The sequence below is a fragment of the Hippoglossus hippoglossus genome, chromosome 8 (genome assembly GCF_009819705.1).
Source record: "Hippoglossus hippoglossus isolate fHipHip1 chromosome 8, fHipHip1.pri, whole genome shotgun sequence".
NCBI classification, from domain to species: domain Eukaryota; kingdom Metazoa; phylum Chordata; class Actinopteri; order Pleuronectiformes; family Pleuronectidae; genus Hippoglossus; species Hippoglossus hippoglossus.
Genome location: NC_047158.1, coordinates 4017659 through 4161837, shown reverse-complemented (window position 1 = coordinate 4161837; position 144179 = coordinate 4017659). Strand labels below are relative to the sequence as shown.

Sequence of the window (144179 nt, the reverse complement as noted above, 5' to 3'; positions counted from 1 at the left end):
TGATTTCTCAACTGATAAATTATTTGTTAACCCATTATCTGCTAAATTAAATTACAGCGTTTTTTTAAACACAAAAAAACCACTTCAATGAGAATAAAAAACATCAACAAATGTTGATGGTTTCATGTTTTAGTTTACATTGTTTTTGCATCCCAGAAACAACAAATTCATTGTTATAATCTCTCGTTATCATTTTTAATATTGGCACTTTGCTTTCAATAAATAAGGACAGACATTTGCTTCAAGGAAAGATGATTCACACCACAGGGATCACACGGTTTGATTTTAGGACACTTTTATTTTTAAGAAAGTTTAATGTACAGTCTAAACCTACAGGGAAAATACAAAATTTCAAACTTTGTGCACAAATTCATCAAATGGTGTCAAATCTCTCCCAGACTAAAGATTAAGGATGATTTTTTTCCTGCAGCTCTCAGGGAGAAACCCCTGTTCACCCTGACACCAGTAGTGATGGAACGCGACACTCTCCTATTCGTTTTTTTTAGTAGGTGTATCGTGATGAATATGTAGAAACCAACCGGCCCCCTTATCGATCAGCCAGCGGAGAGCTCACATCTCCAGGCATGAAAATCACCCGCGACAAGGCCGAGCCGCCCACCGCACCAATCCATCACCTCTCATTTTATGGCTCCCTCCCCCAGATCAATACAGTTGTGTGTGTGTGAGTGTGTGTGTGTGTAGGTAGGTGTGATGTATGCTGGCCCTGTCTGATTCAGAGTGACAACACAGCTCAGCAGAGTCGATAAACAGAGCAGAAGACGTGCACTGTTGGATTTCTGCAGTCAAATTCTGAACAGTTAAGACACTAAAGCTTCAGACTTCAGTCCACTCCCGCTCGCTGTAAAAGTACAGTAAAACCAGTTCAAACACGGCGAGGCCCCGTTCACTCCTGGTGGTAAAATCAATCCTGAGTGTTTCAATCACATGTGCTCAGTCAGCTCTGAGTTCAGGCGTGAACACACCTATGACACACGGAGGACTCGTGTAAGATCTGATCACTGAGACCACACTCTGAGGGGGTCTGTGACGCATGTGTCCACACTCCTCTACCAGGGTAAGCATAAAAACTAGGAGAACTGGGAGTAGTGGGAAAAATAGGGGTTTTATTCATCAAAAGTATTTACAAAGTATAAGATGGGTAACAAACCCAAGCCAAAGTGATCGAAAAAAATAACTGTATATAAATTGACATAGAAGAGAACTGCTCTAGAGCTTAAACATAATTCGGCTAAACAGAGCTTAACATACTGACTGCTCCTCTGACCAAAGCTGCTTTCAGAAATCCCCTGAACTCCGCAGATCCTCCATATTTTCTCCAGAGGAGGTGCTTGTGTGAACACAAATGTCCGAGTTAATACATCACTTCCTGTCTCTGCCTCCTGCACCCGGCTGCTCCACCTCTTGTCTAAATACTGCACAGGATTTGTTGCTGTTGTGAACGCGTTTGTGAAAAACAAACTGCAGGTAAGTTCAGTGGCCAATTCTCTGGATTGTACCTAAGGGTCATTTTCTGAAAACAGCTCAAAGTCAAAACCTTAGCTCCTAACTTTAGGATTATATAGCATATGCTGGCCAGTCCATAGATTATTGCAGGCGAGAAATTACAGTCATCTTCTTAACAACTGTTGCACAGATGACGGTGTCTCCTGAGAACAACCCTGTGTCTACAGCAGAATGGTGCAGTCCAATCATCCAGCCTCCTCAATTTAGGCTGTTGACTTCCAGAAGCTCAGTCTTTACCAGGTCGCAGAGAGGATGTTGGACTACAGGACACTGACAGGAAAGTTGTTGAACTCTCATCAAATTTAACCAATTGTGTGCACTCAATTTAGAAAAATAAAGTGGGCTAAAGCAGAGTGACTGTGTATGGTCTTTTAATGGTAAATAAAATAACTGAAAACATCACCTTAAATGTGCGGCAGCCGCCACACGGTGTGACGGCCCAGGCTGCTTGGCAGAGGTCCTCTGACCCACTACAGCTTCCACGCACGGCCACACGTATGCAAATGCGGGCGAATGATAATTGCCTGTTGAGGTGAATTATGCATTGTCAACTTGGGGTCAACCACACAAATGTTGTGGTCTTATTGGTTGAGGCTGTGACGTCACCAGTCAAAGGTCACAAAAGTTCAAAAACTCCACGCAAAGCCACGCTGCGGATTTGCTTTACAACAGCAAGCTGATTTTGTATCCACCTCCTCGCTCACACAGAATGGAGGAGAATTGGAGGCAAGGGTTCGCCACTGCTACATTCGTGTTTGAGTGACAATGCCCTGTTAGGTATGTTTGACTTCTTCACAATATAAGGTCTTCTAAAGTCAGGAAGGAATAGACAAACGACGACTACCTGTGATTGGATCACTGGAGATGGAGGTTAACACCAGGTGCGAACGGGGCTGGGGGCTTCATCTACACCACTAGTTTATCAATGCTGCTGGTACTGTCTTGTCCTAGTTTGAAAACGCTGGGCTTGTTTTAGTTTGGACCAACAGAAACTGAGACAAATTATGCATATGCCCACCTTCTCTTCCTGATTGGTTCTTATCAGTCCAACACTTACTGTCAGTAACAGTTTCACCTAATTGTCTAACTGCCTACTTTTCAACATTGTTGTTTCACATTCGTAGTAATTTCTGAAAGTAAGCAACCAACTGCAGAGTTAACAATCTGCTTCCTGTTCACACCAAATGACAAGTGTACGTGAATGGTCATGTGATATGTGTTTTCAGGTGTGTCACTGTAGACGAAGGTTATTTTTTATATGGAACTAAAACGCTTGTGTGGATGGAGGTAGTTTTAGTATAAAAAAACTGTTTAAACTAACTAATACAGTGAGTTATCTCGCTCCTGATGAAAGGCATTATGATAAAATTGTGTATTTTCACGTAATTTTATGTAAATATATTTATTTAAATCCGAACATGTTAATATTTTAATTAAACCTTCCGCAGAATACTAAATGGAACATTTATTTTAGTGGAAATACAAAATATTTTCCTACTTTGCTGCTTCTTCTACATCAGTGTTTTAATTGGTTTATTTTAGCTGCAGATCATTTTATCTGTGAATCCCCTCTTGAAAACACACACCTGCACTCACACACAGCCGCACGTATATTTTGCTGGGCTGTTGGATAGTTGCCCCTGAAGAGATTTCCCATTGGATATATAGGACCATCTGTGGGTTCACAGCGGCTTTGTTTGGCGTCTGAATTAAATCCCGACACCAGCCAGTAGATCACGATGTCCGAGTTAACGCCTCTCACTGCAGCAGCAGTAGCAGCCTGTAATGTCACACACACACACACACACACACACACACACACACACACACACACACACACACACACACACACACACACACACACACACACACACACACACACACACACACATACACACCTTCAAACTATATTTACGTCTGTACTCAGGATAGGAACACCGAACATAAAGCACAATTACATGCTTTGGAAGTGTCTTCTAAAGTTTTAAAATGTTAACCTTTCTTCCTGGCTTCATAATCTTTTATTTCTTTCAACCAACTTAAGTTTGAAGTCTTGCAAGATCAAAAAATACCAGGAAGGACTGATTATTGTTGACAGCACAGATACTACCAAAACAACAATCCATCCAAGTCTATTTCACGCCTAAAATCGACTCAAAGCTGCTGCTGTCTCCGTTACAGTAAACTACAAAAGTCCTTTAAGAAAAAGTTGCCCTCTGTTTTTCAGATGGACAGGAGAGAAGAGAAGAGGTGGGGGCTCATGGGAAAGATGCCCCCGGTCACAATGATGTCTTCACTGCAGATTAACATGACCAACAGGAAGTGATCAACACACACACACACACACACACACACACACAAAGTCACAGGAGGAAACACCACCGGCCGTTACCATGGGCTGAGTGTTGCCAGCTGTTCAGAGCCACCTTGGCAGAAATGGACTCTGTTGTGAACTAAAGTGAATGTTGTGTTCAATCAAAGGCTGCGGTTCATTTCTGCCGATCCATGTGACACAAACTCACACACAAGACTGTGACACAAGCATCAATACTGTGAAGCTGTAAATAGTGAAGACAAGCTTTCTTTTTTTAATATAAATCTTATTACTGCTTCTAAAACATAATTTCCACATTATGGAGATATGTTATATCTGTGTGTATATACTACAGTCTTTAAACACCTTTAATTTGGAATTTTTTTAAATAAAGATGTGCAAAATGACAGCTCTGCAAAAGCAAGGGCAAAGCATCTTGACCGCCCCCTGGTGGCTGTGTGCAGTAAAGGTCATAAACCTTGCCTCCTCATGTTAGTGGATGGGACATGGACCAAATAAAAGAAAATCACAGTACCTCTGTCTCATAGATGGTTTCTGTCATTTTAGGTAGTTCTTATCACACTGGTGTTTGTTTGTATGTTTATCTTTCTGATACGTTTGTTTTTAAATTAGTTATTTGATGATATCAAAAAATGGGCTGAGACATGATGATTGACAGCTGAGACTGAGTCTTGATAAGTCGAGCACAAGTATCAGCAGGACCTCGATACAGCGGCTCCACTCCGTTATCACTACTGCACAGATGGTTCATATCAGAGAATATTTTGGCTTCATTTCTGGATAGTGAGAGGATGTGGAGACGTGTTGTCCATCTTATTTAGTCTATGACTAGGATCTGGGATCAGCTGCACCCTTGTGGCTTTAATCATCCCTGGAATGTGTCTAGAACCTGACTGAAGTACACCTATGCTAGACTGAAGTGATGTGACATAGTTCAGAAAGTTCAACAAACTCTCTGTGGATGTCTAAACTAGATTCAACTGTGATGAGTCTTAGATCAAAGCAAGAATATGGTGCTTTCAAACGTGTGCTCCCAGGAGCAGAAAGAAGAAGTTGAGCACCAGGACTCCTCCTGGAGTTGTCCGTGTTTTTAAAACATTGAGGTCAAGGAGGTGAACAAGAACCAAGAAACTACACTCGAGCAGATCCTCAGAAGTTCTCTGGAGAGACTGGAGAACTTGCTGGAGGATCTTAGGAAGGGAGGAGATAATCTGCCCACATCTAGGTCTGCAAAGCTCGTAGAGATTTACCCAAAAAGACTAGAAGCTGTAATTGCTTCCAAATGAGCTTCTAAAGTTCAGAATTAAGGCTCTGAAAGTTTTGTAAACAAGAGATTTCAATTTTTGATTTTTTTTTTTAAATAATTAATTCAAATGGGTTTTTTTTTTCACCTTGTTTTATGGACTGTTGAGTGAAGAGGATCTAAATATTGTTTTAAGTAACTGAAACTGTAAATAAAATTTCAAACAATACAATGAGACAGATCGATTTCTCATGTTGCAGCCTTAAAAAGTTCTGTCAACAGCGGAACTCCAATGGCGTCATTACCACAGCAACCCTCACTGATAATTTGGTAATTCCTGCACACACACATCTGATCAGATCACTTTAATAACACTCAATAGAGCACATACATCCACAAAGACCCAACAGTCCCCTTATGAAATATATCTAAATTCACTAGATCTGGATTTTTATTTGGATTTTTATATGTGTCCTACAGATACCAGGTTTTTGTATCAGTTGAAAAACAAATAGAGGATCTGCTCCCTGATCCAGATCTGCAACAAAATTTAACAAGGTCTTCCCTGACACATTCATCCTTTCTCCAAGTTAGTCCGTCCAGTAATATTTACAAAATCCTGATAACTGACAAACACAAACGCAGATGAAAACACATCTTCCTTGGCGGAGGTAGTATCAGTGCGGACAGTGTGTCCCACAGATCAGGTGTGAGAATTTAAACCTGCAGTGTGAACAAAGCACAAAGTGGTCGTCTGGTAGAACTGTGTCATGATGGTGGCTCCAAAAGAAAGTCAGCAGAATGGGGTAGGAAAGGATAGGAATTCCCACAGAGAACGTCTGGTGCTGAGAAGTTGTTGTGATGCAGTGGCTGTTGGAGGCAACAAATGAGTTTTTCCATTCAGGACAAAAAGAAAAATCTCCATTTTCATACAGTCATTATTATAAACAGTCGTTCAGAATTGATGTATTCACAGCGTAGTTATTATGTGAGAATGTTTCTGTCTGTGAATCATTTGTTGAAACAAGATAAACAGACTCAGCGCTGATAAATTCACAAACCTCTGGGAAGTCAGAAAGAGGAAGTGTCTCTCTCTCCTCAGAGGTTATACTCTACGCACTCTCAACTTTTTCAGGTAAATAAATAACAATAAACAGCGTGAGATCTTTCTCAGATACTGTATATGAGAGAACAGACCATGTGATGTTTCTTTCCCTGTTTTTCAGTGGAGTAAATATTTGGAACAGATCCAGGCTCAGGCTTCACCAGTCCCATAACATATTGCATGTTGCATAAATCCAGGCTGCCTGTTAAGCTAATGACATGTTTAATTAAATCCAGTCTCACACTGCTGGCAGACGAGTCACTCAACAGGAACCAGGAACATGAGAGAGAAATACATGTTTAATGGTTTGTGTTCTCATGCCTCCATTTTATTATATCATACTTATTTCTATTCTGTCAATTAATCGATTATTCGATTATTATACAAAAAACTGCAAGTGTTCTAATCATGGACTGTAAACAAGAAGGACTCAGAAACCACACACCTTGCCAAGGCCCAACGGTCCCTTTATGAAACCAGATACATTCACTAGATCCAGATTTATATGTGGATATGCACCAAATTACTTGCACACACACCCTAATATTTATCAGTCCCCTACACATGTCTGATTTTTTATATCAAAATCCATGAATTATTTATTGAGAAATCAATGAAAATGTTGAAAAACATCCCATCACACAATGCTGAAGAAAGTAAAACCAAATTGGATCTGCCCCCTGATCCGGATACGCTCCAAAATGTCAGCTGTTCTTTCCTTACGGATACTGCATCCTTCCACCAAGTTACGTGGAAATCCTTCCAGTAGTTATTGCCTGATCCTGCTAACTAACAGACAAACACAAATTGACAAAACCTCCTTGGAGGTAACAAAGATGGACAACATGTCTCCACTTCCACTATCCAGAAATGAAGTCAAAATAGCTTGGATACGAACGCTGCCATTTTAATGTCATTTTACTGTTGTTCATTTGGAGCCAGAGTCTGTGAAGTAGTGGACCAGCGGCATTAAAGTCCTGCTGATTAACTCACTCGACCAATCAATGTCAGCTATCAATCACGATGTTTCACCCTGTTTTTAACATGAAACTTATCAGAAACATGAACCAACATCAGTGTATAAGAACGACCTAAAATGACAGAAAACATCCTGGAGAGGATTTTATTTAATGTGTACTTAGAATTTTTAGTCTAGTCAATGTCCCACCTGCTAACATGGAGGAGGAAGGGTGTATGACCTATTCTGCAGCCAGCCACCAGGAGTCGAATCAAGATGATTTGGCTTCACCTTTGGAAGCTCTCATCTTTATTTCCATTCTATGGGTTAAATAATCGGTTTTCAGTCAATTTTTTCAGGCACAATGCAAAAGCTTTACCTTCTTATATCCTGAAAATGAACTGAACTTTATTATTACTCACATAATTTAACCACCATTGTGTCATCACTGCCTCCACTTGAGTGAAGGACTCAAATCTTTGTTACTGTCCTCGGCCACGTTGTTGGGCACAGTGAAACCTTTCACTTTCAGCAGCTGCCACTGACGCACAAAAACAGTTTCCAGAGAAAATAACTTGCGAATCAATTCCATGCTCAGCAGATTCCTCCTGGTTGTGTTTTTTCCAATTAAATGTGTGAATGGGTGTGTGAGTGTGGGTGAGGGGGTTGTGTTGTTTACCTCGGCCAGTAAATGACATTTATGCAAATTGTGTGTGGCGTGTCAGTGCAGACGTTTTAACATTAACTTTCCTCCTCAGGTTCTCGGTGTGGTGATGCGATTAAGTGACGGAGCAGTGCCGGAGCAGAGTCTTTAACCGTTCTGTACTGTAGTGGTTGAATGGATCACATGATGTGCAGGTTAGTCATTAACAATGTTTATCCTGTGATTAAAATGATCATAGGTTACATTAGGGGATGGAGCTACAGTCTCTCGACCAATCGCGACTCAGTCTTAGTCAATCTGTTTTTATGTCATCAAATAACTAATTAAAACCAAACTTATCAGAAAAACGAATTCTTAAACATACACCAGTGTGATAAAAACGACCATTAATAACAGGGTAGGGTTTATGACCTGTACTGAAGCTAGCCACTAGGGGGTGGAAGATGTTTTGGCTTCACTTTTGGGAGCTCTCTTTTTGTACATCTTTATACTGTATATAGACATTTTTGGTCACAAAGAGGTCTTATATGTCAATATTAATCTCTTATTATTCAAACAACAAACACTATTATTCCCTCATTGGTCGGTGGTGACCAAAAACAGAGCAAAAAGAGAGGGGAACGCAAACACCGCTCCATTGGGATGATCATGTAGCTCTGTGTCTGCTGGATGTGCGACAACTTTTTAAGACAGTGACGCTTCTGGTCCGCATGTCAAGTCCGTATGTGGTCGAGTTTTTCTGTCCAGTGGTGGCCGAAGAAAACGATTTAATTCAGCTTTAGTGGTAAGAAAGTTTGTGAGGGGTGTTTGGTGAAAAAAACAGATGGTGAACCTGAATGTTTTCAGAGAGAATGAGATTAAAAAAGAGAAACAGAGCGTTGGCAGTCAGACGGCTGTTTAATCCTCTCTGTGACCAGCCACTGACTTCTGTAAGCTGCAGAGGAGCTGTGTGTATGTGCGGATATCAGCCCATCTGTGTGTGTGTGTGTGTGTGTGTGTGTGTGTGTGTGTGTGTGTGTGTGTGTGTGTGTGTGTGTGTGTGTGTGTGTGTGTGTGTGTGTGTGTGTGTGTGTGTGTGTGTGTGTGTGCGTTTGCAGCCAACACCTCAGCTCATCCCCACTTTTCCCTGATTTCCCATTGGTAAAGAATAGTGTGCTGTGTGGTGACCTGCAGCTCATTATACCCTCTGCTGAACCTCCTCTTCATGCCTCCCTGTCCTAATCTAATGGGGCTCTCTGTCCTTCTATCTGTCTCTGGCAGCTCTCAGAATCAAGGTTTCACCAAAATGACTTTTGGAAGGCCACTATTTTCATTATCTTAACGCTATTATCTTCAACTGGTTGTGTGTGTTTCTCGAATTTTAGTGGAGAAAAACCACAATGTGTTAATGTGTATCGGTGTAACCAGCAGGGCCATTGTATAATAATTTAAAACCAAATTGACCAGTGTGACACAAACAAATGTGAACTAATGATGCAAAATAAATGTTACTTGCTGTGGGTCGATATAAAACGACCTCTGAGTCAGACTGTGTCGATTCTTTTAATTGGTTCCACATAACTTTTATCAGCTTGCACACACACAAGACCGTAAACTAGATAAGTCAGACACACACAGACACACAAACATGTCCTTTAGGTGGCTACGCTCTAACGCTCATGCTTGCAACCCCTTCCCTATAACCCTCAGCAAATGGGGACAAGCCAGATGTCTCATAAGAATAACATCTGATCATAAAAGTATTCAATAGTTACAGCCAGATCATTTGCATAGAGATGTCTGTTTGTGTGCGCGCATCCAGGCCGTAAAGCTCCACTCTTGAAAAACTTTAAAAACACTTTGTCACTGTTGCACTGGATTTGTCGGCTGCTCTCAGGAGGAAGACGCTCTGTGGCGTGCTGATTTTTACGAGGAATAGTTTTTCGATACAGTACTTCTGTATTTTGTCTGAAGAATATTGGATAAACTGAAATTTTGACTGATGGAGGAAAAGTATCCAAAATGATTAATTCCATAAGTTTGAGTGGGGGGAGGCACGTGCCCCAAATATCCATCCAATAGTTGCTGAGACATATTGCAGCTAATTATTATTGTATTATTGCATTAGAGGTAAACATTTTCTAGTACCTCATTGTGACCACTAGACTACTACGTTATACACGAGTGATTGCAGTAATATGTTTTTTATTTGTAATTTTGTTCAGTCGATTATTTTACAGTTCCGTTGATATTCTTTTTGGTGGCTTGTGGCTCAGCGATCGTATTCCAAAATGGATGGTGCAAAACAGCGTCTCCCTCAATCTTTTCATCTTCAACGCACTTTTGTGCGGCATTTCACAGCTTAACTGTCTCAATAATACTTTTGGTGTGCAGTGATGAAAGTGTGTGCCAGTGTAACTCCTGTAATCAATGCAACCATGTAGACCCTCAGCCAGCGGAGTAGCACAACAGGCCTGTGCTTGTACTTCAAACCACTGAAGTTTAATTTCACACCTGCTCCTGCCTTCCTAGGATACAGCTGAGCCCTTTCTCAGGTGGAATGGAGCTTGAACGGCTTCAGCACCTGCCACCCGTTTCATCTCAGCTCGCTCACACTCGACTCATGTATTCAACCTCTCATGAGGAGAGCTGATGCCTGAGTAGGGAGGATACCTGCTGGACCGGTGTCGGCTCTGCCTGGAGAAGTGTATCTGTGAGCTGGAGCCAGTGAGGCGATACTGGTCTCAGTGGAGGTGTCCAAAAATTGATCTAGGACAAAGTCACGGAGTGAAAGTGAAAAGTTTTAACAAACAGTTAATCAAAATGTGCTGTACAAAGAATAAAGTGCAGAGGAGTGCTGACTAATAACAAAACTGTACCAGGAATAGAGGTAGAGGTGGATCCAGAGGTCCAGGGGAACAGGTCTGAGTGTTGTTGTGTTTAAGAGCAGAAGCTGATTCAAGTGAGAGCACCACGAGAGGGTTGACGTTCTGGCAAAGGTTGTTTTTTGCGAAGCAGATGCTGTGATAATTGTCTTCTTATTTTATTTCTTTTTTTATGTAGAGGAGCTCAGTACTCATCTTGAAAAATTAAGTTAATTTCTGATATTAAAGTTGTCTGAGAAAAAAAAAAGTTATCCATTGTGTTTTAAACCTTGATGCATAACATTTCGTAAATTGGTGGGTCGTATTTTTTTTCTGATACATTTTCAACTTTTATGTCAGAAAGAGAGTTTATTTCTCACAATGTTACCCACCTGTTTCTCATTACAAACAATGCCAAGGCTGAAATTAACTTACATTTTTAAACGTATTTGTTATTTTTTTCACTATCCTTGTCACCACATTGAAAATCGACTATTTACTATCATGCATGTGTGTGTAAGATAAAGGAAATGAAGTGGATTCTTTCACATATAGCAAAGATGACTTTCTATATCTGCAGTCTCCTCTTGGTGCACACTGAAAAGTGGGCCTTTTACAGTCGAGGCAATGTGACTGATAGTAGCTCTGGAGAGAGGGAAGGAGGGAAATTGATGGACAGCAGGAACTAGAAGGTCGATGGATGGTCCGTCTGCTGCTGCAGCAAAGCTCCTTATCAATGAATTGTTGAAATATTAAAGTTGTCAAACGCTGCTGTAAAAAACTGGCTGTTGTTAGTTCAGAGTTTTGTCTCTTACCCCCCTACCCCCACCCCCCAACCCTAGGGGTTGGGGGGTGGGGGGGGTAGGGGGGTCTCACTGAGAAAGTCACTCACTGAGAAAGTCTCAGCTCATTCCTAATCCTTTGAGCTTCGATTGAAATTCACATGGACCATTATCGCCTGGGGGTCTGGTCCAATTCAGAATCCAGTTTGGTCCACCGGGGACCCCGGAATGAGGCAGGGGTCATCCTTCTTTTCTGAGGGCCCCTCTGTCATATGTCAGGATTAGTCAGGCGTCGAGATGGACCTTGTTATTGAAAAGCATGCCTGTCTCACACACCTCATTCTCTCCTGCCGTACGACTACCTCTCTAGGAGAGGGAAATTTCCAATTTCTGTGATATTTTACTTTGTAATGAAAGTGTCAAGGGGATGTGAAAAGGAGGAGATGCACCATAAATCCCTGCCCGGGGAGAACAGGGTGGAGTGTATACGTGTGTGTGTGTGCTGGTCCGACTGCTCGCTGAGTCGATGTTTTATTCACACTATCCGTTCTGTCTGTCTGTGTTCACCTCTCTGAGTTTGATGATGGCGCTGCTTTAACTGGCAGGTTAAAGAAGAGACAGGCCATTATATTTCTCTGCCTTTAGCTGAAAGTTCTGTTTATTCAATTATTCCATTAAAAAAATGAAATGCTCAAGGCATGTTTAATGAATTAATGAAGATTTTTTTATTTCATCTTGAAGTGTGTGACACTATTTATAAACGACTCTTAGGTGGTGGGTAAAAGTGGAAGTATTGGGACAACTTTTTCCGTATTTGTCCAAAGGTAACAAAACCCACCTGACAGCACCTCGGAAACTCACAAATTAAATTAGCTCTGTGCAACTTCTATAACTTAAAACAGCAGCTTGATTGAAATGAGTTTGATGGGTCACTGACTTGGAATAGGGAGAATGTTTCCTCTTTCATTCCCCTCACCCTGTACGTCTGTTCTTAATCGATGGAAATTTGTAAGTAGTTACGATCCCCAGTGAGAAGTGTGGAGCTGACTGACAGTCGCAGCTTGAATCGTCAGAATCAGGCACAGCAAGTTCAAGAGGAATGCCGAATCAATTAAAAAGACGTAGAAATCATTGAAAACCAGCGCTCATCTATAATATTCTGTGTGGAAACTTAAAATATGAAGAATTGAAAACAGAGTTTGGTGTATTTGTTACAGCAGAAGCTCTTCTGGTTCAGGAAGCTGGGGATCATGGGTAATATTCACCGTTCAATTGTGTTTCAGTTCAGTGAGTGGGACTACGAAGTCAGAGCTCCACTCAACACATTGATAGACTTTGTTTTCTGCCTACATGAAACCACTTTCTCTCTCAGACACAGTCTGACAGAATGAATTACCACATGTCGCTGCAGAGGGCGCTGGAAAAGTTACATAGTGTTGCTTTAATTAACTTTACAAAAACCAAAAGGGAAAAAACAACAATTTGCAATTTTCTTGGCTAGAGGCTACAAGTGGAGAGTAACTAATCAAATACACTCAAATCTTGTAGGTGAAACCTGAGACTCGACATTTGATTACACAAGGTATGTCAAGCAGTTTCACTTATGTAAATTTGCAGGAGGTACTCTGTCACATGGACATTTCTGGTCATACAACACCAGGTATCTGTGTATGTGGACGTGTTAGTGGCACATCAGGTTCACGCACAAGTTGTCGAAGCTGAATGGCAGAAATGGTCTCGATCTTACCAACAGAAAACAGATGTTTTTTCCTGAAAACAATTTTACTTGACTTACAGTGTTCCTGCACCTCCTTAAAATGGTCTTTAATTGTCAAATTATCAGAATCATAAGTCTTAATATGGATTTGGAAATATTTTAATTATAAAGTTGGATTAACTTCAGTCTCACTTTCAATATATTTTGGGGCGAAACTGGTATTGATCACAGTGTAACAGAAGTACATAACAAAACCAACATGGAAACAGTGACCACTGAAGCAGCCCGGTCAGAATTTATTACATCACAATCCGCTCTCTGTCAAGATGAGGTGTGTAAGAATACCTTAAATACCTAAAAATACTTACTTTCATCTTAAATTAGTAAAGTGCAAGTTCAGCGAGAACCAGATCATTATAAGGTTTAGGTATAAAACGTAAGAAAAACATAGAGTCACAAACAAACCGAATATTGTTCTGTATTCACATCAACAACAAAAAGGTTTCCTCTGGCAATTTTTAAATGAGATTTTAGATGTTTTAGCCAAAAGACTGCCATACGCACCAAAAACCAATCATGTGCCCATGGTTTATCTTTTCACCAAATTTCACAGAAAATTGTCCAGCAGTGTTATCGATGCAACCAGCTCATTAAAAAGAGCAGAAGCTCAATAATTCAATAGATATGATACAATAAAACCCTTCATAGAAAATGAATGGGTTCAGACCTCGATCCTCTCTCTGTGCAGATGTCACACGTCTCAGCAGGTGAATCTGCTCTGCTCCATACTGACACTGTCTGAGCTGTCCAGGCATATTGCAACGGTGCAGACGGCCGATTGGTCAATTTCAATTACAGCTTTGCCTCCTTATCAGCCCTCAGAGAACCAGAGCTCTGCTGCTGATTGGACGGAACGTGGCTTCATTAGCTGATGGGTAACGCAATCAGTCCTCAATTTCTACCTGTACATTACAGGTAGAATATACAATATATATATATATATATATATATATATATATATATATATATATATATATATATATATATATATATATTTATCTCTGGGTTTTTTTTCTTTCTTTTGTAACATGTCGGTGTGACAGCAGAGTGGAACCAGGGAAATATAAACACAAGTATAGTGAGGAAGTGTGAGAGAGAAGTGGGAAAAGATGTGTTAGCGTGAAGGATCGATAGCTAATCCTGAGCTTAATCTGGTGTCTCTGGTATCTGTCCTTGCTCCCCGCTGCTTCCCTACTGAGAGAACAACATCATTTGTTTCTGACAAAAAGCCCCAGTGATTTAGGAGCTAATGCCTCCACCAGAGCAGAGTCTGCACAAAGAGAGGAAGACTGAGGGACAGCTTATCTCCGACTGACGGGATGGACGACGGACAGATAGAGGTCTGAAGAGAGGTTGATAACCACACAGAGATTTTAAATGTTTGCGTCATACGTTCAAACTGGGACCGCTTCACTGTCTGGTGGATATGTGGATGTCTGCTTTTGTAGACAGCTGTCAGGTTGTCTCTTGGCTAAGATAGAAGGATATAGCCTGAGATGCTCCAGTCGCTGTTTGCTGCAGCAGCCAACCCACTTTCCAATATAAATGCTCTACAAACTTCAGCTGCTGGCTCCAGCCCTCTGAATGTTTCGGACATTTTCTTGCTGTTGGGAACACGTCTGACTTGGACAATCTCCTGCTGCGTTCCTCATATGTGAAAGACAAAAAGTGTCTGAACCCAATTCTCCAGACATTTCATATTTTCTGGCAGTATTTTCTTTTCACTTTCTCCTCCTCTTCGGTACAACTGATCCATATTTTCTATATTAATATAGTGAACTGAACGTGAACTGAAAGTGAACTGAACGTGAACTGGACGTGAACTGAACGTTCTCCTTCTTAATATTTTCATCTTCACATACATTCAGACTCTCTCAGACAGTCTCGAACATATGTAGCTCTCTCTGTCACATATCATCTTTGGCGTCTCAGCAGATTTAATCCTGAGTCAACGCTCCACTGCTCAGACTCATCCCCCTGCTGCCTGAGGTGTTCCCCCTCCTCCATCAGCCTCCTGCTCCGGCCTGTCGGCAGCTCCGAGGAATAACTCACCACCGGCCTACTTTAAAATCGGGTTTGTTATCGATCAGAGAGCAGGCCGGAGAGAGATGGACTCCTTCAAATACAGACAGAGATGGAGTTGTTTTCTGTGGTCTGTGTTCGAGGGGCATTCAGAGGCCTGTGGTGTTCTGAGGAAACGATCCAGAGTAAGTTCTAAATGAACTTCTTAACACTCAGAGGTCCCGTTCCCAAGTGGTGTATCCCTTCATGTTGCACCTTGTAAACACAAGGCGTGGCACTTTTTAATGGATCAAGCTTTAATCTGTACAGACAAGATTCGAAAAGGCACAGAAACTGCTAAAGTCCCACATGTTTTTGACCTCCACCTCGGGTTACCTCAGCCAAGATGGCTGTATTCTGGTCATTTGTTGGTTGGTGGGTTTGTGTGTTCTTTTTTTTTGCAAGCAGGATTACACAATAATAATTGAACAGGTTTCCACTTAACTTGGTGGAGGGGTGTGGTGTGGGTTAGAGAGAAAGCCATTAACTTTTGATAGGAATATGGATCAGGGGTGGATCCAGGAGTTTTGAAAATTGCGAGATCAACATTTTCACCATTTGCCCAGAGAATAATTCATGTATCTTGAAGAAAAAATACCAGACAAGACTGAATCAAGACGAAGCTACTGTTGTATACATTACATATCCTCTAGATTCTTTTTTGTGAACCCTCAACCTCCATGGCACACTTCTGTTTACACACACACACACACACACACACACACTCTCTCTCTCTCTCTCTCTCTCTCTCTCTCTCTCTCTCTCTCCTGGTTATGTGGTAAGTTTCAGGGGAATTGTTTCTTTCGATCGTGTTTAATCGGGATCAAACCAGGCATTATTGGATGTCACCTCTGTCAGATCTACTCACCTGTAAGCACAAAAAAGAATCAATACAAGTTCTCATCCTTCTCATCCTCGTCCATCAACCTCCCTCGTTATGTCGCCACAGACAGTGAGCGACAGGATATTAGCCACGAGGAAGATGCCACAGTGCAGGCGAGCAAAACATACACACAGCTGACACTTATACCTCGTGTCGACGTCCTTCAACTGACAAAGTGTGTGTGTGTGCTTGTGTGTGCGTGCGTGCATTCCATGTGTGTCCTATTTCACCTTGTTTAAATTAGACCTTCCAATGCCACAGAGGGGAAATGTAATCAAATTAGAGCTGAAGTGTCCGATGGACCGGTGACCTCCACTTTGTCTCTATGCACACACAACTATACAAAATATATACACCGTCTGCATACAGTACAAACACAAACACACATGCACACACCTCAGCCGACGCTCTCTCTCTCCTTCTTATTAATTAAATTAAATCTGCCTCCTCTGATCATTATCCCAACCAAATGAAGCTGGAGATAAGGAGACGGCAACACTCTGCTCTGTAGCGTTCACAGGTTTATTTACTCTCAGCACTGTTGCCAAGGTCGTTTTCACACCTGAAACATCTGAAGCTTCATGTCTTTGTTACATTGTTAACATTAGATCTAATTAGTTTTGGTTTCATATTGTAATTTAGTGAGTACACGAACGACTTTTGTATGACACACGTACATCCTGACGTCATCACCTACGTGGGATACATCCACTACCTATACTTGACATTGATTGCTTTGTAGACAGCGTCTAACTCGTCATCATCTGACGTTAGTGTGTTTTCAGCCGGGAAGGAAGTAGTCTTTCGGTCTGAATGGAGAAATTGAATGAATCGGTTACTTTGGTTGCCACTATAATATAATAATGGGGTTACCACCATGTGACCCACCTATTGAACTGGGCAGGGATGCTCAACTTTTAACAAGTTGATCACTAGAGGAGAGGTTATGGTGTCGTAACATGTGGGGAGTCCATCCATCCATGGGTTATCTATACCTCTTATCCTCTGACTGATAGAGGGGTGGTAAAGCCAATCCCAGTTGACATTAATAGATGCAGTTCAGCCTGGACAGGTCACCATCATATCGCAGGGCTGGCATAAAGCAACAAACAGGAGAAGAAATGTGGACAGAAAATTTTATGTTAAATGTTTTCATTCTTGAATTGAAAAGGATATCGTGACATCAGTGGAAATGTCTGCTGTCACCAACATCAATAGGAATCATTACATTTCATTATATTTCATTTAGTTGACGCTTTTATCCAAAGCGACAGTAAGTGCATTCAACCATGAGGGTACAAACCCAGAACAACAAGAATCAAGAAAGTACAATTTTCTTTAAGAAAGCCAAACTACAAAGTGCTATATGTAAGTGCCATATAAGTGCTACTAAAGGGCATCCTCTGGAGACCATGAATATCATCATAAAACTTCATAACTCTCTGATCTGAAGGTGTTAAGATGCACTGACATTTACTCATTGCCACATGATTTAAATCACCTGAAAACACACTTGTGCTCTCAAAGACATTGCAGCCACACACACTCAGCAGGGAATGAAGCAGTAGGAGGTGGTACTGTATGTTTGACTTCACCAACCCTGAGGTGCTGCTGTTGTTCGGAGGTGGACAGCAGGGGGCCCGCTGGGGACCCAGCCAGGGGGTCACAACAGGAAAAGGTCGAGACCCTCCCTAAAACTGTCTTTTGCTGATGTGGATCCAAGCTTCTCTGACGTCCACGAGGGATTCACATGACCGCAAACACGTACAGACGACGCCACATGATCGGAAACCACCTGATCAGATGCCGTGGGCTGACTGATTTCCATCAGAACAAAGGTTACAGCCCACACAGCACACACCAACAGGAAATAAGAAGCAAAAACAAGATGGTGTTACTGTTTAAAGTCAAATGCGATATGAAAATAGAAACATTCCAGTTTGTGTACAACACCCACGTTGACAACAGGATACGAAGACATAATGGCCCGTCAGCGTCTTATTGAATAAAGGTTTGAGCAGGGTTCTGTACCATTCATCTTTTACCACTACCGGTTCCCTGCAACTGCCCAGGAATCGCCTGAACGCACCATTAGTTTTAGTCTTCGTGGAGGTGAAGCAGGTTGGTTATTTCCGCCAAGTAGGTTATGTTTTCACCCGAGTCTGTTCGTTGCCTTATCTCTGAACAGAATCACACAAAAGCAACTTAGGACAAATTCAAATGACACAACTTTCAAAGTCGTCAGGTCATGGTGCAGTTCACACTTCACGACCGACTGAGAACAGGGAGACACACATTGCAGATTTCATCTCTAAAAGAAACCCTGACCAGTATGTAGGGTCCACTCTTATTGGCTGTAGTTGTCTCTGATTGGTCTGGATATTTAAATCTAGTCAGAGGAGTGTAGGGGAGCCTCTCCAATTGTGTCTTTGAAGAACTTACCCATAGTTATTGACGGCTGCAGATCAAATGCCAATTTGACTCCCAACTGCGGCTTTTGTCAGCAAGTTCCAAAATTTACCTTGGAGTGGAGAATGGGGCTAAAATGGTTTTGTCTGAACTAGAAATAAACGGACTGCCACAAAACTTAGTGGAGGGATGGAACCTGGGCTTACGACTGAAACCAGTGACGTTTCTCAGCTCAGTGTGATGTTTAAGCTGATCATCACTGAGCCATGATACTGAGAAATCCTTTCCACCTTAATGAAACACCTCCTACTGTCTGAGGTGGGAGAACACACACACACACACACAGACACACTTCCCAACCTCGTGGGGACATTACGAAACAGAGATGATTTCTGGGAGAGTAGACTTCCTGCAGTCTCACACAAACACACAGTGCCACTTACAGCAGGAAGCATCTGGTCTCAGCAATGGCACAGGTGGCAGAGTGTGGCATCGACCACCTGGCACACTTTGAATATCCCCTTATAGAAGAAATGAATGACATTATGTCTGCGTGTGTGTGTGTGTGTGTGTGTGTGTGTGTGTGTGTGTGTGTGTGTGTGTGTGTGTGTGTGTGTGTGTGTTTGTGTGTGTGTGTGTGTGTGTGTGTGATCTCATTAATGCTCTCACCCTGTGGTGACTCGTTATTACAACACCTGTTGGGTTTTCTATGAGATCACACCTGTCCATCATGGATGACAACGTCCAAAGCTGCTGGGGTGAAAGTGTGTGTGTGTGTGTATGTTTGTGTGTGTGTGTGTGTGTGTCTGTGTGCATGTGTGTATATAGATAGGTCTTTTTCATTTGTATCTTATACTGTAAGACTATTTTTGGTTCTGTCATGCCGACAGTAATAGTGGAAACTCAAATGTCACTCAGTAGATCGCATAACTCTACCAAGGCCCAACAGTCGCCTTTAATTCCATTAAGCTGCACCAAATCAAACACACTCATAGATATCAGTCCCTAAATATGTCACAGTTTTTTCTTCAAGATTTTCTTCAATCTGTGAAAATGTCAAAAATATCTCACAATGTAAGTGAAAAAGATTTTTAGATCCACACCCTTGTCCAAAGCCATGCCCAAATTGAATGAGTTCTTCCTTGATGTCTCACACTTCTACCAATTTTCAAGGAAATTAGTTGAGTACTTTTTGCGTAATCCTGCAGCGTCACATAATCAGACACTGGGCTGGCCCTGGTTTTGCTTCATTCAGTTTAACAAACAGATTCAGACGGACACTGAGCCAAAACACTTCAAGGACTAGGGACATCCTTCATTTTCCATCAGAAGGTTGCCAGCAGTACGCAGCACCCTGTGGTGTCTGCCCTCAAACAGGCTTACGTTAGGTAAGACCTGCCTTGTTCAGGTTGGCAACCAGTCAAAACACAAATGACATAACCTGATGGTGACATTTGTGATAATCAATTCGACCCAAGAGCACAAGACCTGGGACTGGTCTGAAAAACTAAATAAAGATCTAACCAAGCCATCTGTCGGAGGATCTGCCCTGAGAAACTTGTTATAGTTCAAGGTTCATTTTACTGTGAGTAAAATTACTTCTTTCAACTTGACTACTTTAATGGTGTCTACAATACACCTTCGGGTGTTAGTTGGACACATCCTCAGATCGTGGAACATGGTATCATTAGACACCCTTGACTGGGCAACGCACGTATCATCCGTGCATCCCTCTTCTGCATCCATAGCCACAGCGAGGCCACTTCAGCAGCCTCCAGGATCTGTTTTTGGGGGTTTCAAGTTCTGCACTTGTTCCACTCCAAGGAGTCTCCTTCAGCGTTTCTTCCTTTCCAAACAAACCGAGCAGCTGATTAAATCCAGTAAAAACACAGAATGATACAGCTTCACGTTAAAAATCTGTGTTTTCTTCAACACTGTTTGGCTGACACTGGACTTGTGTGAGCGGCTCGAGCTACCGCTAACATTTGCTCAGCTTGTTTCTCTGATAAGATCCATGGGTCCTACGACTAAAACCATTAATCTGTTTAAAAATGATGCAAGATCTAAACAGTTTAAAATGTATCATAAAAATGTAACTTCAAACTGGATAAAAAGCTGAGTTTCATGCTGATGCGTTCAAAATAGGAATATGAAGCCCCTGAGAGGCGAGCAAATGAAAGAGATTGAAATTCTTCATTAAAATTATAGATTTCTCTATTTTTCGGTTTTTAAAATAGTTGGAAAAATTCTGGATAATGTATGAACACAACTTAACAACACGAGAAACACAGGTGTGGTTGTTCTCAGACATTTTGATTCAGAATGCTTTTCTTAGTCAAGCGAGACTTGAAGGAGTTTCTCCTGTGTGAGTCAGAGCTGCAGTGTCTGCTGCAGCGTTAATGCAAAAATAATGCAGAGTAGATTCATGATGTGGGACTTCTACCACGACTGTTACTCTTCACTGTGTGACTCATCCTCTGTGTTATCAACCATATGTCGTTGCACTGGTGCGGCCCGATGTCGGCGTGCCGTGGAGCTGCCAGGAGACCCAGTGGTGCAGGATAAATGGATTGTAGTTTGGAGAGCTGGAAGGTCCAGATGGAGCCCAGAGCACAGCAGAGGAGCTCTGATTAGGACTGACGTGTACCTAACATGAACACCTGCACATGTATGCTACCATAAACAAAGAAAAAGAAATTAAGAGAAACATTTGTTAGGTGTTTTTATCCCTCTGAAAACAGACGAGTGCGGCCGGCCCCTTGCTGGGAGCTTGTTGTTTACATGGTCCTGTTTGAATCCGTCTAACTTAAAAATCATAATCCTTTAGATTTTCATTCTTTTTGCAGCAGAAAGTCAGAGCCTCTGTCTTCTACCCCATCTTGTTTTATGCTCATGCTGTCGTCAGTAGGTTTCATTACATGCCTAGAAACACGTCTTGATAGCACTCTGTGGTGCCAGAGAACTGTGGAAGAGGAGAAGAGAAAAATGTTCATATCTCAAAAATTAAATAATGTTCAAATAACTTCTGGAGTGTTTGAAAAATATTTTGTAAATTTTTCTATGTTTAGAAATATTTTGGATCAACCTAATTTATTTGTTTTATCTGATGAATTAGTCAGATTGTTTGTATTTTTTTTATTTAAAACTCAATTTCAGTACTTTTAAATTGTATTATGGTTTATTGAAAACATAACCTTTTAGCTTAGCTTGTACAGATTTTACAGATATGAAGCAACATTTCTACATTTCAATTGTAGAGGTCAGATGATTAAAGACCTATGTTTTCAACCAATGAGCTCAGAGCTGGGGGTCAACACATTTTTGGTGTTTGATCTTGGTCACCAAATTGTAATAAAGTTGTGTGATCCAAACAAATACACAACACACACTAAAATTACCCAGTGGCGATGGCTGATTGAGAGATTGTGTTACACATTTACGACGTCCTAACTGGCCTTTGGATGGACTAGGCTACCGCCACCTGTGGGGGTCACATGGCCGACAGACAATGCCAGCACTCACAGACATATACTGTATACACACACACACACACACACACACACACACACACAGAGCTCACCACCACAGCCAGTCTCCACCAGTCTGCACAGTCTTTGTGACTCGCATGAGAAAGAGATGTTTGTGTGTGCAAAATAAATCTACGTGTGTGTGTGTGTGTGTGTGTGTGTGTGTGTGTGTGTGTGTGTGTGTGTGTGTGTGTGTGTGTGTGTGTGTGTGTGTGTGTGTGTGTGTGTGTGTGTGTGTGTGTGTGTGTGTGTGTGTGTGTGTGTGTGTGTGTGTGTGTGTGTGTGTATTTAAATTGTAGTCAAGTGGCTCTGACCACATGACTCAGCATGTTAGAGCTTTGACATTGTGAGGATGTGAGTTCGGTCCTAGGGAGGCTCAGTGGCTTTTGAAGAATTCAAAGTGACGACTTCATTCCCTGGAAAGATTGTGTATGTGTGCATGTTTTAAATGAAGCTTAAGCGTAAGTTCAGTCAGGAAGACTTAACCTGCATGCTGATCAGCTGATTGTGGGCTTAACCTGCATACTGATCAGCTGATCGTGGGTGTTCCTAAATGTCCAATCAGGTCTGCCGCGGTCTCTTTCAGCCAATCATTCAGCACCTGTCAAACTTTAAAAATCCCTTCTCCTCTCTTCCGCAGTCAGCCGTCTTTCAGTGACGCGCATAACCCCTCCTCCACCCCAATCTCCTCCAGTCTCCAGCAGAATATCATCACCTCTTCCGGATCCCGACCTCAACTGATCGTATGCATAATCCCACATTGTGGTGGCAGCGATCATGGACCTTGATGTTGGATCCCAATAGTATCAGTGGATCATGACAAGGGATCGTGGATTACGGCGGCACCCGATCATAGTGGGAGTTGATCGCGGACTAAGGCTCTTCCTGAGGTTTCTACGTTTTTCCTGTCAAAAAGGTTTTTGTAGTTTTTCCTTACTCTTGTTGAGGGTTAAGGGCAGAGGATGTCACAATTGGCGAAGTACAATAGGACAATTCTCATGAATATGGGCCATCCAAAACAATCGATTGACTGATGAACCACCACCAGTGTCTAGACCCCGGGGGGTATTCCTGTTCGATGCTCTGCTCCACCCCCTTCTAATCCTGATGACATCTCACAGGGGTCTAAAATGCCAAAGACTGTAAACATTCACTTTGCTTCTGTGCATTTGTCAAATAAACATCGTTAAATTATGAATCAAGTCTCTCCTGATTGAACTGCAGGGTGTACGTCCACAGCAGCAGCAGCAGCAGCAGTGTTATTTACTTTCCCTTGTGTATCCGTGCAGGGGAATGAGTGCTGCATATCAGAACTGACTTAAATCATAGACACTGAATTGCTGGCAGGGCAATTACTGTTCGACCTTGTAAGTTCAAAGTTAAACACAGAGTCAATCAGAACGTAACTGTGTGCTGACAGCTGAAACGACATTCTTACTGTCCGGCTCAAATTTATTAAGATTGGAAAAAAAAAATCGGGGCCTTGCATGACGCTTTTAAAATACGTCCAAATGTTTTGCATGCCAACCTTTTCTCAGAAATGACATATAAATAACGTCATGTTACGCCACGTCATTTCTCTGACTAAACCCTTACATTAACCGAACAGATTTGTCTTTTTCTTCAGTGTGTTCAGCATCATTGACAATGGGGGCGTCGTCTTTTCACTCACTATTCGTACAAACCTGTGCTCATTTGTTAAAGTCGTGTTCAGCTCATCTCCATGTGCCACAGTCGGCTCTGTGCAGTCCCTGTGCTCGTCCTGTTCCAGGTCCACTTCATCGGATCTAAACCAATTGTTTTGGTCTCATCTTACCAAAGAACCAGCTGCCAACATTCATCAGGCTTCTTTTCATGGCAAAGATGAACCTTGGTGTTTGTTTGTTTTTTCAGCTTTGTGAGGAATGTACTTTCTTCTTGGATGTAGAGGCTGACTTCCTGTAGTGTACTTCTGGTCTGTCACTGAAACACTGTGAGAAAGTTCTAAAGTCAGAAGCTCCTATAGATTTTTCTGTTGTTTTTCAAAGCTTGTCTTCTACTAAAATGAAGCTTAAATATCTCAAACACGAACGTTGCCATTTTGCGCTTTTGCCGTCACTTGGAGCCAGGGTCTGTACACTCGAGATCAGGAAATGGATCATGATGTCCCACCCCGTTGTTAAATCATCAAATCAATAATTAAAACCAAACTTATCAGAGACATGAACACTAGTGTGATTGTAACTACCTAAAATGATAGACACCATGGTCCTTGCCCTATTTGCTGACGTGGAGGAGGTGTGGTTCAGGACCTATAGGACTTAAGGACCTGCAGCTAGCCACCAGGGGGTGATCCAGATGATTTGGCTTCACCTTTGGGAGCCGACTTGTTCATCAGTGTGAAACGTTGTGATTGACTGCTGAGACCGACTCGTGATTGGTGGAGCGTGTGTATCAGTGGGACCCCGGCACCACGGCTCCACTCCACGATCACTACTGCACAGACTCCAGATGACTCAAAAGCTGAAAAGCAGGAGATGGTAGCACCCGTATCCATTTTTTAGCTTCATTTTTGTACAATGGGAAAAAGTGGAGGCGCATCGTCCATCTTTATTTACATCGATTCCTAAACCTTCTTGCTGTGAGACGACAGTGCAAACCACTGCATCTCCGTGCCAACAACTTTGTGAATAACTTAGATTTATCTCCTGCCATCACTGATGCATGATTCTTGAAACACGTGTTTACTCCACTTATGTGAAATATTCCTTTAAGAGCATGTCATGATGTTACTTAGAAAGATTCAGATCAGCTCAGAAAAGGTTATAAAATGGTTATGAAAGTGTATTTTCTCAATTTAAAGAAAAGTTGTTTGAAGGGAGTTTCAGTCCTCAGCTACATCACAGATGGTCTCCAGCAGGCAGGTAAAGGTGGATGAGGTTATTATGGAGCAGTCACGGCACAATGCTTTCTATCACCGCCACAGTTAAGGCATTATTAGACAGAGATGATGTGTGTGTGTGTGTGTGTGTGTGTGTGTGTGTGTGTGTGTGTGTGTGTGTGTGTGTGTGTGTGTGTGTGTGTGTGTGTGTGTGTGTGTGTGTGTGTGTGTGTGTGTGTGAGGGGACAGAGATGAGAGAATCAAATTGACGAGGGAAATTTTCCGCTTCAGATGTCACCTACTTGTTTATCAAAGTGTTTGTAATCAAACTGCCTCCACAGGAAAATGACGCTGCCGCCGTCTGTGACTCCTGATCACCGGTCGCTCTCTGCTTCCACAGAGTCTCCACGTGCAGCACGTTTTTGTCCCCGATGGTTTCCTGCAGCCGATACGTTGTTGACAGACGTCCTCCTGACCTGCCGACCTGTAAATGCCACCTGAGCCGTCAATCGCTGATCATCTAGACGGGAAAACACATGACGTGCTTTTTTTCTTTTTCTTTTTTTTTTGCTAACATTTTCAGATGTCTGCCGATGAAAAGAGCATCCTCCGTGCTTTGGCCTCACCTCTGTCCTCTGACATTTCTGTGAGTGCCCTGTGTGAGGCGCCTTTTCACGCGGTGTTTTCAGGATTTGAACAAAAGGTCTGTCCATTTAAGAAATGCTCGGGAACAATAGAGCTCACCAAAGCTTTAAGCCTGCTCATAAGGCAGATTCATCTGTCTTTGTAATCTGTTCCACGTGACATAATATTATTTAAATCAGAGAGAGAAATCAAATCAAGGTTTTTAGTTAAAATATTCCAAAAAATATATAAGAGGAAATTAAGTTTGTCCCGTCATGCGCTGAGGTGCTTTACAAATACGTATTCAATATTTCTTCTTTCTCACTGGTAGTTTTGGTTCCTTTAAATGACAGTTTATAGACAAACCAGTTCATATGATGTCATATTTAAGCTGAAGACCCAGACCAGCCTCTTCAATTTTAAAGTGGGGAAACAACTGGAAACTGGATCATTTCTCATGATTTTGACTTTTAATTTAATTTATAATGTTAAATGACTCTTAAAATGAAATGTATTGTTTTTGTTTGATATTGACAGCTGTTTGTGAGCTGTATGGAGTAAAAACAACACATTCACTGATTTTACAAAGACAAATGAATGGATCTTGATGAAAGAAAATGAATCAGGCATGTGTAGGTTAGTGATATTTATTGGTGTGTGATTTGGTGCTGATCTTAATAAAAATCAGGATCTAATGAACTTAGGTATAGTTTCATAAAGGGACTGGTAAGGAGGTATGTGCTCTCCTGTGTCATTTAAATGCATCTGTGCTGAAAGGATTATATTTGCAAACCATACTGTGTTTGTAAGTGAATCGCAGAGAGTTTGTAAAACGTGTTTTTGTGTTTGTTACATTTTGGCAGGATATCATCTCCATATTGGTCTGTTTGCTTTCACACCACAAACAAATCACAGCAGAGCTCCCTTGGACAGAAAAGCTCCAACATTTCTGGATTTTGTGACCAGGGCTCGATGGATGGATTTCACACTCGAGCAAGTGAACCGTGCAAACACACCAGGGCTCATTTTGACAGAGCTATACAGGTTAGATAAGACGGCGCCTGTTACTTTGAGTAGTGAGTGACCATCGATGCTGTGGGCCTGTCACAGGCTCCTTCGGTTTAGACCTTTGAGAAAACTTTGAGGTCCAAAGTTGTGAGCTCCTTTAAAGGGACACAAAAAACACGACTCAATTTGAAGGCAGCTTTCGTCTCATCTTTTCTTATGCTCTGTTTAACTGTCACCGGCATCTCCCATGATTCATCTCACCTCGTTTAGGACTTCAACATCAAAGTTAGCCGTTAGCTGTTCTGATGTGCCGCAACACCTTCTGCTGTTTGTGACTCACGATAAAAGTCTGCCGTCTCCACACAATTTAACAAGACACTCCCCGATTCCGGCTGTTTTTTGCTTTGTTTCCAAACACAATCCGTCTGTTTGTGTGCACTGAGCTGCAGCGAGCTAACCAACACGCACACGCGTGCACACGCAGAGAGTTGGCTGAGGAGCCGGGGGCATCTGGGACTTGGATTAGAAGCCATGACAGGGAGATGGAGGAGGGATTACTCTGCCTGCCTCAGCTTGTTTGCATGAGTGAGAAACAGGAAAGAGAAAAAAAAAGATTTAGAGACAGACTGAGTGTTTTGGCCTGAACATAAAACCCTGAACTGAAGATGAGAAACAGAACAAAGTGTTTCAAACGTCGATGATCTGTCTGTGAAACAACATCAACTTTCTCCAAATCCGCTGATGAGCAGTGACGCCACTGAAACATCATTCGTGAAGAATTTGTATTTATCGATGCATTTGTATTTTACAGATGTCAACTCTTTGTAAAGTCTTTTCAACTGAATATTAATGGTAAATAAACAATGTTTCGATGTTCTATTCTCCAGCACTGATTACTTTATATAGGCAAACTGAAATACCATTAGATTTATGAAGATGAACATGGCCATGATGACCATGATCGCCCCCCATGTGGCTGGCTGCAATATAGGTCACACCCCCACCCTGCTCCATGATAGCAAATAAGACTTGGACAGCTAAGAGCATATATTGGCAGGACCTCAACACAGCGGCTCTACTCCACAATCACCAGCGCAAGATGGTGACGCCTGAACCCGAGATAATTTGGCTTTATTTTTGTACAGTGGGAGGAAGTGGAGACGAGTATCAACAGTTGATATGAAATCTGTTTCGTTACATGAGTTTTGATAAGTTAAATGTTCCCGCTGTGGGGGATTTAGTGGCATCAAGTGATGAAATTGCATAATACAACGATATCAATACTCTCTATTTCCGAGTGTATTGGAGAAACTACGGTGGCCTGCAAGTAACATAACAATGCAAAAAAATATTCTAAATAAATGAAGAACATAGACAAGATTGTTCAAAAATCCAGTGTGGGTGAAGCTGGTTAGTTTTGCTCTTTATTCTTTTGGAAAAGTGTGCCTGTGGAGAAGAATGCAGACATCAAACAAGTTAGAGCTCTGTAGTGCAAGACAATATAACAACTGCACCAAAAATCAGACATATACTTTATATCAGGTCAGTAAAGCCAACATGATGCTCACTTTGATGGATTCAGGCGCATTTCAGGTTTCTGCTAGTTTGGGGGTTTTTTGGACCAAAAGTGAAATGACATGACATTTTTTTGTCTCCAGATACAGAGGTTACTCATTGATTATTTCATGTTTTCAATGTGCATATTTTATTGTTCCTTTTGGTGAGCATCGGTATGCATGGGTGTGCAGGGAATTACTTAGAAAAAACGCTTCAGAAGCTTTCCCTACATCTGAGACTCAGTGAATTCAGACAATAAAGAAGCTGGAGCTCTGCACCTGATGAATAATGAAATCAGGGCAGGACGCTGTGTCTGTGAAGAGCTGCCTGATACTGTGGGGCCTTCACTGGCTTCATGAAGTCATGGCAGATAGGGAGTTGGTCGAGAGAAGCAAGATGTGAAGATGAATATCTATTTATTAATATGGCTCCGTTAAGGCTCCTTGGATTTATTCTATCACCACAACCCTATAAATAAAGACGGATGACACATCTCCACTTCCTCCGATTGTTCCAAAATATATAAAATATCCTGGAGACAGGTCCCGCGATCTTGTGCTTTTGATTTGATTTGGAGTCAGAATTCGTGTCTGAAATCACCCAGTTATTGATTATTCCCTCCTTCACTGTGTAGTGAGCTCATCAAAACGCTTTCGGACATTACTCTGTTAATTTTCTCTGTGCCGGTAATTACGTCATTGTCGCAGGTTTATGACGTACAACAACAATGTTGGCCGATGTTAAATGTTTACTTTACATTTAGCGTTAATACTTTTAGTCATAAAACACATTGGATGATCTTTAAATGTAGAAATAAATTAGTTTGCCTTAGTTTGTGCTGTGATGCTCTTCTCAGCTCGTATTTACATTTGTACAACAGGTCGGGCTGTTCAAGCTGCCCTCTCTCTCCTCGTCTCCCCGCCGCGCAATGCATGATGGTATATTGCTCGGTTAGTGACCATCGACTGGATACTTTCCTGATGCATTTTGGGAAACAATGAGTGCACTATATAGGGTATAAAAATTTTAATTAGAGATTCAGACAGCAATACAAAATGGCAAACTCACTATATAGTGGACTATATAGTGATAAGTGACTGATTTTGGACACAGCCAGAGTCTGTGTAGTAGTAATCGTGGAGTGGAGCTGCAGTTTCGAGGTCCCGCCCATACACATGCTCAACCAATCACAAGTCAGGCGCAGCTGTCAACTAATAACTGATACTATTTCAGCCTGTTTTTGTATCATCAAAACACTAAATACCAAACTTATCAGAAACATGAACATCAGTGTGTCGTCATTTATTGCAATCTGAGCATCACTGCTATGATGTGTCTACATGATGTGAGATGAATTTTCGTTTTGTGGGAATACGACGGCTGGGAAAGGCAGTTATCACTGCTGCAATCTTGCGTCACAGTAAATTACAGCAGGAGCTGGAACAGGTCCATATTTCCACAACTTACCTGGTTCTACAGTTTCACTGAGTCCTTTTTTGTGGTTTTTTTAGTTGTCTCTCTATCAAGCAAAGAATTTGTATCATACAACTGACCGACACATGAATTTTTCACTTAGGTTGAAACATCTTCAACATGTGCAGACACTGGACAGAAATACATGCCTTTACCTGTCTTTGCCACCAAAATTGGTTTCCAACCTATTACCTCCACAAAGGAAATTATGTTTTTGCGCTTGTACATTTGTTTGTTTGTTTGTTTTTCATCAGGATTACACAAACACTACTGAGAGCCTTTTTGTGAAACTCGGAGGATCAGTGGGATATGGGACATCCTGCATGAGCTTGACATCGAGTCATGCAGGTTGACAGCACTGCTATACCCTGAAACCTATAACCTGATTTCACCCATGTTTGTTACAACAGCTCCCACCACCACCCTGAGATGTGCTTCCTTCCTGGTGAAGTCGGTTTAACTGAGATTTAATGTTTGTACAAATTAATCAAGAATCAAGTTATTCTCGATATTGACGCAACAAACCAGCAAGGAACAGGAAGTGATTATATGAATGTTGTTGACATGACAGAGATCTGCACCCTGATACCTGAGAATACCTGTGTCAGTCCAATATAGTGAAATGGAAATAATTCATGGCCTGTTGGCTGCCAGTTGCCGACCACTGTTGTAGTTTATCCGAGAAGACACTTTCAAATGTGATCTACAGAATGTCTGTTTAGGTCCCGACACCACTGACGTGTCATATGTCCAAATTGCACCAAATTCGACACTGCACTTCCTCGAGCCCTTAACAATACACAAGCCTAGTGTGAATCCGATTAGATGAATGTTCCTCCACATACAGACAGACAGAGATTTCTGGAATTGGATAGATGGACGTTCGGACGGACGGATAGACAGATTGGCTGTATTGATTGTAATTTTTTTCTTGGATATGACTTGTTTTTATGATAATTTTCTCATCGCTGGAAAGATACTTTAACATTTCCCATCTGGCAACGCTGTTGACCACACTTATTCCATTTAGGTTGCATTTTGGCTTTGCTGTGGCTGCACATGGACTTTGAGTCAGCATAGAGAGACTGTGGGACGGTTTGTGAAGCATCTTCCAACTCACGCACATTAAGATCTGAAAATTAAGGGGAGTTTCGAAGGCAGTTTGTTGTTCATCCTCCTTCCCCTGGGAGCACTGGAGATTTAGCCTCTGATTTATATGTACTCACACAACCGAGAGCTGCAGAATCCTCACACTGACTGACTCCCTCCATGAGTCTGAAACGACCGCTCCCTGGAGAAAAGAAACAGGAGAAAGGATGAAGAGGAGGTGAATCAAGACATCCAAGAGATGAGAAGAAGGAGCACAGGACATGTGGAGGTTGGCCTTCTTACCCTCTGAGTTCTGACTTTAATACATTCCAGAAAAATATTGCAGAAAATGAACCTTTCAGAGTATATTAGAAAGAATGTGTCTGCATCAACTATTACATCTCCCTGCATACAGGGGGGTGTGTTCACTGCAGCTGACAAATCGACCTCCAGAGCAGTGAGTTCATGAAAGTTCACTCTCATGTTTCAGGTGGTGTTTCTTTCTGTGATAGCTCGAGCTGTCGAGTTAAAGCTCCCCATCAAGATGTATCTAATAAAAGTCCGATCACTTTCTCTGCTGAGTGGTGTGGTTTTGGATCCAGGAACCCAAACGGCTCAGTGAGGGCACGTCACCAGTGAAAAATGATGCAATTAGCCTGTTTCAAAGCAGCTGAGTGCAGGTAAGATCGAGAGCTGCATTTAACCGGCAGCCGTACAGTTATTATATCTGGACCAGAACGTTTCTGGGCCTTAAGATGTGTGAACCACTGACTGGAATGAAAAAGGGACGTAGGCTATTCTCTCAAATGACCAACAGAGGGCGACTCCACTAGTTTTAAAAGAAGGGAGCTTCTGTAGAAGTCTATGAGAAATCACTTGATTAATACCGTCTGCAAACATTTTCCTTAGGAGTTTATGGTCTCAATCGCTAGTTCCAAGTCTTCTTCAATACAACATGATGTTCATGTTTTAAATTATGATCCCATTTAGAGTCAACGACAAAACTCATGGAGGTGTTTTTCTCTTTTTATTCAAGAGTGTGGTCTTTTAATTTGAAAGCAGGATTTATCGATTTCACATTCAGATTTTGTAATGCTTTCACTCAAAACCCTGCGCTCGCACTCAAATAGACCCTTCCTGTGCTCCAGCTTGTTTTGCAGAATGGTATTTCATTAACTATAAATTTATTTATTCTAATAAACTGTATACGAGCTCATTTGGGACCCCCAGTTAAAGAACTGTGTAAGGTAATGCTGACTGAAAGCGGATTCAACTAATTTTCTTCTTGTTTTCGTTCCTGCACAATCCATCAAAACAACTTGTCCTTTTGGTCCTCTCATTCTCTGCACTGCTGTGAACAAACGCAGACCTCTGACCCTTCATTTGAAAACCAGTCATATGTCCTTGTATGTCACATGTCTCCACCAATCGGATGTGGTTATTGATTGTACCGCCCATCACTCAAGGCCTCTTGATCCAGAGATCAATGGAAGGTGCCATCATCATCTGAAAAACTGCCCTCCGCTCAAATCAGCCACAAGTCTTCACTCAGCACTATTCTCACCTTCATTTGTAAACAGCACTCTTAACAACAGATTATCCATCCACATCCATCCATCCAAACATCCATCGACCAGTCTGTCCAAACATCCATCCATACATCCATCCGTCTGTCCAAATATTCATTCATGCATTAGTCTGTGCAAATATCTATCCATGCATCTTAATGTCCATCCACACACACATCTGTATATGTGTATCCGTCCTAACGTCCATTTGTCCATCGATACATCCCTCTCTCGTAAATATCTCAGGAATGCATTAAAGGTTCAGTGTGTAGAATTTAGTGACATCTTGTGGTAAGTTTCATGTTGCAGCTGAATACCCCTCACCTCACCCTCCTCTTCCAAACATTAAAGAGAACCTGTGGTAGCTTTCAGTTGTCATAAAAACTCAAAAAGTGTTTAGCTGTCCAGTTTTTACTACTGTCAAAAACATGGTGGCCTCTGTAGAGAGGACCCGCTCTAAAGTAAATAGAAAGTATTTAAAGAAAACAACAATTCATACATTTACGTTGATTACACACTGAACCTTTAACATATTTTCATCAAATTTGGTACACATGCTCTCTTGATTTTGGGGGTGGTCAAAGGTAAAAGTTTAATGTGACCTCAATAAGCTTTTTGGTCAGCTCAAGAATTATATGCTGATTATGATTATACGCACCTCATTTTATTTTATTAAATTCCTATTTTACTAAAGTCTTCACTTCATTTACTATGAGTCTGGACAGACATGGATGTATACTGCAACACGACAGGTGGGCTGATTTAAACCACGGCTGCTTATTTGTCTAATTTTCTTATTATTGTTAGTTTTATGTATCATAGTCTACAATAATAGATTCTATTATTTTGCCTATAATACGTGTATAATGCAAGCATGTCCACTAGAGGTCTGTCACGTCTTCATGTTACTTTCACCCTGTGTCCCCTCGTCTCTGTCCCACATCACGTCCTGCAGTGAGTTAGAATTGAGAGCAATCACAGATTACGCACAGTTTGTTACAGTATATGGGATTACTGATGCTTCTCTCAGTGGCTCTGATGTAACACAGCTCAGAGACCCAGATAAGGGTCAGCTTTTTCTTGCCAGCAGTTTTTAATAGAAGCAAGAGTTATACGTCATATCCACAGATCTGAAGCCTGAGCCATTTTTAGGCCCTGATATCCTAAAGTTACATTTTTATCAAAATGTAATATTGATCATAGTATATTAATTATATTCGTCGAATATGAATGTCCAGGCTTGGGACACTTGAAGGACACCACACGAGCAGTATGGAGGCATGTTGAGGTTACCATTGACTTCATATGTATTGGATTTGGCTGCAACACTGTATACCCCTGAAACTCCAGAGGTGATTTGTGGACTCAAACACTTCACCCACCCCTCCTTCGCCATAGTGGTGAGTAGATAGTGAGTACATTTTCAATTTTCGGTGAACTATCCCTTTAAAAGCAATTTTCTATTTCAGCCACTAGGAGGAAGTGTTATCCCATAAACCCCTCTCCAGGAGCCTGGAGCGCTGTTCCTGCTTGACCTCTGACCCACACACACATTCCTCCTCCTCTCTTCTATTCCTTGGTGCTGCAGATTTAACATCTCAAATAAAAGTTCTTATTGAACTGTGTGTCTGGATTTTACACTTTGTGTTGCAGCAGCAGATTCTGAACATATCACTTTTTTGATTGGTTTAACCTCCTCTATACTGAAGTTCTGCTGTATAACCTGTTTGAAATTTATAAATGTACAGTATATGACACTACCTTGTGGTATATTGTTTGCAATGTCTGAGATTATGTCATAATTTTTTAATGTGACATATTAACATAAACCAAACACAACTTCAACATTAACTCAATAAAAACACTCAGTAGGGTAAATACCTCCACCAAGGCCTAACAGTCCCCTCATGAAACCTCATTTAAATTCACTGGATCTAGATTTTCATTCAGATCTGAACCAAATTGCACACATATAAATATCAGTCTCTTAAACATGCCTGATTTTTTCCATCAATTTCTCTGTGTTGTTTCTATAGAAACGAAACCAAAAAATGCCTAAAAATCCCTATCTCTAGTGATCCAGATCCACAGCTAAATGTAATGGGTTCTTCCCTGACCCATAACACATCCTTCCACCAGTAGTTTTTGTGTAATGCCGTTTACTTACAGACAGACAACGAACACAGATGAAAACAAAACCTCCTTGGCGAAGGTAACAACCAAAACAACGATTAAATAGTGGTCATGAAACGACGAAAGTCCTCCTAACCACGACTCAGGGGGAAGGTTAAAGCATATAGCTTTCAGAAACATCTGTCTGATACCGTGCATGTCTCAATGAAGGAACTTTAAAGTGGATGTGCACGAGACCAAAGGCAGGTATGACTGATGCCCTGGAAGCAAACATCAGCACAGACTCTAATGTGAATTCAACCAAGCTTCATCTTCCTGTACTGATGCTGATCTGTAATATACCAACCAAAGTAACAAAAACACATAGTACATATTCTATACACACATACTAGTAAGTAAAGACATTACTGGTGATGTTCATTTATTAATTAGTATTATAACATTTAGGAATACAATTTAGATTTTAAATCAGTAACACTTACAATTGTAATTTTACATCCAATACATTTGAATAATCATAGTATATTAATCACATGAACTCTACTTTAGTTCAGTGGCCATTGAGCCTAATGGTTTTTTTAATGGCCGGTATCAATACTTAGAGGGGAGGTGTGTCTTTGCAGCTGAAACAACACATTCTAATAAACTAAAAATAAATGTGAAAAAAAGATTAAATAATAAACATCAACAGTCCATCTATTGACACAAGGGGAGCGTTAACATAAGCCGACCTTCAACCTCAATTAAAATCAATATGAAAAAATCAATATGACAGTACTGGCTGAAAGTACATGTGTGTAATTAAAACTTTCAGGTAATCTAAGAAAATGATTGAAAGCACAATACCAATGAGGGCTCTTTTTCATACAGGTTAAATATTACACATTGCAACTCTAACATCAAACAAGTAGAACAGCCGTCTTATCAAGTTACTCCTGAAGATCTGCGTGGTCAACCTCAATAAAGTCTGTAAAAATGGGCACATTTTTCATCAGTGTTGCACATAGTTTTTAACTTTCTGGAAATATCACATTGGTAATGGCATTGTGGAATTAAGAATTTTCCCCAATTTCTATTTAAATTCGATTTTGTGAATTTACTGGTGGAAAATATGTTAAATACACAATTTATATGTAAATTAAATTCTATTGCAACATTACTCAGTGTAGGCAGTTACTTCAGGTTGGTTTTTCTCTAAAGTTGCCATTTCTATCTAGTGTTTGTCATGGGTTTTCTTTCTGGTATCGTTTCAAAATTGTGACTCATATTTGAGGCTTGCTCTCTGTATATCCTCTCTATCTAAAAAATATTCAAATGCATGACAGTTGCCGGATCTTTACACAGCTTCCCCTTCCTTCCCCCCCCCCCCCCCCCCCCCCCCCCCCCCCAAACATACAGTTGACAGTAAGAAGTTTCTAATTAACTGACTGATGGCTGTTTCTATACCTATTTTGCAAACACCGATTAAAATGCGGTGTGCAGATTCTGTAAGTGTAAAATATGAGCATGTCATTCAGATATTCAGCCAGCAAGTCAGAAAGATGGTTCATTATATGCAACTTCTCTACTTTCATGTACTTTCCTCAACTTAATCATTGTTACTTTAAATTCGTTAGATACATAGAAAATTCTACATTTTTTTGTAGTTTGGGGAAAATGGATGCTTGCGAAAATCTAAAAAAATTCCTAAATACACTGTACTTATCAATTGAAATCGGTAAAAAGTGTTTGTTGTGGAGTAAAAGGAGATGCATGCAAACTGCATGTACAGGCTGTGCATATAATGACCACGCTATATTTCTGAAAGAGTCACTAAAACTAGAGATGGCGGAAAATGAGAAAACTACTTGCTGCAAGCCAATTCTGAGGGATTGAATGTTTAGTAAAAAAAATTATTGCAGGATGAAAAGTTTTAATTTGATCAATTCGATAAATGCCTAATTTATTTATTTGCAATATGTAATTATCAATAGGTGAAATATGATTTTTTTGTTAAACACAACAAATAACACAACAGATGCACTTAACAAGGGAATCAAGCGCAAGGCTCTTGTTGAGGGGTCCAACAAAATGAATTCAGAATAGCCTTCGTAAGGAGCAGAATAAATTCCCTGGTGAGACCACCAACATTAAACAAGCCCTCCCATACTCGCAGACTGCACATCTGGATCACGGGACACCGGGTAGGAGTGAAAGTGGCCCTTGACTCAATTGTTTGAAACTTTGAGGATGTACCTTTGTAAATCAAATCTTTATGGTGCTACATTCGTGTCATCTGTACAGTTTGATCATTTCTATTGATGAGAATCTGCTGTAAGGAAACACGTGGCTGACATGTCCTGTGACCACATGATGGTTGATTCCTGCGTTTTCTGTGAAAACAAAAAAACAACAAGTTCAATCACTGAGGCCAGAAAACAGTTAACAGCAACCAATAGTTGTAACAAGTAAATAAAGTCAGTTGGTCATAGCATCTTATTGCTTAAAAGCACATGAATTCAGCGAAGTCTGAAGAATGACTTCCCATCTCTGGACCATCCGAGAAGCACCTGAATGCAGAGTTAAACGGCTCAAATGTCCCCCAATAACTACAGAAGACAGAGTCCTGCTAAAGTTACTGTTTGTCATCAGAATAAAAACAAATCAGCTCCAACTTCATCCAACACTTTAAACTTTACTTTAGTCATCAGGGAAAAACTAAGACTGGTTTGACTGTGACAGGTCTTTAACCGTCCATCACCTCGATGTCTGTAAGAATAAAACCTCTTACCGAGCTGCTGCTTGAAGCCGCTGTACGTCTCCGGGTTTCTTATGGTGGAGCAGATAAGGACCTCGGGAGAAGAACATCTCAGGATCTTGGTCAGAAGTGTCACCAGGCATCCCACGATTTCGGGATCGTACACCACATCTGGAACACAGGGATTTAACATCTGTGCGGTTTTTATCATTTGAGAAAACAGGTCATCTCCACGTTCTTTGTCTACGACGAGCTCGACAAAACAGTTTGAAGAAAACTAACAGGAGAGTCATGAACACGCAGAGCAGAGGATGAGCCTGTTCTTACCTTTATGACCTTGAAGTCTTTTTCCACGATTTAAACTGATTTATTTAAAGGACACATGTGTTGTGTTGTTTTTTATGCCATGTCCAGAGTCATTATGTTTTCCAGGTTGTGTGTGTGAGTCCCATTCTCGTGAATATGATATCTTACTACGGTCTTGAGGGAATTAGTATAATCAATTAGACTTAGAACAGCAGAGAAGAGCCTGAGGGCAACCTGAGTAGTAAATGTTAGTTTGAGACGTTCCTACTGAAGTCAATGTACAAGTTTCAAATGCCTGATAGACATGATGGAGGACCGGTCACACATATGTGTCTGGGCAATCCAGTATTTACTGAGATATCTTGAGTATCACACAGACCAATCGATACTGAACAGACAGAAAATCTTTGATCTGAAATAGCTGGTTCTTCTCTAATCCACTGTGTAAATTAATTTCCTTCGTGGCAGACGATAAGACTGAACGCAGACCTGCAGCGATGACGGTGTCAGCTCCGATCTCTTGTAACTGCTCCTCAGTCGCTGTAGTCCAGTCCAGCAGTTCAACGTTGGCCGTGGGAGTCGTCTGCTCACTCAGCCCATTCAGCTGGACGTTGGTCCTCAGTTTCTGCAGGACGCTGGGGTGACAGTCGCTGAAGAAATATCTGTTCGGGCTGCAGGAGCGACAGATGGTGATACCGGTCAACCCCACACCACTGCCCAGCTCCAGAACTGTCCTGCAGACAAGAGGAGGAGGAGGGAAAACAGCATAATGTAAATGTAGGATCCCTGATCCCATTAAAGTTTAACAACACATATCATGTCATATCAGAGAGAGATTTTAATCTTTGGGGTTCTGGTGCTTCACTACGTCAAATTGACATTGTCATCAAAACTGGAAAGGAAAGTTAACTTCACTTTATATAAACAAACTCCACCTATCAGCACTTGAATAATAATAGTAATTGAATCTTCTTTAATCTGTGCTAAAAAACTAAATGTGAAAAGAGCAACTGGTTTATGTGATGACTTCTTTGCCTGGTGCAGTGACTTTGCTGACAACTTGTCATTTTCACTTGGTTTTCTATTAATAAAACAAACCCGATATAACATGTTGTTCATAAAGCTACTTTGGCTGTTTGGGGTAAATAAACACCTCCTTATCTCCTCTCCCATCCTTCCTCTCCCTCAGCCCTTGTCAACCATCCCCTCATCCCCATTCCTGGATCTGTTCATATACTCAGATCCAAATTGAATGAGTTCTTCCATAGGCAATTCTCCATCCGTTTACAAATTTCATGGAATCGTTTGTGTACTTACAGACAAATGCTGAAAACATCACCTCCTTGGTGGAGGTCAAAGGGATTTGGCTGTTGGTAATTGTATCATTATGTAGTTTGTCCAGTAGAGTGCAGCATTTGTTAACAAAACTACAGTTCAAAAACCAATGAGTGACATCCCAGTGGTTTGACACTGATTCTCAGAAGTGTCTTAATTTTAAGTAGGAAAATTATACTAAAACTGTTTTGTCCAGGAGTCGCCGTCCAGCAGAACAACGCCAGTCACTTCTAAATATCGGCCGGGATATCGGTGTCTGAATTTTTGTATTCACTAACAATCAGTATTAGCATTGGCTCCCAAAAATCCATATGGATCTGGTTCTACTTTATAGGTGCTGACAGGTGGGTTTTGTCATGGTAGAGCCATGGGAGCAGTTACCCTCTAATCCCAGTCCCTATGCTAAAATAAACTATTAGAGCACAGGCATGAGAGTGGTGTTGAACTTAGCTTTTGTGAGTCTATTCCTTTAATGTTGGGGTGGTGGTACCGTACCTGCCAGTGAAGGCCTGCTGGTGATCCAGAGCCCACTCTGCCAGGTAGAGGGCGCTCTCCCAGGTCACCAGACCGGTGGTTCCCTCTGAGATCAGAGCTACGTTCTCCAACAGGCTGACTGAGTCACCACAGGGCTGCAGCACATAAACCATCAGCTTACCCACATGGGATTCTTTTTTTTTTCACATTGTGTTAATGACATGAAAAAGTAGAGAGTACTTCAGGACACACTGATTATTAACTTTCACCCAATTTATAGTTGGTATGTAAATATTTAATATATTGTAGTGAGCTGCAGCACCAGATGGACTGTGACTCTGAAACGTCACTGCAGCCACATTTTATTCTTCTGCTGAAAATACTCCCCAACAACTGCACTGTTTCCTTCTGTTTGATAAACGTACCGTCTGCAACAGTTGTAGCAAATTACTTAACCTTCTTAACGATATATATTTGTCTTTAGTGGGAATCAATGAGCTTGAAGCTGAGAGCCACAGATGGAGGGGGGAGTCACAAAGTGTTGACTTGACATGAACAAACACAGGGTTGGTTTTGCTCATTTCAGGGAATTAGTTGGTATGAACACAAATGCTGATTATTTCTATTTTTATACTTTTAGAGAGACAAATGAAAGAGATGCTCTTTAAGAAAATGAAAAGACAGTCTGTAGGTAGCGAGCTGTATGTGTTAAGTACCAGTAAGTAGCTCTTGTAGCAGTCAGGCGTGTCTTCAGCTCCCAGCACCTTGGCCAGAGCGTCGTAGAGCTCGTCCAGAGGGTCGCAGCCCGCCGCCTCCTGCTGTGGAGGGAACACAGACACCAAGAGGTTGACAAAACGTGCAACTGCCTGGGGCCCCCGAGCTGAGAGGGATGAAGCAGAAACTTTATAGACGGAGGACCAACCTGTCTGATGAGCTCGGAGATGAACAGCCTCCTGTATTTGACTGATGGTGGAAACTTTGTGCACAGAGGGTGAAGACACGTCTGGAAACAACACGACAGACACACTGTTGTTAGTTTCCCCGAAAACTCAGGACACTCTGATGATGTTTGTGTGCAGACATCCTCACCTGTTTCAAGATATCTAAAATGAATTGTGATGATTTGTTGCTTTGCAGGTCTTTTTCTAGAAACTGTAAAAGCAGAAATGATTAGTCAGACATAATGGTAAGGTTTCAGACCTTCAATGTGTTTTTGTTTATATCACAGAATCTTAAAATTATTTAGTCAGTGCATTTTACAACATTTCACAGTTTTTTCCCCCTCATAATTATGGATTTGATCTCATTCGCAGGACTCCTCTGTCCGTCGACCAGGTATTTTGTCCTCAGGACCTTAATGATGTGATAATAAAAAAACTTGTTTATATAATTTCTTTAAAATTGTATGATTGTTGGGGCCATTTCTAAATATTGTTTGTCTAGTAGGTATCCCTGTGTGTTTCAGGAAATGTACCAAATAGGTAGGAACTAGAGGGAAGGAGGTCAGAGTGTTTTGACCGTATCCACGTGAGATGGAAGCTGCGTTGTGGTATAGGTGAGATGAATGAATGGAGATTTATGGAAACTGATCTGGATTCTTGTATCTAACACATCAGAGACCTAACAGTGAGCAATACATTGTTACTAGCATTATTATGACTATTATCATTACTATTTCTTTATTTGCCTCCACAGTTTTTTTGCTACAATTCTTTTCCTTCGTTTTATTTTGATCTTGTATTTGGTGAATATAACTCCATGTATTTTTTTCCATTTTAGTGCCATATTACTCTTAATGTTGTAATTTTCGTGAAAACCTGTAAAGCAGGTTGACACACTGTTTTGAAAGGGCTGTATAAATAAATTGTATTGCTATTGATATACTTGTTTTTCTTAACATACAGATATTAATGTTTGTAACAAACAAAACCTTTGAAGAAGTGAACTCGACCTCGACTGGAGGCAAAATAATCTTCTCTTACATTAAATTCCAATCTGTATTTTCGTCTATTTCACTGCAAACCTAATATAGCTCTTCCACAAACTCCACAGCAGAGCAGAGGCTGCAGCTCTTTGAGAAAAATAAAATAGATTATCTGTGTTGATTAGTGTTTCAGATGTTTGGCCGAATTATCCAGAAGAGTCGCCTGATGTGTAGCAGCACGAACACACAGATGTGAACTGAGTTAGGTTCCACTCACAGTCCAGGGAAACGAAGCCAAACGACTCATAGAGAAAAAAAATCGCTGGAAATCGTTCAACACATCCATCTTTTCTTTCAACACATCCATCTTTTCTTTTATAATCCGATCTCGGAAGGTTTCCTGCTGCGAACCAGCAGAATCTTTTGAGACCATGCGCGTTTGTTTACTTCCTGCTTACCCACAATCCACCGCAAACGTCTCTCGCTAGAGCTACTGGGTAGTGTAGTCTTTAAATTGTTTAAGTATTGTTTAATTAAACAACAAAGTGCTGCAACAAATAATAGAATAAAAGAATAGTTGTTGTGTCTGTGGAAACATGTGCTTCAATGTTGTACTAGTAGAATATTGAAATCAATAGTAAGACAAGAAATATAGTCTACCCCAAACAATATCAAATACATTTATATATTCATATATAATGTTTTAATCTATTTTTTTAACAACTAAAGAAACGGCTGACAGCTTCAACTTCTGCTTCAGGTTTTCATCCCGCTCTTTTCTTGCTGTGTCACTGCAGGAGGAGATAAGTTTCTTTACAGTTGGGCCAACTCCTTAGTCTCACTCTCTCTCTCTCTCTCTCCCACACACACACACACACACACACACACACACACACATACACAGAGAGAGAACCACACATACACTGCGGGCATTTTATGGTGAGTAACAAGCAGATTGTTAATATTTTATGGTCTGTTTCTGTTTGTTCTGCAATTTTGGTGTTGAGCAGCATCAATTTGAAAATGAAATATATTCTGTTCATGTGGATGATCCATGCTTGCAAAAATCACAAACTCTTTCCCACTGGAAATGTGCCCATCCTTATAGGCAGTGGGTCTGGGCATATGAGATATAACCATGAAATGAAAAATGAAAAGTTTCAGATTGAGTTTCACGTGCATGTTTGCAAATTAATGATTGAACCTTGTTGGATGAAGAGAAGTATTTCAGATTTTTAAGTTGGTACTTTCTTCATATGTAGGTTTTACCTTCAATGATGATGTTACTTTTAAAACTAGAATAAGATCCTGTCTGACTCTGCTGGCATAGGGCTGTGGCTGCATTGTTTCCTTCTCATTAGATGATACTTAAGAGGTTTCTTGTCTCAAAATGCTTCTGCTCTCTTCAGGATCTTGAAAGCAAATAAAGTTTGTCTGTAGGTGACTCGATCAAATAGGTGCAACATTTTAATTCTGAGCATTGTAGAACTTATTATCTGTTGTTAGTTGTAGCTGTTCAATTAAATTCCTTTGCTCTTAATGAATCCTCCCTCACTCAGATTTATAAGACTTTAAGTTTTTTAGCTTATTTGTCATATAATTATCTAATATATTTATGTGATTATTATCACCGTTTTGAGTTAAACGTGATTGTTTATTAAAATTATTTCAAATTAAACTGAAAGGATTCCAGCACATTTAAATAAAAAATAAAAAAATTAAATTCTTCAATAAATAAAAAAAAAACATTGGTGATTTTTCATAATTGAATTTATCCACTTCAAATGTTAAATACTTTGTGGATTTTAAAATAAAATATCATTAATTCGGTAATAGGAACTCACATTAATGTTTGTTTCTCACCGGAGGGATTTTTGCGCTGGACTATAAACAAAGAAAATGTCGGTGTGTAGTTCGTAGCTGTGCTGTTCTCGACGCTGCAGACGGAAGGTGAAAGCTCGTGTCGCTGATATTGAAGGTAAATCAAATGTGTTTAAACTCGTATCTCATCACAGATTCACCTGAAGGCGTAAGATTCAGTGTGAATTCACGTTGACTTTAAACGGATTTAAACCATAGAATCTGGGGAAGTTCTCTCACATTTGCTGTTCGCCTGCTAATCTTCATCTAACCTACTTCCCCGATGCCATTTGACGGCGCTGTCACTGAAATCAATGGTGATCCAGCCCGGGAGCTTTTCACTCAACAACAAGCGTCGACTCGATATGTGAAGGTCAAAGGAGTCCAGCTGTCTAACCCAGTTACAACCGCTCGTTCTACAAACTCCCTTTAAAAACGGGAAATTTAGTATTTGTCTCCCTGTCGTTAACAGAGATTAAAAGATGGAGTATTGTTTATGATCAGGAAGGATCCACTAATCAATTCGGCATACACAATGTTTACTTTGTCTTAAATTGTTGTGCCATATCTGGAAGGTGGTTCCACAAACTCCCTTTAAAAATGGCAAATGTACTATTTCTCCTGCTGTCGTGCTTACCTGTAAACAGAGCGTTGAATCAATCAATCAATCACTCAAATTTTATTTGTATAGCCCATATTCACAAATCACAATTTGTCTCATAGGGCTTTAACAAGGTGTGACATCCTCTGCCCTTAACCCTCAACAAGAGTCAGGAAAAACTACTAAAAAACCCTTTTTAACAGGGTAAAAAGAAGGTAGAAACCCCAGAGAGAGCCACATGTGAGGGATCCCTCTCCCAGGATGGACAGAAGTGCAATAGATGTCAAGTGTAAAGGAGAACATCACCAAGATAAGGGTTTTAGCAGCATTGATAAGAATACAAATTTTGAAGCATAACTGGAGGTCAATGAATTGATAGATTATTGTCAGTAACGGTCGAGGATCCGAGGATAAATACTATATATCAAGCAGTCCTGCTGCAATCATAGTCTATGGTCAGCAGCCAGCAAGATCATGATCCACCATCAAGATCGGATGCCACTATAGTCCACAGTCATTGTCCACTGCCGCCATTAGGATCCACCATCAGCTGCCACCTCGATCGTGGTCCACCACCATTATCAGATGCCAACATGATACAGAATCCGCCATTATTGTCACGATCAGCCAGCACGATACAGAATCCACCATACTGGATCCATCATTACGATCTCTGATACGCGATCCACAGATCATAATCCACGATGTGGCCCGCAGCTGCGGCCCTGGATCTGCGAACGATAAGGCAAAGGGACTCCGGGGAAGAGGTCAAGTCAGTAACATGTATTGATGAGATATTAATTTCTTTGATGTGATAAAGATTGAGAAGAGGAAGGAGAAGCTGGAAAGAGAAGCTCCGTGTGTCATGTGTCCCCCGACATTCTAAACCTATAGCAGCATAACTAAGAGCAGGTCTAAGACAAGCCCGGACTGGCTCTAACTATAAGCTTTATCGTAAAGGAAGGTTTTAAGCCTACTCTTAAACGTACAGATGGTGTCTGCCTCCCGAACTGAAAGTGGGAGATGATTCCATAGGAGAGGAGCTTGATCGCTGAAAGCTCTGACTCCTACTCTACTTTTAGAGACTTTAGGGACGACAAGTAAGCCTGAATTCTGGGAGCACAGTGCTCTAGTGGGTTGATAAGGTACTATCAGCTCTTTGAGGTATAATGGTGCCAAATTATTAAGGGCCTTGAAGGTGAGGAGGATAATTTTAAATTATATTCTAGATTTAACTGGAAGCCAGTGTAGCGAAGCTAATACTGGAGAAATGTGGTCTCTTTTCCTGGTTCTTGTCAGGACACGTGCCGCAGCATTTTGGACAAGCTGCAGACTCCCAAGTTCCTGACTGTTTCATTGGAAGCAAGGGCAATGTCGTCTAGCGCAGCTATATCATTAGATAATGTATCTCTAAGGTGTTTAGGGCCAAGTATTAGAACCTCTGTTTTATTTGAGTTTAATAAGAGAAAATTGCGGGTCATCCAGGTTTTTATGTCCTTGAGACATGCTTGGAGTTTAGTTAATTGATTACATTGTTGTGGTTTTATTGACAAGTATAACTGGGTGTCATCGGCATAGCAATGAAAATTTACCGAGTGTTTCCTAGCGGAAGCTTATAATGAGAATAAAATTGGGCCGAGCACAGAGCCCTGTGGAACACCGTGGTTAACTTTGGTGCGCACAGATGACTCATCATTAATTTGCACAAATTGGAATCGATCTGAAAAAATATGATTTAAACCAGTTTAGGGCGGTTCCTTTAATGCTAATTAACTGTTCTAGTCGCTGTAATAAAATTTGATGGTCAATTGTGTCGAATGCTGCACTAAGATCTAACAGAACGAGGACAGACACAAATCCCTGATCTGAAGCTATTAGAAGGTCATTAGTGACTTTTGCCAAGGCTGTGTCCGGGCTGTGATTAGCTCTAAACCCCGACTGAAAGTCTTCATATATATTACTTTCCTGGAGAAACTCACACAGCTGATTGGCTACAACTTTTTCAAGGATTTTAGACAGGAAGGGGAGGTTGGATATCGGTCTGTAGTTGGCTAAAACCTCCGGGTCTAGGGTGGGTTTTTTGAGAAGGGGTTTGATTACAGCTATTTTAAAGGACTGTGGTACATATCCTGATGATAGTGACAGATTGATTGTGTTCAGTAATGTACTATCAATTAGGGGCAGAATTTCTTTCAGTAATTTTGTAGGAATGGGATCTAAGATACAAGTTGTTGGTTTAGAACATGGGATTATTTTGGTCAGCTGATCAAGGGTGATCAGAGAGAAGCTGTCTAAATAATTGGTAGGATTCTCAGCCGTTTCTGAGATTTATATTCTTGATGGGGTATTAGTGCCAATTGAGGGCAGGAGATGGTTGATTTTATTTCAGCAGCTTCAGTTTGGATTCGATGTCGCCGGTGTTCCAGTTTAACTGGGGATCATGGCAACTGGTGTTTTGTTGTCTTTATTCCAGATGTTGTCGTTCGGTTGCAGACTTGGTCGCAGATTTGTCATTTTCCCAAAGCGCCTGTGTCTGAAGTGCGGTGATCTACTGAAGGTCTCGTTGAAATAAACATAAAAAAAAAAAACATCACGAGTTAATGTAATGTGTACGTGTCAGCATCACGTTGAGACAACAATATAAATCATATGGGTAAAAACATAAATATAGTACAACATACTTGAGCTGGATTCGAAACGACGTGGTAAAGCAGTATTAGCTTCTGGACTGATGACCATCTCTTCACTCCACCGAGCCGAATGGAATTTGTTTATTGCTCTAGACTCCCTGGTACCGATGCTGGTCGATTTTTCTCTCATGTCTCTCAGATCATCCGAGCGGCTGCAGGCTGAACTCTGAGCAGCAGTGACGCCATGGTGCTCAAGATTTTCTTCCCACAATGCTGTAACCGGGCCGACAGCGGGCTGCTGGTGGGCCGCTGGATCGCCAATAATGACTCGGCCGTGGTGCTGGCGGTCATCCACTACCCGTTCATTTCTGGACAGGTCAAACAGTACATCCAGAAGGTCAGTGCAGCGCTACAAAGGACTTTTCGTCGTCTCAGCTCTGGAGGAGATGAATCAGATTGGTCTCCTGATAGATCATATTGGCCTCATATTGGACTCTGATCGACGCTAAGCAAGTAAAGACTCTTAGTTTAGATTAGCAAGTGTCCATCAGGGTTAAGGTAGGGGAATTCTAAACCTTCATGTATAACAGCTTTTATTGGAGTGTTGAACTTTTATTGAAACGCGGTAAATTATTCCCGGAGCAGATACAAACAAAAAGTGAATTTAATGTACGGATAAAAAGGACACACATGGAAAAAGATACAGATTAATTAACAAACACATTCATTACAAAGCTGTACCTGAAAATGCAGAGCACAGTTCATGTCACAACAGTTTTTCTGTACAAATGCATAGAGATTAGTATAAGTTAGCAGGACTCTCCTTTCTAGTAAATTCAGTTTAGACATAGAAAAAGGCACCAATATGAGATTAGTAAAAAAAGGAAACAGAAAGAAATGGAAATACAAAGAAAAAAGGAAGGGAGAAGTTGAAATGTGTGTCAATTAGGTCACTTGGGTTTTTGTGGTTCAATTTAATAGTATTGTTTTAGTCAAGGAGTTAAACATTTAAATAACAAGTGGAGCCTGAAAAATGTAAATGGTTAGTTGATAATAAATAATGAGTCTTTCACAGACATATTAGTATCAGCATTTCTATTTACTGATATGACTTTGATTTTACTGAATAAATAAATGCATTTTTGTTTATATTGTACGTAAAACATTTTCATTTCCTTCATTTAGGTTCTGCATATTTGGTTGCATTTGTATTCTCTTTTTATTTATAGATATTTATTATGAATATTTGAATAACGACAATTTAAAAAAGTTATATCAGTATTGAAAAAGTATCTTTCTCCCAGATGCAGGCTCAGAGTGGTGTGGAGCTGTCGGTGTTGGGTTCATGGAGTTTACCCAAAGATGGTCAGGAGGGCATGGAGAGCTTCCTCGTAGACCTCAGCACCATCTTCCCACAGGAGCGCTGGCTCCAGATCAGCCGCGAGGTGGGCAAGGCGGGCTTCATCTGTAACATCCTCCTTCGGGATCAGAGTAAGACATCACACTGATATTCACTGGGTTTCTGCACTGGTATTGCAGGATTTTGCGTTCCCGATTTTTTTAAATACAAATATCAGTCGTTAAAAATGTATTTATCTTTGTCGTGGCCAGATGGAGTTGTAGCTCAGCAGAAAGTAAAGAAGAAGAGAGATGAAGAGGATGAGAAGACTGATGGTGAGGAGGAGGAAGGGGAAGAGGAGAAGAAGGTGATCTTCGTCCACTACGAGCAGAGGAAGGTGATGCTGTCGGAGCTTCACCCCATCCAGAATGGAGTTCCTGACCCCAAAACTGATCCTCCATCTGAGCTTAGACAGGTATGAGACGAGAGTGACACATGCAGAAAATAAATTATAATATAAAATAAGTAAAGTGATGCAGCATGAAATGTCTAGTTTCAAAAACCAAGATGGCGCTGCACAAAATGCTGAACTAGAGGCTTCAAAATGACAATTCACAAAACAATGAATTTGTTTTCCTGATCCCAGGAAACTCCAGAGAGCATGCCGAAGTGTCCTTGAGCAAGACACTGAACCACTAACTGCTGTCTGGAGGTGTTTTGATTTGTCTCGTCAGAATGGTTTATCCTCTGCTTCGTTCTTCCATTGTTATCTGCATTAATAGTAATTACCTCTGCCAAAGAAATTATGTTTTCATAGGTGTTTGTTTCTTTAGTTAGCAGGATTATGCAAAAGCTACTCAACAGAGTTCCATGAAGTTTTACATTGAATTTTGGAGCGGATTCGTATAAACAGGGAGATCCAGGATTTCACTTACCTTAACATGGCAAGCTAGGGCATTAGCCTTGGCAGAGTTCCCTTCTAGTTGCTGTTACTATATTCAACATTTTTACAAAGAAAGAAGAAATACATTTTATTGACTTTTGTGTCCAAGGTCCAGAGCACTTTGAAGAAAAAAGATTCAATTGTGTCGTTGACTTGTTGCCAGAGTGTGTGAATGTGTGCGAATGTAACCGGTTTATTGAAGCTTCCTGTCTCCTCTGGTCCAGATGTTCCACACGGTGGCTCACAGTCAGCCTCTGTTCTTCCTGGACAGATACGACGACGGGCCGCTCAAGTCGACTCACTGGCAGTCTGAAGGTCGAGAGGGCAGCATCATTGTGGAGCTGCTCAAACAAGCTTCTGTCCCGCTCTGCCTGCTCATCACGTGGCTGTTGTCCATGTGGACGTGGATCTGCAACATCCGGTGAGAGGAGGGAAAGTAGAGCCAAAGCAGAAATATAGCAAACAATAAATTATATGACTATTCTGTTTGAGGACCCCCACTTTGAGGATTTTCAGTTTTTCTCTGTCTAAGGCCAGAGATATATTTGCTGTTTAGTCACATGTTTGCATAGACAACCAGATGCATGAGCATAATTGTTCACATACTCTCTGTGTACTACGCATGTAACTAGAGTATTCCACAAGAGGGCACACCATAGAACTCACCCCATATTCTGCCACTACCGTTCATGTGCAAACTGCATCTTGCAGATGCATAGTGTTAGTTACCGTGGACGTGCACAACCAACGCACCAATGATTTGTACATGTAGGTAAAAGCAAGTATAACTCTGGCCTTAGGTGATTTTAGATTAAATATCTTTGGGGCTGCCATTTTTACATACCTTTTTTTTTTTAGGGTAAATGATTAATCAATTATTGGTAGATTAATTAATGATTAATAATCTAAATAATTGCATGATGAAGCCTAAAAGAAAATACAATATTCCAACTCACACGATTGTAGAGAATGTTTGGATTGTTGTTGGGTTTTGGTTTTGTCCTTTTTTGTAAAAGTTTACACTCCACAGGGTTGAAAATTTAAGAATCAAAATACTTGAATCCCTGATTATGAACTTAACACGATAACAGTGTAAAACCAAATGTAGAGAGGAGGCGTTAATAACATGCACAAAGATTAAAGAGTTAAATAACTGTAAGCTGAAAATCTCTTCTCGAGACTGCTTCTAATGTCAGTAAAAATATTTGTCACAGTTGTATTACAGTAAGACTGTGCACATTTTTAATGTTAAAAACAGCAACTTGATAAAAATTAGTTTGATGCTTCACTGACTTGGAATATGGAGAATGTTTCCCTTTCATTCCCACTCTTCACCCTGAACATCTGTTCTTGCTCTATGTAACTTTGGTGAGCGGGTACAGTCCCCTGTGAAAAGTGTGGAACTGACAGATTGTCGCAGCTTCAATGATCAGAATCAGGTCCTGCAAGTTCAAGAGTAATGCTGAACTGTAGATCAGTTAAAAAGACTTAGAAGGCATTAAAAACAGCAATACTCAGCCAGGAAACTTTTAAAATATGAAGAATTATAAACAGAGTTTGATGCATTTGTTATAATGGCAGCTCTTTAGGTTAAGTAAGTAAGGGGTCATGTCATGGGTAATCTCCACCGTTCAGTTGTGTTTTAGTGTTTTAGTAGAGAAAGAAGTAGAAAATTACTTCATTACTTCACGGAGCCCGACAGAATTAATCACCAGGTGTAGCTGCAGATGGCGCTGTTTCTCAGTAAAAATTACATGGTGGCCTAAATATTGATGAGTTTTACAATAGATCAATAACCATTGCATCTAACAGTTGTGTAAGACATAGACGAAATGACTCATATCTGACCTGTGTCTTTATTATTTACTATTGTGATTGTTTTGTTCATCTCCAGCATCTTCAGCTGGTACCCGCTCCGCTTCCTGGGCAGTAAACTGTCCACGTGTGTCCAGCTCAACTATAGAACCGAACACATGAGGACTATCAGCTCAACCAAACCAGCTGTAGGACACTCAGACTTCATGAGGTGAGTTTCTGGTAAAAGCTGAATTACTCCCCCGTGAGCTGCTCCATCTCTAATATCCTCATCACATCTCTCTGTTTAGGCAGAACTGTTTTAGATATGGTACTGTCACCTTATCTTGTTTATATATTTTGACCTGATTTTTATTAAAGCTCATAGAATTTCCCAAAAATTGGAGGGGTTTATCATCAGGTGAGTATAACTGTGCTAACCTGTGGTAGTTCTGTTGTGATGCTGGAGTTCTATTTAAAGGTTCAGTGTGTAGAATTTAGTGACATCTAGTGGTGAAGTTGCACTTTGCAGCTGATATACCCCTCACCTCACCCTCCCTTTCCAAACATGAAAGAGAACCTGTGGTAGCCTTCAGTTGTCATAAAAACTCAAAAGGTGTTTAGTTTGTCCAGGTTGGGCTACTGTAAAAAACATGGCAGCCTCCATAGGGAGGACCTAAAGTATTTAAATATAAAGGGTCCATTCTAGGGTAAAGAAAACTACAATTCATACAATTTAGATGAAACACACTAGTGAAAACATCACTAGGATTATTTATATAAAATTTCTGCCAATAGATCTCTTTCACATTAATCTTACACACTGGACCTTTTTAAGGTCACTAAATTGAGTAACAATCAGCCTCAGAAGACCATGAAATATCCATAGAAAATCCTTTGGGCAGTTGAGGGGGACTAACTATGGGACAGACATTCACTAACTTGAGATGTTGCAGAGGGGAAAGTGTCTTCTCTCCTGTTTGAACTTTCCCATCCTCTGTCTGTAGAAAAGCCAACATCGTGGTGTCAATCTTGGTGGACGTGGCTCTCGGCCTGCTGCTCATCTCTTGGCTCTACAGAGACAACCACATCACCATGTTAGCAAACACGCTGGTGCCCGCGGCAGATGTAAGTATGTGTTACCTGGTTCAGACTACAAAATGCTCTGGTCATCTGAGATGAATGACGTATCAGAGCACAAGGTCGTAGGGTCATAAATTCTTGCCATGATTTGGTCGAGGTATGTGGAGGGCTACACAGTCATTTTGAAACTGTTATTTTTTTAAGGTAAAAAAAGTTACATGTGCTACTTTAACTGATTCAATATAACAACATTCGACCATTTAAATTCTGTTTTTTCTGCAGCATGTGGCCAAAGAGCTGGATGAGCTGCTGCAGTGGCTGATGGGAGCTCCTGCTGGGCTGAAGATGAATCGGGCCCTGGACCAGGTTCTGGGACGCTTCTTCCTCTACCACATTCACCTGTGGATCAGTGAGTGACACTACAAACACACTCGGAGCATTATATTGTGCTGGACTTAACGTTCTGCGATCAGAATCCAGGGGCTTCAGACATCATCACGCTTGTCGGACTCTCACTTTTAATGTATCACCTGTCCGTCCAGGCTACATCCACCTGATGTCTCCGTTCGTTGAGGGGATCCTCTGGTACGGGGGCCTGTCCGCCTGCCTGGGCCTGACCTTTGCCCTCTCGCTGCTCTCAGATATGGTGGCCCTCCTCACCTTCCATATCTACTGCTTCTATGTCTACGGAGCCAGGTGAGACCACAGTGCTGAGTGAATTCGTTTTCATTGTGTTTTTGGTTTAAGAAGTATTGTCAATGTGGCTTTAGCCTCACTACAGTTTTATTTTCCAAAATGCAAATGCTACTTTTTGTAAGTGTTAACGAAGTGTCTGTTCAGAAAAACTTTATATTGGTAATTATCAGTTTTGTGCTGGTATATAGATAAAACCTTTAGTGAGGTGGAGGTTACATTTCTTCATGTGAGCTCCATTTGCAATAGGTAAATGTCAGCTATGTTGGCTGAACAGCTCCCTTAGCTGAATGGACTTTTAATTGATTACTTTGATCAGAAGTTGACGTTTCCACTGCATTTAGAGGAATATTTTTGAATTGAATAATTCAGTGCATATCGCTGAGGTTGATGCCAAAACTCACAATATGATTCTAAGAGGCTAATATCCACCGTTAATATCTGTAAACCGATAAATAGGTCAGGCTCTACTGGAGACTGAAATATATATATATATATATATATATACTGTACTTAAAGCAGCTGCTGATAAGATTTAAGAGGTTTAATCACATTGAGTGATTTGCAGGCCCCTGTTGCACACAGATAACAGATGATGGCCTCAATTACATTTCCTTCTCATAAAAGTTTGAGTACGACATGTTAGGAATCATAGACAAAACTATCTGCAGATATTTCGGTGTAGGAAATCTTTTACTCCCTTATATCGGCATCTACCCCTAAAAATCCAGAACATTGATTAGGCCCTAATGTGTAACATCACGTTACTGGAAACATGTCCCTAATGGTTACACTTTACAGAGAGAACATTAATGTCCTAAAAGGTGGGTGATCATTCCTGTGGCACCTCAGTCTTACAGTTAAATATTGTTATGATTTCTCTGTAGGTTTTGCAGTTTTATATTTTTACACCCATGCTGGCAACATCCAGTGGCTTATGTTTTCAGATTATCTGTCTGTCTCTCCTTCCATCTGTCCTGTTCTTGTGAACATGGTATTGAATTTTAAATTTGGCCCACTTTTACCCTCTATTTTGCTTCCCCTTCATTTTTTGAACACTCCACATACTGTTAACAATGCTGAATAAAACCGCGAGTTGGGACAAGCACTCGTTTTTTATGAGGTGTTACGTTCATAATTAGCCTGCAGGGGGCAGCCTTTCCAAACGTTTGCCTCCGTGGCTGTGAAGTGGACTCAAGCATGCACTCACCTGGTTCTGTTCTAACCAGGAGGAGTAATGGCTGATGTGTGGTGTGATGTGTATGAACACTGGTAATCATCCTGCATGTTGGAGGAGAGAGGACTGACTTAATTATGCATTTGATTTGCTCTAAATATAGCTTGTCTACCTTGTCTGCAGTGCATAATGAAATGCTACATATTTATGCACCAGCAGCTCCTCCTGTATGTGTGTTGGCACGCGTGTGTGCATGCGTGTGTGCGTGTTACGTTCAGTCAAAGAACCTTCGTCAGAGTGACTCATTAAATCTTTATTCCTGCACCTAAAATTATCTCCTGCTCTGATCACAGATCACATCTACTCTGGGAAATAATGGAATAAAAATGTAACTGTGTGTGTGTGTGTGTGTGTGTGTGTGTGTGTGTGTGTGTGTGTGTGTGTGTGTGTGTGTGTGTGTGTGTGTGTGTGTGTGTGTGTGTGTGTGTGTGTGTGTGGTTTAGATTGTACTGTCTGAAGATCTACGGCCTCTCGTCTCTCTGGAGGCTCTTCAGAGGGAAGAAGTGGAACGTCCTGCGTCAGAGAGTGGACTCCTGCTCCTATGACCTGGACCAGGTAACCCACACACATTAGTACTATATAGTCATAATGTACTCAGACATGTTGATGTTTATTGAGAGTGCTTTTGTGGTTTGTGATGCTCCAGCTCTTCATTGGAACGCTGCTCTTCACCATCCTGCTCTTCCTGCTTCCCACGACAGCGCTCTACTACCTAGTCTTCACTCTGGTAAGTGGAGAGATCTTTATGTGTCAGTTCCAGCAGTGACCACTTTGATGATGATGAACGAAACTCCTGCAGAACAATCTGCATTTCCTCTAAGTGTTCTCAGATCTCTGATTTTTAAGGGTCTGCTGTTCATTGTCTGGAGCTTAATATGGCATCCATGTTGGCATCCCGGTAAACCTGAACAAATCTAGTCCAGGCAGTGTATGAGTGGTAACTAAACACCAGCAGGTGGGGAAGATTTACATTTCTTCTGTTGTCAGCAACATAACTTTTTTTCATTTAGAGTCAGCCATAACCATAGACTTAAAAAAAACAGACAGACTCCATGTCCACAAAGTGAAGCCAGTATTCTCTTAAATGACCAAGTCAAAGTCAAATAAATGATAAAGCACAGTATGCATTGGGGCGTGGATACCATGTGATAGACATCTCGTACCGCGTAATGGTTGCAGCTGGGTGGGTGGGTGTGCAGTGTCAGGCTCCACCCCCGCTCCTCCACATATGGTTACCTCTGTTTTCAAAAAACTGAGATGGCGCTGGACAAAATGTCAAACTAGAGGCTTCATCACAGCAGCTCACAGACCAATGGGTGACATCAGGTTGGGTTGACACACTAGTCTTGGTTATTAAATGCATATGTGCTTATTACTCTTCATTTACAACTGTGCACTAGCCCCAAAAATATTGTGTTTTATCCTTCACCCCTTTTGATTACAGCCATAAGGCTGGTCTCCTTTTAAAAGATAACTTAACAGTCATGATGATTTAAAAGTGTTTCTGAACCAAAGACACAGAAACATGGTAGAATTTGTTTAGTGGTTTTTTTTGCGATGTGTGTCACAAACGCAGACGGTGGCAGGCGGGTTTGAAGCACAACTTTTGGTGACTGTTTTCTCAGGCTGCAAAAATAAACGTGCCCGTAAGAGCTGTGCAGGATCTGTTTCCTGCCGCAGAGCCAGAAAAACAGCGTCAGGAGAACAAACACATTTTTCCTTTTCCTCACTTAATTCTGTGGATATTTCCATCCTCATTGTTCACCTTCACACTGCGTTAATCATTAATTCAAACTGACAACAGCTTTCTACCTTTTACAAACTTTACAAACTGTTAGATAGATCTTGGGACCTGTGCTACGAAGCAAGCTCAACATACCCTGGATATCTTTCGGTTAGCTGACTGAACTTAACCTAACTAACACGGTCGGGCTAAGCGGTCGCACAAAGCTGGTTATCAACTCGATAAGTCAACCCAGGTTCCCCATCTAGATATGAGCATGTGCACATAAAATGGGTGGTGTTTATTACATATGACCAATCACAGACATGGACAAGTTTGACTGGCAGCAGTGCCGAATATTTCACAAAATAGGAGCAAACTATTGTATTAGGAAAATACGAAGAGTACAAACACGTTTTCCAGACTTAAAGAAACACAGTTACAGCCGTAAATGCAAGAAGAACAGCTGGCACAAAAACTCAGATTGTGTGAATGTTCTTGTAGTTTATATGTCCTATCATTCAGGCAAGAATATATAACTTAGGGTTTCTATTAAATTAACCTCTTATTTACATGTATGCTCATTGTGTGTAGGACAGTTTTAGCCTTATTCTTTCAGGTACAGCCCTGGTGAGTTCAAGCACCCTTTGAGCAAATCTAAAACAAACACCAGCATCACCCACAGTGTACAAGTAACTCCCACAATCAAAGAAAACACAGATCACTGCAGACAGTCTGTGGTACTGTGAGTGCATTGCTCAGGATGGTTATGTATGGCTCCAGCAGCTGACAAAGGTTAATTATTCCCTCCGATTAGAATCTATATCTTTCATTAAGATGCTCATCGGAGTGCCTTGAGGAGGAGGAGAGAGGAGAGAGGGAGACAGACACCCTCTAATATTCCGCCCACCGAGCACCACGTGATCCTCTCATAACACTGATGTCATGTTTCAAAGGAACTGATTGCTCAGTGGTTGAAGCTTTTATAGGTGTTGATCTCTTATCTCGAATTTAACCTGATCCGGTACAGGTTAGCCGTTCTGTTACCAAAGTGATTTATGAATAGGTGATTATTTCCAGAAGGAATGTCTTTGTTTTTGACCCCTGTGTGTCCTGTTGTTTTGCAGTTGCGGTTGCTGGTGGTGCTTCTCCAGGGTGTCGTCCACCTGAGTGTGGATTTCCTCAACTCCTTCCCGCTGTTCGCTATGGCCCTCCGCATCTGTCGGTCCTACAGATTGGCAGGTATATCCCCCCAGATCTTCTGTCCACTCTGTTTGTGTTTACAGTTTCGATTTATTCATATAAATAGCATGTGGACAAGGGTAGATAATAACTGTGTAGATAATTCTTAAAGTAAATGTGGTGTTTTTCTGGACGGGTGCGTTGATTGAAATTATACTTATTCTGTGATCTGCGTCATGTACGTTACAGAAGGTGTAAAGTTCCGGGTCCTGTGTGAAGAACCTGGAATGGCCCTTCACCTAATGATGGAGGTAAGAGGTCACATTTCATGTCTGTTTTAAAGCTCGATTTAGTTGGTTTCTGAGAACAGGGGACTTGTAGCACATGGGAAATAGACAAAACTTAAAAAATCAAAGAACACAAGTTCTCAAAGATGGTTTCTGTCATTTTAGGTAGTTCTTATAACACTGATGTATGTTCAAGCGTTCATGTTTCTGATAAGTTTGGTTTTAATTAGTTATTTGATGATATAAAAACGGGCTGAGACATCATGGTTGACAGCTTAGACTGACTCGCGATTGGTCATGCGTGTGTATCAATGGGACCCTGATGCCACGGCTCAACGCCATGATCGCTTCTGTACAGACTTTGGCTCTAGATGACATCAAAAGTGCAAGAAGGTTGCACCCATAGCCGGGATGTTAAGCTTCCTTTTTCTACAACAGGAGGAAGTGGAGATGCTTCGTGCATCTTTATTTACAGTCTATGATTTTGATTATCAGACCCTTAGCAGCAGAAAAATATATTTAAGCTAAGAATTCAAGTACTTTTCTACCATAGGATGCAAATGATGTACTGATTTCATTTTTTGAAACTTTTTTAATGATCAGGCTGTTGTGTGTTTCTTCCTCAGATTAACCCTCTGAAGTGCAGCACAGTGGTTCAGACCTACCGCACTCCCACTTACAGCTGTTACCCAAAAGACTCATGGGCAGCGCTGGTCAAGAAACTCTTTGTCGGGGAGCTGATTTATCCCTGGAGACACAAAACCACCAAGACTGACTGAGAGACACTCACCAGATACGTGTGTGTGTGAGGGAGAGGTGAGGGGAGGACGGAAAGGGAAGAGACTGAATAAATAGTGAGATGGAAACAGACAGATGGAGGCAAAGGTGAAACTAGAACAAAGACCTGTCGGTGTCATGGAAGAACGTCAGTGAGAAAGATTTAACTGCCAAGTATTCAAACGTTGAATTCTCTGAAATCATGTTTTACAGCATAAGGATGTCAACCACAAGATTTAAACAGGAAGTAATCGTGTCCTTCTGTAATTATAAAATTATTTCCAGTGTACATGGTAAACAAATCCTTTTTTTAATGATTTTTATTTGTAGTAAAAACATTCCCTTTAAGTGACTAAATATATTTATTAGAAATCGGTCTCAGTCATTAAACAAGCAACTGAAAGCTGATGTGAATGGTACTTATCCAAGGACACCTTGATTTCTTCAGCTCACGACTATAGTTCAGAACGCCAGCAGAAGAAAAAACAGGTCTTTAATATGTTGGAATATGGAAAAAAAACAGATGATTCATAATAACTTTTTATTCAAAATCTGCAGATAAGATACAAAGGTGTCTTTCCACTCTTAAATGATTTGAAAAGAGTTTAGATGTTTTTCACTTTGATTTTGTTGAAAATTCTTTGTATGACAAGCAAATATACAACATTTAGTTCACACTATAGACATCTGAGCTCCTAACACTTTTTACTCGGAGGATAATTCCTGCTGCATTTGTGGACTGACCTTTTCTTTAGTGTCACCATCAGGTCTTAAATATTAAGGGAGACCTATGCTGATTTTCAGTATTTTCTTGTATTGCTCAGTGCTAAGTGTGTAATATAGATTTTTTTTTTTTGTTCTCAATGTAAAAGTTTGGCAGAGTTAAACAGCCTAAAGTCTGTGGTAAAGGGGCCTCCCCTCCCCCACAGAAAACACTGAACCTCCTGAAAGACCTCACCAGCAGTCCAGACCATACTACCGCATCATTGTGATGTCTGGCATGCCCCCTTACGAAGCCAGATCAGAAGATGACATTGCCTCTCGCACTGGAAGTGGTTGACCAATCACAACATGGGGCATGGGCCGTGGGCATTGAGATCACAAAGTGGCAGAAGTGAACAGCCTGGGTCAACTAACACAGCCAGAATCCTACTTCAGGGATTTGCGTATTAACTGCACTGAGTGTGTAGATAGATTTTATCTGTTTAACTGGACTAACTGATTTTTTATTTTATTTTAAATCTTTTTTATTCTTAAGAGTTGTAGTTCAAAATACATTATTTATGTTTTAGGTTTATTTGTTGCCATATCTCCATATTTTACTGTGAGAAATGAATGTGGCTCTTGAGTCAGTTAGAGATAGAAATTAACTTTATGGGTTATGATATAAGGCAAATTATCTGATTCAACTTTTGACTGTTTTTAATTTATTTGTGTCTAATCCTGCCATATTTAGACTATTCCTTTATCTTAATTAAATTAATTATATTCTTTTTTTTTTTTTATTAAATCCTCCAATGATCTGTTTTAAATGTTATATTGTCATTTAATAAAATCAATTAATATTTAATTTTCTGGTGTCTGTTCTTTTTCATATGTGGCTTTTCTACTGATAACCAATTCATTTAAGTTCAGCTACTTAAAACACACACACACACACACACACACACACACACAGAGGAAGGGTTTCACCCCGAGTCCAGCACCCTTAGGCTGTACAATGAGCGAAAGGAGGGAGGCTGAGGACTAGTGAGCGTCAGAGCCACATATAGGATGAGGGAGATGACCCCAAGTGAAGAGTTGCTCAGTGAATACCTCAGACAGCAGAAACCCAATGATGGCTGTGACCCCTCCAGGGGGAGTGGCTCCAGCAGATCCCAGGTACAACATCTGAATCCTTTGTCCTTTTGAACAGCTAAGATGCAGAAATCTCTGACTCCCAGGCTTCCGGCAGAGGACCCGAGCTTGAGGAAGACATACCTCCCCATGTGTGGGTGCAAGGGACATTTATACTATATATATATATTAACCTTCCATATGCATATGAGAATGTCCAGGCACAGACCATTTCCCCTTAGTCTTACATTAACCCCTGTGTTTGGACCCTAACCAGTTGTCCCATAATGCTCCCCCGAACCTTACTCTGACTCTAAGTGGTTATCTTCAGCGCGCAGTGTTTACCGCACTAATCCGTCCGTGGCAGATCATCCTCAGAGACGCATGAATCACCTTTGTTTCCTTTCACCATCTGCGAGTTGTTGACAGCAAACCATGACGGGCGTGTCGCGCAGCCAGTCGAATCCACTGTGTACGTCACAGCGGAGTCGGCGTCCAATCGCATCCCGGCGGAGGCGGGGTTTGTGTGCGCGGGGCGGGCTCCCGGACAGCTGCGCGCAGGGCCGATCAGCGGATCTGTCAGCTGCGGAGTCAGTGTTGTTGCACCGCGGAGCAGCGCAGCTCCTGTGATCCGCGATCATGGAGAAGAATGGAGAAGCGCACGGACTGAGATCAATGCATACACACACGCAGGCTCGGACTGGACGTAGAAATGCCACGGGCTGGTAATCTCCCCGCGGAGGATGGGATTTTCTGGACATAACGCAGTGAAGTTACAGGAATCTTTGTCCCGGACTGAAGAAAAGACGAGTGGGCCTGAAATCACACAGACGTCGGTTGAAGTTGAGCTACGAGCTGCGCTAGCCGAGTTAGCATTTAGCTTACTGTGAAATACCAAGTGTATAGCTAATGGTTGAGTCGTGTTTGAGCGGGGAACACACCGCAGTGTGCGGCTGCGTGTACCACGATATACCGTGTCGTCAGAGAATTGCTGCTTTACATGCAGTTGTTTACGTTAGCAGCAGTGATTATAGCTAAACTAGCCAGCTAGCTCTGTGACAGCGCTAGCCTGTTGTTCCCTGCTAGGTAAAGCAGAAAGCTCCTGTGAAACAGGAACAAAAGAGAGGATAACACAGGGTCGGTGGTTATTCGTGTACAAGAGGATATATCTCAGCAGAGACATTTTATCATAAACGTTAATAACCATTAATTGCCTCCCAGGTTATTATTAATTCTATTTTAGACAATACGCATGTTTTTCTCTACAAGAGTCCTCCTGTCCGGATAGAGCTCAAGTTATACTTAGATTGTCTCTGCTTGTGACCTTTTAATAGATTTTTAATCTCGTTGAGATAAAGGATCTTTTGGCTTTGGTTCTGTTATATAATTTATTTAGCTGTCAGACATCAACACAGTCCTAGTTGTTTTCATTTGTTTTGTTTTCCCAGTGAGTTTGACCAAACCAACCCATTTCTCATCTTAAACTAGGAATGTAGTGTCCGTCAGAACCACACTTCTGGCATCCACCTTGTTATTCTGTGGTTTTAGTCTGAAAATTACCCGCTCGCACACAACTTGGAAGGCCTAACGTAAACAAGCAAAACAAGAACTGGAAATTGGAGGACCTCCATTCAGCAAATGGTGGTACAACAGACATAATCTTTGTTTTGGATCACATCAGAGGGATAGCACACAAGGAGGGGTAGAGTAGTCATCCCTGTTGCTCATCTCCAGCCTCCTTTTGGGCCTGGTCTCAGATGTGAGACATGGGCAGCCAGGGCAGCCCGGTGAAAAGCTACGACTACCTTCTGAAGTTCCTCCTGGTTGGAGACAGCGATGTTGGAAAAGGCGAGATCCTGGACAGCCTGCAAGACGGATCGGCCGAGTCCCCATATGCTTATAGCAGCGGTGAGTCACTCCTGACCCAGCAGAATGGGACCTGCTGGTTCAGTTTTGCCTGCATGTGATGATGATGATGATGATGAGCTTTTCAGATTGCGTCATGCTGGCTCAGTACAAATGTCCTGAACATAGTAGTTGGATTGTACAGCATTGACCGAGGACAATGCACAATGACCTCTCTTCACGGTCTTTAAAAACACATTCACACATACTGATTATACTGACCATTCTCATGAGAGCGAGGCAGACAGTAGTTGTTGATTACTCACTAACTAAACAATGCTTTTTAGTCTCGAAAACAACACAATAGGTTTTACACCTACAGCCTCATTCTAGAGCCTTTCCTGTATAATGGTTGTTCTTTGTTTTCTCTAATCAGCTTCAATCATGTTCAGTGGTAAAAAGCAAACAATGCGGTTAACTCAACTTTAGCAATATGCCTTGGCACTTAAATGTATACAAATGTATTTTTAGCTTAATGGAGTCTGCTTCTCACCAAATTTACTGCCAGACTCATAATACATGTTTAGATTTGAATATTACAGAGGCAAACTGAATTAGATGTTAGTTTCTGACTAAAGAATGACCTGATTAGAATTTGCTGGTCAAAGGTAAAGGTCACAGTGAACTTGTATGTTTATGTTGACATAAATTGCACTGGATGGGAAGGCATCCAACTGCAGTGTGGTAATTTGATAAAGTACTGGCATGAGATAAAGCTAATGGCTGCACCGCTGACAGAAAAAAACAAATTAAAGCTTTAAAATGCTCCAGCGTGCTTAGGAACGTAGTCAGCTTTAAATTTTTGTTTTGTAATTGGCTTAAATTTGCAAAAACTCTAGTATGGTCCTTAAATAGCACAGGGTTACTCAGTGTATGCTCAGAGATTTTATAAAAGATTCCTGTGTCACTGGAGTCACTCTGATGACACTAATAGATGGAGTTTGTTTAGAGACGGTAATGAGGTGAACAGCAGGACAAAAAGAAGAGAGTACAACCATCACATGCATGCAGCCTCATTAGACCCTCGTCTTCCCTGTAAACCACTGATGTGAGAATATCAGATGCTTGGTAACTGCTATGTTGAGATACTCGCTCCTGAAAACTGGCCTCACGAGTGATGCTGCTGCAGATAATTCCCTGAGAACCTGTTCAGATTTTCAGATAAAGATTAAGAGTCACATCCCCTGAGGAATGACAGCTACTGTTCATGAAAAATACATCAGTCAGCAGAGTGATCGCTTTACACCAGCACTTACGGTACCTAATGAATCCTGCCTTTTGGCGTTTAGCAGCAGAGTGAAGACCCTCCATCAGGTTACGTGTGTAGACATCACCATTACAGTTTGTTTGCAGCATTTAGAGAGGCAGTTCATTATTACAAATAAATGGGGATTGGACTGAAAGATGCACAATTTACTGTGGTGGAAGTTCAAATCCCACCAAATTCAACACCACTTCTTTCGGCTCTTGACAATACCTGTGCCTAGTGCTAAGCAGATGAGACGAAAAAATATAATGAAAATAATCATTAGTTGTATGGATAGTTCAATTATCTGTACACCAAAAAATACCCTTGATTTATTCATTTATTTTTTTTAAACACAATGGAAAACAATGTAAGATATTTCCTTCGTTGCTGCAAATCTGCAAACTGCTTTCAGACATACACTGTAGTCTAGACATTTTCTGGAAATCTTTCAGAGGGGCTCTATGTGAGAACACAAATGTCTGAGTCAGTTGTGCCCGGATATTTCTGTAACTTTTCCCGGCAGCCCTCAAGTAAAATGTCCGGAAAATGTCTGAGTAAGGCCATTTGACAATATAGAAAGAAAATGTCTGGAAAGTTCACAGCGAGTGAGTGGGGTGATGATGATGTTTTTAACAACTGATGGACATTAAACTGAAAGAATAAAAATATCTTAGGATGAGGAAGAGTTGCCACACACATAGAAGACACAGACGAAGATGTCAACTTGAAAAGACGATGACATTTCGAGAGATTTTCATGATAGGGGGTGATGCCGGTGTTGATGTGCTGTAAAAAAAAAAAATAGTGCTTTCACAGCAGGATTTATCTGTAATGTCCTGCGTCCTGCATGCTCTTTACAGGCTCCACCCCTCACATGAATGTTCTGGACATTTTCCTGTTGTTGTGAATGCACCAGACCATGGGACTGTAGTGCAAAGCAAGTTCAACATACCCAGGATATCTTTCCATTGTCCAGGTTAACCTAACTAACGCAATGCGGCTTAATAGTCACACGGTGTTGATTATCAAATCAGTAAGTCAACCCAGGTTTCTCACATCTAGATATAAGTGCGTGCACAATAAAGGGGCGGTGTTTACTGCAAACGACCAATAGTCGACATGGAAAAGTGTACCGGCAGCAGATCTGTATATTTCACGAACGAGGGACCAACTATTATATTACAAAAATACAAGGAGTACAAACACATTGTCCAGGCTAAAAGAAACACAGTTACACTTGCTTGTTGATTGTGTGAATGCACAAGGCAATGTTTTTATAGTCTGTCCAATCATTAGGGCAAGAGTAGATCTGACTATAATTTTGTTTCCATTACATTAATGCATTAATCACATGTATTCTCATTGTTCGTATGACAATTATTATTATTCTTTCAGGTGCAACCCTGGTGGGTTCAAGCATATTTGGAGCAAATAGAAAATAAACACCATTTATCACCGACAGTGGTCAAGTAACTCCCACAAGCAAAGAAACTTAGGGCAATGCATTCAGTCTGTGGTACTGCGAGTGCATCGTTTAACTATTTATCTAAAATAATGGTTTGCAGCCTTAAACTATAATTGCATACCGCTGTGCAGCCCTATTTAACGTATACGCTGCATTGTTTAAAATTCACCTGAGTAGTTTCTATAAGAGGAAGTTGTTCTAAATGATACGAGTTGAAAGCTTCATTAATGCATCTAAACAAGCTTCCCACTGAGATGTTTATACAGAGAGAAGCTCTGTATTGATTCTCCCCCCTCTTGCAAAGAGACGTTAACATGGCGATTCTTGTTAGGAACATAAATATTTTAACAGGAGAAAATCCGGCCAGAAGAACTGGTTTTGATTGGATGATATTGTCCTCAGGCTGTGATCTCTCTCCCTGTCTGACTGTTGGAGAGATCGATCTGTCCGATTGTCCGTGATCAGTGTAATGTGTTATCAGTTATTACTAGTGGACCATACACTGTCTTTCTCCTAAAGATATCTGTGTTAAAACAGGACGTTGTTGTTCTTATGTGTGTGACCTTGTTGAATTGACTTTTTGGGTGGTTCTCTAAAGATTCCGACCGATACAGACCTTTGGCTTTTCATTAGATAGTAAAACATTTCTGATACCAATCAGTCGATATATGAATCTAAAAAAATTGCCAATGCTTCTTAAGATGTCCTTATCAAACCCGTATGACAAAGAAATTAAATTGTGGTTTCATATTTTACAGTTTAAGCATTAAATGTTTTGGGAAATAACTCTAAATTTAAAAAAACTCAAATGTATAGAACTTGAATTAACTTGAACTTTCTGCATTGTTTATTCTAAAAAATATCATACCAGCAAACATAAACACTGATACTGATCTGTCTGTGAAAGTATGACGGCTGATTTTTATCGCCCAAAGTCTGCAGATAATCCAGAGACTCTCACTTTGTGCTCACACATGCACCTCCTCTGGAGATAGTGTGCAAAGAATCTCCTGAGTTCAGTGCATGTCTGAAAGCAGCTTAAGATTGGGATATAGGATGTGTGTAAAATTTGGTGCAGATCCAAATATAAATCAGTATTTAATGAATTTGAATGTGGTTTAGTAAGCGGACTATGGCCCTTGGCAAGGTATGCGCTCTACTGAGTGACATCCTTTTTGGTTATCAGATTCATTTACTGTTGTTTAACTAATCATTTCCGCCTTAGTTGTAGCCCTAGTGATTATTTGACACCATCCCTCCTGATAGTTCACATAGCTTTCTGGGGGTATCTCTGTTGGCTTTGTCGTGTCCTCTGTATGAAGCCATTGTCAGAATATACAACACTTCAGGATTCCTCAGAGAGGTGATGGTATGTCTGATTTCTGAGGCGATTTCAGGATTCAAGTTGTACCACAATAGGGTTTTGAATTTCACAGTCGGTTGATGAAGACAATTAAAATGCAAGACACTTTCAGTTCAGCTGCTAGTCAAGTTTGTGTTATTCAGCTCACACTAACAATGGAATATTCCCCAGGGGTCGACAGGGACGGCAGTCCATTGTTTCTCCATGGCAGTGGTCTGGCTGTTTGATCGTGGCATATCCATAGACAACAGTTATTGCTGGACGCAGCTCAGAGATAACATGGGACTGGTAGAATATATGTATATATAGAGGTAAATACAAAGTCAAAGCTGTTGTTAGCCTTTTGAAAGATGCTCAGACTGACACGCAGACTCTTCAGTGTTACCATAGAGCTTAAACAGAAGTGCAGCCTCACTGCTGTCAAATCACATTTTCTGCTCTCGGCTCACTGTTTCTCCCTTTTCTTTTCTTCCCTGTTTCCTTTACTGCCTTCACAACCTGCACATGTGATTTACACCCTGGGGATGTTTCATATTCAGTGGTTACAACACACGTTTACATTAGCCTTCGCTATTCTGGGTCTTGCTCCAATGTTCCTGCATGATACAGTCACGCAGTGCACAGTTTAATAAGAATGCTCTGTATTAGACTAAATTGTTTTATTTAGCTCAGTTAAAAGCTGTATTTCCAGCTACAGACTGCAATCATTTTTTCCAGGATTTCTGTTTCAGCTTTTTGCTATAAGATCTGATTCTTTATTATCCCCACTGTGGGAAAATTAGCTGTGTAACAGCTGCAAATGGGACAGTAAAAATAGAATCATCAGTAAAAGAAATTAAGTGAACAGACAATATAAATACAAGGAAATATAACAAAGATAAATAATAAATATAATGTAAACAGATTATATACAGTGTAACAGTATCATTATTAGTATTACAGTATATATAATATTTACACTGCACAGATAGAACATTTATATTGCACAGTTATATTAGTTAAAACCTGAGTTAGATATTTTGATTGCATTCCACTTTTGAACATAATTTCTTTTACATTACAGCTTCCACAAATTCATTATTTTTCATGCAGATAGTGATGTTTGAGTGTTAGAAAATACGATAATGATTTATTGATGGGTTGTCTGAGCATATAACATGAACAACCATTCTTTAAATGATTGTTTTATATAATTGTGACATTGATGTGTAATGAGTGGGGCACTTTAAACTTGTCTCTTCTTTCTTTTTCAATAACCAGCATCAATGGGTAATCAGGTCACAAGCTTACAAATACACTGTCATACGTATAACCCATCGCCTTTGTCCACCCCCATCTACCCAGGAAGACAAGACAGGCAGAGAAATGTCAATAATAATAATATGTTAATGATAATAATAAGATAATAAGACAAATTCTATCTCAAAAACTGATTTGGTGAAAGAGTGAATCAAACTCCAAAAACTAAATTATGGGAAACCTTTCTGGTATTAGTGTTGAACAAGGTCATGAAGTATCACTGCAGGCAATAAATGGACATTTGTCCTTGGTCAGAAATGTTGTAATACCATTCATACTGATGTAACTGTCCCTTTATTAGATCTGTCTAAATCCCACCTCTGAGGGCAGTTTTACAATTGAAAATATCTTTTTTGATAAATTAACCAATTGCAGAAACACCTGCATAAACAGTTTCTCAATATCTCAGACTTACAATTTGCTTTGTGCTGTTGAATCAGTGCCTCTCCGACAGTCTAAACAAACAAGCGTAACATAGCGTTGAGAGAGAGAGAGAGCAAACAACGACAGACTCGCAGAATAGAAGCAGCAGTTTTCAGCTAAGACATGAGAGCAGCTATTGATTATCTGGGAAATCTAAGTGAGCCCTGGCAACAAGAAGGAAGGAAGCACTTGGTACGAAGCCCTGCACTCACTCCAATTCAATTAGACCTGCCTGAGCTCAGCACTTCAGCTCTGCTGCAGTTTAATGTTGCCTGGAAAATTCGAAGAAATTGCTAATGTTGTTACCCAGCAGCCACTAACTCCCAGAGGCTGGTGCAATCATGTACGAGTCTTCCTTACTGTTTACAGTTAGTATAGTAAATATCCATTGGTGTAGGTGCGAGAGTTTTAGGGAAATAGAAGCTGAAATGATAAGTTGAATTATCATCTCACGCTGACCTATCTTTTTTCTTTAAAATTAAAAACATTAAATCAGTCCTCTGTCAGCTCTCCTGGCTTCAGTTTAAAATAGTCAATGGGAACAATGATAATTTAATCATTAGTTTCAGACCTGTGATCTTTTTCTGGAGCTACTAATCAGTGTGGGGCGTCCTGGTAACCATATGCTAGGAGACATACCACATGGACATACTGTCCACGCCCTGAGCAGCAAGTCACATTTTAACATTGAAACAACATGTAAACTAAGACATCATCCGGGATTGAACCGACACCAGATCACAACGTCAACTTTGGATTCATCCTGGAGAATGTTAAAATGCTTCATATAGATTTACTTTTTCACATCAAAAAGTTATAAACCATAGTAAATAATATACACAGAAATTGTGCTCTGACATCTGACATGAAATCTCCTCAAATTTTGCTAAACATATTGATCCAAAATATTTTTAACTGTAGAAATATGAACTACATATATCTTACCACTCCTTAAATTACTTGAACAATGAACCTTTCTTAGTTTTTGAGATATGAACATTTTCCTCTGCTCTGCTCCCACCACTCTCTAGAGCCACTGCGCATTATCAACATATTTTTCACCACATCATGATACATGAGCTCATCACGAGCATGATGAGGTAGAAGACCTTGACTTTCCGCTGCAAAGAGAATGAATGTTAAAACTACTATGGTTTTTATTTTAGAATTTTTTCAGAATTATTTAGCTTATTATGCAAACATAACGTTTAGGTTGCATATAAAACACTTATGGTATGAATTTATACCCGGTAACATACATCTTGGTGTGTAACCTGTGCATCATTTTAACTTGTGTCACACAAGTGTTTTTGGTTCCGGTCTCTCTCCTCTGTGGCCAACTTATAAGCCGTTTTCAGTCCAGAACTCCAGAGGATGTAGGCTGAATTGGGTCCGGACTTTCTCCGGAGGTTGCCTTTCACACATGAACAATGCAGTAGAAGATTCTCTGCTCAGGCGCAATACAATACAGAAATATCTGGAGCATTCAGGTGAGGGGTGGCGCAACAGGCAGAGGCAGGACGTGTTGTATTAATTCCACTGTGTGTTTGTTTACATCACCGGCGTTGCCTCCTATCACCAAAAGCTCTCTCGACATCTTCGTCTGCACCTTCTATGTGTTTGGCACCGCTTTTTCATCCCGAGATATTTGTATTCCTTTTTTGGGAATATGTCTAGAAAAGCTAGACATTTGCTTTCACACAAACAGCCTCTCAAGAGAAAGTCCTGAGGTGTGTGTCTGAAAGCAGTTTCAGTAAAAGTGAACATGAGATGAACATGTTCAGGAGTGCAGCAGCAGAGCGACAGGTAAAGCTGTCCGACAGGTTTTTCAGATAGGACACAAACAGAAAGATGAGTAAGTGACCTGAGGCTGTAAACCGACGTCCTGAAACCTCCACAGTAAATATGGTCCGTGTGACGCAGTGCACGTGTTATGTTCACTGCATGGTAATAATAATTATTATAATAATTATAAATAAAATGATGAAAATATAATGTGTTTTATTTGTGTTGCGCTTTTTTAAACAATTAAACTACAGTGTAATTGTTGGTGGATTTTGTGAGAGATTTGGGACCAAAGATGATTATATCAGATTTTTCACAGTTGAGTCTGGTTAGAATGAAGTGAGTTGTGGCAGTGATGGATTTGGTGGATATGTACAGTAGAGCTGGACGTCGTCATCGTAGCAGTGGAAATGGAGACCATGACTACCATGACTCCTATGATATTTCCGAGGGGGAGGATGTAGAGGATGAACAGGAGGAGACCAAGCACAGAACTCTGTCTGCTCTTAAAGTATTGCTTCATTTGCTGTGTTGATAATAAAACAATATCCATCAACAAATAACAAAATTACCTTTATGACTGAATGGGAAAGGGCTGGACCTAGTAGTTTCCTTTGGTAAAAAAAAGTCAACAAGAGATTTATAATAAGAACTATTACAAGAGAGAGAGAAAGCTCAAAGACTTGCACTTTAAATGTAAAAGCTGTTGTGGGTTAGAAGAAGATGAACCATTTTGTCGAGCAGCAGCTTGTGTCTCACTGCAGTGTTATAACCTTACATGATGTTGACCCTCCTGATGCATCTATTTGTCTGATTCCCTTCTCTCTCTCCCTCTCTCTAGGTATCGATTATAAAACCACCACCATTCTCCTGGACGGGAGAAGAGTGAAGCTGGAGCTCTGGTAAGCAAACGTCACCACCGAACAAATCACGTCTGTACAACAGTAGAGAGTAGTGACTGCTGCTCTTTCTCTGGCATCTACTCTCAGGACGTTTATCTACCTATACTTGACTTTAATTGGTTTGAAGACGGGTGTGTGTCTGATGTTGTCAGTCGGGCAGTTAGTAGTCCTCCTGTTTCAATGGAGAAATTGAATGAACTGTTTCATTTGGTTGCCACTGTGATATCATTATGGTTTTTCTACCAGCATCATGAACTTCAGGTGCAGTTCTCCACACTAGTTCAAATAAGCGCCTTCATTGTGCAAACATTATACCGTTGGGGGCAAAGACTGCAAGCAGTCCTGCAAGCTGCTTCCGCTTCTTTGTCTTCTTCTATTGTCTAATGCTGTCTCAACTTCCTGCAATAGGTCAGAAAGTCTGAACTATCTAAAAAAGGGTTTTCTCACTGCAAATAAACAGAAACATGGTTCAGTTTGATCCAGACCGAGACCACCTCTTTTGGTCAGACTCATTTATGGTCTGTTGGTCCTGACCGTGGCCCGAGGCACCTTTCACACCTGTTATTTTACTTCAGACTAAACTGAAAAGTCTGAAGGTGCAGACTTAACAAGTGAGGTGTGAAAGTGTCCTTATATTCCTCCTCAGTACAGCACCATTCTAAACCTTCTCTACGTTAATTGTTTTTGTTTGTTTTTTCAGCCAAATTAGTTAAAAATGACTTAACTCAGTTACATTTTGTGGTTCCAAACTACTAAATACAGTTTCTCTGGATCCTCCACATAGGAATCTGACTTTGCACATAATTGTGGTTCCTGACAAATGTGTGTTGCAATCTGCACACAAACACAGAGCAATTTGAACATGTATTAAACTATTTTAGATATGCACACACCACCATCCTGAATAAATGTTGATATTTTACATACTTACACTGAATGTAAAAAATAGCATTTTTAAGCACATTTGATCCATAAAACAAAAAAAGTATTCTGACACCAGTGATTACATATGAAGTTTTTAATGTTGTATAGCACCAAGCTAAAAACTAGCATTGCTATACAGAAAAATAAAATATATCCAGCTTTGAGGTGCAAATATTTTACTGCCAGTGGGTGAAAATCTTGGCGCACTGCATATTGTACACACCTAACAAATAATCTTGGATCGGTAGAGATGCAGCAGATGTGTGTAATCGTTAGTTCAGACTCTACAGTGCTAGGCGAGACCTGTTTGGTGGAAGTAGGCCAAGGAATTCAGCTCCTCAGGGGAGAACCAACGCCTCGTCTTCCCCGCGGAGAGGATAGTTCAAAAGCAGCCCTGTTATACAGAAGTGTCTTTGTTTTTGCTGCATCAGTCTTTTCTCCTCTCCTCCACGTCTGTGTTATTTTACTGTTTATTATCTACAGTCTTCTTTTCATCACACTCTTCTTTTTGTTCTGCACGTTACATCCTTTCCATTTCTGTCTCATGACTCCTCTCTGTCTGTCCGAGGAGGCAAACGAGAAACTCAAAACCAGGAGAATTAGAATTAATAAAGATATTATCAAAAACAAAAATGAATGCCTCCGTAAATCCAAAGCCCGATGCGTATTACTCTGAGCCACAGAGGTTAGTGTCACCTTTACTGTTCAACGTTGGTATTATTTTGTGCATCTTACCAACCAACTGCAAAGTACACAATCTGCTTCTTGTATACACCAGTACACACATGACCAGTGTACGTGAATAGTCATTTGATATGTGTTTTCTATGTTGGCACAGAAGTGTTGAACAGAATGCTTAATTCACGACACAACAGAAGTAAGAGACTGATGGTTGATATGGAGGCAAACACCTGACTAGTTTGTTTGGTCCACTCTGATTGGCTGGATACGTAGCTCCGAAAAAAATCTAAAGACGGCTCAGCACAGGACTCAAACCGTAAAAATAGTTGTTATATTTTGAAGTGTCAGCAGTGGACATAACATACCAGCATACATAGAATGCAGTTACATGTTCATTAAAAGCTGTATCGAGAGAAAGTCGTATAATTGAAGTAAAAAAATAGATCTCAGATTTGAGATTTACAATGCTGAGAGTATGTGTTGCCCCAACTGATTAATAGAGTTTTATTAGTAATCATGTGAAAGACATTAAATCTGTGAGTTTATAAAGTGGACATAACACTGTCCACCAACTTCTCTACGTTTACTTACTATAATTCTAAGATGAGAACTGCTGGGTCACATGTTTCCAATCATCTGAAAATCTTTATATTTTTGTTTCTGAAACATACCCACATGAATGTACAACAAGGATACTGGTCATGAATGTGAATGACGTGTTTTCACATCAACACTGGCCTTGTGGTGTTCAGTTGTCTGCTCCTCTGAGTCAACACATTTAGGTTTGATCACTGCTGAAAACAGAATGGGATTTTTTTTTTTTGTCCACTAACCTTTTCAAGCTTTAGAGTAAAAAAAGACTTACATTTTAAATTGAATTTCCTGCTTACTCAACAGATGTGAATTGACTGTTAATCTTTCTTTGTATCTTCAGGGACACCTCAGGACAGGGGAGGTTCTGCACCATTTTCCGCTCTTATTCCCGCGGGGCTCAGGTGAGAGAACACAAATACACTCTGTTCGACCTGAGCCTATAGTCCACTCTTTGGTCAAAGAGACAACACAAGGGTTATTTGTTGACAATATCGATCAATAATCTTTCAGGAAAAGGCTGATCCACTTACCTTTTGTCTCTATGTCTTTAGGGGATCCTGCTGGTGTATGACATTACCAACCGGTGGTCATTTGATGGCATCGACAGGTGGATCAGAGAGATTGATGAGGTGGGTGGATGGATGCCTTTGGTTACGGGATGGTGGTGTCTTCAGTTGAGCAGCTCCCACCATCTTTTTTTGCCTTCATGTTGCCAGATCTTTATGAGTCGCAAGACTTATGGGGTTAAAGCTCCATGCATCCACGGGAAAGGCCATAAAAGACCTATGTTGGGATTTTATGAATTGATATTAAATCATTCAGATCATTAAACCCAGCCCGAGGGGCAAGGTAGATTTATGGTAGAGACATGGATATAATACCTCATAATATTATATTACTATAAGGGTTATAATGCATTAATGAGGTGAAAGCCTATACTGTAAATAAAGATTGAAGATGCGTCTCCACTAAAATGAAGCTCAAATATCTCAGATACTGGAGTCTGTTCAGTAGTCATCGTGTTGTGGAGCCGCAGAATCAATGTTCACCCCATACACGTGCTCGACCAATCGCTAGTCAGTCTCCGCTGTCAATAATGACGTCTCAACTTAATTAAAACCAAACTTATCAGAAACATATATGCTTGAAGATTCCTCATTCTTATAAGACCTACCTAATGACAGAATGCAACTTTGAGAAAAAAAACATTTCTGGGTTTATGACCTATATTACAGCCAGCCACCTGAGGGCGATCTCGATAGTTTGTCCGTCTTCATTTACAGTCTGTGTGAGACCATTAGGCCATAGATATAGTTGCTGTTTAAACACACGTTCGCGTAGACAACCGGCTGCGTCGTGAACGTAGTTGTTCACATACTTGCTGATGTACTACACATGTTACCGGAGGATACCACTAGAGGGCACACCAGAGAAATCAGACAGTATAGAACTTCCGGATTAGCATGATGTAAACAATAAACATGGCGACACTCGAGGAGGTTACTATTTAGATCATTCTGAGGTCACGGCAGAAAAAGAGTCAGCGGTGCCATCATGGATGGTCTGTAAGGCCCTTAAATCGAGCACGGCGTGACAATGGCGAGTACATTTCTCTCGTTCTGCCAATGCGAGAAATTGATAATGAAAAACATCACCAGTATTTTCGAATGTCCGCCAGGCTGTTTGATGATTTGCTCTGCCGGATTAGCCCTCTGAAGATACACCACCCATTTCCTAATACTACTGCTACACTGCTCCTAACGGTCAATTGCATATTGCATATCTGCACATCTGACGCTCCAAATGGACGCAGGATACGCGAGGCAGCCATCATGTCCACACGTACGCGTAGTTAACAGCAAGTATATCTCCGGCCTTAGACTCATACATGCATTTTGTGCATGTATGAATGAATTTGTCTTGAGTATTTATTCGGCTTAATTCTGCAACAATCAGACTGGGTCTTACAATCCAGCAGAGGTCAAATATATTTTTATCTTGTTGTTTTCAAACGTGAGCAATTAGAAAATGCGCTGAGTTGATACACGATCGATAGATGTAACTGGAGACAAACTCTGTGTGCGTGTGTGCGTGTGTTTTGCTGGCAACATATCCTTCCTGCTGACTTAGAAACAAAGAGGATATCCACTCTGTGTGTTTTGGGGGGGTTATTTTTGTCCTGTGGAATGTATGTTTCAGTTCAGCCTTTCCTGCTCCACCTCCGACCACCTTCACTTTGGGTTATTACTTGTTTAATGTTTACAAAAAGAAATGTTTACATGCTCTAATGTTCATTGTACGACTTTGCTGCAGCCTCTGTCTAAAACACTTGATCTTAGCTCCTGTCTCTTTGATGCCCCCCTCCTGATAAGGCCCAGTCTGCTCTGATTGGCCAGCTGGCCCACTCTGTTGTGATTGGTCAATTGTCAGTCTTCACACTTACTCTCCCTGGCTTTGTTAGGGCCAGACTAATAGCTACATTAGCAGTATGCAAATGTGGGACATTGTTATGTCACATAACCTAATATTTTATTTGTGTAAAGTGTTGCTTTAACTCCAGTGATCTTACTGGTCACCAACAAGCACCAATCCTGACATTTAAAGAAACGCCCCCCCAGTGTTTTGCTGCTGCTGCTTCTTCCCTTTCCAATGCCACAGCTGCTGCTGCTGCTGTTTCCTTTGTGACTGTAAAGCAGCGTGAAAAAGACAACAGGGAGGAAACTGTGAGGAGAGAGAATGACGAGGAGTGAAGCAGGAGAGGAGGCTGGGTTTGTCAGAGCAGATGAGGATGAGACCTGAGCTGAAGTGGCAGAGGAAAATGCACACTGCTACCTCGAGGTTGTTAAATTTATAACAAGCCTCCTGCTGGTCACTTTGTGTGAACATAACATCCCTCTGATCCTTTGTCCGACACTTTTTAATGGAAACTGCAAATACTGCATGTCTGAGAGTTTTCTACTGTTATCAAAGTATGGCAGCCTCCCAGTCAACACCATCATGCTGCTCTGACATCAACAGTATTTCTCTTTTCATGCCTCATCGTCAAGAACAGCCGCAGTCAGAGGCAACGTGGTTAAATGTTGTCCATCTGTCTGTCTGTGAACATGATAATATAGGAACTCTTTGAGGGAATTTCTTCTAATGTAGAACAAACTGAACACATGGATGAACTGATTCGATTGTGATAGTCAAAGGTAACTTTTTTCGCCCTACCTCAAGAATGAATTTGCCTAATATGATAAATTACTCTTAATACTTTTTATCAAATCCCCAAAATGTGTCCAGTTCAGTATAAATATATATATATGTGTGTGTGTGTCTTCATTTCAGAAAAAAATTATATTTGATCTATTACATTATCAACAACACCATTGGTCGAAAACCTTTTTGGACTTTGATTGCTTAAAACTGGATAATTTCTACATTTGACCCTCGTCTTAGGTTGTATTTGTTTGAAGGTGGCGGCCAGTTCAAAGATTGTTTGAAAAAAACGTAATTCACAAACCAAATTTAAAAAAAATTGATTGTAAATGTTTTATTGATTCAATGAATCAACATACTTATCTTTTATTTATGTTTATTTATCAAGATATCTGGGTAGCTCTGACCTTTTGTGTTTTTACCTCCCAGCATGCACCAGGCGTGCCTCGAATCCTCGTAGGCAACCGGCTACATCTGGCCTTCAAACGGCAAGTTCCCACTGAGCAGGCCAGGGCATATGCCGAGAAGAACGGCATGACGTTCTTCGAGGTGAGCCCTCTGTGCAACTTCAACGTCATCGAGTCCTTCACAGAGCTATCTCGTATCGTCCTGATGAGGCATGGCATGGAGAAGTTCTGGAGGCCCAACAGAGGTGAGAGGATGGGGGAGCTGCGGGTGTGGAACTAGATAATGTGAAAATTTGCAGGAAGTGTTCGGTTTGATTAATGGGAGCTTAACAACATGAATAAGGTTAAAAAGCACCTGTACGTTGGATTTTTAAAGACAGGTACACGTGGAGTGTTGTGTTCAGTAGAGTACATACCTCCTCCAAAGCCCACCAATTTTCACACACACAGAAATCAGTCCCCTAAACATGAATTATTCTTTAAAAAAAAAAAAAAAACTCACAATGCTAAAGAAAGTGAAACAAAAATACCTGGATCCATCCCCTGATCCGGATCTGCACCAAAACGTAATGGGTTCTTCCCTTACCTATACAGCATCCTTCCACCAGGTTTTGTGGAAATCCTTTCTTGTGTTTTTGTGTAATTTTCAAACAAACAGGTTGGAAAACAACCTCCTCAGTGGAAGTAATTAAGAATAATTCCCTGTTAAGACTCTATTAAAGGTTCAGTGTGTAGAATTGAGTGACATCTAGTGGTGAAGTTGCAGCTGAATACCCCTCACCTTACCATCCCCTTCCAAACATGACAGAGAACCTGTGGTAGTCTTCAGTTGTCATAAAACTCAAAAGGTGTTTTAAAAAAACATGGAGGCCTATAGGCGCTATACAAATATAATATAATTGAATTGAACCTTTAAGTATGTCGCCTGTGCTTTATATTATATCAGATTGTCTTTTTTAACCCCCCCTCTTTGCACCTCCCTGCAGTCTTCAGCCTCCAGGACCTCTGCTGCCGAGCCATTGTGTCATGCACCCCAGTCCACCTCATCGACAAGCTCCCGCTGCCTGTTGCCATTAAGTCCCACCTCAAATCCTTCTCCATGGCCAATGGCATGAACGCCGTCATGATGCATGGACGCTCTTACTCCCTGGCCAACCCATCCGGTGGCTCTAAAGGCAACAGCCTGAAGCGCTCCAAGTCCATCCGTCCACCGCAGAGCCCTCCGCAGAACTGCACCCGCAACAACTGTAAAATCTCCTAATTCACAGCTTCACTGAGGGTCTGTGAAAAAGGCAATGAATGAATGGGATCAGGAGATGGACGTTCAGAGTGGTGTTAGTTGGACGGAAAGAGCACAACCCTGAACATGAAGGGCAGAAGAGCGGCAATGATGCATAAAGGGATGAATGATCGCCAACTCCCACCTTCATGAGTTGAAGTACTTTCCAGGTAGAGAAGCTGGAATGATTCCTCAGGATATCAGAGGAGAACGACCACAAACTTACTGGTCTCTGCTGACCTGATTCTCACTTTATCCAAATCACAAAAAGAGAGAAAAGACTCCAGATCCACTCCCACCTGCTTGAGTGTTAACTTCATGTACGGAAATCCCTCACCAACTCTTGTTTAGTTACTGTACATGATGCACGCCACTCGCCATGTCTCTGTATCACAGACGTCACCTGGAGATTAACTCCTCACCTTATTCTTGCACATTTATTTCTTGCCTCTGTCTGTCTGGTTATACTTCCACCTTTTTCTATCCACGCCTCCGTTCATTTGCTGTTTTATTGACCAATAAGCTAACGATCCAGACACTAGTAACCAGTTCTTTATCAGTCCACTACTGATTGAACCATAGACTGTTAATAGAAATGGACGTAGACTCCAGTTCCATAGAGTGAAGCCAATGGTTAAGTGCCTGAAACCTGTATTCTCTCACATGACCAGGAGAGGGAAACAAAGATGTCAATTTCTATAGAAGTCTAAGACTTCTCACTTAGTTCACTATATCAGTAAAGTAGTAGTATTGGTCTCAATCTCTAGTTTGTAGTCTTCTTCAACACAGCATGATGTTTTTTTTGTAAATTATGGTCCCATTTAGAGTCAAATTGTACCGTCCAATGGGTGCAGGCCACAGGTGTTGCTGGGCGCGCAGTGTCCACAAGCTCTCAGTCAGGCTCCACCCCCAACTCCTCTAAATATGGTCACCTCTGCTTTCGAAAAACCAAAATGCCAAACTAGATGCTTCAAACCAATGACAAAAGTGAAGCCACATCATCTTGATCGCCCCCTGGTGGCATGCTGCAGCATAGGCCATACCTAAACAGACGTCACGATTGACAGCTCACGATGACTCAAGATTAGTCGAGCCTCTTTATTGGAGGGACCCCAATACTCCACCCCACGATCATTGACTCTGACTCTAAATGACGTCAAAAGGGCAAAATGGCAGCGTTTTTATCCAAGATATTTGGCTTCATTTCTGAATAGTTGGAGGAAGTGGAGACGCGTCGTCCATCTTTATTTACAGTCTATGGTCTGAATGCTCACTGTGCTTTGGAGTTTAAAACGTTTTGTGTGATCTATAACACTTTCTGAAGTGAAATCTTGGCGACAAGTTGAGTGACCGCTCCCGTCTGGTGTTGAAGCTGAAGTCGTCAGACAAACGCGACAATACCTGAAGCAGGTCTCAGGTCCAGATGTGTGCATGTGACTTCAGGCTACCTCTACCTGCCAGAGCTTTTGGGTCAGTTTTAAACAAAAGTGTAAGAGTTGATCGATTCCACAAACACAACACATGTATTTTTAATGAGTGCAGCAGATTTTGGGGTTGTGGTTTACACAGTCTACTTCCGCAGGGGATTCACTGATGCTGGTTGCTGTAGAAACCACTGCATTTAAAAAAAAACAAAAAAAAACTAGTGGCCTATTTAATGTCTCTACATTTTTTATGAATTTCAGTTTTAACTTGATGCCAATTGAAAAGAATTCCACAAAGGACAAACAAAACAGAGTAAAGAGGAAATATTTCTTTTTCTTGTTGTTGAAGAATCATGAAAACACCAGAACCAACACGTGTGTGTGTTAGTTTGTCTTTTAACTTCCCTCCTGAGCTCAGAGCCCTTTGGTTCCGTCTCAAAACTTAAATCTTTAAAACACCTCACAAACATATAACTAGGCTCGTCTGTCTTGTTTGGATCCTTTTTGCTTCAGGCCCATTTTCCCTTTGAGACCAACATCACTGCTCTTTTTAGGGAGCTGTTTTGATGTTTTGTTTTTGGCCTGAGAGCTTCTAACAGATGAGATGGAGTGGGCACTTTTACATCTGCGTCACTCAGCTCAGCCGTCTTCCTCTCTCTCTCTCTCTCTCTCTCTCTCTCTCTCTCTCTCTCTCTCTCTCTCTCTCTCGCTCTCTTTCTCTCTCGCTTGCTCTCTCCTGCTATTTGTGTTTCAAAAAACATGTACACACACGTACACAAATACACTCAACTCATCAGGATTCTTATAAATGATTGAATGTGTTGACAGTTATATAATCAGTTTAATATTAGGACATAGTGAACGAGAGCTGAAACTCTTATTCAAATAAATTCATCAGTCAGTCGATTGAAAAATAACTCAACAATTGTAATAATTAATTAATTTTAAGGAAAAATCCAGGACATTTAGTTGTCTGTGTCTCTGCTCTTTTTCTCTGTTTTATAAAATTTAAAACTGAATCTCATCAGATTTTTAAGAAACCGTGAACCTACTTTTTACAGTTTAATCGTATAATCATGAAAAAAGAATCAACTGATCTATAGATAAAATAGCTCTATTCAGTGGCCCCTCCCCCGACCGTTACTGCGCAGACTCTGGCTCCGAATGACATCATTGGCCCAAGATGGCAGCGTTTGTACCCAAGATAGTTTCTGGATAGTGGGAGGATGTGGGGACAAGTCGTCCATCTTTTTTTTTTTACAATCAGTGGTTTCAGTTCATACATCAGTGTGTGGTTGGTTTTTGATTCCATGACCGTGACCATTGGATCCTCGTTACATGAAGCGTAGCTATAAGTAACTGATCAGAAATGGTGTTGATAGCCAATGAATCATTACTAGTCAAATATTCTTCAGTTTCAGCTTCTTGAACGAGAGGATTTTCATCTTTTCTTCTCTTTCGTCTTCCATGATCAAACCGCCGCGTGGTGTTGAAATGAGCTCGAACACGTGCTCTCTTCCGAGTCGTCGGCTTTTGAACCATCACACTGCTGCGTCTGGATTTCCCACGAGACCGACTGCTGCACGTCTTTCCCTCTGATCCGCTCCACTGCCTCCACACGCTGTCCCGTGATTCATGGCTGCTGAATAATAGATGCTTTTCATAGATCTCTGTAGGCTTTCATTAGCACCCCACCCCCCACTGCTCCATCTCTCCTCGCTACTATTTCATCCTCCTCATGGGAAGATGCTCTGCTCACTCCGGTTTGTTCGTGGTTCTTCTCAGCATCAGTTTTCTGTAATTTTCCCGTCCCAACAATATTAAGAGCTGGATCAGGTTCTCAGTTCTAACCTGTGTTTAATGACACTGCCCTCAACAGGTCAGGCTCAGTGTCTGTTCATTTTCAGTGTGTAGTGTTGGTGGACTCTCAATCTGCTGCTGTGTATCTCTTGATTAAAGGATAAAACAGCCAACACACACATGTTGTGTTAACAGGTTCTCCCTCACCAGCATTTTAAGAAAGATTCTGTTAAATGAGCCGAGTCGTGCTTGTTGCCAAGATTTCCCACTCTGACGAACAGGAGAAGCCACTGATCATTGTTGCTGCTGCCTCACAGAGCATGTTAACCATCAATGGGTGTGATGATGATGATGTCGTGTAGTTCATCCAGTTTCTTTCTCTGTGACAACACAACCTTTGCTTCCACGTCTTCTTTTGCTCTCGTGTGGACTTCCTCAGTGTTGTCAATCATATCTTCTGATATAAGCTGAGTTTGCGCCGTTTTGGTTTTTTTTTAAATGATGGAACTGTTTGCAGAGGATGATGGGAGATTGATTTACCCTCTGGTGGGCATGTTTGTGTAAAGGAGCACTGTTTTTATGATGATGACAAACACATGTAAAACACTATTCTTGTTTTTGGCTAAAGCTGCTGAGTAATCTGAAGTGTGTGTGTGTTTGTGTGAGAGAGTGAGAGAGAGACAGTTTCTTCAAACACTAACCTGAACGTTTTTTCCTTTTTTTAAATTATTGATTGTACAGTTTCAAGGCGATGGTATGAAGAGAGACTTTTTCACAATAAAACTATTGAATGTTGGAGTCAAAATGTCTGCTGATTATTTTTATAATTTGACTGATTTTTTTGTGATTGTATAAATATAAATCGATGAGCAATACATACAATCCACATAAGTACAAAACAAAGACAAAAATAAATAAAATACATAAAATATGAATATTTCACAACATACAAGCTCAACATCACTGTCTTAATATCTGCTGCACGGTTTTACATTAAGTATAAATTAACCTCTGCCTGTGATTTCTGTTATTTTTCATACAGTTTAATAACAATTAAAAATTTGCCCTTGCTATAAAGGACTTAATGTGGTGTATTTTGAGAAGACTGCAGTCACACACACACACACACACACACACACACACACACGCCACATCCCTCATCGAGACACAATTAGAGTGAAAGACTAAACATGACTAATTGTTTTTACTCATGCTTGCCCACATTAGCGCTAATGACCAGTTTGTGCAGTTACAGTGAAACACTGTGTGTGAGAGAGTGTTTGCGGTACTTGGCCTCTTAAAAGAACAAAAGATTCAATAAGTAAAAGTGCCTGATGACAATGTTTTGGTCTCTGTGGGGCAGAAAGCACTTGCTGAAACTCGCTGTTGCACCACAGTTGTAGCAGAGAGCAGCATGAGCTTCTGTCTGGCTTGAAAGGGATTGAGCCCCTAGCTGATGTCATCCTGATCGTGGGCTGCTGAGACATGGAGGAGGTGGCCATCTGTGACCATGATGCAAACCTCACTGCTTTGATGGACAGGTGCAGAGAAGTGGGGCTGAGCCTGAAGGAGCTGCAGTTCAGAGTCAGAGAGGTTTGTCTTCACGGCCATGTCCTGTCGGCAGAGGGCCTCAAAGCCGACCAAGACAAGGTCAGAGCGGTCGTGGACACGTCCAACCACCGACGCAGAAAATCTGCATTAGTCACACACTCATCAGAGCCACTGCCCCCCCCCCCCCCCCAGAGAACACTGGACACACCATACAGACATGAAATGATCCGTAGCCTTCAGCAGGAGCAGTGTGACACCGCAGTAAATCAGCTGATGGATTACCTGAATGTCACCTGTAAGGAGGCTGTAATGTAAGGAGGACACCCCCATAGCCATGAAAGAGTAATGGACCATCAGAGATGAAATGAGTGAGCGAGATGCTCTTCAGGGGCCAGAGGGTCATCATTCCCAGGACCTTGAGGCCAGCAATGCTGCGATGGATTCACCACAGCCACGTGGGGGGGGAGAGGCGTTCTACAAGCAGGTCCGCGATGCACTGTTTGGGCTCAGCATGCATAAGGAAGAAAAGACTTTAGCAATGCTCTGTGTGAAACGAGTATGCACATGAACAGCAGAAGGAGGCTATGATGTCTCATCCGCTCCCACTAAACAGGTCTTACCTCAATGACCTGGAAGGCCCCGTTCACACCTACACACGGATCACGAGTGTACAGCTGTGAGTGTGTGCGTTCATACCTGGTATTAAAATGCGGTCCCACATGCATCTCGTGATTGGATGTCAGGGGTGTGTGTGTGTGTGTGTGTGTGTGTGGGCACGAGCAAGTGAAAGAAAGGTAAAGAGACGAGCAAAAAGAGTGTGAATGAATCTCGTGCAGCTGTGATGAAAGATTTCACCAATTAAATGAATGTATAAACCATTATGATGTGATCAGTGTTGATATTGTGGTGGTGGTTACAAACAAATCAACAAGAAGAAAGAAAACATGTTTGATTCATAGTGAAACTGCAGCGGCTCAGAGGACGTCAGCTGAGCAGAAGGTTCTTCATATGTGGCCCAGGAGGCATTCACGTTCCCACTCTTAACAGGATGTGGACACGTGGCCCAGACCACCTCCCAATGTGGTCTGGTGTGATCGGATCACTGATCTCAGTGAGTTCACATCTGTACACAAAAAACACATGTCAACACCAGGTGTGCACCGGGTCTCAGAATGGCCCCCAGAGCAGCCCAGGGATGCACATGCAGCAGGGGGGGGGGGGGGGGGGGGGGGGGGGCTTTGCAAGTGAGGACGGCACCAGTCTTAAGGGTCAACCTGTCCACTTCATCCTTCCTCACAAACTAAAAGCACCACATGTCAGCAGGGCCTCAGGACAGACTAAACCTTGAGTTGAGGACTCCCTGATTACTACTACAGGAACAGATTTGTATGATGACAGCCGACATGTCAGGATTTGTGTTTGCAACAGTAATTGTGCCGAAAAACACTTTAGCAATAGGCATGCGTGTAGTACTGCTAAAGTAATCGTCTTCATGTATAAATACCTGTCCTGAGATAAGTAGAACAGCCAATGGTTAAGTCTGAACGTTCTTTCCGCAGAAAGTTAGGTTTGTAGAGATCCATGTTCCATTCTGTTTGGTATCTGACTACAGGAAGGGAGACGTTACAGTGTGTTTCTTTGTGAGTCTACTTCTCCACCCTGTGGTAAAACTCCAGTATTACAGTTAGTTCACAGGAGTTTTGCTGCTCAGACCTGCACCAGTCTGCTGATAGAGTGAATACAAGGCTTGTGATACATAAAGTCTGGCTGACATCGTTATTCACCAACATGCAACAGAGTGTCAATCAAGTTTTATCATTGTTAAGTTGGGATGAATATTGAAACCTTTTGAGTTTAGTAACTTAAATCCACTGGGGTCTCTTATTTACAGATGATGGGGTGGAAAGGGGATGAAACACAGGTTACATAGTAAAAGTTACAACAAGCTTAGAGGAGTTAGAGACATGGGCACTGCAGGGGGGTTTACGATTCAGGTAGTTCTTTTCACAAAAAAGAAAATAGATAAGTCTTAAATCGTATGGACACCACTGGGAAATAGTACATTTTTAAAATAAATCCATTATAAATCGAGGAAAAAGACTTCAGGGTCCTAAAGGTAAGAGCAGGCTCATCCTCTGCTCTATGATAATGCGGAGATGACTCGTTTTCTTAAACAGTGTAAACGATAAAAACCTCACAGAATTTCATTTTTTAATATCAACATCGTGGGAAGCCTGGTGACACTTCTGACCAAGATCCTGAGATGTTCTTCTCCCGAGGTCCTGATCTGCTCCACCACAAGAAACCCGGAGACGTACAGCGGCTTCAAGCAGCAGCTCGGTAAGAGGTTTTATTCTTACAGACATCGAGGTGATGGATGGTTAAAGACCTGTCACAATCAAACCAGTCTTAGTTTTTCCCTGATGACTAAAGTAAAGTTTAAAGTGTTGGATGAAGTTGGAGCTGATTTGTTTTTATTCTGATGACAAACAGTAACTTTAGCAGGACTCTGTCTTCTGTAGTTATTGGGGGAAGTTTGAGCCGTTTAACTCTGCATTCAGGTGCTTCTCGGATGGTCCAGAGATGGGAAGTCATTCTTCAGACTTCGCTGTATTCATGTGCTTTTAAGCAATAAGATGTTATGACAAACTGACTTTATTTACTTGTTACAACTTTCTGGTTGCTGTTAACTGTTTTCTGGCCTCAGTGATTAAACTTGTTTTGTTTTCACAGAAATCAGCCATCATGTGGTCACAGGACATGTCAGCCACGTGTTTCCTTACAGCAGATTCTCAGATACAGATGACACGACTGTAGCACCATAAACATTTTATTTACAAAAGTACATCATCAAAGTTTCTTTTATACATTCAAGTTCTCTGAAGTAGGAACAAAACAATTTTCACACCTACATTGATTTGGTCTGGACCTTCAGAATTTTCAGTTTAGTCTGAACCAAAATAGAAGGTGCAAAAGGAGCCTTGGTCCAGACTATCGATCTAATTTAGTCTGACCCCAAGAGGTGGTTTGGTCCTTAACATTTTTTGTGCATTGTTCGGACTTTCTGACCAATTGTAGGAAGTTGAGACAACATTAAACAATAGAAGAAGAAAAAGAAGAGGAAGCATCTCACAGGATTGCTTGTAGCCTTCACCTCCGATATGAACTTTGAACGATGAGGACGTTCATTTGGTGCATTGGAACTAGTGTGGAGAACTGCGCCTGAAGTTCATGATGCTGGTAGTAAAACCATGATGATATTACAGTAGTAACCAACTTAACCAGTTCATTCATTTTCTCCATTGAAACAGGAAGATTACTACCTGCTCAACTGACAACACGTCTATGTCAGATGCACACTCGTCTACAAACCAATCACTGTCGAGTACAGGTGGACACAGCCCACAAGTGATGACTGATTCTTTAGTCTGCTCACCAAATTACAAAGTGACACCAAAACTAACCAGATCAAATGTAAACAATGTAACAAAGCTTGGTTCAGATTTTTAGGTGTGAAAATGCCTGTTTTATTTTACAGGTGAGAATTTAATATCATCATCATCATCATCATCATCATCATCACATGGTCTGACTGGATCCTCTTCCTTCACACTCAGGACATTTTTCTCTCACTTCCTTGCTGCTCTTCATCACCATTTTTATGTGGTGTATGTCACTGAAGTCAACATATAATATTTTATCTGAAATATATAATGTCCTTTAAAAAAAGCTAACCTGATGTTTATCTCTCTGCAGCGATTAGAGGCAGGACGTTCTGGTCCCAGTTGTCGTCCCAGCACTGCCCTCTGCTGGTGCGGAGGTACCTCCTGAACGAATCCAGTCCGCCTGCTGAACTGGGAAACTCTGACAGGAGAGACTGCAAACACAAACAAGACGGAGCCACATTGCTCATTTAAAAGAAGATTAAACTCATACCTGTATCATCATGAAGTTCCTTAGGGAGTGAGATGGGAGCTGAATCGTTTTATTTTAGTGATTAAAAAACCATTGGAATTTATTTCTCACCTTGAGCTGCTCAGCGAGCTCCTGAGCGTCAGTGAAGATGAGTCCATTCTCCTGGTCTTTGACCAGCTCATGTAAACTGAGGAGAACAGCTGAGTTAGCACTGAGATACACACACACCTATGTTTTACTTGAACCAAACATCACAATCCAACATCAATAGTGAATTAAAACAAAGAGTGGGAGAAAATGAATGTGGCTGCATCAGCGTCAGGTGAGTTCACGTCTGCAGCCATTCACTTCAACTCTCACTTTAACGTCTTTGTACTCGTACGTTTGTCCATTCAAATCCCCGTTCTCCCTGTACAGTGCTCACCAGTCGAATTTGATGGCGCAGACGGGCAGACAGCAGCCGAACATGTCCACCACCTTCATGGGCAGATCCAGACCGCTGGACGACTTGTGGAGACAAACGCCCAGGTCTGCTGAACCTGCAGAACAGACGCCTGAGTGTGACTGAACAGGCTAAAGTAGTGAGACTCTCCTTTTTCCATGTCATAAAACTGATTTATTTCATTTTGAGGCAACTGTGTGTATATGTTAATAACAAATACAGTAACTTTACCGCAATACCTTTTCGGCAGTATATGCTAATTTTATTCTTGAATTCTGAACCTTCTGTTTTATTTTGCCTGAAGTGTATTTCACTGTGAGTTTGTTGTAACAAAGGGTTGGAAGAAGCTGATTCAGAGAAAAATACTGTATGTGTGGTTCTTTCAGTGCTTGTTCAAGAGTAACTTCTTGTTAGATTTGGGATTTAAGACATTTAAACACGGTCTGATGTTCACTAGGAAACATTTAATGCTTTAATATTGTTTAATACATATAATGCAGAACTCCTAAAGGGATCCAAGAACAAGCTTTCAGGTCTAAATTAATCTGTTATCACCTGACATTAAAATGTGTCCTCATGGAAAAGTGAATAGAGACTGTAGGGGACATTTACTCAATACAAAAAGTAACACATCGCCCAGGACTACAAGAAACAAAGCTGGAAGAAAAGTAAAGTTAAAGTGGGAGAAATGGATGTTTTTCTGAACCAAAAATAGCGACGACTATGGAGAACACAAACAGAATTGGTTAATGAAAACTGAGAGAATGGATGGACTGAAGGAGGTGTAACACCCAAAACTGTTTTCTTGTTGGTTTGTTCTATAGTATTATTAATGATGATACCGAAACGTATTAAAGGCCTAGTATGTAATATTTTGATATATTTAACAATTGGTCTTAAATCGTTGTCAGATAACGTGTGTGGCTGAGAGGTGCTGAACACAAACTGCTTGTTTCAATCTTACCTAATAAAACAGGATAATCTTCTGCCTCCAGCCAGGGAGTGCAGATCTTCACATGCTCTAGATTGAGAGAGTCTATCAGCTTCCTGTAGTGTTCTTTCTGAGGACCTTTACCTGCACAAACACACACACACACACATAAATAAAACGAAACCACTCTGACATCAGTGATGGACTGTGAGGCGGCAGGGCAGCTCACCTGTGATCGCACAGACTAAAGATGGTAACGAAGCTCCATCTTTAATGAACCCTTCGTACTCTGTAGAGAATAGACAAGTGTTTCATGATGAAACACGCTGGGATGCATTACAGGCTCAATGTGTAAGAGCATCAGTTAAGATCCAGTCATACCTTCAAGAGCCTTCAGCAGGACGGAGAAGTCTTCATCCTCTGTGGACAGAAACAATGTCTTTGATTTTTGACTAAATACAGACAGTATGAAATTCATTCAATCAATCAATCAAAGTTAACTTGAAATGAAGCCATCTTTGAGAAAAACTATTTTAACGCGCAAGTTTGATATTATATCTGCTAATATGCAGGAGGTGGGGTTTATGACCTATACTGCAGCCAGCCACCAGGGGTGATCAAGACACTTTGGCTTCCCTTTTGGAAGCCATCATCTCTGTTTACAGTCATGGTTAGGTTTAAACAGAATTAATTAAAAGGGTTATAAAAACGAATGTTATTGATAAATACAGGAATTAAATTAACAACATTATGAGAGAACCTTGGGAAGGCGTAATGTCTATAATCTAAACATTCATCCTGAGTCAGGCTGAAGAGGCAGGTTGTAAGTTTATGTCAAATGATTTCATCACTCTCAGCTGCTCTTAGATCCTCAGCATAAACTGATGGAGCTGTGAGAACCGGAGGACCTGAGGAGTCGTACTGGTTTATGACCTCTTTCTCTGACCTGTCCAGCTGGTGCTGCTGACCAGCAGAGCCGGCCGCTCCTTCCTCAAGGTCACAGAGTCATCAGTGAGATCACGGACTGAGAAGATCGAGCTCTCCGCCTCCACATCCTCAGAACTGAAAAAACACAACAGGTCAGTCAACATATTTTACTGCAGCTGACCAACACTCAGGCTTTCCTTTACTTTTAAGGAAAGAAAAACAACATCACATACAATAGTTACTCTGTAGCAGTGACTGTAGAGTGTCTCACAGTAACCGTGACATGTTCATTTGTGTTGTTGAACCGCTCACCCTCTGTGCTGAAACTGAGGATAAGTGTTGGCCAGTCTCATGAAGAGCTCATGCTGCAGCTTCAGTGGAGTCTCTCTGAAGATGGAGGCTGGTCTGTCGTAAAGAGTTGTCGCTCTGCAAAGGTCAAAAAGGTCGACACTGTCTGTACATCGTCATGTAAACAACATGTGTAAGAGTTTTATCGAGCGACTTGTGTTATGTCTCCAGAACCCTCTATCTGAATTTAACCATGGTCAGTTCAACAGTCCAGAGCAAAGTATCTTAACAGTATAAGGTGCTGGAGTCAGATGATTTAACTGTCATTTATATACTGTTAACATATTTTTAGTACCAGAGCATATCTGACTGTCAGATTCATAACTGGTTACATCATAAATCATACTTGATGCCCCAGTTTTTCTGCAGGTCGTCCTTCATGGCGTTGGTAACACACAGGTTGTGAGTGGCCAGAGGGCCGAAGAAGTGCTCGTACCTGGAGGAAAAGAATAAGACAACATCTAAACATCTGAATCACATCTAAACATCTGAACTGTGTCAGGACATCGCTGCACTTGACGGCTGGTAGAGGGATGTATTAAGAATTCTCCACCGAGAGAAACTGACTTTCATCCTTCATGACAACATCCAGGGATTTATGAAGATATGAAAACCAGTCTTGGACACAGTTACCTCCTCTGGCCTGGACTTTGTGAGTAAGCAATTAGAATTTAACTATGTAATTATTCTTGTTTCCCTTTTGTTTTGTATCATGGCTGAAAAGTTGTGACTGTCACTGTTCTATTAAAATAATTCAAATACTATGGGAAAAAAGTGTTTCTGTACATGTCTATTATTTGAAGTGTATGTAACCCTTAACATGGCCTCCCTGAATAAAAGATAAAACAAAATAAAGAAATGAAGGGTTTGATTGTAAACAAATAAATCATACAGCATATATCAGACCTGAGCTCTACATGGTCAAGATATAAAACATGAGCCGCTACAGACGACTTTCACTAGCATCATTTCTACCAAGTTCGGTAAACCACCGCGATCAGCCACACTGTTCTGTTGCAGTACTGACCACTTTGCCAATCTGACCACCGGGTGTCTCTGTCCATGACTCAGGGCCATGATGGTGTAGCCGTAGTTGTGCCAGTCAATGATCAATCTGCTGCCGCGCAGGACACACACTAACCAGGCCACTGCGATACTGGGCAGACCAGGGGGATTCTGGGATACAAACAGAGTCATTAACATAGCAGAGAAACTTCTGCAAGGTGGATTACATTAAATTCATACAGGCAGAATATACAGTTGTGTAAAACAAATTCAAGCAATACTATTCAACTTATTTCCATAATACAGCAGCTTGAGAAAAATGAGTTTGACGGTTCACTGACGGACCCTCTTTCATTCCCGCTCCTCACCCTAATGTCTGTTCTTGTAACTTTGGTGAGTGGGTACAATCTCCTCTGAGAAGTGTGGAACTGACTGAAGCTGCTTTCAGACATGTACTGAACTCTAGAGAATCTCTGGACAATCTATGGAGGGGCTGTATGTGAGAATGCAATTGTCAAAGTTGCTCTGGACGTTCTCCAAGAAAAAACTCCATATAATGTCTGAATGAGCCAATGTCAGAACACAGCAGGATTCACCACGAGCGAGTGTGGGGGTTGAACATGCATCTAACAGGCGACAGAGGAAAAAGAAGAAGAAAAAAAAATTCCGGATGAAAAAGCTGTGCTATACACATATAAGACACTGACGAAGATGTCAAGAGAGTTTGTGCTGATGAGAGCCGACACCAGCGTTGATGTGCTGTAAACAAAATCACACGATCTCCGCAGCAGAATGAATACATTACATCCTGACTCTGCCTACTTCACCACCCCTTGCCTGAATTCTGCAGAACATTTTGTTGCTGTTGTGAACGCACCTAAGCAGTGCAACCCCTCGTTGTGTTGTGTACGTGTGAAAGGAGAAGTTCGGAGTTCCTCCACAGGACATGTCTGAAAACAGCTATATTGTTGCTTTATAGTTGTAGTGATGATGAGAAACAGGGCTGAAACTAAATACTAACATTTAGTTACATTTATCATACTTTATTGAATGTTTAAAAAAACAAACAAAGGTATCTATCTAAGTGCTAGTGTCTAAAAACACAGAAACAAAAATGAGGGGAAAAAAGTTCTCAGATTTAGATGAATTATCTATTGATTAATCAATCAGGAGAATAACGGTTTCAAATGATTTACAGTGCATATCTGAAGGAAACTGCACAGAAGAAATCATTTCCATCACAGTCTGAGCTGCTGTCCAGGTTCATTCATCTGCAGAAACATGTCATTCATCGACTTTCAGAATGAAACAAACCTGCAGGAGAATGTGAGAATGCAGTTCCATCCTCAGCAGCACAGAGAAAAGCTGCAGACACTGAACAATCACTTTCGTCACATACGTGAGGGGCTTTGGTCCCACTGAAAAAATAAAGCAACAACACGGAAGAATAAATCGACTGAAAACAGCTGTTAAAAAAACAATAAAATCCCCCGTGATGTGGAACCAGTTACCTCGAAGACCTTTCACCTCTGCTATGGGGACTATCCTGATTTTATCCTCTCTCAGGACGTCCTGGTGAGGTTTGGAGTCTGAAATAAATGTCAGAGAAAGCATCTGTCATATGTACAGGTCAACTGATAAGGGACGTTTTTAATCTTTAATCTTTAATCTTAAGCACTAAGCTCACTCTAACACAATCACATAAACACATAAAAAGTCATGAAAGAATTAAAGATTAAAAAGACTAAACGTGTCACAGAAATTTAAGCATTACCACCCATAAAAATAATAAAACTAGAATGCAGTACCATTAAAGTACATTTTAAAGCTTTGCTGCTGTATTCCCTCGGGCAAAGTGTTTCTCAAGCTCTGCCCCACTTAGTGTTTAGCTGAGAATCGAACAGTTGACATCTTGTGTGCAGGTGTTTCTGTTCATGAACTGACGTTGGCACATAAGCCAACAGTAAACATCTAGACTAGACAATGTGGACATTGAATATGGTTCAGCTTTTGTACTACATTTGAGCATTCTGTACTTTTTGTCCTTTACATGCCTCTGGCTTCTTGGACCCATGTTAGCAAACAGGTGGAAAAATGCTCATCACTGAGGGAAGATTTGTGCAAAGGAGCTTTAGACGGGTGCTTTAGATATTCGTACTTATTCAAGTCTAACAGCTGTGAGCTTATGTTTTCATTTGGTTAAGCTCAATTAAACCAATGAAGTGTTGGGTCTTCGTATGAGATCTGACTGATTTGTGCTGTGATAAGAAGTCGATGATCAAATGGATCTCAGATCTTTAGTAATGACTTCAACTGTAACAGCCTCTGGATCAGTGTGCTTTAACTAACAGAGAGTAACAGATAACTGACTGACACTAACACCGTGTGTGTGTGTGTGTGTGTGTATTTCGATAGTTCTGAGGGTCAAGCTGTCTCCTCTGATGGGCAACCAGTCCCACCCCCTGCAGGACACCATCACAGCACTGGGCAGCTCCTTCGGAGACAGACTGATTCCCCCTGTGTGTCTGGAGGAGACCTATCATAGGTCGTTCCTTCCTGCAGCAGCGAGACTGTACAACCAGCTCTGCTCGCAAATTGAAAGGGCTGTTTAAGGGGATACGACTTGGTTTTGGGGTGAGGATTAGGTTAGGCATTTACTTCTGATGGTTATGCCAATGAGTGTTCCCCCTACAACTACAGAGAGACACGTGTGTGTGTGTGTGTGTGCGTGTGTGTGTGTCTGTGTGTCCGCGTGCCTGGGTCCTGGACTCTCACCTAAGAACCCGACAAACGTCACCTCATATCCATGTTTGCTCAGGGACAAGCAGTGATACTGCATACGGGGGCTGCGACCGATGTCCCCCAGCACCAGCGCACACACCCGCCGCTCGGTCCCGGCGTCCCGCTGCCGCAAACTCCACAGCCACAGCAACCACAGCGCGGATACCACCGTGAGACCCACGAGCCGAGGCGACACGCCCGGCATAGTCACACAAAACACCGCAAAAAGTGCCGCGACCAGCCCAAAGAGCGCCAGACAGGACGAGCCGCTGCAGGGCGACGCCATGTTTGTTTGTAACACGTGATGACGTGGCCCGGGGAAAGGGGAGGGGCTTCAGGTTTAAAGGGACCGTAGACTGCGAAAGAGAAAATAATGTCGTTTACTAACAACTGCGTCATGAAGGACAGAGGTGAAGGAGAAGCAGTGAGGAGTTAGGAAACAGGGTTCATTTCCTCTGTGTTGTAGAAGGTGCACCCAGAGTTAAAGAAAAGTTTCCTGTCAAGAGGAAAGATTTCAGTTCATGCAGTGTAGTGGCAAAGTACACTTTATATTCTTGTCCAAACCTTTGTGAGCTTCATGATCTTGTCTAACACTTTGTGCACTTCACATGACTGTCTGTTCTACCCACAAGGTAAAGATAAACAGGGTGATTTCCTGTTTTTCAGTTCCTGTCTCAAATCGGCCTATGAGAACCGATCTGAACTGGTTGAGACTATTGCCTTAGTTATTCCTATTAAGGATGCTTGAACTAACTGTTCTCTGTGGACATTCTGAGATCCGTGTGCCTCTGTGTTGATCCTTTCTGCAGAAAGCTCTTAGTGAAATACACAGAGACACCTTGGTGATTCAGCCTCTCTGATATTCAGATTTCCCCCACGGCAGAGAGAACATTTAACCAGGAGTTACCCACAGCAAGTAACACAAGAGATTCCAGTGCAAATAACAAATAAACCAAACAATAGTATAAACACATGAGGAATATACATGAAGAAAACCTTACATTGTGGAGAATTTCTCTTTGCATTCCACAATCGCATTTGTATTTGTCAGTTCTGATGATGAGATTTAGTTTTATTTTTGTATGTAGTTCTGATGATGATATTTATATTTAAGTTTAATGATGGTATTGTGAACTATCAGTTCAATAAGCTTGTGATTCACTGGACAGATTTGACAGAGAAGAAATCTGGGCTCAGACAATCGTGAGGATTCACAACAGCTCTGGATCGTGTCACGACAATAAAACAGCTGGTTTGTTTTTTCCTCTATATATTTCTTTTCCTTTCTTTTTAGTTTTTTCTATATTTACGGGTTTGTCCAGGTGCAACTATGATGATACATCTCTTTTAATGTTGCTGCCCAAATGAATTGTTGGACCACATTTTCCCCTTTCCTTTCATAAAGGATGATCTGGTGTTTGCTATTTTAAAGTCAGGAAGCACTGAAACTCCTCTACATTAAAAAAATTCGAACAGCTCTTACTATGGCAGTCGCTGAAGTATTTGCAGATCCTTCCTTAATTAAATGGAAGTTTCAAACACACCCTGAGTCGAGCAAAAATATTGGCGGGACCTTGATACCACGACTCCACTCCACAATCACTAGAAGCTGACTCCAATTGTTAGAAGCACAAGATGGCAGTATTCTTATTCATTATATTTTGGCCTCATTTCTGGATAGTGGGAGGAAGTGGAGATGTGTCATCCGTCTTTATTGACAGCCTATTGTTTAAATATCAACTGATAAATGACTAAGTACTTTAGTCTGTTTATTTGTGGTGTACTTCATCAATTAAAAAAAATCTCTTTCTTTAGCTAGTTCTAGCTGTTCTTGTTTTTATTTTCAAATTAGAACTAATTCCAGCCCATAAACGGATTATTTTGCATTTCTACATTCTGTTTTACAAAGTCTATATCAGGAAAATATATAAGGTGATCTCCTAAAACATAAATATATCCCAAAGTTAGCTAACATAGCTTATTCAATCTATGTTAAGCCCCAGTGTTCCACCTGTGAGCTGCTTTAGCCTTGGTATGATTGAGATGTGTGGCATTTTTGAGGTTACATTACATTATTACATATCATTTAGCTGACACTTTTATCCAAAGCAAATTACAATAAGTGCAGGTTCAGCAGTTATTTAAATAGAGGCATCAGTGATGTTTAGGGAGGAAACTGGATGTGAAACGTGTAGGAAAAGACACTTCAGGTCTGGTAAAAGTAATAAATACAATGTTTCCCGATATCATCCAGAATATAAAGTCAAAATGTAGTCAACAGTAACAGAAATAAATATAGACAATTTTTGAAATCATCTTAAATCTTGATTTCATAATAACAGCCCCTCTGACGTCATGGTTCCTCCCCCAGCTCGTCCTCTCGCTCTCTCTCCATCTCTCTGGGTCTGTCCCGGAGCCTCAGACTGGAATTATCCGGGTGAGAGGACACAACATGCGGACAGCGAGGCTCCAGGCGGCCGCGGTGCTGCTCCTGTTCGCCGCAGTGTGCGGGTCGCGCGCGGAGGTGATCGATGACGTCCTGGGCAGCCTCTCCAGAGGAGCATCCTTCCTGGAGCAGCAGCATGAGCACATCAACCTGGACGGAGTGGTCGGGTTCCTCATGCTGCAGGGTAGGTTCACACTGCAGCTGTGGGACGACTCACCTCTGAGGGACTGACCTTGTTCTTGCAGAAACAGCTGCAGCTTTCTGCGTGTCTGTCTCGAGTGGGTTCAGTTAAAGTGGGTCAATGATTTCAGTCTGTCAGATCATTAGTCCAAACAGGCCACGGTGGGAATGAACTACTCAGGAGAGACTGGGCGGCCTCAAATCTTATTGCATGTCTCTTAGTAACTAACGGAACTAAAAAAGAAAACAAATTCATTATCAAGTTACAACCTTTGCATGATGATTAAATGACAGAGCAGTCCATACTTATTTGAATGGAAGAGGTCACACCCCACAGGGACTGTTGAATTATTTATCTCCAACAATAATATCTGAAAATATGCATTGTTTTTCAGTAATAGTATAATAGTATAAGTAGAGTAGATGTAAAAGTAGATGATATGAGCCTTTCCCAGACATACCAGGATCAATATAGGTGATATGCAAACTTTTTACAGAATAAACAATACATTGCATTTAATCTTACGTTTTAAAAATATTTTTTTTCTTAATTCAAGTTCTAAATAATTGCTTGTATAGATCAGCTATTGGCCAATTTTAACTAAATTTGGGTGTCCAGGTTTAGGGAAAACCTTCTCCAGCATGACAGTTTTCTAGCACTTAATACTCTCAAAGCCACCAAGTCTGCAATTGTTACAGCATCTTTAATAAACAATGATAGGTTTTTGAATTTGTAATACGCCATTAGAAAAACTCACCAAACCAACCAAACACACAAATATTGGCTGCAACTAACAATTATTTTTATTACCAATGTGATCTGCTGATTATGTTTTGATCAGTCAATTGTTTTGTCTATTAAATGTCAGAAACATAATTTCTCATGAACCAAGAGACCAAAGCACAAAAGGTTTGTTACGCTCCTGATTATTCTCGTCTGTTTTGTTTCTCAGCCGAGCTGAAGGAAGCTGTTCGGACATGGCCTCACACTGACATGGTCAGCTGGGCTCAGAGAACCTCCACCGTAGCACTGGTCAAACGTCTTGACCAAACCTTTGAAAAGGCTGTCGCTGCCCTGCAGCAGAATGACCCCAAGTACTACAGAGGTGAGACCTGTACAGCTGCAGAAAGACGTTTATCTCCCAGAAGTCCTTGTGGTATGATGTCAGATGCAATGGTAGAAACTTCCCAGTAAACTCATGTTTGGAGTAAATCTACTCAAATTTCTTGATACCTCAAAGTGGAAAGTTATTTATATGGCAGTGTACATTTGTTTATATACATTTATTTCTTTTAATTTGCACTTGCATATGTTATATGGGCTCCGTGCTGTTACTGGGAAAATATATGACTTCAGGAACATAAGACTCTGGGAAAATAAGAATAGGTAATAGGACGTGAAAAATAAGGTATCTGGGAACATAGAGCTTTGGTAAGATTGTATTGTAGAAACATGTGACTATGGGGCACAGGACTGTGGGAAGATAGGACTGGGAAAGTGTCCTTGGGCAAGATGCGGAACCCCAAATTGCCCCTTCTCATAGAGAAAGTGCCTCACATAGATGCACTGTATGAATGTGTGTGTGAATGGGTGAATGTAAAGCTGTACTGTAAAGCGCTTTGAGTGGTCATCAAGACTAGAAAAGCGCTATTTAAATACAGACCATTTACTATTTACTATAGGAACATGAGACTCTGTGAACAATGACTTGTGTATGTTGTGCAGAGTTTGAGCCCTTGCTGTCGTGGAGTTTCTACTTGATTCCCCAGGAGTGGAGCTCCACAGATCCCAGCCTGGTCTATCCCTCCACCACGACCACTGAGTGTTATGATGAGCAGCTCAGTGACAAATGTCTGACCCTGCTGCTGGGAACCTGGTATGAACACACTCCAACAGAAAGAACAACAACACACTATAGCTTGAGTTTATTAAATAAACTAGTGCAGTGCCTGTTCTAAACCCGTCTGTTTGTAAATGGCCGTTTGTTTGTCCTCTGGACAATCTGTCACTTTTTTATTGTGTCATGTTGGACGTTGACGAGGTTTTTATAAACAGTCTAGGGTGCAGAGGGAAGTCAGAAAACTTAGCATTCATCCTACCTGGTTTATCTCTAATGAAGCTGTTGTGTGTCCCTGATCAACCAGATTTTGTTTTTGAAACAATTGTATAGTCAGTAAATTTCATAAAATGGAACTGAATTTGCTTGATTACTGTTCATGTATGTGGCTTATATATACATTTTAATGATTGATTTAACTGGTGTTATTCTTTCATAATTGAATGTCGGCTATTTCAGAGGTCTAATAAACAACCGACTCATCCGACTCTTCAGACAAATTGCAAGAGAGGAAGTGATTCTGTGAATGTTGTTGCCATGACGAACATCAGACATCAGCACTCGCAACACTCGCAACCGCAATTGTCTGTGTCTCAATCCGATATGGTGAACTAAAATTAATAACACTTCCATGGTGAAGCCAAGCAGATGAACAGTTCTCGAGTTGTGTTCCACATACAGACAGACAGAAGGACAGATTTCTGGAATTAGTGGATGGATGAATAGTTACATATGTTATAGTGTTGTGAGGAATCTCACCTACCTGTCTAAGTCACGCTTATCTCTCTGAGCAGGAAGATGAACGGGACGCCCTGTATCGTGACCAAGCCCTGTCGGGACACCATGACTCATTTTGGTTGTCCGCATTACTCCTTGTCCCACCAGCTGCTCTACTTCATGATTGGGAAAATGGTGAGAAGTACATCATCACAAACTATTAAATCACTGAAAACATTTAGGAAAGCATGGCTCATTTTTTCAATCTCACACACCCTGCTGTTTTCCCCACCAAATGGGGATTCATTGGCTGCTGAAAATAGTCCCCTACAAACAACTCAGGTGCATTTGCACAAGAGGATAATCACTGCATATTATATTATGCCATGAACAAGCAAAGGAGGTCTCTAACTTATGGAGCCAAAAACTCCAAAAGATTTCACAGTGCCCGAAACAATATTGTACATTGCCCCTTTAACCAAGTACCAACAAAAGAAAACAAAGAAACAAGGAATCAAACAAATGAAGAAAAAACTAATTTGAAACAAAAGGCCCAATAATCTAAATAAAATCTTAATGTGGGAAGAAACAGGGACAGTCAAGATCATGCATGAAGACAGTCTTGTAAAACAGACCAAGGTTAATAAATAAAAGTTTTGTTACGCTATCATGCTGTCTTGATTAAAGTACTAAAACAGGGAAAATAAAATACACGATTCTGCTGCCGACACACTCAGACACACACACTGCTGTACTCTGGGCTCTATGTTGAAAATTGCATTTCATGTTTTGTGATGCAATTTTGTACCACAAACACTTGCGGTGTCCACAGCTTCTGCGCCCACACCACGCTACACTTCCTTACAGGAGGGTGAGAGACAGAGAGAGAGAGAGACAGAGAGAGAGAGAGAGAGAGAGAGAGAGAGAGAGAGAGAGAGAGAGAGAGAGAGAGAGAGAGAGAGAGAGAGAGAGAGAGGGTGTCCCTAAATAATCCTTCCCCACTGTTCTATTGTCATCGCCGTTCCAAATAAAAAATATAGAATATCCTCTGATTTATTCTATAATTCATAATAAAACAAACAAGCTGAAAACAGGAGCATTTCTTTACTTTTCAAGGCAATTTGCTTTTTAGATTTTGATATGTCGTCTGTACAAAGTGTGCAATATACCAAGTCAATTTCACAGAACCTGGTCAGAAAAATCATGCTCTGATCAGCAAAGGGTTGGACTGACTGAATTGCAACTTATAAAGATGAAGCCAATAAATGAGCAGAAAGGTTGCTGTGATTATTACCTCGACTCTACAGACTTAATGTGGGGATCCAGGCTAGAATCTGACCGGTGTGTTTCCTCCCCCAGAGAGGCTGCACTAACCTGCTGAAAGGCGACACACGACCGACTAGAGCCAACATGACTGAGAGAAACTACCAGAGGATCTTCTGCTCCAACATGATGAAGACCAACCTGGACATCATCAAAGATGGTCTGACCGAACAGACAGTCGACATCTTCATTGAAAACAGTGAGTGAGACCCTCACGCTATTTAAATCACTGTCTTCCAAAAAAGGTTTTATACCATTTCATTTATGTCTTTGTTACAATGTTTACATTCGATCTGGTTAGTTTGGGTTTTACATTGTAATGCAGGGAGCAGCCTAAAGAATGTTGTATGACCTTTGTGTGAGCTATACTCGACAATCCTACGAGACGCTTGTTTTTCTTCTTCTATTGTTTAATGCTGTCTCAACTTCCTGCAATTGGTCCGAACTATCCAAAAGAGGGTTTTCACACTGTAAACCATCCCAACCATGGTTCTGTTTGATCTGGACTGAGACCACCTGTTTTGGTTGGACAACATTTTGATGAGTTGGTCTGGACCGTGGTCTGAGGAACCTTTCAAACCTGTTATTTTGGTTCGGATTAAACTGAAAAGTCAGAAAGTCTGGACCACACAAGGTGTGAAAGAGCACTCTTTACAACTACGGTTAATCAGATGTGGAACTTTGTCAGACATTTTTACACATTCTTCTATAAATATAACATTTATTTAGATTTCGCAGTGGTTTTTGGTGTATTATTTTTCACAGGGATAATTGAAGAGTCACCAACTTTATTCGTTGTAGTGCAGAGATCTGCTTTGATCTTTGAATCTCTGAGATACTGAAGCTCATGTCAGGAAATTCTTGAAACACAGGAATCTGCACTGTTGTCAAATGCATCTGTCTCACACATTGGCAGAATCTTGTTGTTTTGAGGACAAAAAACATTTTAAGGTTCAATCTGAAGCTATGAAATTGTTGAATTACAATGGGAGATTCAGCAGAAACAGTTTTGAAAAATGTATTTGTTGGTTTCTGAGCTTGAGTCCCTCTGTTCTCTGTCGACAGTCCTGATATGTGGATTGGCTGGTTTCTCCGACTTCTACAAAGCTGATTGGCTGCAGCACATCCTCAGGCTGCAGGACGAGGAAGTGGGCTGCTTTGGGAGAGACAGTGAGTGTTTGAACAGAATTAAAATAATCAAAACCAGTTTAAAATACATCTAAGTGTTACTGAATCAGAATCATGGTCATCTCATAATGTCCAGCATGTGTAGTTATCAAATTAGATTTTTCAAAGTCTAATATCTTTTGTTAATGTTGTCAGTTTTTTTTAAATCAATGTTTATCTCTGTTGTTGTGCCTCCGCGCCAGCAACAGTCAGTGGCCGTAGCCATTATGTTTTCGGGTTGTCCGTCCACACATCTGTTCCATTCTTGTGCATCTATGAACTGATTAGATTTTAGCGGCCAAAGGCCAAAGACCAAGGTCACTGTGACCTTACAAAGCACATTATTTGCCTTGTGAACGTGATATCTCCGGAATGCCTTGAGGGAATGTCTTCAAATTTGGCATAATCATTCAATTGGACTCAACAAAGAACTGATTCGATTTTGGTGGTCGAAAGTCAAAAGGTTAAGGTCACTGTGACCTCTCAAAACAAATGTTTTGCTTAGTAATATCTCAAGGTCACTTCAAGGGAATCTTTTCAAATTTGGCACACCTGTTCACTTGGACTCATGGATTAAATGATTAGATTTTGTGGGTCAAAGGGCATGGTCACTGTATTGGCCTCTTTTACATAACATCTTAAGTCTGCCTTGATGGAATTTCTTCAACTTTTGATCACTTGAGCTCTAAGATATTCAGAGTTGATTTCATCGCTCTAAGTGCAAAGGTCACAATGACCTTATACAAGTCTGGGGGGGGAAATGTAGACTGAAACTGCACTGGTAGGCAGAGGGATACAACCACAGGGTGGTAATTCTAGTATTGAAATAAGTTATGATCACATTGATTGATTTAGTTGGGTCACATGGATACAGTTGCTGAAAACTGGAGGTAATGCATTTAACCAGTTTTTCTCGAGGGAGGGAAATGAGGTACGAAAGGTGGGAGCTCTTCAGACCATTCACTGTTGGAAGGTTCAGAAGACACTTGTTTTTGATAATTTGCACAGAACTAAGACTTCAGACATTTTTTTATAGATTCAGCAACTAAGTGTTCACACTGCAATTTCAGCAGGAAATGCTATTTTGTTTAGATTTTTATTTACATCAATTTGTATTATTTAATTAATGAATTTTCTTTTCTTTTAATGTGTGAAGATGCTTTCACGGTATAAGATGCTTATTTCATCAGCAGCCATAATGACGCCACTCGACGCTCCTTCTAACAGATCATTCAGAGTTCAGTTCAGGTGAAGAAGCAAAAGAACTCAGACAATAATTCTGTCCCTGTCCAACTCAATTCTTTGATTTAGTTTTCAACGACTAATTTTAATACACACGAACCAGATCAGTCAGAACAACATTTCATCTTGATTCAGCAGCTCAGTGTTCACATGTCATTTTCAGCATTAAATCCATTTTCTAGTTTACAGTCTGGTTTACATTAAGGTACAGCTATTGATATTAGCTCAGTGGTTTTGAGTCTATTCTGCCTGATCTGTGTCTTTAGTTGGTATATAGTTTGTGTTGCGTGTATTTATACATAAAGAAGTCCAAGCTTAGATCTACCAATAGTTAACTTACTTTTAATACTGGATCTTTAAAGGTAATGGTAAACGTAAACTTACTTTTTATTTGGAAGGTGTCGACAACCTGAACCAAATTAAGCATTTATTTTAGATGCTCTATGCAAGATAGTTGATTTTCTCTGCTGTGCTCTGTTTCCTCAGAGAGCATCATGTCTCAGATCATTGGAGACGAGCTGCTGGAACAGCTGCAGCCGCACAGGAGAGTGAAGAGGAGGGAGAAGATACTTCCAGGTCAGTTTGAGTTTGTGTAATGTTCTTTGAGAGACTGATTGATCTAAAAAGACATGCATCTCACATTAGAGTTGAAGGTTTGGTTACTTGTGACTGGTCAAGTACATGTATTGGTGGGACCTGGATACCACAGCACCACTCCATGATAACTATATCATACACTCTGACTCCAAATGATGTCAAAAGTGCAAGATGGTGGCACCTGTACCCGCAATATTTTAGCTTAATTTTAGTAAAATGTGAGGAAGTGGACACGTCCATCATTTACACTTTATGATTACAACCCAGGTTTCTGAGACGATTCATGATCCTTAGAGGATAAAGATAAAGATAGATATTCCCCTACCACCACCTTTAAGTTAGTATATGCGGATCCATCAAGTGTATTCATAAAGTGGATTTGATCGTTTCTGAAAGTGGGAGGAAGTGGAGATGCGTCGTCCATCTTAACACTTTACAGTACAAACTCTTGCTCAGGGGGGGCCTGCTAACTAGGTCTGTTCCAAACTACACCAGCATGCACTCAACAAGCACCTTATTAGGAACACCACACTTACACAGGGTAGTTCCTCTGCTTTTAAAACAGCCTCAGTGCTTTGAGTCATGGACTCCACGAGAAGTTGGAAACATCTGCTCCATGTTGACTTGGCTGTTGATGCACTGGAGCATTTAACAACTGTTGTTTTGGTGTTAGCTGCTTTTTAAATGAAGCATTTGACTATTTTCGCTAATTCTTCTTTCGTCCCCATCTCTCTCCTCTCGTCTCAGATGGCTGCTCCAGTCACATCACAGCTGTGGCTGTTGGCGCTCTGGGAGGGTACCTGAACTATTACCTGACTGAACAGGACATAACGAAGAGGCCGCTCTCCTGAACGCGCACCCAGCCTCACCCTGCTGCCACAGCCGGGGTTGTGCATTCAGGTGAACAGAATGTTGTAGATCATCAGGTAGAGACTCCCAACACAATATTTGGCTTCATGAAAATGATGACAAATACTTAAAATGCTGGGATGTGGCTGTTTGGCACAAAATGGAAATTAAAGAGATTTTCTTTTTTGTTATTTTTTTCCATGTTGTAATATATGCTTATAATGAACAAGAAGTTTAATTATCCATGTGCTCATTCCTTCCTACAGCTAAGAATGTAATTAATGTAAAACAAATGATGCCTGAGGAAAGTGGTGATTAAGCAGGTGCTCATGTGGTCATCATGTTTTTCTGATCATCATCAAACTGCTGTCTGTGTTAGTTCGTGTTTCTGTTGATGGTGACAAATAGGGTTGCAAAGGGGCGGAAACAATTTTCGTTAAATTTCCGGAAACCTTCTGGAAACTTTCCATGGGAAGCTAAGCTCGGGAATTTTGACACTTGTTTTGCAAAAGTTAGCCTATAACAGGGAACTTAAATGTAGTTGAAAACAAGACTAGGCAAGCCTAGCTCAGCTGAACCCTGGATGCAGCTAGTTGCGAACATTGTCTGCCAGAAACCTAAACCTATGACTTTCTGTTGTTTTTGAACATCTTTGTCATTACCTAGCATATTGATTACTTGTTACACTGAAGCCATGTTCATTTTAATCCCAAGTTTATTTGTATACAGTAGGCTAACCTTTTACAGCAGTGAGAGTAGGATGTATGTATGTCCACACAAAAGTACACCATCACCTCGATTACTCGCAGCTGTTGGGGTCCATCAAAAAAGCGCGAGTTGGGCGACTTATCGAAAATAAAAGTAATTACCCCAAATTAAAGGCTGAGCAATAAAAACGTCATTCAATTATTAAACTATTAGACCTCCTATTAACAATTTTAAAGATGTATGGAATGCAGCACACGCTGTGTTTCTTTGCAAAGGATGTAGCTAGCTAATGTAAACCAAATTGACAGAATTAATGGATTTGTGTGAAGAAAGCATTGAGACCTCAAAGGATTCAGAGGAAAAAGGCTAAAACTAGAGGCTTGAGAAGCTTGACTAAATGCTTTCATAGGGAATACAATTATTTTATTCAACATTCATGTTTTTTGTTGTTCAATGAAAGAATCCATTAAAGTTCTACTCACAAATATTTAGGGTTGGACTATATTTATGTCTGTATATGACAAGGTAAATACAGTTAGTATAAATTACCCCAAAATTTCCAGTTAATTCCCATATATTCCCGTTAATTCCCATGGAAAGTTTCCAACTTTGAATTTTGCAACCCTAGTGACAAACAACAGGAACAGTGGTTGTCTCCTGGTTGTCCGACTGATGGTTTTCGAAGAGTTACAAACAGACACAGTGGGAAGGTGCAGGGTACAGGGCTCAGTAATCAGGGAGTCAGGGATCAGGGTGTCAGAGGGTCACAGATTATGGGATCAGGGGGTCTCAGATGCCGTTTGCCCATTGGACTGGAATACTGAGGCCTTTTACAGACAAAATGGTGATTCTGACTTTTCTGTAACAATTCTTAAGAAAAATAAACAGTCAGTTAACAATATTAAAAGGCTAAATGGAACATCCCTGTTTATTATATCTACTACAACTGCGAATAAACACATTCATTATTTCACAGGAAAAAAATACAGGGCACTGATTATTCTTTCAAACATAACAATCTTTATTGTCCTTAAATAATGTTTCTGTTATTAATAATAATGTTATGTATAGTATATAAAACACGCTCACCAAAGAGGATATACGCATGAATCATGAATGTATGAAGGTGAACTTTAAACAAAGTGTTTATGTATTTCATGTTTAGTAGAATAAACACCGCTAATAAAAGAAGCTCATGATACTCTGCACAGCGAGTATTACTGACTATTACTGTAAGAGCTGAGATCACTGAACCAGACCTCCTAACGTCTGATCTCTTAACTCTTCGGCTTCAACTCACCCTCTCACTTCATTGTAGAAGCTTCCCTGAGGTGTGTAGTGTTGATTGTCTCTGGCTTCAGGTTAATTAGCCTTTGAGTCGACCTTATTGACAAAATACCATCTCTGGCTGCAGTCAGTCATGTTTCTTGGATCATCAAACCTCAGACATTACACTGACACCGTGTGATGATGTCACTTGTTCCAGCCAATAACATCATAGAACAGCGTCTTGAGCAGTCGAGCCTCATAGGTGACGGTGTTCTTGCCGATGTGAATGTGAATCTCCTCCAGAGGCTGCTCGATGATAGCCGGCACTTCCTTCCCGTAGACTAGAGACGGGAAAAACAAACAAAAAGCGAGAATTATCAGTTCAAACTGAACATGACCAAATGTCTAAAGACTCGCTACTGCTTCCTAGATGCTGCAGTGTTCATAAAACCCACGTTATGAATGTGCTGGACGGATTGATCCATACAAGCTTAGTGGTAGTGGTAGAGGATGATCATAGGATCATTAAAATCTAAAGGGTTTCACTTCCGAGGGTTCATGAATGGGCCAAATAATCTGCGTTGTGATCATAGACTATGTCTATGTCCTCCTGTTGTTCAGAAATGAAGCTAAATATAGCGTATACAGCACCACCCTCTTGCATTGATGACGTTATCTGGAGCTCTAGTCTGAGTGTGATAAGGACTACCTAAAATGACAGAAACCATCTTTGAGATGAAAATGATGTGATCCATATCCCATCTGCTAACATGGAGGAGGCAGGGTTTATGACCTATACTGCAGCCAGCCACCAGGGGGCAATTGAGACACTTTGGCCTCACTTTTGGGGAACAGTCAAATCGTTCCTCTTTAATTACAGTCTCTGATTTAAAGTGTCTAGATATCATATTATCCCTTTTTAGTCTTATATATTATATTAACAATTTCACTTCTGTCTCTTCAGTTAAGTTCACTATAAACAGTTACACCCATAAGGGGTTCAAAACCAAATCAGATAATCATGAGATGCATCATCTGTCCATTCACACACAAGATGTAGAAACACAAGTGAGGTCTCTGAGATTGACATTTGTTTCACACAATATACAAAGTTATTCAGGAGTTTTGTTTCAAATGGACTCGATCTTTTGTAAAGAAATGTAGCCTGTCGTTTCTGTGTTTGTGTGTGTGTGCACTCGCACGTGTGTGTGTGTGTGTGTGTGTGTGTGTGTGTGTGTGTGTGTGTGTGTGTGTGTGTGTGTGTGTGTGTGTGTGTGTGTGTGTGTGTGTGCATGCTGCTCACCCTCACAGTGCTCCAGGAATTGAATACACTCCTCTACCACAGCGTCCCTCAGCATGACCATGTGTTTGGACATGTTCTCCAGCAGAGAGAGGAAACAACGCTTGGCATAGAACCATGTGTCCGTCCCCAGCTACACACAAACAAACATAAATTATTATTATAAATTATAAATTATGATAAAACAACTCTTCAACTCATCAAACGCTCTTTGTCTTTCTAAGCCTCAAAGTTGTAAAACGTGCATTTGAAAGAACCCGAATTCAGACACAATGGCCAGGTTGCGAAAAGTTGGCGTGACTGCTTGTCTCGCCAGGCTTCACATTCCAGCGCTCCTCTCTGCTCTCACTGTGACTGTGACTCTGTGGTGGCGCTTATTGTGAGGAGGAGAGGGAGACACGCAGGATGACGGCTTGTGTTCTCAGCTGCACCTTCAGTGGACTCAGCTGCAGCCACAGTCTGCTGTTGAGACTGGACCAGATCAAAGGAGCCTCTGAACCTCAGAGGAGAACGCAGCAAGAGAGGTCCTGCAGATGGTAACTGACACCGAGTAATATTTGTCTTTCAATTGTGACTCTGAAGTGATTCCTTAAAGTTGTATTTAATATCTATGCATAAATCAGCCTGTGAAACATACAGCACCACTGCCTTTGAAAAATAAAACCCAAACAACTTTACTTAAAGAATATGCAATGAACCGACCTGAAATTTACAACTCATAAAATGGCTGACCTTCTTATTGTAGGGCTCCAGGCTCTTGATAACACGAGAGATGCCAAAGTCGTAGTTTCCCTTGGCACAGTACAGCGTCCTGAAAGAGAAACGCAATTTCAGTATGAAACTGCGACACAGTCCAAAAACCTCTTTTTAATAATCATCTACCTCCAACAGGTTTCAGAATGAAGTGGATTTAAATTGAATCTGTTACCCACAGTATAAAAATAACTTGGATTATTAGGCTTTGAGATTAACTTTTGACCTCGGAAACCTCAGTCTGTCAGGATTTGGTGGGCAGGTGGTCCCAAGTGCTGCAGCGAGGTGGATTCAATCAAAAAAGCAGCAGAATTTATTGAAAATAAGTAAAATAAACTAAGGGGCAGGAAAAGCAGGAAACAAACGGGTGAAACTCAAACTGTAAAAGGGAAAACAAGGCAGGATCAGGAATTTGACTAAGACAGAACTGAGGAGTTAACTTAAAGGTTCAATGTGTAGAACCAAGTGGTGAGAAAGTGAAGGTCTGAATGTCCCTGGAGTCCTTGTACTCTATCGTTTGCAGATTCATTATTGCTGCCTAGGCCACATTGTGGATCGTGATGGCAGCTGATCGTGGAATATGATTTCAACTAGATTGCTTAGATATACAATATGCCTACTCACATATACTTTTATTATTGGAAATACCTCTATCTTTACAATATTGTCATTACTGCTCCATTCATCCTTGTCAGACATTTTGTTTTGTACAAACATTTTTGATTCACTTCTCCATTTATGTTACACACTGTCATCCATGTTGTGAATATTGTTATTTTGTTGATGTGCCCTGTTACACTCGGTATATATTGCACTTGTGTCCGTCCTGGGAGAGGAATCACTCACATGTTGCTCTCTCTGAGGTCTGTCAATTTTTGTATGATAGATTTTCTTTGAAGAACACATAATGATCGATACTTACAGCATGATTAGTGGAACTCACCCAATGACCAGGTTTACGATGCAGAGGTGGAAAACCTTCTTGTCAGGGTCGTCGTAGGAAATCTGCTCCTCCTCTTTCTCAATCTTCCTCATCAACTCCTCAGCCTGTTAAACCAGGACGACATGACGAGGAAACAGGAGAAGCTAATTTATACCGTTCACTTCAACAAAGAATGTTAATTAGTAAAGTAAATACAAGTACCGCAAAATTGTACTTACATACTTATACATCTCTGTGTAAACGTAACCTTTAGAGAGAACGATCTCTTTGTGTGTTACAGTGTTGTATACACACTAACAGGGAAAGAACAGCATTGTTGTGTTAACCTCTTTGTACAGTACCTCTTCATTCTGGCTCGTCATGATGTAGGACACACACAGGTTGGCCAAGACCACAGCGCTCACGTTCAGGATCTACATCAGAGCCCACACACACACACACACACACACACACACACACACACACACACACACACACACACACACACACACACACACACACACACACACACACACACACACACACACACACACACACACACACACACACACACACACACACACACACACACAGACACCAACACTGTTAAACTGTATTCGATAACTTTGGAGCTCACACCACTCATTTTTAGTTTACTTTACTGAACATTTCCTGTCGGCACCAGAACCTTTTAGAAACCTTGGTTAAATCTAGGTTACGTTAAGATTCCTTCAAATGATGACATGAGTTTTTTTTATGTTGTTCAGGAGAGAAAAGAAATAGAAAATGACTGTTGAGATTTCAGAGGATAATCCACACAACTGGTCTAACTTCTCATCAGAGAGGCAACAAGCAATCAAGATTTTGTTTAAATATGAATTTAAGGGAGACATATTCTGGGTTATAAGTTTACATGCTCCAATGTTCAGAAAACACATAACTTTTCACTTTCAGCCTCTGTCTGAAACAATTGGTTGTATCTCCGGTCTTTACCTTTGACCACTGAAATCAAATCAAATCATCTTTGAGTCCAAGTGACAACCAATCAAAATTTGAAGAAATTACCTCAAGGCACTCTTGTTTTGTGAAGCCACCGTGACCTTGCTGTTTGACCTATCACCACCAAATATCGAATCAGTTCATCCATGAGTCTAAGTGAATTGTGCCAGATGTAATGAAATTCCCTATGGGCAGTCTTGATATATCACATTCACAGAAATGTGTGGTCACTGTCAACTTTGACCTCCAGGTACCAAAATCTAATCAGTTCATGTTTGAGTCCAAATCAAGAGGCCCAAAACGTGTTTTGGAAGTTCACTGCGAACTAGACATCTGACCTTTGACCACCAAACTCTAATTAAGTAATTCTTGATTCCAAGTGAATGTTCTTGCCAGATGTAATGAAAGTCCTTTCAGGCATTCCTGATATATCACTATTACAACAACATGAGGTCCCGTGACCTTGATCTTTTTTACCTTCGACCGCCAAAATCTCTTAAATCTTTTAATCTTTGAGTCCAAGTGAATGCTTTTGCCAAATGTGAAAGGATTCCCTCAAGCCGTTCCTGAGATACCGCGTTCACAAGGCAAAAAATGCTCTTAGTGAGGTCACAGTGACCTTGATCTTTGACCACTGAATTCTAATCAGTTCATCCTTGAGTCCAAGTCAATGTTTGAGAATGTTTTAAGGCATTGTTGAGCTATCCCATTCACAAGAATGGGACGGATGGACGGAGAGAAAGATGGAAAAACCTAAAACATAATGCCTCCGGCCACTGGCTGCCGCCGGCATAAAAATACCTGTTTAACCCAATACAGAAAAGAAACACTTTAAAAGATTCATATGTCTCTTTTAGGATGCAAAATGTTATAGTGGACTGTGCTCACGAATATGCCCTCATATACCCTAGAATCATCTCAAGAAGTTTAAATAATTCAGGAGGTGAAGAGAAATGAGGAACAGTAAGAGTCTAGGAGCCAGAGGAGCCGTTGCCAGAAATGTCAGAAGCACCACTGCAAAGAAAAAACAAACAAAAACAAAACAAAACACACAAAACACTGCAAGAGCGGAAAATCATCCAAACAGATGTGAAGACACACAACAGAGCTGTTTGGTCTCTGTTTTTACCGAAGGTTTGCACTTGCAGGGACACTCCTGAATGTTACACTGCTCCACCTGCACAGAGAGTCACACAGTCAACATTTCCGCCCAACCTCTGACTGTCTGTGGTGCCGACAGGTGAACGACTCTTCTAAGCCTCCCAACACACGTTTATTTACTTCTTTGTGATCACGCATCCGGAAAGCACTCACATTATCGTAGTGCTTCTTGACGATGGGCTCATAGAAGCCGATGGCGTCCTTGTACTTGTTCTGCATGAAGAGCACGTGGGCCACGTTCAACTTCCAAGTGTCTTCCTCATTACAAACCTCCACCGACTTGTGGAAAATCTTCTCCACCATCTGGAAGTTCTCCCGGTTCCAGTAGATCTTGGCCTGAGCCATCAGGACCACGATGTACCTGAGATAAGACGCCACCAATCAGACAGGAACGACGGAGCAGGAAAAAAATCAGGTGGACAGTTGCAGTAGAGAACAAAGAAAGATGCAGGGAATGAAAAACAAAAGCTGCCAGGAAAACTTACAGAAGTTAACAGTTTCTATCAATTAGTTTTTCAGTCTTTTCAGTCAGTTACTCAATTCCAACAGGAGATCGTACCCGCTCACCAAAGTAGCATGCAGCAAGAATAGAAGTTAAGTTTAAGGAGTGGGAATGAAAGCAGCTCCATAGTGAACTATCAAACCTATTTTAATCAAGCTGAAAAAGTTGCACAGTGCTGATTTAACAGTGAGAATATGTAAAGAGCATTGGTGTTTCTTTCCATACTTCCATGAACACATTGCTTTTTGTTTAGTGTGTGTCTGTGAGAGTGTTTGTGTGTGAGTGTGTTTGTGTGTGAGTGTATCCCTCTCACTTTTCCTGCATCACTTCGCAGTCGGCCAGAGCTTTCTTCTGCGCTTCATCATCTCGAGCCAGCCGGGCTTCCTGCACCTTAGAGAATTAAAACAAAAACAATATCATGTAACAGTAAAATATGTCTTATGATTGTTGTCAGAAACTGATTAACTGAAAGATAAAGCTGTATTTGCACATGACATATGTTTGATATGTAATACTTGATGAATACCATTGAAACATAAATATAGGTACAGGGCAATACATAACAAATTAAAAAGATATAAAGAAAGTACTACAAATGCACAGAGTGAAAGAGGAGGAAGAAAGTAAACAACCTGCTTGGCCAATTTCCGCAGCTGCTCGGTCAGTTTGGCGTTCATCTCGTCAAACTTCCTAAACGCCTGCGAAAGAAACAGACAAATAATGTAAACAAAAATGTGAAAATGGTGATTTCTGATTTTATTGAATGAATTAAAAATAACACAACTAAGCAATCTCATAAATAAACCCAAGAAAAATACATTTAGATTTGAAAACAAAATGTCTGAATTGAAATCTTAAGTTAAAGCTGCAGTGAGCTGGATTTGATGTAAAAACATCAAAGTATTGAATAACACAGCTTGAATGTAATAGTTGTTAATATCTTTACGTTACCTCCTCTGGTGCTGTCTGGCAGGTCAACAAGGCGTCAAGAAACTCGTACATGTACTAAAAAAGGACAAAAACATGTCACCTTTCATGTGGATTCAGTCACTGGGAAACTGTCATGATTATAAGGGAGAGGAGAATTCGGCAGTGTATATATATATAATTCACCAAAATCCGACCATTCACAAGGAAACTGTTAAAACAAAAATAAACTTTGGCTTTTAAACATTCCAACAGTGCATGTTTTAATAGTATAGTGCAGAGTTGAGTGGAAAATTCTGTGTTCATAGAGATTGTAAAAAAGTAAATAGATCATTATGTGGAGGGCGGTAACACATGTAGGTTTGTTTTCTGGTCTCTCTAATTCTAGCCATGATTGCGTTGTTTCTTCCGGGAACAATAAATAAACCCACTGTTAAATGAGGCAGGAGTAAAGAAACACACAGAAACTGTTGGGGGGGGGGGGGGGGGGGGGGGGGGGGGGGGGGGTTCAGAGGGTTGATAAAGCAAAGAAATGATTAGTGTAGATCAGGACCCAGGGTGATTTTTGTTGAAACCTACCGGGGACAGGAACTTGTAGGTGAGGTGGGCGTTCTCTGCCAGGACGTCAGCCGCCAGGTCAAAGTACTGAGGGACGGAAACAGATTGAATCCAGCAGAGACATTAAAACCCACAGCGCTCTGAGTGTTTTCAGCTCACTCCCCTAAGAATCACACTACAAGTCCAAATCTTGAAAAAAAACATTGGTAATCCCTGTGTGGATGCTCTCTGCGGTACAGAGGGTGCTGTGTGTTTGAAGAAGAAAGCCATGGTACTTTTACTGTCATGAAGACCTGTACTATCATCTTTCAGTATTACAAAGCTGGTATAAAGGTTACTATGTGGATTTGTTGGTTAAGTAGTTGCCAAATACTTTTATTCAGGTAAAGAAAAGTTAAAAACATGAACAACATGTATGTTTAACTGTCTGTGTGCATCATTACGCACAAAAAAAAAAAAAGTCGGAACTAAAATAACAAAAAAAAGGTTCCTCGGACCACGGCCCAGATGAACAGACAAAGATTTTGGCCGACCGGAAGTGGTGGTCTCAGTCCAGATCAATCTGCAGCACGGTTCGTTTCTTTTACAGTGTGAACAACAATTTTGGGATAGCTCGGACTTTCAGACCAATTGCATGAAATTGAGACCAATAGAAGACAAAAAAACAAGCAGAAGCGGCTCACAGGATTGCTTGTAGTCTTCACAACCGATGATACAATGTTTGAACGACAAGGACGTTCATTGGAACTATAGTGTCGTGTAGTGCTCCTGAAGTTGACGATGCTGGTAGTATTACCATAATGATATTGTCATACAAAATTTAAAATTGTAATTAGAGTGTTGCTGCCCTCGTTATGCCACATTTCCTAGCTTCATGTGTAACACCACAGCGCCCACATCCTCTCTAACAACGCCTTTTTTTCTCTCCACTGAGAGTTCAATGTGGAAACTGTTGTTTTTTCTCTATTTTATCATTAAGTCTTAACCCCACTATGTTAAGAGCGTTGAGATAATCTGTTATGATTTAGCACCATAAGAAAAAAACTGAATCGCTTTTAATTAAAGTATGAACAGGGATCTAGGATTGAAGCCAACTCCATATATTAAAGATTCTCCTCGAGGGGCTGAACACAGAGATAAAACAGTCTCAGGGAAGCCACGCATGTTGAGTCAGTGGGTTCAGTGCACCTTCCAGATACAGGGCCATCTGCTGTGTACCTCGTGTTTGCAGTAGAGCAGCAGCAGGTTTCCGAAGGTGACGGGGGGGAAGGAGGGCTGCTGCAGCAGGAAGGCCAACTTCTCAAAACCCTCTGATGGCTTCGTGTCCATGTTCACCAGGGCCTGGTTGTGGAGCGTCACCGGGTCCAGCTCCTGACAAATCACACACAAACACACATAAATAATATGTGATACACTATGTTTCATGCCTCTGTAAAAAAATATTAAATTCTATATATAAACAATACACAATTAGAAAAAGAGGTCATTTAAAAAAAGGAGCAGGTTTAAAATGGATGACTCTAAAACTTTGTAAAAACAGAAACAAACACTCGTATTTCATGTGTGAAAAGAGAGAAATCATTCATTCAATTTATTTGTTGGTACTTCTGTTTCCATCCTGATACTGACAGGACGGATGCATAACTTAATTTCACTAGGGGGCGCTAGTTGTGCACCTTCTCCCAAGTTAAAATGCATAGCCATAACTCTGTGGCAGACTGGACCCACGACCCACGATCATCATGACCTCCATTTAAGTCTTTACACACCTATGTCTCTATTCTAATTATCTGTTAGTTTCTCTTAGCAGATACAGACACACACATGCACGCACACACACACACACACACAGGGGGGGGGGGGGGGGGGGGGGGGTTACCTCTTCGGCTCTGGGGGGCATGTCTGTCAGAGACTCCTGAGCTCTTTTCACTGCACCAATCGACATGAAAACCAAACAGGAGAAAGCAGAACTTTACTGACCAATAGAAGTTAAACAGAATAGAATAGAGATTAACAATGATTATGAAGCAAGTCAACCATCAGCTGTGTGGAGCTTTCTTGCAGACATACAAAAGTTTTGTTTCTGCTTTGTGTGTGTCCTTGTGTTTCCTTGAGTTTTGACAGATGAGTTTCCTTCATCGTGTGACATTTATTGTTTTCCAGTTTGATGATTTGTTGTTTGCTGTGTCTGCTCCATAGTGTTAAAAGATTAAAACGATGGAGACTGATTACAGAGTTTGATGCTGTGATTTTTAAAAATATATATTAACTTACATGCAGGGTTATGGTTGAATAATTACATAACACAGTTGATATGAGGTTAAGCTGAAAATGTAAATTTTTATGATAAAATTGGGTAATAGAGACGCTTTGGCTTTGCTTTTGGGAGCTGTCATAGCGTCCATCATTATTTACAGATGGATCATCCCAATAACCTGGGCTCAGATGGCCTCTGGCACTTTTACCTTCCTGTCTTGTCTCTGTGCAGACATGCTGCTGGTGTTGCAGAGAGGAGAACTCTGCTTTTGAAGGTAATGATTAATGTTGTTGTGAAGCTTGGCAGGGCAACAAAAATTTGAGCTCGTCTCCATGGAGGTAAACACTTTCCTAAAAACAGTTGTAGTAAGTAACATCTATGTGTCATGATGTAGCTCCCTGTGTTTCTATCTTCTTTCCAGATATGTATGACTGGTTATTTAAGTGCAAAGGTGCTTGCTCTATTTTTTAATAGCACAAAAATAAAAAATCAACAGCCAGAGCCGCCTGATCCCACTGGATAAGCTTGTATGAGCAGGATTCTGTTTTCAGGGAAATAAGACCACTTGACTGATCTGTTTCATCCTAACCCCACTGTGTGGCCAGATACTCAACAACATATTCCATATATTGTTATAATTATTATGAATTATTATTAAAAATATCTTCCTGGTTTGAAGCTCGGCCCGTTAAACCTCTTTCTCATCTCTCCCTTCATCTGTCTGTTTTTTAAGTGCCACTGACGTTCGCTGAGGTTCTTACAGTTCTTCAGCTGATATTCGATGGCAGCTTTGAGGTTGAAGGCTTCGATCAGAGCCGTCTGTTGCAGCACCAGGGTGTTGCCCACACTGTGGACATCGATGCCTTCAGTCGTCATCCCGACGCTCAGCTCTGGTGCACAGACAAACCAGGACTGTTATAAGATGATCGAATACTGGGACTGAAACAGACTGATGTGGTTGATCTAAGGTGACACGGATGAGATAATGGCAGCGCCACTGTAAGTGTGTTCCTACCTGGATGTTCCCTCATGCCTCGTTCTATGATCTCTCCTATGTATTTGAGGGCCTGAGCATAGTTCTTCAGGCTGTAGAAACAGAGAGCGATGTTGTAGGACAGCGCTGAGGGAGAGGACAAGAAGACGGACAAAGAAACCTTGTTTAACAATTTCCTAAATATGTGATATAGTAACAGTTTCAATTAAAATCAAATGAAATGAATCTCCTCTACAGTCATTGCACATAGTAAAATGAATTTAAGTAGCAATCCTGTTGGTGTATTTACACAAACAGACAAGAATCAAAAGAGAATACGAAATAGTACAGGAGTAACTTGTGAAAAAAAGACAACTTATTTTGTTTTAAAAAAAACTTTCCTAACAAAACTGAACAAAACTGAAAGGCTCATCTTTGCCATGAAAAGAGGCCTGATGAATGTTGGCCCCTGGTTCTTGTGTCAGATGACACAAGAACGAAGGCTCCTCCAAATGCAGCCGACAAATGTGTCCATCCACCCCCGAGCAACGGAGGCTCCACCAGGTGGATCCTTCCCAAAGAGGAAATGGCAGCACCAAGCCAGGTGAAAACATCCGAAGAATTGAAAGCTCAACCGAACAGCCAACGGTACACATGTTAAAAAAAAAAACTTTTCTTTTTTTTAAATCAACCAAATTACCAAAGCTGGTGATGCAATAAGAACATCAGACCGTATCATTTCGTTCAGCTGCCGCGGTCTACGCAGTCGATGAAGGATGAAGTCTACGTCAGCTGCGTAGACCGATCCCTGAAGGATGCAACCCCTGAATTAAGACACAGATGGTTTGAATAAATGGGTGTGTACCCATGTGTGTCTTTGGAAAACTACCTGGCACGTATCCCACAACTTGCAAAGCAGACATGATCTTCTTGCAGGCATCCTCATACTTTCCATCCTGGTAAAGCAAACAGCCTATATTGTGGATGCAGTCTGGGTCGTCCTGGGGAAGCTGCTCCAACAGGGACTGTGCACACAAGCACACAAACACACACACACACACACACACACACACACACACACACACACACACACACACACACACACACACACACACACACACACACACACACACACACACACACACACACACACACACACACACACACACACAGTTGCATTTAGTTGTGCGATCAGTGTGTGTTTGGCTGCAGGTAGTAATGAACCTGCCTCCATTTCTATTGGTATATATGTATGCATGTATTAACAGATGATGTGTGCGAGCTCGTCACCTTGGAAGCAGAATAATCCTCCTCACAATATTTGATGCACGCTTGAAGCTTGACCATCTGTGCCAGAGAGAGAGGGAGTGGTCAAGATAGAGAGAGCGAGACAGAGTGAGGATAAAGGGATAAACTGAAGGGAAAACAGGGACATGACATGAGCCGAGCGCTGGTTTGACTCTGGGGCAGAAAAATTAAGAAGGAACAACTTTTGACTCTGATTCAAGCTCTCGTCCATAATTAATGTCCAAGACCTCTTCTCACAACAAAGTCTCTGTGGACATTGCATAATATATCTACTCGATTTGATCATATTGACAAAATGTATTGAATTCCGATTAAAGGCTGTGTTATTTTGACTTCCTGATAATAAAAACAGCTTCATAGTTATGCCCATTTTTGCTAGCTTTTTTTCATTTGTTGTACATTTCTGGCCGTGAAAGAATTATGAAAAATGTGAATTTGTTTGCTTTGTTTGCTTTTGAGCAATGATGAAGGAAACACAGTTAAAGATTTAAATAAGTTTGAGTGGTTCTTGTACTGTAAATCTGAAACAGTGATTACACAACTTGGACAAACCACAGACTGGATATATAGATGGTTGACATGTCTCCACTTCCTCAAACTATCCAAGAAAACAAAAAAAGTGTGTGTGTTGTACCTTTGTGTGACTGCTGGTGTTGTCCAGTACGAAGGAAGCCTTATTCGCCTCAGGATAAGCACCAGCTTTGTAGAGGGACTGGGCGTAGTACACTTTGTACTCCTCCACCTCTGGGTGCAGCTGCGTGAGCTGCTCATAGCACTCGGCCGCGTTGATGAATTCCTGGATGTGATAGTAGCAGTAGCCCAGCAGAGACAGAGCTGCCCTGGACTAGAACATAAAGTAAGAGAGAGACACACCAGTGTTCATAAAGTATCGACTATAAACCAGGATGTATGCTGTTGTCAAAGCACTAAAACCTTTCAAAATGAAAAATAAATCAGCACAAAGAAGTGGTTGTTTGAACAAAGAAAGCAATTGATATTCCTTTTTGATGAATTTGACTGCTATTTTCTGGATTATTTGATTCAGCATTTGTCTGAAAATACACTGTTGTAACAAATATCCTGGAGGCTCAACGTGATGTCTTTGTATTATGGTCACAAAATTGGCACTGCAACTATACTGTCATTTATTGATAACTGATTCATCTTGAAGATGCCAGAAAAACTGAAAAAAACACATTAAAGAAGCTGGGACATAAAAAGCGTGATTACAATTCAAGACAATTCTGTGACATTTTAGGCCAGAATTTGCAATGTAACATTTATAAAAGACCTGTGGACATCTTTAAAACATAAATTAACAGCTCAATGCATCTGAGCAGCTCTTTTATTGTTTTCACCCTTGTTCGTTTTTTTGTTTGTATGTATGCAAAATTTCGCAAAAGAACACTTGATGAACTGCCACAAAACAAGGTGGAAGGAACTGGTACGGATCAGGGATGAACCCGTTAAATTTTGGTACAGATCTGGAGAAAGGGCTGGATTCAGGACATCTCATCTCTTGCTATTAAGGGCAGTTTGTGCCATTTTCATTGAATTCCCAGAGAATACCTCATGGATCTTGATATAAAACAAAACAGGCACATTTGGAGGACTGATTTCAATGAGTGTGTGAAATTTGCTACACCTTAATTGAATTAAAGGGAACTGTTGGACCTTGGCCGAGGTATTAGCTCTAATAAGTGCTGCAGTTGTTTTGTGGATGTTTGTCAGTCACAATTTTAATTGTATTGTGTTGTACAGTACATTTTACAAATGAAAAATATTACCTGACACTTACCTTGGTATGTTTTTGAAGCTGGCCGTTCAGGATGTGAATTGCCTCTAAATAATGTCCATCTTTAATCTAAAAGACATAAGAGAATGGGCAGATATGATCAATCATTGAATTCCCCTCAATTATAAACCGTTAGCACTGAAATGTAAACGCTCCTGACATCCGATCACTGTTGATATGCAGTGTAGATGAAGTGATGTGCTAAGCTGGATCAGATCTCATTCACACAACATCGTGTTCACTTGACGTGTAACGGAGTAAAGTCTCATGATTCGATTACGTTTCACATACTTGACAGACAAATGCAGAAAATGACGAATTTACGACAACAGTCTAAATGACTATCAAACTACTTGATGTTTGTTGTGTTATATCAACGCCGAATTTACATGCAGTTCAAACTAAATCCCGGAAAAGTCTTATCTGTTGTGTGTGTGTGTTTCAATAAGCAAGAAGCACTAAAACATCACATATCTGAGCGCAGTTTGGTTTACTGTTAACTTCGTTCAGTACTGAGCTAGGCAGCTAACCTCCGCTCAGACACTATTCTCACCAGTTTGTAGATGGTGGCCGTGTACTCTCCGTCTTTTATAGCTGCCATGGCTCCAAACGAGCGGGTTTAAAGACTACAAACCACTAGAAACCCTCTATATCCCAGCACGTTTAAACTTAGCATCTGGCTAGCTTCTGTTTACTGGACGGACAGAGCGCATAGGGGCTGTAACTTAGCAACAGAGCACACCGGAAACGAAAACTTGACAGACGTTTCTAAGAGCCAATCAATAAGGGGAATGAATCTACGTAGGCCAACCTTTTCTTTTTTTGTCCCCTAAAAACCTTTATTAGACACAATTCTCTCTTTCTTTCTTTCTTTCTTTCTTTCTTTCTTTCTTTCTTTAAGAAAGGCCTAAATACGTATAAAACCACGGAATTATGAAATAATCCAATACATTTTATTGTTTTTCTTATTACCCCAATTTAGATTTATCATCACAATGACTCTTAAATCAAAAAGTCTTTATCCGTCAGTCAAGATATTAAATAATTTGGTGCTGCTTTAAGGTGAATGTGCCCACAGCCAAGACATACTATAACATAATTATATATATATATATATATAATTATATCATATTATAATATTATAATATTATAATATTTTTTACGTATTATTATGTTATAATTTGTTGCTTAAAATTTAACTGAATGCCTTTTACTGTAGTTCATTATTATTTTGAGCTAAGTGATATATAAATGAAGTTCTTATTATTATTATAATACACTAGGGAAAACCGCTGAAAAGGAATAAGAAATATGTGACTTAGAGCTTTTTGGGGCTCATGGCAGCTACTGTATGACTGGAACCAAGAGAGAGAGAGAGAAAGAGAGAGAGAGAGAGAGAGAGAGAGAGAGAGAGAGAGAGAGAGAGAGAGATGAAACCAACCAGGGTGTTGGAGCTTTGCCTCAAACCCAAACCACACTGTGCTGACCACTGGGCCTCCATAATGATGGGGGAGAGTGTGTGTGTGTGTGTGTGTGTGTGTGTGTGTGTGTGTGTGAATGTGTGTATATGTGTGTGTCTGTGTGTGTCTTCATGTGTTTTTTTGAAAGCGAGAGTGTGAGGTTTTTGGTATAAATGCATGTGCAGTCATGCTTTTGTGCAGCAGGGGTGTGTGTATATTCTCCCTCTCTCTTTTGTTCTGTCTCTTTCTGCAGTATTTGCACATTTGCCACTGACTCCTAGGAACCTCTGCAGGAGACGAGCTGCAAAACATCAGGTACACGCTATTGTTACGCATTTATGTGCAGAGAACAGGGTTGTATTTAAATATTGGTCACACTGCTTCTTAGTTCAAGTTTTTGTTGGGCATAAAAGATTAAGAAAACATGGGGAAGGTGTCTGCTTACCTGTGATATCCAGAGGCACTATTATCAGTCGTTTTCATTTCTTAGTTCTTTAGATTTTTCTATTATGCTGTCTTTGTAAAAACGGTTTTAAATTTACATTGACATCAAATTTACACTTACATGATTCTTGCTGTTCCAGGTTTATACCCTCATGGTTGAATGCACTTATTGTAAGTCGCTTTGGATAAAAGAATTTGAATGTTATGTAATGTCAATTTAAACAATACAACCTTTCAATTCACACATCGAACTTGATTATTATTTCCACGAAACCTGGTTGAAGGATGGGACATGGACCAAGAAAGAACTGGACAGAGGGACTCTCTTAAACATTGAGAGATGTTTTTTTTACATTTCTCAGAGAATAATTAATAGATGTTGAAATTATTAGGCATATTTTGGGGACTGATATTTATGATTGTGTAAAATGTTGATGTATTGAGTGAGTGACATTCTAGTTTCACCTAGATGTTGTCTGTTGGTTTGTTCGTTTCTGTTTATTTGTGAGTAGGATTATGCATTCCTATACTGCAGCTAGCCACCAGGGGGCGATCGTGATTTGGCTTCACGATTTGATGTGCATCTTTATTTAGTCAAACATATGAAATTAATCTAAACACCCAAATCTAAGAAGACCAACTGTATAGTCTACTTGAGACTATTATTGCAGGTGTTTGTGTTGGATAATGTGTGTGTGGGTGTGTGTGTATTACTGGAACAAAGTATTCGTGTACTCTGCATGTCTCTGCAGCTCCCCTCAAGGTGTTTCCGAAGTGGCTCTGTAGGTTCAGTTTTGTGTATCAGCTCTGACTGGAGCTTGATCTCATTCCTTAACACGAGCCAACTGCAGGAGCTCATTGTTTCTTCGCTCCAGGGGCTGCATTCTCTGTTCCACCCTCTGACACGCCTAGAAGACTTAAAAGTTTGTTGGATGAGGAAAGTTAGACCAGTACCAAGCTGAGGGCAGGGTGGTGGGGCTTAGAACTGCACGATGACATCATGGTAAAAAATTTACTTAAAGCCTCATTTATGCTGAACGTCAGAAACAGATGGAGCAATCAATCCGTTCCCTGCATCCATTTCGTCCGTATTGGTGCATGTCTTCTGAAATCTTACAGAAACAGTCAAAACAGACGAAAACTGAGAAGTACCACAAGGAATCGTGGAGGGGCCGTGTGGCCAGTACTTCAAGCATGATGACCGAATTTCACCAATGGTGAATCTTTTTAAGTAGAGACTTTGCAAGTTAATGGCAGTTGTCTGCATGATGTTACGCATGCACAGGGACAAACTTATGACACACATTATCGCATCCTCCTCCACCATCGCCAAAAAACTCTAAACTCTGCACTACCCTCTAGTGGATATTTTTCTTAACAATCATGCCAACGTGAAGGATGCAAGGAACTACTGGGGCAGTGACAGTTACATTGTTCAAAACGGATGTATCTATTTTAATATGCAAAGGCATGGGCTTCATGTCACTTTCTGCCAAATGCATCATAATTACATAGGTTTGGTTGAAGACTATAATTTCTAAATGTGTGTGTATGATGTGTCTGTGATAGTGGTTTGCATGAAAATTGTACGACTTCCTTGTTATTTATTTGTACACACAGTCTGACCCTATAATTTTGATTGTAATAGAATTGTTTGAAATTTGGATGATGTGGTTTGATATCATGTGTTACAAAGTCAAGGTAAAAATTTGCTTAAATTGAATCAAAATATTAAACTGGAGAATGAATATTGCAGTTGAGTTACTCTGCACTGAAAGATGTGATGTGTTTAACTTAAACTAGAAACACAAGGAAGAACTTTCTGAAAAAACAGTCTAAGGTTTTTCTGCAGTTCTGGACCAAAGTTATCATATAATCAATGTCCCAACAGCTGTAATGATTATAATAATGTTATTATGAACATGCTCCCTCTTAGGTACTGGTACGACAATGGCCTCCAAACTGAGCGTGCTGCTGCTGTTATTGGCCGTTGCCTTAGTGACTGTGCTGGCCCAAAGGCCGCGTCCGGTGAAGAAGACCAAGACCGATGAGTGGAACTACAAGGATGGCTGTGAGCACCCAGATTACTCTCTGTTTATTCTGGGTCAGAGGTCAAGTTCAGGGCTCATCATGATGATGTGAAAGCTAGAGGTGAAAGTTGAAGCAGCAAACCTGTCAGTGAATTCGTTTCAATCAATCAAATTTTATTTGTATAGCCCATATTCATAAATCACAATTTGTCTCATAGGGCTTTAACAAGGTGTGACATCCTCTGCCCTTAACCCTCAACAAAAGTAAGGAAAAACAACAAAAAAAACCTTTTAACAGGGTTGTTTAGTTTAAGTTTCATTGATTGCACTGAGATTCAGGATGTGTTTCCTAATGCAGACGTGGGGAAACACAAAAGGCACTGACCTCTGACACTCAACAATGCCAAAATGCACTAACTGCGTTTGACAGTGTTAATAAACAATCTGAACAAATTTGATCTTTGTGAAGGAAAATTTGTCAGTTTGAAGGATTACACAAACATGTGAAACAATCTAAAAAGAGATATGAAGCTACAGCGAGTTAGCTTAGCATAGCATAAACAGTAGAAGTAGCAGGAGACAGCTAGCCTGGCTTTGTCCAAAAGTAAAAAGTACATCTTCCAGTACCTCTAAAGCTAAGAATACATAATCAATATAAAGATGAGAAATCTTTTGTTCTTGGCCTTGTCAACAACACTGGTTCTTTTTCTGAGGTGGATTTTTGAGCTGTTTCGAAAACCTCCTGTATGCTCTGCATCTTTAAAGCAATACTATGTAACTATTAATGAGCAACAGCGCCCTCGGCTGCCAGTCCCACCCACGAAACTTAAACATAACTGAACAGTGGATATTATCCATGATCCCAGGCTTCCTGACACCAAAAGCCCCAAACTCTGTTTTGAATTCTTCATATTTTAAGTTTCCTGGGTGAATGTTGGAATCTATTTTTATCTGATGACATTTGCATAGTGTTGCTTTAAAATGAGTGGAGCGGATTCAGTCTTCCCTGAATATGATTCTGACTTTTCTGACTTTAAAAGAGTGTTAGACTCACAAGCCTCAATTGTTCCGTTCAGCATCGGTTGTAATATTTGTAAACATGTCTCCTTCTGTCCCAGCTGAGAGGGTGAGCATGCGTGGTGTGTCTAACCTGACTGAGGTTCTGGACAACTGGAGGTTCGACATCATGAGCCAGATGAGAGGACTCCTGCAGAACGACCACCAGTCTTTGCTCCCCGATTACGCCCGGTATGTTTGAGGAGAGAGGACACGAGAGGGAATAAAAACTAAATAAACATTAATGCAGTGGCCATTGTAAGCATGACTGTTTGGAATGGGCCGTTTCCTTGACCTGTGGTAATGCTGGTTGCAGCCTTCTTTCTGAAACTGTAAAAGGGACCTGCAGTGAGTGAATCATGGCAAGTAACAACTAACCTGCTACAAGACTCATGGTGCTTTCACAGTGTCTGAATAATCCTTAAGATTTGTTCTTGACTGGGAAAGTTCATGAGAACGCTACAGTGTCCATGTTATTCCACATTTCGACTTCAAAACACATGAACTCAACAAAGTCGCAACAACAACTTTACAGCTATCTACTCACCACTATGCCGATGGAGGGGCGGGTGAAGTGTGTGAGTCCACAAAACACTTCTGGAGTTAGGGGTCAGACGACACCACACGAGCAGTATGGAGGCATGTTATGTTTTTGTTTTTGTTTTATTACGTCTAAAGAAGAGGTCACCTTAGCTGAAACACTGTTTACCCCTGGAACTCGTAAAGTGTTTTGTGGACTCAAACACTTCACCCGGCCCTCCATCGGCATAGTGGTGAGTAGATAATGAGTGAATTTTCATTTTTCTGTGAACTATGCACTAAGCAATTCCTTGGGCCCCTTAACAATACACTTTCACAAGTGTGAAACGGTTCTCTAGACATGCAAGACAGAGATTTCTTAAATTATTAGATAGATAAATAACCATTATTAGCCATTATAATCGTGTTTCATATACCAGTTTTATCTTTTGGCAGTGGTTTCACAAATTCAAAGGGACAAATTCCCGCCTCCACACAAAAAAACATACATTCAACAGCATTGAAATTTTAACATGATCAATCCAATAAAAAGTTCAGCTGCTTCAGGTTTAAATCCCCATGTTCATCCTTTGTTGCTTCTATTGTGGAAGCTCTGGAAAAATGTGAAAAGATGACGTGTTTTAAAAAAAAATAGTTGAGTTTAAATCATCTGAATTATCTCCACAAGTTTCATCTCAAATGACAGAGCAGACTATCTTTTTCCTCATGTTTGTTTCCAGTGAGCAGAATATTCCACATGAATGAAATCAGTCTGGAGGCAGAAACTCACCACAGGAACTTGGTTGACCCTTCAGGATGGAAATACATTTTGAGGTTTCTATTGGGTCCACTCTATGTTGTTGCTGTTGTCATGAGAAACTGCGGCGGAAACGTCCATTTAAAAGTGAAAATAGAAACCTGAAAGAAAGAGCTTGAGATTTTCCACAGAGGAAGTCTGGTGTTCCCTGCTTCTCGTCACAGTTAAGAGGTTCAGACATCATTATGGTCCAGAAGTCAAATAAACAATAACAGAGAATACGTGTTTAAAGTGTCATTCTCTTTAGTTTTTCTTCAGCCACGACCTTTCTGTTACCCACTTTTACATTTTCTCTTTTGCTTAATTTTTCTTTTCTTTTCTGTAAATTTGGCTCGAATACATTATGAATTTAAATTTGTGTGTTTTCATCACAGACTGAAAATAAAAAAATTGTGTTCCCATGATTCACTCTGTATGTATTTTATATTCATGTGAGGAAAGTATCATAGAGAGAGGAGATTCTTTCGTTGGGACAAAAGATAACTTTAAAACTTGAGAGTTTGTTTTGTGCCTCTTTTACCTTCACTTGAATGCAATGTGTTTGGGATATGTGTTGGACTCTTCAGCTGCCAATTTAAAAGATTACTTCAGGAAAACTAAAAATGTACTCATTATCCACTCACTACTATGCCGATGGAGGGGTTGGTGAAATGTTTGAGTCCGCAAAAAACTTTTGGAATTTCAGGGGTAAACAGCGTTGCAGCCAAATCCAATACAATTTCAACGATTCTTCCAACGTAAAAAAACAACAGAAAAATAACATAAAATTCCTCCATACTGCTCCTGTGGTGTCATCCAAGTGTCCATAAGCCCTGACATTCATATTTGACTCCAAACGGCATCATTTACACCATGTTTTTCTAATATCCTCCTCTGGAGCCGCATTTACATTTGCACGCACACACTGCACACAAGCTCTTGCCCAAGGGCGCCGCGGTGGCATCGCTACTTCCTGTAGCATTGCCAGTTCGGGTAGCAGACATTTAGGCTAAAACCATGGTGTAATTTAAACCCTTTCAAGTCGAATTTGAATGTCAGGGCTTACGGACACATTTTATGTTTTATTTTCTGTTCTTTTTTTACGTTTTAAGAAGTGGTCACCAGTTACTTCAATTGTTTTTGGCTGCAACGCTGTTTAGCCCTGAAACTCCAGAAGAATTTCACCCACCCCTCCATCGGCATAGGGTTGAGTAGATAATGAGTGAATTTTCATTTTTCGGTGATCTATCCCTTTAATGACTTTATTCTCAATTTCCAACTGTTTATAATGTTGTATTGTATGTGCCCTTGCATTCACATATTTTACACATGCCCCTCAGGGACCTGCCTTCATTGTTTTTATTTTACATGTCGGGCGTTTCCTTGTTTCTTGCACCTTGACCCCAGAGAACTTAGATGTGGATGAATGACAATACACCTTGAGGTGATCTGGGAGCAGACTGACCATGTCAGACCTGCTCGACTCATGATTCAAACCTCACCAGACAACGTATGTGCTCTCTGTATGTCCCTGTTCAGGATCCAGCCGCTGTCCGAGGCTTTGGACGACCTCTACAAAGAGTTCAATGCCCTCAAAGCTCACCTGGGCGACCTAACCGAGAAGTTCGCCGCCATAGAAACTTTCATTGATGAGATCAAGGCCGGCCGATCCACCAACACCAACGCTGGCCCGGCCCCCGGTCCAGCTCCGGCTGCAATCCCCAGACAGACCACTCGGAGGGTGATGAAGAAGAAGGCCACTTCCTCCTCCTCCTCCTCCCCCTCCTCCTAACCAGCTGATGATGAGCTTCTTCTGCTCTCATGTTTGCTTCTCCTCACACTGCGTTCTGTCTCTGTCTTGTCTGAAGTAAATTCTCACTAATCGTTTCATATCATAATGTGCTGTGATCTTAACTCCTCAAGTCCACATTAAGAATCTGGTTATTACCACAAGACACAGAAATTACTGAATTGTTATGAAAAGGACAAATTAACCAAGAAATAGTATATGCCGATTCAGTCAAATTAACAAACTGTGCAGATTTTACTTAACACCATTAAAAACAGTTTTGTAATTAATCCAGTAGTTTGACACAGGTTGAAATCCAAACACGATCTTTGTCTTTCACCCAATCACTCCTCCCTATATAGATCAGTTTACTTCACAGTGAGCAGTAAATTACAGATTCTTAAGCTTTTTTCAAACATGAACTCCAGAAAATGTCTGAAAATTGAGTCCAGATTTCGTTTCACATATGGACACAGCAAGAGATTGTCCGGGGCCGGCACATTTACAACCTAAATAAAACAGTACATGTAGTAACTTGTAAAGTAGGGAGTGATTTTCTCCTCACAGACTTGCCACTGTTTGCTCATTCTGTTTCCTCATAAATGTTACCTAAGATGTGACACCTGGAAACTTTCTATCTCACCACCAAAGACTTCCCCTGGAACTGATTAAAACAATTTCATACTCTCTTCTCAACCTGTAGAATGATATGTTTGTCAGGTCTGCTGCTGTTTCCTCTGCAATTATATGTATTGGTTTGCGTTCAAGGTTTACTGCTTCACTATATAAGCTTCAAATAAATTCACTTTTTGCATCCATTCATCATTTCAGTTATTGCTTCCTTAAAAACTGGTTTACTTTGATCAGATATGACACAATCTGAAATTTAATTATTTAGCTCGAAAGGTTCCCGACGATACAGCCATCAGACTGTTAAATACTAACTGGCCCTGACAAAACCCTGGAGTACCTCAACACACAGATCCCAGTCTCTCTCATGAGTCACCCCGTGTTTGTCCCTGTGTGTCTTATGTCTCCCATGTGCGCCCCCTCATGGCAGCTCAGTTGCTGCCTTTTGAGTCCAGGGAGAGTTGATTGGCCAACTAATCTCCGCTGTGCCAGTCACTTCTCCCTGGTTCACGTGGAGGTCCTCTCTGAGCCACCTCCATGCCCACACTCTAGTTGCTTGTTATGAAAATCTAACAAGCAAGTTAATTTTTTTACATTTATCATTACTATTTCCCCACGTGCATTGATTAAAACAGTTTACTTTCAGCCTCAAAAATAATATCAGTGCTGTCGGGTGACTCGCACTGCCATAAATCCCTGCACTTTGATGGATGATATTTACACTTTCCATCGCCATGCTGAGAAAAATTATTCTATAGGGTTTAGCAAACATTGAGAAAATTGCCGGTTAATGATCAAACATTCAGGTGTTGTTTAACCACAGTGAAAGATCACGTTGTCACAAATGACAACATAAACAGGAAGCTCTGTCTGCTCATGATCTCCCTGCTCATGTCCGAGCAAATCATCCCGTAGACCTTCAGATATATTGATGATGTTTAGTGTTGTATGGTCCTAAAGTAACATGATTGGACATGCGTGTATGCAATTTTGAGTGGTAGTGTGTTATCGATGGCAACAGGGGCCTGTGTGTTTCGGTCTGGGTCAAAGTGTGCCACACTGCTAACTGTGCTTAGTGAGAATGTGTTAAGAGTTTTGATGATTTAGATGGTAGATAATCAGATGAACAGTGTTTACAGTATTGCCCCCTATGTGATATATTCGATAAAGTTGTTTTGCCAGTTGACAGCTTTGTTTAGAGAATGGGGTTCTGTGTTTTTCGCAATTCAGAAAAACTGTAAAAACTGCTGGCAACAAAAACCTACACGCTTATCTGGGTCTCTGAGCTGTGCTACATGAAGAGGTGACAGACCTCTAGTGGACATGCTTGTATTACACACGTATTATAGGCAAAATAATAAAATCTATTATTATAGACAAATATGCAGGCGTAGTTAAACCAGTGAAACTGTGATGATGAATTACAGTGTGAAGGTGAGTCCTGGGTCTGAGCTGTTTCACTGAATTGTCAGGTTGTGATGGACTGAGTGAATCTGTAACCGATGGTTTAGTTTTGGATCTTTCACAAACAAAAATAACAAAAACATGACCCCAACCTGCACGTCAGCTCAAAGAAATCGCAGGCTGTTTCAATATATTCTTAGAGGGCAGTAAAAATTTAAAGCCTCCTTCTCTGATTTTTCATTTACTCATTAACTAACTTGTGTCACTAAGGCTCAATCCCATTTGAGCCCTTCTCCCTACCCCTTAGATGTCCTGATTCTTGTTGGGATGGAGGGGTAGGGGCAAGTGTTAGGGCACTACAGTCCTCGAAATGTAGTATTTTCATCCATTAATAATGATTTTAAAATTATGATAATAATTGTAATATCTTAGTTTAATATTGTTTCAATGTATTATGGTAATTTTTTCACAACAACCTTGAAAATAAATTGATAACATGCTAACACTAGCATGCTAACGTAACATTGTTATTGCTGATTTATGCACGATAATCACTTATTTTGACTTCAGGCAGCCACTTGAGCTCCGCTGCTCCAATCATGTGACATACATCATGTGACATACATCATGTGACATACCTCAGTCTCCACAATCATCTATAATACACACCCACCTTATTAGGTGGTCTATTTAAGCAGAGAGAAATTTCCCATCACTCCCTTTGCTCCCCCTGCTGCTGCAGCATTGCTACCAGCTTCTTCAGCGTCTCAGCTGTTGACCATGATGGTGGAATTTATTCTAAATTAAGTTGTGGGTTTGAGAACAAGTTTAATACTGTGTTTTAAATTAAAGGGTCAGTCTGTAAAAATTGGTGCGTGTCACAGAATTACAGCTGTATAACTCAGGTACAACAGTTACATTTTTTACGAGTAATACATTTGTGGTCATTTGGCAGTATGTAAAAGTATATTGTATAAAGGGAAATTGAATGTGCACTTGACTACATATGGATTAAAAGGGGAATATCAAAAGTATTCACATTAGAGTATTGTGTGATAGGAACTAAGTAAGCAAATGTGGAAAAGATGAGAATAAGATATGGATGAGGAATGTTTATTTGCAAAAATACATGTTGTCGTATTAATGTGCACTACATGCCAGAATAAATCTGCGCACGAGCTGACTACAGTAGTTTCCTGTTTCCTTTCTTCACTGCTCCAGTGTGTTTGCTGCTGGCCCAGGTTCCCCTAGACCTGAGGCCGGTAAGATCAGTAGTCTGTAACAGTCACCTACTCTAGCTTTGAGTTGCAGCTCTTTGAGTTAAATGCCTCCACTCCCGTGCTGTGGGCGTTGGTATGCGGTCCACCGAAATTATTCCTTTTATTATTATTCATAGCAGATATTTCGATGGATTATGATCACTTTTTAATTTGTGAGGATTTTGAAGTATATGTTTGCTGTGAAACTAAACCTATTACTTACTTACTAGCTTATTACTGTTTTTAACTCAACCCAGCACTTTTGACTCTGTTGCTCCTTTGAGGAGGAAATGCACTAAAGCACTTTCCAAGCCATGCCGTACCTGTGCTCTCAGACGTGCATGTCGGCAAGCTGAGAGAAGGTGGAAAAAGGACAAACTCCGAGTGTCATATGAAATCTTACAGAACCGTCTATCTGATTATCAGAAAGCTGTAAAATCTGCAAAAACTGAGCTTATTTCTAACTTGCTCTCCAATAACTATTACAGGCCTCAGGTTCTTTTAAATATTTGTGTTTGTACGAATGGGTTAGAGTTTGCGTAAAAGTGCTCACATTCTCCTGTCAAGTTTTGTTTTTCTAGATGCCAACGTTTGCATAAGAAGTGGCGTACGCACAAAATGGGGCCCCAGATCCCTTACGGGCTAACATGTCGCAGATTTTGCAGTATTTAGCTGCATCTGAGGCAGGAGCTTTTCTCTTCTTAATTCTCTCCCTCTCTGCTCCACCTTTCCCTTTCTTCTGACCACGACCTTGCAACGGCGACTTGTTATAATACTATCAGAAGCGGATGCACAGTTGCTTAAATGATTTCAGATGGTGGAGCTGTGTTATCTTTGGTTGCTATGTGCGTCGCTGGTGCTCCCGATGTGCAGTCCGCCACTGTATATCACATTATGAAAACATTTTATAAAAAACGTTCTCTTTTGAGATTTCGCTGGTATCGCTAAAACATTTTAGGAATGTTATATTGAGAATGTTTTTCCTTTGTTCTGTATTGGAAAAATTAACTAAGTGTGGTTGAAACCTATTTTGTAGTTGGAAAGTAAGTTTTTGCAGCCCTGTCTAAAGACTTTTATGACCTGAGCTGTTTTATGGTCTGAACTGTTTATGACCTGAATACTGTCAGACCCTTTTGCCACTTATTTACCCTCCAAAGAACGGAATGTATGTCTGCTTATCTCCTTAGGAAACACATGTAAATCAGTTGTTTGTGTTTAGATTCCTCTCTCAACCTGCGCCTACAGAACCAGTCTGGATTGGTTCAGAGACAGCCCTCCGTTCTCCTATATAAGATCCTTGTATTTGGCTGTTCTCCATCTTCACTCTGAGATCCTTGTGACTCTCTGTGTTGATCCTTTCTGCAGAAAGCCCCTATTAAAATGCACGTGGATAACTTTGGTGTTTCCAGCCTCTTGTATTTCCAGATTTCCATCACAGTTCTCATCTAACATAGTCTGTGGTCCTGACAACCTCTTAGTCACTTAGCCTCTGTCTTAGTTATTTTGCTAAATTTATAAAAGCGTTCTGTGAAATCGTTTAACATCCTTTAACGTTCCTAGGATGTTAAATTCAAACATTTTCATGAGAATATTATAAGAACTTGTAGGTAACGCTATGTACGTATATAGTACGTATATACACTCCCCCGTATGTCCCCACTGGAACATTTGTGGTTTAGGTGTTCATTCCCCAGGTGATGTTTCTTCTGTGGCGAACACCCTGGAGCAGAACAAAGGACAGGACATGTGAGTGTTTATAGAATTACAAAATCCAAAACACTAATGCACTTGCATAGACTCTTATCTTGCAATATATTGCACACAGATGTCCAAGAAACTTCACAAAACATAATTTTACTTTTGTTTGTCAATTATGAACATATGTTTACACAAACACTGTTGTCAGAGCCTAATCTAGCTCTTTTTTTTTGCATAGATAGTCCATAGTCTAAATATTTGATGTAGAATGTGCAAATATGCAATGTGCAAAATGCTCTGTTTAACTCTTGTTAATGAAGTGAAAATATTGATTATTATTATTATTATATGTGGAGGGAATGCTGGTCCTGGCTACTGGTGAGGACCCACCACCTACAACCAGAGCTGTGAACCCCCCTGAATGCTCTGGTGGTAAAGTGACAGATAAGAACAATGCTCAGTGGAAGGGAGATTGAGCTTGTTGCAAGAATAATAATACATAAATGTATGGAAATATACAAAAAATTGAGAACAAAATAATGGAATAAAAACTAATATATACTGTGTAAAAAAAGAAAAAAGATTAATAAAGTGTATGTAACTGACTGCTAAACCTGGTAGGTTATGCAGATTGTTTCATTTATTATTTGGGTTGGGTTTATTTTGTTCTTTATGTTCAAGTATGTATCGTGTTATTTAAGTTAGTAATTTGTTGTCCTTTTTAAACGTAGAGACTCACCTCGCGTAAATGCCTGTAGCTTTCACGGCGCGGACCGATGTAATATACACACCAAATCCCTCGCTTCCGGCCCGAGCCGATATAAAACACCTGCCGTACAGCTGTGTCTTGAGGATGGTAGCAGCGGAATCCTCGTTTAACACCCCTCGCCGAGCGGAATGAGGTAGGAAGCAGGTTTTATTCACTTTGCTACAGGTAGCGCGGAATGGGAGTCGCAATGTCACATTAACCCGTCAAACTTGTCTCACGTGGTTATTTGTTTGTTTAGCTGATGTTTAGGTATTTTAACGGTTGTATTTGTCTTTTATTAAATGATTATGTCGTACTTGTTGTCGTTCTAGTTTTACGGTGTTTCTACGGCGCCACGATGTAATGTCTGAATAAAGAGCTGTGACGCATCAGTTCGAAACTCTCTGCGTCATGCTTTGCCAGCCAGGGGCTGTTACAGTGTATGTTATAATGTCACTATGTGATGATTTGATTGAGGATGAAGATATGTCTGGTGAAGATGCAGAAGCAGATTTCATAAAGAATTTGTGTGTGAATGGCGATAGACTGTACTTTAAAGCACTTTGAATGGTCATCAAGACTAGGAAAAAAAGTCGAGCAATTTGTTTGCTATATTTTAATTTATTTCCTTTGGGACAAACCAGAGCACCTGGCATAAACCCACACAATTTGTTTCAATATTATCTGTATACAGCCAAATCTTAACATACATTATCTCAAGGCATACAGAGAGAAGGGGGGCAAACTATAGAAGAGATGAAAAACTAATTAAATGAAATGGAGAGGCACAGAGACAGGGACAGAGAGATGTCCTCAAGGGAGAGATGGGATGCTCAGATGACTGGGAAGTGGATGTTTGTTGGTGCTCTAGAGCCCAAGTGGAGCTTACGGGTGGCAAATGCAGAGGGGTACTTCTTTGAACCGCCGACCTTATAGAGGACGACCACTCTACACGCCTCAGCCACAGCCAGCCAGGGAGAGATGCAATTCATTTTCTACTGGGACCAGATCTTCCTCCTCTCTAATCCAATGGCGTTTCCAAAGTTGGGAAGTAGGTTGGCCTTAAGATGTTCCTGGTGCCTTCACAGGTTCGGGGCAAGGGTTTTCTTTCTTTATGAGGTAACTTGCTTTTCTATTGAAAACAATTAAGTAATTATCAGGGACCCCTGAAGCCTCGGCGTCCTTCAGCACCTTCTCTTTGTACTCACCAAGGCACATAAAGTCCTCCTGCTCTCCTACTATAAACCGTTTGGCCTCCTCTGTTTCCTCTCTGCACTTGGCATTGGCTAAGAGCTGACGCTCCATCATCTGTTGTTTAAGGAAGCCTGAGTAAAGCAGATTCTTCTCATACCGCATCTTCTCCTTTATGTTGTCGAGTTCATCATTATTGGCCTCAATGATCCTCTCAGCATCAGCCTTCTGCTGGTCAGCCTTAATTTTCTTGAGGTGGTTGGCATAAAGAACCTGTGCTGATAAACTCGCCTTCATCATTGCATTGGAATAGGCTCGTTTTTCAGCCATATTTTTCTGCTGTGTGATCCATTCTCTCTCTTTAGTTTCTCGAACTCTTTGGAGGCTAAGGGCCTCCTGCTTGGACTTTGAATCCTTTCGCCTATTCTCTTTGACTTCCAGTGTGGCAAACACCAAATCTTGTTTCTTGCACATTTCTATCTGCTTTGTTCTAGGTACATCCCTGTCTGCTTGTTGCTTCAAGTTCTCCCTCCTTTGGGAAATTATTTTCATGTCAGCGAGCTTCTCCTCCTCTCTCCTTCGCTCCTTGTCCTGCATCTTCTCATCAAGGATTTGCCTCATTTCCTCTCCCAAACAATGCATCTTCTTCTTTTTCTCCTCCATGGCCATGAGATCATCCTGCTTCATTCTGTCATACATCTCTTGTAGCTTTTCATTCTCTAGTTGGCCCATGGTTTCTTGCAGTTCCTTCTTTGCCAGACGTTGCATTATGACATTATAATTCCTTTGCTTTATCTTGTCTGCATATTGTTTCCGCATTTTCTTAATCTCTTCCCTAGCTTGTTCGGCTCTCTGTTCTGACGAATTCATACTGTAATCCAGACGCTTCTCCTCCTCTAACAACTGCGCCTGGGTCTGTTTCCTCTCCTGGATCAGGGCATTATTGTTCTTGGCATTCTCAGTAACCCTAATCAGGCTATCTATATTTCTTTTTACGTTTCCATCTGTTAACATTGTTATCATGGTCTTCACAGTACGAACAGTAGGGGGAGGCCTAATCGAAGACTTCTTATTCTTAGCAGATGTATCATTGCAGGTTTCCATTGAAGCATCCCTGCATTGGATTCCAAAATTGGAAACTTTGTCCACAATAGACGTGGGGGCCGTGGAGCACTGTGACATTACAAGTCTTAATGAAATGTTTGTTAATCTTGAGCTAATGTATCTCCAAATACACCATCATCTGGTTCTTTAATTGTGCATTACCGCTGTGTATATATATTGTTTAAAATCAAAGGACATTTTAATATCACATGCGTTTAATCTTCACTAAGATTAGAAGCCTTGGCCTCTATGGCCAACTTCAAAGGTCACAGAGGCCAAAGCTTTTCGTGGTAAATTGGTGGTAAACCACCTTGATGTTGGTTGCCACCCGCCTATGGATCAAAGAAAGAATAACATTTATGATGAAAATAATAAAAGTATAAACACACAAGCAAAGTTAAATAAAGTTTTACTTACTAAATACAGATGTGCAGATGTGTCATGTGAATATGAGTCTGTTTTTGTGTGTATATATGTGAGTGAGCGAGTGAGTTTTAAAATGGCGGCTGGCCACTTTGAAGACAAAATACCCCCTGGAGTGTTGGGCTCATGTGGCTGAGATCACATTTATATGTTAAGTTTGGGGGATGGAGTGTGTGAGGTGTTGGTGCCAGGTCAGAGAAAGTACTTAGTTGCATGCAAAGAGAGTCTGTGAAGAGCATAACTAACAATAGCTTTCAAATAAATTATTACCAAATATCACAACAACACAAATCAATCTTGTAAAACATCACATGAACATAATTCCACAGTCCTGTGCATAGCCTAGTGTAATTAGCCCAGTTGTCTTACCAGTTCATGAAAAGGGGGAAAGGTCCTTTTTGACGTCCAGCGAAGCGGTTTTGCTGGTTGTGGCTCCTGTTGTTGTGCATCTGCTGGCAAGAGGTTGTGTCGGAGCAGCTCGTGCTGAAGTCCTTAGGCAGGCTCTCGTGTTGCTGCCTTTTTGGATGGTTTTAGCAGTCTGCTTCAGGCAGGCCTGCTTGGAGGTTGGAAGAGCTAGGGTAGGGAGAGGTACCTACTTCTCTGGGAGAGGTCAGTAGAAAAGAGATAGACGAGAGGGGGAACTGGGCTTTTGGCCTGGTGACCTCATGGGTCATGGGGCACAAAGTGACCAATAGTGGTTGAAAGTTGTGTCCACGGGACGGTTTAACACCTTGGTGTGAGTATGAAGCACCCTGGGAGACTGAGAACACAGAACAGCAAGAATCATGTAAGCACATTAGCTTTAAAAAGCCAAACTACAAAGTGCTACATGTGACTGAGTGCAACTTAACTTGCACTTATTAAAAGTTCGGTCATCCTGTGTCAGAGTCTCTGTCGGAGTCTGATTCCTCCTCACTCCTCCTCTGACCTGCGCTCACTTTACACTTTAACAATAAACACCATCACTGATCACAAGTTATTAGGACACTTTACGTTTGTTTGATTCTCTAGAGTTTATGAGACACATGTTTAAATCTGCTACACAACACGAGATGTAACGTGACGTGCACAGTCAGGACATCAGGGTTAAAGTGACCGGAATGATCCAGAGTCATGATCCGACATCTTCAATTAATAACTAAATAAATGTGCAGTTTGTGTTTGAGGAGACGAGCAGACACAGAAACACGCACACTCCAGCACACATGTTCTTCCCGCAGACTATGATGCAGCACGGTATTTTAACTTCATTGTTGCAGAACAAGCGAAGCCCCATTTATCAAGGACATAAATATGGATTCCTTAGGTTTTAATAAAGAGCAGTTGTAAGTGTGATTATTAGAACACATCAGAGAAGCAGACTTACTTGTTGGCCTGCGGAGTAATGCGCTTCAGAGGTGCTGATTTTAGTTAAGATAAGATAAAACTTTATTGATCCACACACTGGGGAATTTCAGTTGTTACAGCAGCAGGTACGTCCGAATGAGGTAGACAAGATAATAGAGAAATATAAAAAGGCAAATAGAATCATAATTTAAAATTAAATGAAAAGATGCTCAGTAGGTGCATTATATACACATTTTCATTTTAGTGGTCTGTATGAATGTTATAAGTAAAGTGCAGTGGCACAGTATGATTGTACGAGAAAGTAAATATCACTTTTGTTCATAAGAAAATCGTTGAAGAACATTGTACATTAACGCAAATGTGCAAAACGTTATTTTCTGGTTATTGGAATTATATCGCGATCGATATCGACTGATATGAAAAAAAGTTATCGTGATAAGATTTGATTGCCCAGCCCTACTATTACTACTATTATTATTATTATTATTGTTAGTTCAAGTATAGAGATGACTATTACTATAAGAACAGAGCCTAATGAGAGTTCACGAGTAGTTAAAACATGAAAAATTTAAATGCCCATGTGTTATATTGATCAGAGTCAATCTTTTGAGTAGTTTAGCCCTGTTGCTGCTCACACCTCTGATAAGATTACTTCTCTTATAAAATATCAACCTTTTCCTTATGTGCAAATAATTTTGAATAATTTCGAGTGCCCTTGCAAAGTGGTAATGTTTATGAATTGACATAGTACATTAAACGTGTATGACTACCTTAAGTGTAGCACTATCTAACCAAGTTTATTCATACTGATTGAGCGTTGATAAACGTTGGCATACTGTCAAAAACAATACAATAATTTTTAACAAAGACAAGCTTTAACTAGGGCTGCGAAGCAGCACTGAGCAGGCCCGAGCACCTGCAAACTCGGGACCTGATGCAGCCGCGGGGAGGGGGGACGAAGGATAAACGCTTCAGTTCCTGTGTTCGTCACGCTTCCGAACCACGTCCACCAATCATGCATCACGGCCCACGCCTTCAAGTGCAGACCACACGGTGAAAATTTTATGTAAATCGAATTAAAGATGTGAAATATGGCTTACTTCCTGTTGCCAGTACGTGGCCCTATAACTATCATTATCACTACATACAGACTAATAGATCTGTTCAGGTCAAAAACACTCTTGTTTCTCTTCAGATCGTATAAATCTTTCACCTTTGCAACATCTAATACATCAGAGGAATCTATGAACACTGACACTGGGGGACAAAAATCGAGGTAGTTTTAATCTCCATGTTGTTGAGATGACCCTCACCAAATTTGAAATTGATCTAATGAAAGCTCTAGGAGGGGTTTGTTAAAATACAAAATGGCCACTAAATCCAAGCATGTTTAGGTCCTCATAAAAGGCAATTAATTTGCCTGAAGAATAATAATAATCATGTCAATTTCAATAGGGCCTTCGCTCGTGCTTGGGCTCTAATAATAGGAATAATACTCATAATATGTCACATATGATTACTCTACAAATGCTCTGCATGCTGAATGTCAACGGGGAACAGCGTCTTTTGTACTTATACTATCCAACTAGGGCTGGGTATCGCCACAGATTTTCCCAAATTGATTGGACTCTGATTCAATATTGATTCGGTTAAGGATATTTCAACGTGCAATTACAATTTTTCTTGGATATAAAAGAAATTCATTCAAATATAAACTAAAGCTGTAAACTGTGCAAGGAAACCTAACCTGGTGCATTATTGAAAATATTAAAGGGATAGTTCACCAAAAATTCCCTCATTATCTACTCACCCGCTAACACCTTCTAACATCTACTGGTAGTTGCTAACTTAAATTATGCAGAAGACCTTCAAATGTACAAGGGATATTCACTATCTTCTCATATATTCTAAAAGGATTGTAGCTGGATTCATCAAGTGACTGCTATGAACAGGATAGCTGACAACAAGGGAAAGACCTTGTGAAGGACAGAGAACTGGAGGGAATAGACTACCCATGCTGGCAGGATCCAATATGACACCCACCCAATGGAGACACCCTGTAAAGGCTACGAAAGAATACCCCCAGAGTCGGCGGAAGTGGGGGCGGTAGACGACTTACTAATGGACCACAGGGCTAATGACTCTGGAATAGAAACAATAGAATACAATAATTCAAGAAGTTAACATGGCAGAATCTGACAAGAAGCTCCAGATGTATCCCTGTGGCTGGAGGAAAATAACATTGACAAAGGGTCGAAAAATACAGCAAGGAAAGAAGAAGTGCTCGATCGATAGAGAGCAGGGATCTCAAATTGATCAGTACTTTTTAAGAAGTCAATCAAGTCAGTCGAGTGAAGTCCAGCGACCGGACTCAAACCAAATTTCGAGGGAGAAGAAACCTTTACAAACCAAACCAAAGGTGAACTTGCATGGAGCTTCAGAAAAAGCTAAATGGGAGGCCATCCATGCAGACCTAAGCAGTGTCCTTGAAAAGATAAAGTGCACAGTTGAGACGAAGCTTGAGAGGATGGATAACATCATCTACAACTGACACAGAAAGAACAGATGAGACCAACACTACCATCAGCGACAGAAGGCAGCTGGAAATAGAATGTTTGGTACTGTTATGGAAGTTTTCTGGAAGTTAGTGAAAGGAGAACTCAGGCAGCTGCAGCTGCAGCTGCAGGAAACAGGACAAAGACAGGAAGTAAAGGTGAAAACACACAAGGAGCAGAAACTACAAAATATAACAGGAAACAGAACTCATAAATCCAAACAGAAGTCTTATGGAAGTTTCTTGAAGCTGGTGAAAGGAGAACTTGAAAATACCATTTTCAAGATGTTATTCAGATAATACATGATAACATAACAATCATAACAAGTACAAATGAGACATATTTATTGAAATGTAATAGAACAATTCTTGAGTCAAAACAATCCGATTAGATAAACATAAATGGCAATCAGGAAAATTGTAATCACAACACCAGGATTTCTTCTATCTTCTTCTTCGAGGCAAACTAGTGGGTTTTTAAACTGCAGAGGTTGCCCTTCATTATTTATCCTTTTCCTTCTCAGCTCCAGAATGATCATCTTTGATAAGTTTTCATTATATATTAAAGACCAATGATACATAAAGAGAACTACTCTGTACATTGAAACAGACAATATAAATCAACATACATCAACATTTTAACAACATAAGTTATTTCAAACTCAAAATTACATTCAAACCATTATCATTCAATTTCGTTCTATTTGTATAGCACCAAATCTTTCTTGTAATTCATGGTGAGGACCCTTTTCTCATATCTGTGTTGTCTAAGGAGGGAAGCCTCTGACCTTGGCCATGCTCTCAGACTTCCCCAAGCACAAAAGACAGCTGCATTACGTTTCAAGGAGAGGAGACAGTGTTTCCGAAAACAATTGAATGAACATACTAAATTAAACAACTTCAATCAAAAACTTAATCACATTAACCATCATCATAATTAACACATTGTAGAGTCTTCAACCCATGCACCTTACGCACAGTAGATTACCACCATGGAGAGGTTACTAGCACATTTAATGCATGGCGTTAGAATTCTTGCTTTTCCTCTTGTGTGTGTGTGTGTGTGTGTGTGTGTGTGTGTGTGTGTGTGTGTGTGTGTGTGTGTGTGTGTGTGTGTGTGTGTGTGTGTGTGTGAATTGCCTCATAGGCCTGATCAAACTGTCTTGCTGGACGTTCCCCACCCCTGCTCTAATTGCATCTTTTAAATCCAAGCACTCGTATTGTACAATTACAAAATTATTGGAACAATTACCAACTGACCCAGAGCTTTAGACCTTCACAGCCTTCGGATAAGAACACTTTAATAATTCCATAAAATAGGAACACTAAAATTGATTAATACAAAAGACAAGCTCAAACATAAAGTTAAACTGGGAATTAAATATTTGAATTGAATATAAATAATTGTATATAATTAATCACAAAAAGGTAACAGTCCTGTAAATGTATTAGAATGTCTTAATAATCTAGTGATTTACAGCAACGGAGACACACTTAGTAGACTAAAAAATGTCTGTCTGATTACTAGAAATCACACTTGTAATGGAAATTATGGAAAGCATTAGAGATTTGTCTACAGGTAGAAACAAACACTAATGGCCCCACCCACAGGGGTGAAGTCATGCTATCTCAATCGTTTTCTCAGAAAGATTAATTGAATTTACCTTTACCTTTTCCTATGAAACATCTCATCAGCCACACTTATATACTTGGAGGTCTGTAATCAGCCTTATTAAAAGAATGGGATTAAACATTGGAGAATGAATCTAACTCAGCATATTGTAACAGATCCAGTCAAAGGTCATCATCTGCGTGTTTCTCTTTGCTCACAGAGAACTCAGAGGTGCATGGATTGAGTCAAGTCTGTTTTGTTCATTTCGTCCCCTCTAAACCACGTCAGTGTGATTGTCGTCAGATCTATTTCGACCTCACTCAGACCGTCACCACGGTCTTTACCTTGAATGATGTCCTCATCTCCCTATCCTCGAGACCATATATCAACAATGTCACGTGAGTGACCTTAGGGGGCTCGCTGCCCATAAAGCTCCCCGGTGAGCGCGGCCGCCTCCTCCTTGCTTCACTCACCTCATCCGAGACCGGCAGGTAAGTGATATATTTTGGGACTCCACTTTTATCAATCCGCCACTTTTGTGCAGGCGCCTTGTGTCCCTGAGGATTGTATGTGGTTTCCCCCCTGTTCTAATAGCGAGGCAGAGGGTTACACTGCATGTGTTAAACTCTGCTCTTTGTTTCAGGCAGCTTAATTCGCTGCACCTGGTACTAACTACTCTTGCTTGCAGCTTTGGGTAAGTGTTGTTTATCTCACGCTGTTTGTTTCCATACAGAGTTTTTTCTCTTACAGGAGTGAGTAGAAAAGTTTGGAAGCGTGATCACTAAATCATCTCTTCCTAAAGTCAAGTTGATTTAGATCGAGGGTTTCTCCAACCCCCCCTCGTGCGTTCGCGCACAGTGAGGAGTGGAGGTGAGTTTTAAGTCAACCTTTTCACGTTTATCACTGCATGAAAAGAAGAATTTGGGTCAGATACTGTCGCTGCAAATTTTGGTGGAATTTCAGAAAACTGCCAGTAACTGCTGGGAATTGACGCGGGGTTCCAGTTTCTGGCAGTTTTACAAGCCTGAGAATGTTGGGAGGTGACCCGCCTGCTCCTAAGCCTAAGGGAGGCTTTCACATGTAAATGACAATGCTGTGAGCTTTACAAATGCAAATCAGGATAGTTTCACTCAGTGGTGCAGAGGTAACACCTTTTTCTAAAAGGTACTAACTAAGGTACCAACTAAAATATCTGGCGTAAGTACACCAGGCTTAAAATAAATATAAAATCTGAAATTGTAGCTTATATAGATTTCCCTTATGAATTACATTGTATACTGTGCTTCACATAAATCAGTTGTGTCATCGCGTGTCAAAGTTCCAACCATTTGTCCTCCCAAAATACTGGCAAACTCAGCACCATATTCACATGTCCATGGCATGCGAAGCTGTTGACTCTGCTGAAATTGCCTCATAATTTGAACTTCAATTATCCTATTGTTGTTATTAAACTATTTCAGTATTCCATTAAAACACTCAACACTTTTATCCAAAGTGACTTACAATAAGTGCATTCAACTATGAGGGTACAAACACAGAACAGCAAGAATCATGTAAGTACATTAACTTAACACCAGAAAGAATAAACTGGTCCTCAGTCACATACTCATCCCATATAAATGTAAAGTACAATTTAAAAACTGTTATAACCGCTGCTTCAAAAGTGAAAACGTCATTTGTGAAGTTTTACTCTGAAAACGTCACACTCAGCTTCATGCCACGTCAGTCGTTAACGTCAACGCAGTAGAGGGCTGGTCCAATCCAGCCTCGTGAAGGAAGCGTCTGTCTCCCGCAGACAAGAAACTACCGGCTCGTGCTTTGCGTGGTCCGACGAGTGACTCTGTTTTCGGTGTAACAAACTTGCTGAAGTCGGCACGACACTGTTTCCCTGGAGGAGAGGAGGAGTGCGTTGGAAAGTAAAGCCGCGGGCCCAGTGTGGACGAGTCGAGGCGGAGAAGACGGGCGCACAATCCCAAATTCACGGTAAGAGCTACAGAGAGAAGCCATTCCTAACTGCTAAGCTAAATCTTAGATCTGAATAGCGTGTTAACAATTGTGGGATTAGCGAGAAAGTTGCTAAAAGAAGAAGAGAGCATCGAGTGCATGAGCAGAACGAGTGCATGTTCTGCTCAAATGACGCCATTGTCTGTAAGTAACTGTTTAGTAAATGTGATACTCATATAATATACTCATGTTACTCATGTTGCTTTCCAGCTGCCTGTACTATGACGTACTAAGACGTACAAAGAGCCAGTATGAAGGAACTTCCCGTACATCCAACCGGACCTTGCAGCTCTTGCAGCAGCATTGAGAAGTTCAGGAGTCGACAGAGAAGAAAGAGGGTAAGATAAGATTCATTAGATAATTTTTCAGTTACATGTAGGTGTATGTTGTCATTGAACTGTGCTAATTGTACTGATTGTGTTTACAGCTGATTGAAGCGGGACAGATGACATGGATCCATCCTTCCACAGCCAGGAGCTCACCGACCTGTGTGCCACACTTCAAATAAGACTGGAAGCTACACTGAATCTCACAGCTACACATCATAGACGTCTACACACTGGAGCAGATTCGGACAGAGTCCCACAAAGAAGTTATGACCCAGAGGTGGCAGAGACATGTCAAGCTTCACCTGATTTATTTTCACTGGCTAGGCCAGTTGTGGTTTTACATTATTTGTGCTGTATGTAAATAAAGCTTTGACTCAACATATACCTTGTTAATGTTTTTTTCCCTCTACAATATGTTCAATATATAACATCAAGCATCACATGAATGAATGTATAGTCTTCAGTAACTGCAGTGCTTTTGGTAAAGGCTTACTAATAATTCATAATATATATTAATTTATAATATATATTAATATATAAATTATTAGTAATAATAACTATATATTCATTATTATTATTAATATTGTGTGGGAGGGGTTTACCCACGTGTATTATAATGACCCAGGGTGACCAATAGCAACAGATCTACCAGCCAATCACAAGTGACTTTTCGTTTCAAAGGTCTGTGGTTTCATCCAATGGTGAAGTGAGATAAGTTCTAACAAGTGATTTCGCTGCGATTCATATGCTAATTAGATAACACCTTCGCTCCGCGACTCCACGGCGACACGCCCCCTTCTCCAGCCCCCACCACTGCGAATGTTCCTGCCAGTTTTGGTCATTTTGTGTCACGGGCGTACGCGGAATTTGCCTCTGTAATCGGGCACTAACTGCAAGGAATTAGGCGAGTCTGCAGACGATTACAGTGACGGAAATTCGGCTTTTCGTCTAGTGTATTTGCCTTTCAAAAATAAATAAATAAACCGTATTTGAGGCCAGGTAGTTTCCCCTTTTCACCTCTGTGCGCAGCAGGTGGGATTGTTTACCTGTGTTCCCTGTATAAAATACAATTGGTTCTTAGTTATCACCTTTTGTTAGGTGCTAATTTTGTTTCCCTTAAGCCCTGTTCGTAGTGGCTGGACTTTTGTTCTCTCTCCACCCCCCCTTTTTTTTCTGCCATTGCAGGAATACAGTGGGCATTTTCAGGTGAATTACATTTATTTCACCCCTTCCTTTGTTTTATGTGATAGTGGCCGGCTGTGATCAGCCTGTTTATTAGATCCCCTTTATCAGCTATCCGTGGCTGCTGGGCGCTATTGTTTATCTATTTGTTTATTTATTCTTAATTCACAAAAGTGACATGGAAATGTCCTCACATTTGTGCCGTTATTGCCGGGGTATCATGGATCCCCGTGATGGCCACCGTGAATGCCCTACTTGTTTGGGCATGGCACATTTGATGGATGATATTGAGAACCCCTGTGTGGCAGCAGTGGAACTGCCTGTGGAGGAGCGTGTTAAAAGAGCCAGATGGGTGGAGCAGTCTGTTCGTGCTGGGGCCGTGCAGCCTCTACCAGCCCAACTAAATGAAAGGGGACACACCTCAAGGAAAGCCCCCCGAAAACGTAGGCATGAGCACACCCCTGTTCGCAGGCGGGACTCAGGCAAGAAACAGGCTCCCAAATCTTCACAGAACCCAGCTGGTCAGCAGGATGACACTCAGCTGCAAATCCTAGCTGCCATACGTGGTCTGGCAGAGAGGTTGGGTAGAGTTGAGGCCCAGTACCCGGCCACAACAGCTATGGCATCGGGGCATGGGCACTCAAAGGAATCCTCCCCGGACAGGTTACCCTCCTATCAGGAGGAGAATGTGGTTCACCCTGACATTCTCTCTCTCTCTATGCTCAAAATTCCCTTTTTGAAGGTGATGAGCAGTCTGATGGTGCTGCTGGGCTAGAGCAGCCTAAATCCACACAATTTGAGGGGGCGTCCAACCTCAGCAACATGGGTGACAGTGAGCCTTCACCCATGGACGTCATCTCAAAGGTTTCAAGTGCGGCAAAAATTGTGGGGCTCAATGTTCCAACTGAGGCTCCTGCTCCAGTGGATGGTATTTGGGCCGGCATCACTCAGTCCCAGCAATCAGTTACTGTACCTGTGGCTGGTGACTATTTGCACATGCTCAGGAAAGCATGTGTAGCGAGGT

The 144179-nt window shown here is 40.9% G+C and overlaps 7 protein-coding genes across 8 annotated transcripts; 4 read left to right on the top strand and 3 right to left on the bottom strand.

Annotated features, from left to right (window-relative positions):
* Window positions 1-35281: 35281 nt before the first annotated feature.
* eef2kmt (eukaryotic elongation factor 2 lysine methyltransferase) lies at window positions 35282-41653 on the bottom strand. The gene is made up of 8 exons (XM_034593873.1): window positions 41477-41653; window positions 40365-40427; window positions 40198-40278; window positions 39992-40093; window positions 39297-39430; window positions 37956-38200; window positions 37194-37331; window positions 35282-36795 (listed from the first exon to the last, which is right to left on the bottom strand). The coding sequence occupies exons 1-8, from the start codon at window positions 41630-41632 to the stop codon at window positions 36695-36697; spliced, it is 1020 nt and encodes a 339-aa protein (XP_034449764.1). The 5' UTR covers window positions 41633-41653; the 3' UTR covers window positions 35282-36694.
* A 1425-nt stretch (window positions 41654-43078) lies between these two features.
* pigq (phosphatidylinositol glycan anchor biosynthesis, class Q) lies at window positions 43079-58917 on the top strand. Its single transcript, XM_034592380.1, has 14 exons — window positions 43079-43177; window positions 46490-46687; window positions 47595-47781; window positions 47902-48104; window positions 48797-48993; window positions 50467-50598; window positions 51374-51494; window positions 51732-51858; window positions 51992-52145; window positions 53823-53934; window positions 54026-54106; window positions 56230-56344; window positions 56534-56595; window positions 57198-58917. Exons 2-14 carry the CDS (start codon window positions 46535-46537, stop codon window positions 57348-57350), a joined length of 1797 nt encoding a protein of 598 aa, XP_034448271.1. The 5' UTR covers window positions 43079-43177; window positions 46490-46534; the 3' UTR covers window positions 57351-58917.
* Window positions 58918-59710: 793 nt separating this feature from the next.
* rab40c (RAB40c, member RAS oncogene family) lies at window positions 59711-80690 on the top strand. The gene is made up of 6 exons (XM_034592382.1): window positions 59711-61092; window positions 69515-69575; window positions 72115-72175; window positions 72326-72403; window positions 75405-75627; window positions 76369-80690. The coding sequence occupies exons 1-6, from the start codon at window positions 60951-60953 to the stop codon at window positions 76641-76643; spliced, it is 840 nt and encodes a 279-aa protein (XP_034448273.1). The 5' UTR covers window positions 59711-60950; the 3' UTR covers window positions 76644-80690.
* A 4273-nt stretch (window positions 80691-84963) lies between these two features.
* On the bottom strand, window positions 84964-92103 carry alg1 (ALG1 chitobiosyldiphosphodolichol beta-mannosyltransferase). Its single transcript, XM_034592381.1, has 13 exons — window positions 91780-92103; window positions 90516-90593; window positions 90319-90422; window positions 89027-89175; window positions 88346-88435; window positions 87964-88077; window positions 87671-87786; window positions 87106-87144; window positions 86954-87013; window positions 86758-86868; window positions 85776-85890; window positions 85463-85538; window positions 84964-85313 (listed from the first exon to the last, which is right to left on the bottom strand). Exons 1-13 carry the CDS (start codon window positions 92069-92071, stop codon window positions 85179-85181), a joined length of 1479 nt encoding a protein of 492 aa, XP_034448272.1. The 5' UTR covers window positions 92072-92103; the 3' UTR covers window positions 84964-85178.
* Window positions 92104-94177: 2074 nt separating this feature from the next.
* c8h16orf89 (chromosome 8 C16orf89 homolog) lies at window positions 94178-102331 on the top strand. Its single transcript, XM_034593437.1, has 8 exons — window positions 94178-94415; window positions 95365-95517; window positions 96138-96288; window positions 97044-97161; window positions 98326-98488; window positions 99355-99459; window positions 101185-101274; window positions 102043-102331. Exons 1-8 carry the CDS (start codon window positions 94238-94240, stop codon window positions 102144-102146), a joined length of 1062 nt encoding a protein of 353 aa, XP_034449328.1. The 5' UTR covers window positions 94178-94237; the 3' UTR covers window positions 102147-102331.
* A 1565-nt stretch (window positions 102332-103896) lies between these two features.
* Window positions 103897-118318, bottom strand: flr (fleer). The gene is made up of 20 exons (XM_034593435.1): window positions 118130-118318; window positions 117580-117645; window positions 116416-116625; window positions 115764-115820; window positions 115363-115498; window positions 114516-114620; window positions 114262-114390; window positions 113123-113172; window positions 112462-112614; window positions 111265-111330; window positions 110710-110763; window positions 110391-110456; window positions 110072-110148; window positions 109410-109617; window positions 107459-107530; window positions 107118-107221; window positions 106154-106232; window positions 105425-105554; window positions 104310-104462; window positions 103897-104263 (listed from the first exon to the last, which is right to left on the bottom strand). The coding sequence occupies exons 1-19, from the start codon at window positions 118175-118177 to the stop codon at window positions 104326-104328; spliced, it is 1947 nt and encodes a 648-aa protein (XP_034449326.1). The 5' UTR covers window positions 118178-118318; the 3' UTR covers window positions 103897-104263; window positions 104310-104325.
* A 778-nt stretch (window positions 118319-119096) lies between these two features.
* On the top strand, window positions 119097-136915 carry si:ch211-76l23.4. 2 transcript variants are annotated; one of them, XR_004614711.1, is made up of 6 exons: window positions 119115-119351; window positions 121417-121551; window positions 122629-122758; window positions 125421-125947; window positions 126153-126155; window positions 136901-136915. XR_004614711.1 is itself a non-coding variant. In XM_034593436.1 (4 exons), exons 2-4 carry the CDS (start codon window positions 121431-121433, stop codon window positions 125671-125673), a joined length of 504 nt encoding a protein of 167 aa, XP_034449327.1. In that variant the 5' UTR covers window positions 119097-119351; window positions 121417-121430; the 3' UTR covers window positions 125674-126506. The 2 variants fall into 2 exon arrangements, 1 of the variants encoding a protein (XP_034449327.1); XM_034593436.1 differs by lacking the exon at window positions 136901-136915 and having other exon boundaries at window positions 119097-119351; window positions 125421-126506.
* Window positions 136916-144179: the final 7264 nt, after the last annotated feature.

What these genes read in the sequence shown, in the direction of transcription:
- pigq (XM_034592380.1), top strand. Translation starts at nt 46,535, where the DNA reads ATGGTGCTCAAGATTTTCTTCCCACAATGCTGTAACCGGGCCGACAGC. An exon ending in CATCCTCCTTCGGGATCAGA is followed by an intron (nt 47,782 to 47,901) that starts GTAAGACATCAC and finishes TGTCGTGGCCAG; the next exon opens with ATGGAGTTGTAGCTCAGCAG. An exon ending in TCGGTCCTACAGATTGGCAG is followed by an intron (nt 56,345 to 56,533) that starts GTATATCCCCCC and finishes TGTACGTTACAG; the next exon opens with AAGGTGTAAAGTTCCGGGTC.
- flr (XM_034593435.1), bottom strand. Translation starts at nt 118,177, where the DNA reads ATGGCAGCTATAAAAGACGGAGAGTACACGGCCACCATCTACAAACTG. An exon ending in CGGCCACCATCTACAAACTG is followed by an intron (nt 117,646 to 118,129) that starts GTGAGAATAGTG and finishes TATGTCTTTTAG; the next exon opens with ATTAAAGATGGACATTATTT. An exon ending in TGCCCCCCAGAGCCGAAGAG is followed by an intron (nt 112,615 to 113,122) that starts GTAACCCCCCCC and finishes GTGATTTGTCAG; the next exon opens with GAGCTGGACCCGGTGACGCT.
- rab40c (XM_034592382.1), top strand. Translation starts at nt 60,951, where the DNA reads ATGGGCAGCCAGGGCAGCCCGGTGAAAAGCTACGACTACCTTCTGAAG. An exon ending in CCCATATGCTTATAGCAGCG is followed by an intron (nt 61,093 to 69,514) that starts GTGAGTCACTCC and finishes CCCTCTCTCTAG; the next exon opens with GTATCGATTATAAAACCACC. An exon ending in GTTCTGGAGGCCCAACAGAG is followed by an intron (nt 75,628 to 76,368) that starts GTGAGAGGATGG and finishes ACCTCCCTGCAG; the next exon opens with TCTTCAGCCTCCAGGACCTC.
- alg1 (XM_034592381.1), bottom strand. Translation starts at nt 92,071, where the DNA reads ATGGCGTCGCCCTGCAGCGGCTCGTCCTGTCTGGCGCTCTTTGGGCTG. An exon ending in CCTCAGTTTCAGCACAGAGG is followed by an intron (nt 87,787 to 87,963) that starts GTGAGCGGTTCA and finishes GTGTTTTTTCAG; the next exon opens with TTCTGAGGATGTGGAGGCGG. An exon ending in CAGCAGCACCAGCTGGACAG is followed by an intron (nt 87,145 to 87,670) that starts GTCAGAGAAAGA and finishes TTCTGTCCACAG; the next exon opens with AGGATGAAGACTTCTCCGTC.
- c8h16orf89 (XM_034593437.1), top strand. Translation starts at nt 94,238, where the DNA reads ATGCGGACAGCGAGGCTCCAGGCGGCCGCGGTGCTGCTCCTGTTCGCC. An exon ending in TGACCCCAAGTACTACAGAG is followed by an intron (nt 95,518 to 96,137) that starts GTGAGACCTGTA and finishes TATGTTGTGCAG; the next exon opens with AGTTTGAGCCCTTGCTGTCG. An exon ending in CGACATCTTCATTGAAAACA is followed by an intron (nt 98,489 to 99,354) that starts GTGAGTGAGACC and finishes CTCTGTCGACAG; the next exon opens with TCCTGATATGTGGATTGGCT.
- eef2kmt (XM_034593873.1), bottom strand. Translation starts at nt 41,632, where the DNA reads ATGGTCTCAAAAGATTCTGCTGGTTCGCAGCAGGAAACCTTCCGAGAT. An exon ending in TCTCCGAGCTCATCAGACAG is followed by an intron (nt 40,094 to 40,197) that starts GTTGGTCCTCCG and finishes TTCCCTCCACAG; the next exon opens with CAGGAGGCGGCGGGCTGCGA. An exon ending in GCTACAAGAGCTACTTACTG is followed by an intron (nt 39,431 to 39,991) that starts GTACTTAACACA and finishes TATGTGCTGCAG; the next exon opens with CCCTGTGGTGACTCAGTCAG.
- si:ch211-76l23.4 (XM_034593436.1), top strand. Translation starts at nt 121,431, where the DNA reads ATGGCCTCCAAACTGAGCGTGCTGCTGCTGTTATTGGCCGTTGCCTTA. An exon ending in GTGGAACTACAAGGATGGCT is followed by an intron (nt 121,552 to 122,628) that starts GTGAGCACCCAG and finishes CTTCTGTCCCAG; the next exon opens with CTGAGAGGGTGAGCATGCGT. An exon ending in TTGCTCCCCGATTACGCCCG is followed by an intron (nt 122,759 to 125,420) that starts GTATGTTTGAGG and finishes GTCCCTGTTCAG; the next exon opens with GATCCAGCCGCTGTCCGAGG.